General features: G+C 43.3%; 2 protein-coding genes across 6 annotated transcripts; one reads left to right on the forward strand and one right to left on the reverse strand.

Annotated features, from left to right (window-relative positions):
• The first annotated feature begins 9,101 nt into the window (after positions 1–9,101).
• cops4 (COP9 constitutive photomorphogenic homolog subunit 4 (Arabidopsis)) lies at positions 9,102–59,120 on the forward strand. Of its 4 annotated transcripts, none has more exons than XM_067989997.1 (10): positions 9,102–9,211; positions 16,676–16,755; positions 21,282–21,433; positions 22,764–22,867; positions 23,781–23,934; positions 25,137–25,287; positions 29,320–29,523; positions 33,281–33,396; positions 50,899–50,995; positions 58,504–59,120. In XM_067989997.1, exons 1-10 carry the CDS (start codon positions 9,135–9,137, stop codon positions 58,635–58,637), a joined length of 1,269 nt encoding a protein of 422 aa, XP_067846098.1. In that variant the 5' UTR covers positions 9,102–9,134; the 3' UTR covers positions 58,638–59,120. The 4 variants fall into 4 exon arrangements, with proteins under 4 accessions (XP_067846098.1, XP_067846105.1, XP_067846115.1 ...); XM_067990004.1 differs by having other exon boundaries at positions 50,899–50,983; XM_067990014.1 differs by having other exon boundaries at positions 29,320–29,490.
• Positions 59,121–87,381: 28,261 nt separating this feature from the next.
• On the reverse strand, positions 87,382–109,701 carry LOC137340457 (placenta-specific gene 8 protein-like). Of its 2 annotated transcripts, none has more exons than XM_068003028.1 (5): positions 109,629–109,701; positions 100,316–100,466; positions 96,231–96,355; positions 93,333–93,461; positions 87,382–88,924 (listed from the first exon to the last, which is right to left on the reverse strand). In XM_068003028.1, the coding sequence occupies exons 2-4, from the start codon at positions 100,422–100,424 to the stop codon at positions 93,372–93,374; spliced, it is 324 nt and encodes a 107-aa protein (XP_067859129.1). In that variant the 5' UTR covers positions 100,425–100,466; positions 109,629–109,701; the 3' UTR covers positions 87,382–88,924; positions 93,333–93,371. The 2 variants fall into 2 exon arrangements, with proteins under 2 accessions (XP_067859129.1, XP_067859042.1); XM_068002941.1 differs by lacking the exon at positions 109,629–109,701 and adding an exon at positions 107,228–107,301.
• Positions 109,702–144,179: the final 34,478 nt, after the last annotated feature.

Genomic DNA, 144,179 nt, shown 5'->3' on the forward strand with positions numbered 1-144,179 from the left:
ATAAAGGTTTAGCATAGCTTCCTTGCTTTTGTACTCTATGTCTCTCTTTATAAAGCCAAGGATCCCTTATGCCTTTTTAATGGCCTTCTCGACTTGTCCTGCCACCTGCAAAGATTTGTGTATGTGCACCCCCGGATCTCTCTGTTCCTGCACCCCTTTTAAAATTGTACCATTTACATAAGAACATAAGAAATAGGAGCAGGAGTAGGCCAATCGGCCCCTCGAGCCTGCTCCGCCATTCAATAAGATCATGGCTGATCTGGTCCTAACCTCAAATCTAAAATCATGTCCAATTTCCTGCCCGCTCCCCGTACCCCTAATTCCCTTTACTTCTAGGAAACTGTCTATTTCTGTTTTAAATTTATTTAATGATGTAGCTTCCACAGCTTCCTGGGGCAGCAAATTCCACAGACCTACCACCCTCTGAGTGAAGAAGTTTCTCCTCATCTCAGTTTTGAAAGAGCAGCCCCTTATTCTAAGATTATGCCCCCTCGTTCTAGTTTTACCCATCCTTGGGAACATCCTTACCGCATCCACCCGATCAAGCCCCTTCACAATCTTATATGTTTCAATAAGATCGCCTCTCATTCTTCTGAACTCCAATGAGTAGAGTCCCAATCTACTCAACCTCTCCTCATATGTCCGCCCCCTCATCCCCGGGATTAACCGAGTGAACCTTCTTTGTACTTCCTCGAGAGCAAGTATGTCTTTTCTCTGGTATTGACACCAATACTGTATGCAGTATTCCAGGTGTGGTCTCACTAATACCTTATATAACTGCAGCAATACCTCCCTGTTTTTATATTCTATCCCCCTAGCAATAAAAGCCAACATTCCGTAGGCCTTCTTGATCACCTGCTGCACCTGCATACTAACCTTTTGATTTTCTTGCACTAGGACCCCCAGATCCCTTTGTACTGCAGTACTTTCCAGTTTCTCGCCATTGAGATAATAACTTGCTCTCCGATTTTTCCTGCCAAAGTGCATAACCTCACATTTTCCAATATTGTATTGCAATATTGGAATAATAGCCTCGCCTCATTCTTGCTACCAAAATTTATCACTTCATGCTTCTCAGCATTAAATTTCATCTTGCATGTGTCTGCCCATTTCACCAGTCTGTCTACATCCTCCTGAAGTCTGTTACTATCCCTCTCACTGATTATTACATTTCAGAGTTTCGTGTCATCTGAAAACTTTGAAATTATGCCCTTCTATACCCAAGTCCAGGCTATCAATATATGTTAAAAAGAACAGTGGTCCCAACGGAGGATACTATTGCATACTTCCCTCCAGTCTGAAAAACAACTGTGCACCACTACTCTCTGCTTTCTGTCCCTTAGCCAATTTTGTATCCATGCAGCAACTGCCCCTTTAATCCTATGGGTTCAATTTTGCTAACAAGTCCTATTATGTGGTACTTTATCAAACGCCTTTTGAAAATCCATATATACAACATCAACCGCATTTCCCTCATCAATCCCCTCCGCTACTTCATCAAAGAACTCAATCAAGTTAGTCAAACATGATTTGCTTTTAACAAATCCATGCTGGCTTTCATTTATTAACCTATATTTTTCAAAGTGCCAATTAATTTTGTCCTGGATTAATGTCTCTAAAAGTTTCCCCACCACCGACGTTAGGCTGATGGGCCTGTAGTTGCTGGGTTTATCCTTCTCCCCTTTTTTGAACAGGGGTGTAACATTTGCAATCCTCTGGCACCATTCCCATATTTAAGGAGGATTGGAAGATTGTGCCCAGGGCCTCCACAATTTCCACCCTTACTTCCCTCAGCAACCTAGGATGCATCCTATCCGGGCCGGGTGACTTTTTAACTTTGAGCGCTGCCAATCTTTTTAGTACCTCCTCTTTATCTATTTTTTTAAGGCAGAAAGACATCTCAAGGTACTTCACAATGGGGTAATTGGAAAAAAAAGATGCTGGGCCAAAGAAAGAGGTATTAAAAGGGGCTGAGCAAAAGCTTGGTCACTTAGGAGGGTTTAAGGATGGTCTTAAAGGAGGAGAGGGAAGTGGAGAGTTGGATGGATTTAGGGTGGGAATTTCAGAGCCTAGGACATTGATATAGGGGCCAGGAAGGGAAGTTAGGTGGTCAGCAGTTTAGTGGGAATGAGGTTAAGGGAGCGGGACTATTGGTTAATCATACAGTACATAACTCCTTATTCTATCACATATAAACATACGTTTTCAGTGATTAGGAACAAAAACAACATGCATTACATAGCGCCTTTAATGCACAAAAGGGTGCTTCACAAAAGGGAAATGGAGGGTTGGAAGAAATGACTGAAAGCTTGGCCAAACAGATATCTTTTGAAAAGGTTATTAAAGGTACGGATGGAGGTAGAAAGGTGGAGGGGTTTGGTGCAGAATTTGTAAGAGCAGGACTGAAGGCTCTGCCAGTGATGGTGGAGTGGAGGAAGGGGGAATCACAGGCTGCCAGAGTTAGAGGGCCAGTGGACATGGGAGTGGATGCAAGGTTGGAGAAAGCTGTAGAGATAGGGTGAGGCATGCAGGGATTTATAGATGAAGACAAAGATTTTATATTCACTCCTTTAAGGGACAGGAAGCCAATGTATGTCATCGAGGATGTGGGACATCGGTGACCTGGGTTTAATGCAGGACAGAATGTGGGTGGTGGAATTTTGGATGACTTGGAATTTATTGGGGGTGGAGACCGTAAGACTGGCAAGGAGACAGTCAGAGAAGTCAGGTCTGAGGTGATGAATGCAAAGGCATGGAAATGGGTTTTGGTAGGAAAGGTAGGGATGGAAGTGGGTAATGTTGTGGTCATGGAAATAAGGGATCTTGGAATGGATAGGATATGGGGTTTGAAACTCAACTCTGGGCCAAACTGAAAGCCAGAAAAAACGGAAGAAGACTGTGGGATAGGAATTGGTAGAATAATAAATTCTATATGAAATCTGGATGCTCTGTACTGCAACTAGAAGAAAAAAACTTGATGTTTTTTTATCAACTCACACAATTAACACTAAGAAACACATTCTAAATGGCAAGAAGCTAGGACCTGTAAAGCAGCAGAGAGATTTTGGGGTCCAAGTAGAGAAAGCACTAAAAGCTAGTGGACAGGTACAAAAAATAATTTAAAATGCTAATGGAATGTTGGCCTCTATCTCAAGGAGGCTGGAATGCAAAGGGGTGGAAGTTACATTACAGTTACGTAAAGCTCTGGCTAGACCCCATATAGAGTAATGTGTTCAGGTCTGGGCACTGCACCTCAGGAAGGATATATTGGCCTTGAAGGGGTTGCAGCGCAGATTCACCAGGATGATACCAGGGTTAAAATGGTTAAATTATGCGGACAGGTTGCATAGACTAGGCTTGTATTCCCTGGAGTCTCGAAGATTAAGGGGTGATCTAATTGGAGTGTTTAGCATGATTAAAAGAGTTGATAGCGTAGATAGAGAGAAACCATTTCCTCTAGTGGGGGAGTCCAGAACAAAGTGGCATAACCTTAAAATTAGAGCTAGGCCGTTCAGGGATGATGTCAAGAAATACTTCTTCACACAAAGGGTAGTGGAAATCTGGAAAACTCTCCCCCAAAAAGCTGCTGAGGCTAGTTCAATTGAAAGTGTCAAAACTGAGATTGATAGACTTTTGTTAGGTAAGCGTATTAAGGGTTACGGAACCAAGGTGGGTAGATGAAGTTAAGATACAGTTCAGCCATGATCCAATTGAATGGCAGAACAGGCTCGAGGGGCTGAATGGCCTACTCCTGTTCCTATGTTCCCTAAAGCAGAAAGCCTATTTTTACTGTCAAAAGGTTAGGGAATTAGAACATGTCAATAAAGCATTATTAGATACTAAATTCTATTCTGGTTTCTGCACTATGAGGGGCTAAATCTCCATGTTCCCCTCCATTGGAACTTAGCAGCTTTGTTAGCAGTGTGTACTTTATGTACACAGTCTATGTAATACAGACAAACTGTTAGCATCTAGTTCATTGAGCTGCAGACGCTTAAGTGTGCTCCAGAATCATTACATTGGGAACATCATCAGCAGCAACCCTGGAACTACCTACAGGAGCATGGGACTCTGTTTGTACATCAAGCAACTATGACTATTCCTGAGAACAGTAGAAGATCTGACAAACATAAACACTGGAGCAGCTGATTTACGATACATGTGAATTCTTAATTATAATTGCACCAGAACAAAATTTATAAACTTACCGAAAGTAGAGTGAGTGTGATAAAAGTCCAGTTACATTGAAGCTGAAAGGTAAGTAGACTGGAATGAACTGGATAAACTCAATGATCAATGTTGACATCAGACTGTCCACAGTAAATGGGTTCCACAAAGATCGTGTAGAAATTTTTCTTCAGTGTTTATTCAGCAGAGAGACCTAAGCCATACGTTGATCATGGATGGACTTACTTATTTCCATAAACAGGAACACAGCACTCAGCCATTATAATACTAAATTGTATTTTTGTTATAATTCTTCCATGATGTGGGCATCGCTGGTAACACTGGCATTGTAATTATAGACCAGTTAGCCAAATATCTGTTGTTGGGAAATTACTAGAGTCTATAATTAAGGATAGAGTGACTGAATACCTTGAAAATATTCAGCTGATCAGAGACAGCCAGCATGGATTTGTAAAAGGTAGATCATGCCTGACGAACCTGATTGAATGTTTTGAAGTAATGGACAGGGGAATGTCTATGAATGTCTATGGACTTCCAGAAGGCATTCGATAAAGTCCCTCATTAGAGACTGTTAGCTAAAGTTGAAACTCATGAAATTGAGGGCAAATTATTGACCTGGTTAGGAAATTGACTGAGCTGCAGGAGACAGAGAGTAGGGATAATCGGCAAGTACTCAAATTGGCAGGATGTGACTAGTGGTGTCCCACAGGGATCTGTAGTGGGGCCTCAACTATTTTACTGCATTTATTAATGACTTAGATGACGGGATAGAGAGCCACGTATCCAAGTTTGCCGATGACAAAGATAGGCAACATTGTAAGCAGTGTAGATGGAAGCATAAAATTACAGAGAGATAATAATAGATTAAGTGAATGAGCAAAACTGTGGAAAATGGATTTCACTATAGGCAAGTGTGAGGTCATCTACTTTGGACTTAAAAATGATAGATCAGAGTACTTTCTAAATGGTGAAAAGCTCAAAACACTGAAGATCAAAGAGACTTGGGGCTCCATGTACATAGATCATTAAAATGTCATGGACAGACAAAAGTCTCAATCCCCTCAATATAATTCCAGAACTTATTGGATTGTCTGCTCCCCATCCCCTGGAGGTTGGTGTGAAGTAAATTAGTTCAATATTTTCATCTGCATCAATTTCAACCTATTGTTAAATTAAGCTAATATGATGCATTTACACATGTTGTACCAATGTCTTTCCTCCCTTTCCTCCTGAAGATGGTAAATCACACTGGGGAATAGATCCACAGGCCCCAGCAGTCCTTCAGCAATTTAGTCAGTGAACCTTTGACCCTACACTTTAATGTTGGTAGGATATCCGACAGTGGGTGGAGAAGCATTGCAGTTGAGCTGGAACCTGCCTTACTTCACACCTGTAGTTCCATCAGGGATTGTAAGAAAGTGATCAGGAATGTCAACCCCTTCCTATATTTCTCCTTCCTAGTTCAAGGACACCAAGGACATTATTTGTGAACAATTTCAACACAATAGGTAGTTCATTAATCCAGATGGAAATGGAATTTCTGACTAGGCTCAACTAAAAAATAGTTCAAAAGCAAAATACTGCAGAGGTCAGAGTGGGAGTGGGATGGGGAATTAAAATTGCAAGCGACCCGAAGGTCAAGGTCATGATTGCGTACGGAGCAGAGGTGTGCAGCAATGTGATCACCCAGTCTGCGTTTGGTCTCCCCAGTGTAGAGGAGATCGCATTGTGAGCAGCGAACACAGTACACTAAATTGAAAGAAATACAAGTAAACTGCGTTTCATCTGGAAGGAGTGTTTGAGGCCCTGGCCAGTGGGAAGAGAGGAGGTGAAGGGGCAGGTGTTGCATCTCCTGCACTGACATGGGAAGGTGCCGTGGGGAGGAGAGCGGGTGATGGAAGAGTGGACCAGGGTGTCGTGGAGGGAGCGGTCCCTTCGGAACGCTGAAAGGGGAGGGGAGCGGAAGATGTGTTTGGTGGTGGGATCGCGCTGGAGGTGGCAAAAATGGCGGAGGATGATCCATTGAACGGGGAGGCTGGTGAGGATAAGGGGGACCTTAGCCTGGTTCTGGGAGGGAGGGGAAGGGTGAGGGCAGAAGTGCGGGAAATAGGACGGACACGGTTGAAGGCCCTAACAACTACAGTGGAGGGGAATCCTCGGTTGAGGAAAAAGGAAGACATATCGGAAGCACTGGTGTGGATGGAGGCATCGTCAGAACAGATGCGACGGAGACAGAGAAACTGGGAGAAGGGAATAGAGTCCTTACAGGAAGTGGGGTGGGAGGAAGTGTAATCAAATTGGCTGTGGGAGTCGTGGGCTTACAATAGATATTGGTTGACAGCCTAACCCCAAAAATGGAGATTTGAGAAGTCGAGGAAGGGAAGGGAAGAGTTGGAGATGGACCGTGTGAAGGCAAGGAAAGGGTGGAAATTGAAAGCAAAGTTGATGAAATTTTCCAGTTCGGGGCGAAAACAGGAAGCAGCACCGATACAGTCATCAATGTACCGGAAAAAGAGGTGAGGGAGGGGACCTGAGTAGGACTAGATCAAGGAATGTTCCACGTATCCCACAAAAAGGCAGGCATAGCTAGGACCCATATGGGTCCCCATAGTGACACCTTTTATTTGGAGGAAGTGAGTGGAGTCAAAGGAGAAGTTGTTCAACGTAAGAACAAGTTCAGCCAGGTGGAGGAGGATGGTGGTGGATGGGGACTGGTTGGGCCTCTGTTCAAGGAAGAACCGGAGGGCCCACCGGCCATCCTGGTGAGGGATGGAGGTGTAGAGGGACTGGGGTCCATGGTGAAAAGGAGATGGTTAGGGCCAGGGAACTGGAAACTGTTAAAGTGGTGGAGGGCGTCAGAAGAGTCGCGGATGTAGGTCGGAAGAGACTGGACCAGGGGAGAAAAAAATAATCGAGATAGGAGGAAATAAGTTCCGTGGGGCAAAACAGGCTGAAACGATGGGTCTCCCAGGGCAGTCCTGTTTGTCGATCTTGGGAAGGAGGTAGAAGTGGGCTGTGCAGGGTTGGGGGACAATGAGGTTGGAGGCCGTGGGGGGGAAGATCTCCAGAGGAGATGAGGTCAATGACTGTTTGGGAAACTATGGCTTGATGTTCGGCGGTGGGGTCATGGTTCAGGGGGAGGTAGGAGGAGGTGTCGGAGAGTTGGCATTCAACCGTCGCAAGGTAGAAGTCTGTTCGCCACACAACAACAGCACTGCCCTTGTCAGCAGGTTTAATGACAACGTCAGGGTTGGACCTGAGAGAACGGAGTGCTACAAGTTCAAAGGGAGGTAGGGTAGAGTGAGTGAGGGGAGTAGAGAAATTGAGACGGCTGATGTCATGTCGGCAGTTCGCAATGAAAAGATTGAGAGAGGGTAAGAGGCCAGAGGGAAGGGTCCCGGTGGAACAAGAATTCTGAAGACAGGAGAAAGGGTACGCTGTGCGGAGGGAAGACTCCTGGCCAAAGAAGTGGGCGCAAAGGCGACGGAAGAAGAGTTCAGCATCGTGTCCAGCTCGAAATTTATTGAGGTTGGGGTGTAAGGGGACGAAGCTAAGGCCTTTGCTGAGGACTGATCGTTCAGGATCAGAGACAGGAAGGTCAGAGGAAATGGTGAAAACATGACAAAGGGTGAGATTGGAGGGAGGGATGGGGTCAGAGGAAAGTGAAGGGGAAGCAGGATCAGGAGGGGTGATGATATCTAAGAGTTGTTGAAACTTGCGGTCCTTGACACCTGATAAGAAGAAGAAAAGTTTTTCGTTAAAGTGCCAGATGAGTCGAAGGACGAAATGGAACTGCGGAACAGGACAACTCTGAAGTAGAGTGAGTCGGTGCTGCTGAAGAGAGAGGTTGAGAGCGTGCATGTGGCAGTGCATGGCGTTGAGCGTGGATCTCAGAAAGCGGCGAGAGCAGTGGTTCGAGTAATGCTTAATATCATGGAGATATCTGTAATCATGGGTGGATCCGAAAAATGAAGGGTGGAATTTAAGTTGGAAACCACGTGGAATAAGTTGGAGCCGGAGAGAGTTGCTGAGGAAAGAGATGTGACTTTGACAGCGAGTTTTAGAAGAAACCTGATCAAACATGAGAAGGGAAACAGAAAGCAATGAAGGTGAACAAGGTTAAAGAGACAAACGGAAATCTTATTGGAGAGAAGAGCAGAACTTCTTCAAGTTGGGCATTCCTGGAGGAGAATTGGCCGTGAATTAAACATTGAATCAAAAGCAAAATCTGAAATAAAAACAGAAAATGCTGGAAAAGCTCAGCAAGTGAGACAGCATCTGTGGAGAAAGAAACAGAGTTAACACTTCAGGTCAAAGCCCTTTCTTCAGAAAAGAGTTATTCGTTTAAAATTACTGGATAGATCTGGATTGAACTCAATCTTGCTTGACAAAATCAGAAGGTAGTTTTAGGAGAAGACCCTTCAATCCATTTGATTTCATCCTTCCAGAATGCTAAGCTAACCATATTCCCATTACAGGTATAAAAAAATGTCTATCTGAATAGACAGACTAGACTATTCCTCGTTAAAGGGCTGATTCTTTTTCTTTTGTTTTTTCTCTTTTTTTTTTCTTTTGTGTTTTTAGCCCCCTGATTCTTTGAATCAAACATATTTCATGGTCCGATCAGAGTAATCAAACAGCTGCAAGAGGAGCCTAATAAAAATTAATTTGAAGCAAAGTGCCACATTTGGCTTCCCTTGAAGAAAATAAACAAAGCAGCTTTTATTCTCGTAATGAAAATTGCTCAATGTGTCAAGCATTGATTTTGGAGTAAAAATCCTCACTTCCAGATGGGGATACTGAACTCAGCTCCCTGCTCCTGGAGGACTAATGCAGACCTCCAAACTGCGGGTGGCGCTGTTGCTTCACGGGAGGGAAGGGGAAGGGGAAGGAGGAGAAAAACGCTCTTGTCGCTGTGAGGAGCTCCTTCTTGGGGGTGGGGGAACATGGCGGCGGCGGTGATGAGGCAGGAGCTGTCTGTGCTGATGAATTCTAGTGGCTCCCACAAGGACCTGGCCGGCAAGTGAGTAGAACAGGGAGATGTGTGAGCGTGTGCAGCCCGCGGGGAGCGCGGCCCAAGCCCCGGCAGCTGCTGAAGGCAGTTGGCGGAGCTTTGCTTCCTGTCGGCCCGCAATTAACCCCCAGCCTGGAGACCGGTTTTCATTATAGAGCCGCCCAGCCGCCGTCACCCAGGTTGATATCTGAGTGTTAAATGTGACCCACAGCTCCGTGTGTTTGAGTGAGTTTGTGTTATTCTTATCGAGTGAAAATGTATCTTCCTCTCTTCTCTCTTCCCCCCCCCCCCCCCAAAAGGTTGGGCACTCCACTGGTTATGTGGGGATCAAAATCTGTTCACACGTTTGATAAACCTGGGAGAGGGTGACATTTCTGCTGTCAATTTTTTTAGTAAAAAGCCCATATGAATATCCCATTTTTTTTTACTTCTGGACCTTTTTTGCTAAAATTATTGACAGGGATTTCACCTTCCACGATTCAAGGAGCTCCCCCCGTGGTGTAAAGGCATTAAGCTTTGTTTATCATGATCATCCCAGATTCAATCCCCAATCTACTGAGTTAACTGATCTCAGCTGGGCAATAGTGGGATGTTACAATTGGCCTCAGTATCCCAGATTAAAGGGGGGGGGTGGAAACTGGTACTGATTGCTCTCCAGTGACACTTGGAAAGTGTATGTGGGCATTGGATGGGGACAGGATTGGACGCCACTATAATGCACCCTGGGGTTGAATAATGTTTGGGCACTCTATTCTCCCATTCATGAAGAATGGCTAATTGGGTGAGGTATCAGAGTGCTGCTACTGGTTATGAAGGTCTAGCAAACGTAAGCACATTTAAGAGGGATGGAGAAAAGGATTTTGATTTAGCTGTGTTTATTTGGCAGACTTCTGTGTCTTTTAGTATCAGGGCGCAACTATGTTGAAACAACTTGGGGCCTCTTCTGATTTTTCAGCAAACACATGCACAACCTGGTATTGTACTGAAGCTTATAAACCAGGAAGATCTCAGGAAGAATTCCTGGTATGTGCTGAGTTATCTGAACTCAGCTGATGCAGAATTGGGGATGCTATTAGGTGTCCCTGGGTGAGAGGGTGGACAGATTTAAGCTTGGTTGTAATGTCCTTGACAGTCAAATCACCTGCAACTACTCATTGGTCATTCTTCATGAGAGAGCCTGGACAATCACGCAAGGTACCCGAGGGCTACCAGCGACCACGGGATCATACCCTAGCACAGAGGTTCCCAGACTGGGGGGCAGACTGCAGTGCGGTCATGGAGGGTGCAGGGACATATAGGATTTGTCTCTGGAATCCTGAGATTACTGGCGCAAAGTACCGTAGCATCATTGACCAATGTGTTCACACTATGCCACCGCCCCCTGGCTCTATATAATCTTTGTGAGCATGACTTTCGGTGTTCGATAATTGTGAATGCTTGGAGCTTTTTTTGAAACATAAAGTTGAGAATGTTGATCCTGGGGAAGGAACAAGTAGAGCCGGGCAAAAGAAAAATAGCAAGTATGACCCTTCCTGCTTGGACTTGGGATTCACATTTACTGGTTCTCGAATGCAGTGTGTTTGTTAGAAAAGAGAGGTGTGCACATAGGATATGATTCTCTGACGGAGGGGGGTGCATCAAAACAAGTTTGGGAACCTCTGCCCTAACATGTCTTAGGAGAGACGAAAAAATTGGAAGAAAAAATACTTGAACACATCTTAAAATTGTAAAAAAAATGGTTCTAAGAAGGGCAACTTATTTTTATATGTGTACCATTATGTATGTACTATATATTCCTATGATGTACTATGAAATTAAGTTACTAGCACTTTTACAAAAATTCAGTCAGTCACAAGAACCTGCCATCCGTTGCTAACGAAAAAAACTGTTTACATTACAACAGTCACTCCACTTCAACAAATAAAAAAGCTTTGAAACTTTTCCACATGAAAGGCACTATATATATGCAATTATTTAATTTAGGCATTGTCACTAGGATTTCATTAAAGCATAATATTGGATTATATATTTTAACAAAAGCAAGGAAGTCATGATGAACTTTTATAAAACGCTGTTTCGACCACAACTGGACACCGCGTTTTAGGAAATATGTGAAGGCCTTCGAGAGGGTGCAGAAAAGATTTACTAGAAGGATTCCAGGCATGGCCAGCAAAGGTATTAAGGGGTATGGGCCAAAGGCGGGTATGTGGAGTTAGATCATAGATCAGCCATGACCTTATCAAATGGTGGAGCAGGCACGAGGGGCTGAATGGCTGACTCCTGTTCCTATGAGGGACTTCAGTTACTTGAACAGACCGGAGAAGCTGGGCTTGTTCTCCTTGGAACAGAGAAGGTTCCAAGGAGATTTGATAGAGGTATTTAAAATCATGAAGGGTCTGGACAGAATAGATAGAGAAACTGTTCCCATTGGTGGAAGGGACAAGAACCAGAGTACATCGATTTAAGATGATTGGCAAAAGAACCAAAGATGACATGAGGAAAAACTTTTTTAGGCAGCGAGTGGTTAGGATCTGGACTGCACTGCCAGGGGGGTATTGGAGGCAGATTCAGTCGTGGCTTTCAAAAGGGAACTGGATAAGTACTTGAAAGGAAAAAATTTGCAGGGCTATGAGGATAGGGCGGGGGAGTGGGACTAGCTGGCTTGCTCTTGCAAAGAGCCGGCATGGATTTGATGGGCCAAAAGGCCTCCTTCCGTGCTGTAACCTTTCTATGATTCTAACCTTGAATATGTCTTGAGAGAGCATTTTGAGCTGCAGACTGGAAGGGAAGACACTGTTGAGTTATTAAGACACAATGTCATTTGATATGATTTACAGTAGCACAGCTTTCAGTTCTTTGCTGAGAATGGTTTCCTTTACAGCAGCATTGATTATGTCTTTCATGTTAGGAGAGTAGACCTATTGTAATAGTTGGTCTTAATTTGCAGACAAGCTGTAATAGAATGGGAGAGAACAAGTCTTTAGTAGCCACTCGTTGTTAAAACATGTATTCAAGGGGGAAAAGGCTATTTTTAAGAGCATTAGTAGTAAATCGTTAATGAGATTGTTGTACAGTCTATTTTTATGTTGGTGTCACAAATTATGTTTTCAATGCTTCCTCAGGTATCAAACCTAAGACCTTTCTGATTTGAATGTCTCCATACTACATCATACATTGCGGCATCAGGAGAGTCTATACAATCCCTTTAAAAATGTGTGTGGCGACACCTCAAATTGAACTACTTGGACTGGAAAACCATAATGGATATTCCTGTGGAAATGTAATCATATTATGTCCAGTTCCCTATTTAATTCATGATGTTGGAACTTATTGATTCACTTACTGCCTTAATCTGATTGCAAGACAATTCTCAGTAGTCTTGCAGATTGTCACTGAAGGCTGAGTATCTTTGGATAGGAGCTTGTGATGGGAGTACTGCACTGGAGTAATCAGAGAAGCCTTTGCCACTTTGCTGTTTTCTAGATGCCATGTTTGATTTTTGTTCATGCAGGTAACCTTAACAATCAAATAAATTACCAGATTTTGACCTCTGGTGCTGGTGAAACCAAATGAATACAGGATACACGTCGGTGATTTGAGGAATAGGATATTTATTCAAAGGCCAATCCTGATTGCAACTTCATCACTTGTACATTATTCAATGTCAGACCACATTAACGCCTTGTATGGAAAAGGTCCCTGCAGTTTGCTTCATGGGTCACAGAAATTTAAAAAAAAATGTCTTTGGGACAAAAACTGAAAGCAGATGCAGGTAACATGATGAATGGTGATGTTATCACACCGAGAGATACAACTGTTACAGCGGTGATTGTGGGAACTGCTTTAATTGTATAGTGCCAGTCCCTTCCACGTACTGTTGTGCTTTCATTAGTAGCAAAGGGAGAGTTTTTTTCCATACTTGATATTCTATAGCAGGTCAATGAAAGAGTACTGGCTACTTTTAGTTTAAAAATTCAGCATGCCTCCAATAGAACAGTGATGCGTTGGAGAGGCCTCAAAGAAAAGCAACAAGGATAATTTCGGATCTTGGTGCTCTAAATTATGTACAGCATTTCGTCGCACTGAATGTGTTTTGTTAGAGAATAGATTCAATGTAGGTTTTTAAAATGCTGCATAGATAATATAGAAGCAGGCAAGTTACTTAGATTGGACTGAGTGCAGAGCTAGAGGAAATAAGTCTAAAATTAACACGCCTCAGGCAAGATTTGAGACTAGAACAGTTTTTCCCACGGAGCTGTGGATGTGTGGAATAGACTCCCAGTTAACACTGTTTTAGGTTTGTGGATGACAGCAAATTGGATACAGTGACCAATCACAACAGTAACCAACGAATGCTAATCCAAAGGCATATGATTAGGCTTTGTTGAGGGACAGAGAGGTGGCAGATGGAGTTTCACACAGATAAGTGTAAAGTAATGAAATTAGGTAGAAGAAGCAAGAATGTAGATTGCATATTAAGTGGCAATGTGCTTGAGGTAACAGCAGGAAAGAAATCGGGTTTTTAATGGATATGTCGTTAAAATCATTGGTTCCATGTTCGTAGATGGTGAAGGAAACAAAATGTAGGATGTATAGCTAAGGGAGAGATTTATAAGTCTAAGGAGATGGTGTTGAAGTTGCACTTGGCCTTGGTGAGGCAACATCTGAAGTACAGTGTTCAGTTTTCATCTCCATATTATATGAAAGATGTAGAGTTTTTGGAGGGAATCCAGAAGGGGGCTCTGAGGCTGATTCCTGAGCTTGGAGGACTGAGTTGTGAGGGAGAATTGTCTGCCCTGCGACCTTAGTCTCTGCAGAAGAGGAGGGATTTGATCGAGGTCTAAGAATTTCACAAGTATGGAGAATTTGGATCCAGGGAAGTTCTTCTGTTGAATACAATATTCAAAGATTAAGGGACACCGTTTAATATTCAAGGTGTCAAAAGAAAATAGGAAACTTGGATAATATTTTGTGCATAAGAGGGTGATAGAATTGTGAAACATTACCAGTGACAGTGGTGGAACAGAAAACTATGGCAAGTTTCCAAAAGGGACTGGTTGAATTCCTAACAGTGTCAGCCTTGGCTCAGTGGTTGCACTCTCACCTCTGAATGTGAAGGTCATAGGTGCAAGCCCCAAAATAGAGACTTGGGCACATAACCTAGGCTGACACTTTAGTGCAGTACCGAGGGATTGCTGCACCGTTGGAGGTGTCCTCTTTCAGATTAGATGTTAAACTGAGACCCCACCCCCCCCCACCATCTGCCTCCCAAGTGAATATAAAAGATCCCTTGGCACCGTTCGAAGAGGAGTTTGCCCAGTGTGCTGGCCAATATTTAACTTTCAACCAACGTTGCTAAAACAGATTATCTGGTCATTCATCTCATTGTTGTTTGTGGGATCTTGCTGTACATAAAATTAGCTGCCACATTTTCCAACATTACAACAGTGACGTCACATGTATAGGAACATAAGCACAGGAGTAGGCCATGCAGCCCCTCAAGCCTGTTCAAAAGTACTTCATTAGTAGTGAAGTTCTTTGGGGCGTCCTGAGATCACGAAAGGTGCTATAGAAAAGCAAGTTTGTTCTTCTTTCTAATAAGGAAAGAAATACAGGACTGTTAGTTCCAGAATCATGGTAAGGAAACTAATGGGCGGTTTAAGGTAAACGAGGCTTCAGGCCCTGACAACTTCAATCTAAGGGTGTTGGTGGGGTTGACTGAGGAGAGGGTGGCTAGATAGACTAATGGTCTTCTACCCAAACATTGCTATGTTGGTATAAGATAACAAAATAGACAGAGTGAATCTGAAACAATAATTTTGCAAATGCCAGAAGAGCAAGTCAAGAGGGCTCAGTTTCAGGGTTGTGAGTGCAGGACAAACATCAACAATTATTTCTTTACATAGACTGTGATCAACTTCAGGAACAGGTTGCCAAGAAAGGTGCTTGAGGCCAGGATACTGGACTCATTTAAGAAACATGCTATAATGGTAATGATGGTGTGATATTCCAGAAGGATGATATTAAATAGGTTGAAGAGCTTTCTTCATCTGAACTGATCTTGTGGTTAATTAATGTAATGTCGATTAATCCCTTTAAAAGAGTTACCTGAATATAGGATTGTGGATCATAAGGATAAGTATAGATATAGATAATTAAATGCCTTGTACAACATGATGATTTCTGAGTAGCTGGGCCACAGATGTCACAGCAAGGAAAGCAACTGGTATGGAATGCACAATGTAGAACCCAAGATCAAATTGGTAATCTGAAGTTTTACTTAATTTATCTTTGGAGCTTTTGTTCAAAAGATCAAATAGATTCGGGAGTAATTTGTGCATGTATGGTCTGTGGAATGAATGGGCATGGTCTGCCAATTGGACATTTCTCATTCCATATTTTTCTACATTCAAAGATACTGGAGCAAAAGTAGTTTTGTGAAAATCATTAACAGGCTCATGGGGTGAATATTGTAGCGCATAATATAAAGATCCAGCGTGAAGCATATTAATATGAATATGGGGTCATTAATCATAGCTAATATCATATTTTCATAGATTTGTTGATAAATTTCTTAACTCCAATATTATACGCATTCAAACGCTCAATGTAACGTAAACTGAATGCAAAGCTACCCTTCCAAAATGGTATTAAAAATCCTGTTTTCACGATTTTGTGAATTTAGTAACCAATGTTCAGTACTGTATTAGTGAATTGGTCAGAAATGCAAACTATAGGACATTATTGTATATGCATGAGTGTGTTTTCCTAATACAGTACATATTTAGCTGTCCATTATTTCTATAGGTTTTTTTTAGGCAATTAGACCCTGGATCGTATCAGGTCTGTAGTGTAATATGCATAGATTAAAGCAGCCCTATTCACCCTTTGCTAAAATGCTTGTTCCAGTTTTCTCCTCCCCTCTTGGGACTGGCTTATGCTGAGATAAAACTCCATGGGCAACTGCAACTCTCTACTACCTTGTGTAAATGGCCGTTCTTCACACGAGCCTCGATAGTGAATGCCGACAAGCTATTTGGGCATATAGAGGATCCAAGCTGAGCCCAGCATCTATAAATGTGCACACTCCAGTAGAAGTCAATTGAGAGTGGGAACCTCGAGTTTTTTCCCTACTCTTCCTAGCCAATTGTTGTACTTCTGCTGCTCTGGCTGAGTTTCGCCAGCTGAACTGAGCCCAGTCTGGGAATCAAACCTGGGATCCCCTCGTTTGTATTGCTTAGAACTCAATCAAGCAATGCTCATTATTCTCTTTGTCACAGATATCTTCGTCTCCAGTTAAATTTAATGGGAACAGTTGTTCTTGTAAGTTTGAAAAAAAATGGTTTTAATATTTTTAAAACTGGTGACATTGTCTTATAAAAATCCTGAAGTACATTTTTACATTTGTAAGGACTATGATGGTAGTAAGGGGATTGATTCCTTAACAGGTCATCTTTTGGTTCCCTTCAATAGATATCGTCAGATCCTGGAAAAAGCCCTGCAGTTATCTGGTGCTGAGCAGCTGGAGGCTTTGAAGGCCTTCGTTGAGGCTAGTGAGTATTGTACTTCAATGTGAAATGTATGCTATATTCAGCAATCACTGTACGATATATTACATGCTATATTTTTTCTGTAATCTGATCCATAAATAACTCTTCTCCCCCTCCCCAGTTTGAGGTGGCACTCTTCCCTCCCCCTCCCCCCAGTTCAAACTGACAGTCTTCTCCCCCCTTTTTGTTAACCAAAGGTATTAAGGGATATGGGACTATGGCAGGTATATGGAGTTGGGTCACAGATCAGCCATGATCTTGTTGAATGGCAGAACAGGCTCGAGGGGCGAAATGGCCTACTCCCGTTCCTATGTTCCGTCCTCCCAGCTCAAGGTGCCGTTTTTATCCTCTTGTCCCCCATTTCAAGCCAACATTCATCTTGCCCTCCCCATCAACTTCGGGCTGGCACTGCTGCTCCCCTACCAGTTATGCAGTTCATCTCACCTACTGCTGACCCAAGTTGTTGAATGTCACTACATACTGTTGGCAGGAACTCTCTCAATACCATGAGGAGGGGGGAACAGAGAGGGGAGGTCGGGGGAGGGAAGGATGGAGATGGAGAGGAGGAGGAATGAAGGGGGAGGGAGATGAAAAGGAGAGCGTGCAGGCAAGTGTTGGGGCAGGAGAAGGGGAAAGGGTGTTTTACCTTAGTGAGGAGAAGGGAGTGCTGAATTTGTCTCCGTGAGGGAACTTGTTTTGCTTCAGCGGTCGGTTGCGGTGGGGTGGGGGGGGGGAGGAGGGGAATGAATACCATAGCAATTTTTTTTGCCTCAACATGATGGAGAGGGTGGGGTGCCTCAGTAAGAGAGGGGGGGGTGGGTGGTTGGGCTTTTTCCTTGGGAAGTGGGGGTTGCCAGTGCGGGTTTATTTCATCAGCAGAAGGGAGCATTGGTATATCTTTCTGTCATGCTTTCTGTTTTTGACTTCCAACTTTATTTCTCAACTCTTGTTTACCGTGTCTTCAGATACTACCATTTGCCAGACGTAAATGTGAGCTGTTTGCCAGCCTTTCACTTTTTCAGTGCACACTGGGAAAGATTTCAGTTCGTCTGCCGGATGCTGCATTTTCTTGTGGTTTCTTAAGGGGTTTTCTGAGTGTTCACTTGATTAAAACTTTTTTTCTCACTCAGTATTTGATTTGTAATACTGTTTCCATTTGTAGGATTTAAAAGAAAATTATTGTTGTTTTCTGCATTTCTGCGGCGTGTTTCTACTTTTTCATCAAGTTGGCCCTGTCATGTAACGTTATGTCACGCCCACAGTGCCACCTATAAGTGCAATACCATTGGAATGTTAAGACCCTTCAATATTTTTAATAATAGATATACCCAACTTTTGCGTCCTTTTGTATTAGCAAAAAAAAAATCAGTATTTGAAAAAATACTAGCTTGTTCTTGTTCTTTGCTAACCATATGGTAGGGCCTAACTTCTTAGATGAGTTACATGCTGACTAAGTTTTGAAGTGGGCTCAGTGGTTGCTAAAATAAATTATAACTGCCAATCTCTCCAAAATCACCATGCAAGTCAATAAATCCTGATGGCTTTAGTTGGTTATGAAAGTACACTCTGCCATTACAGTAAGTCTTTAAGCAAATGGAGCTTAGTTTTCTCCATTTACATTCAATTTTTCAACACTGTGTTCTAATCTGTCTCTTTATATGTTTTTAATTCAGATCAAACTATTCTGAAATTGAACTTGTACTGAACTTTTTCCTTTGTTGTCAGCATGATTTCAGTAAATTATAATGGTGGTAATGTGAAAAGTGCGCTCTGGCCAGTCTCCAACTGTGAAAAACACTTGTAAGTTCTGGGGTAAATTTTTGCCTTTAGTTCAGGATTTAAAATTAGTGGATCAAAAATCATGGGTGACGTGCCCAAATTCCTTATATCCTCTCCTTGCACACAAAGCTTTGTACGAGCAGCCTTAAAATGAAAATTGACCCTCTTAGCCTTTCCATATTTGGGATCTGTCTGGAGAGAGCACTTGGACCTCTACAACATGGGGTGATATACCATTCGTACTGGTCTGCCACTGTAGGTGGTAGTGAGTGGAGCACTTTGGGGATCAGGGTTATCACAAGGATGTTGGAAAAACGTAATGGAGGGATTGCTGCACTGTCTTCTGCTCCCTAGGTTACATCCAAGTTCCTTTCTTTTCCCAATGCTGTATTCTCGCTTAGTTTTGTTCCCTCAATACGTTCAAGACAGCTGTTTTCTTTATTAGGTAATTTATTCAATGACATACTTTGTTATTTAAAAAAATGTTGATATGTCAAATCTGAAAAGAACTTCAGTAAGGGTTTATAAGCATTGCAGCTGACTAAAGGAAGTCTGTATTGTTCATCATGTGAAGGCTTGCAGGTAATAGAATGAAGGACTTTCCATGCTGTTTGAGTTCTGTCAGCCGACGTGATGTATAGAACCACTCTGGCAAGAGTGCTTGGATTAAAATAATTCACTTAGTTTTGTTGGCCGATATAAATTTAACTTTTTCAACAAAATACTTCCAGTAAATTGAAGGTTTGGATAGCAGTCGTCCAATGCAAAGCTGTATAAGAACCAGAAAACTGTGTGAAAACCTGGAAGTAATGCATTTCAAAGTGTATCGAGCCTCCTGCTAGGTTTGCTGTAGGGTATTAGGGCTGACCCGCTTTAAATGCCTGGTGACAACAGTGGAGGTGATGAATTAAAAGTACCATGCAGCATTAAACTGTGTTTGGCTTGCGTGCAATTTTTTCTGTAGTATATCGGTATGTTGACTAAGCCCAGCGACAACACTGCTTTCTCATAAAAAATATTGGAAATGATTTCTGTTTTTCATCAAAAGCATTAAATTACACTGTATATTGCATGTGTATGATTGTAGAATAGAATATGCTGAGCAGAATTTTTAAGACCATCAAAAGCCTGGATTGGAAAGTTGACTTGTTTGCATAATAAATGCAACCATGGTCGGACATGTTTTAAGTGTTGAACTGAAAAGAGGGATGCCAGATGATGGCTCCAGAGTGGGTAGTATCCAGATAAATAAACTCCTCTGTGGCGCTTGTTATAATTTTGGGTCTTTTCTACTCTTACTGAAGATTATTTTGGCTCTGATGCCTTAGATCATTATTATGATCAAGTCCCAACTCCTTTATATCTTCAGTATCTATTCTAGCCTTGAGGTCTAGGTAAGCTTTAAGTAACATGCCTGGGATAATGAACAGCACACCCTGTCTGGGAATTATTTTTAAGGTACTGGAATTTAACATATGCCTGCACAGGATCTCTCTCCAGTCTTCAAAAGCAGTGGAGCATTCACATCGGCTGTCATTTTAACTTAATTCATGAAGGTGGTTTAATATTTTTAACATTGATATAATACAATTGTACATTTACAGTAGAAAGTCTATCAACAAGTGGAATAAAAAGTAAAAGCTGCAAACTAATTCTAAGCTATCCTTTTATCGATAACTTTTATATATACTTAGATCTTTTCTTTCTTGTAATCTTTTCTGACTATGGAATGTGGTTAATCTATCTTATTTTTTCCTGTGAAGGTTCCAATCAGTTTTATTGTATTCTGCTAACTCAGCTTAATCAACAGATCCAGCTACTTATATAGTCTACTGGTTGCCGTGGCTTGTTTCGATTCTCATAACTGACAGTCGGATTCAAAAATAAATAATTATATTTAATTGAGCAAATGGCTTAGCCTGTGTTTCATCAAAATGTCATCAAAATATTTGTATCAGATTCAGGGTTTTTTTTTACAGCTGGCCTCAAACATCTTGCAACTGGATTTAAAGGGATGGGCACCAAGCCAAACCTAAACAAACAAAAATACTACATTTTTGTCTGCTCAGTGTTAAAAGCCCGCAACAAATGATGTAACACAAAGTTACAACTATTTCACAATGCATCCTTTATAAGCGAAGAATCTGTTTTCCACCAAACATTCCATTTAAGTGGAACTTATTGCACACAGTTAAATGTTGAATAGACCCACCAAGATTAGTGCAACCTGCCTCCTCACTGTGTGCCGTCATTCATAAAGGGAGATCATACATGGTAAACTTAGTCTGTGCTAGATAAAAGGAATACGTAATTCTCTCCTATTGATCCACCCTCCATAATTGCTTCTTCTACACTGAGTAAGTTGGCATCACCACATACCTCCAGAGAAGTATAAGACAACACACAGTGAACAATAGGTGGTTGGATAAATCTTCCATTCCAGAGTGCAGTGGGACTTCTACAGGAAGACCCAAGACACATCTATATGTCTATATGATAGAAAGTATATTTTGAACACTGTAAAAGGAACATAGTACTCAGCGGTTAACTCATATTTGCAACAAGCAAAAAGGAAATACAGGTGTCACCTATTCAGGCAGTGTTATGAAATATTTACATTGGTAATTGTGAATTATGTTTTGCAAATAGCCTAACCCTTTTGACAAACCAAAATGAAATATAGCAGCAAGTGGCAATAAATTATTAGTGTTATGTAACCTTGTGATTCACTGTCCTCTGTTTTAATACAGTGGTTAATGAAAATGTCAGTCTAGTGATTTCCCGGCAACTGCTGACTGACTTTTGCTCCCATCTACCGAATCTTCCTGATGGTACAGCCAAAGAAATCTATCACTTCACGTTGGAAAAGATCCAGCCTAGAGTCATTTCATTTGAAGAGCAGGTGAGAGCATGACAGACAGTAAGCAGCAATATTTGTGTTTTGTTAAAGTAGTACAGTTTTATTTTTAATTGTGAGAATGTTTTGAAACACAGAAAATAGGAGCAAGAGTAGGCCCTTCGGGCCTGCTCCGCCATTCAAAATGACCATGGCTGATCGTTTAGTTGACTTCCTTTCGTTCGTATTTGTAAAGCAAACAAAACCTCAGGGTATTTCATTAATTATTCTTGCCAGTTCTATGTTGATATGAGTGAGGTGCAGCATGAAACACTGTAATGAATCGATTTCATTTGATTCATGTTACTGGAAAAATGTGAAGCAGGAGAATCCTCAGAGTTTATTTACAATGCGTCTCTAAATTCAAAATACATGTATTAAATATTTCTGTTCAGGAACAAAAGCTGCAGTGTATGAGGGCTTCCGGAATCAAAGTAACATGAAAATATCTCTCACCCATTCTGACCCTGTTTAAGTCAGCTTGAAATAACATCATGTAATGCCTTTACGGCCTGTGCCTCATCAACCTTCATGTTTGGCTGTAAAACAGGACAGTACCACTTCTGTCCTACTTTCAATCATCCCCATTTAAAAGTTCTACAGTGCGCATGTCTATAATCTATAGTCCACTGTCTATACTCAGAGCAGCCCTTCGTTGATATTGTTCTCAATACAATACCTGAGAGAGCTACAACAGAGTCAATTCAGGTAAAAAAAAATGCATTCTTCATTTACCATTGATGTTCGCCTAGCTGTGTGTTCAAAATTATATATTTAAATTTTAAATTTCCATTTCTGTTTGTGTTCATTAGTCAGTTTAGCATAATAGCCTACTCATTGTTGCACGTTTGGCTGGTGAAATGGGCATGACAGTAGGACTTAGCATAAGCTTATCTATGCTGAGGTGGTATCGCAGGTTGATGCTCAAGATACTGTGCTGCGGAATGGTATGTCATGGGACATAACTGTAGTTCCACATGTAATGAATTCACATTGCTGACCGATGGGAGTGATGGTGAAGAGCACAGCTTAGTTTCCCACAGACAGTGAAAACTTGTAGGTTAGTCACAGTTGCTCTTGAGGACTGTATGTCAGCTGGATCAGGAGTAGCATTCATATAGCCTTGGAAGCAGGTCCTCTACTGCCTTTTTAGATTGTGACTAGTGCATGGAAACCTAACAACAGGATGAAAAATCTAGAGGACGAAATTGTCTCATCTTCCATGCAATGGTATAGAATACATTTAATTTAATAACTTCTTCAGTAGCTACAAATAATTGTCTTTTGTTTTCATTATCTTGAAGTGCGTTCATGGCTGGTGTGTTTAATTTCTCAGGTGGCTTCCATTAGACAGCATCTAGCCACCATCTATGAGAAGGAAGAAGATTGGAGAAATGCTGCTCAGGTTTTGGTGGGAATTCCATTAGAAACTGGACAAAAGTGCGTATTGGATGAGTCTTCATTTTTCTTCAATTTCTGCAATTTAGTGTGCACCATTGTAGCTATTTTAAATAGAGTGGTTGCTTTTAAAATAATGTCCACAAATCATTGCACAAATAAACATTGTAGTTTTTCTCTTAAATTAGATTGTAAATGGCGAACACTGCCATAGCCGGTTTAGTGCAGCTATAATTGGTTCCCTTGGCATCCTTGACACAATTATATCGTCACAGATGGCACATTTAGATCATTGAGCATAGAAAATGTTATGCAAGAGCTGCTGACTCCCCAATATATACAACTTGTTTTTGCAGGGTATTTTGCCCTCTTGTCTTTCCCCATCAGGGCTCCCTGGGCGCTATGCCTCTGTGAAGATAGTGGGTGGGTGAATGACCTCTTAGATCTCTGCCAGTATCCCTATGAAGCTATCCATTGGAAATTATGTGAAATGGGATTGGTAATGTCTCCTAATTTTTCCTTCCCTCCTTGTTGGAAAAGTCTTGGCCTCTCCTGTGCCTCCCTCCCATAGCAACGAGGCTGGGATAATTAACTTAGTGAAGTGGGGATACAAATCTGCAACCCACCTTTCCACAGCATGCTGTGAGTATTTGTGCTGTCTGAATTTGATAATTGCCTCAGCTTCTTCTTGGAAATTGTGTCTTACAACTTACACTAGGTTTAAACAACAAAATGTGTTGGTTGGAACTTATAAGACCTAAAATTTGCTGAATGTTCAGTAAATGAACAGACAAGAACTACCTTGAGTTTAGTCTCCAAAGGAAAAAATTACTTTCTAATTTTAATCCTGGATGTACATTCATATTCTGAAACATATTAGTTAATTTTCAATGCTTTTTTAAAAAAAAACTTCTTGTTCATTTTCTTTTTAATGTTTGTGGGGTTTTTTTTGCAGGCAATATAATGTGGACTATAAACTGGACACCTACCTGAAAATTGCTCGTTTGTACCTGGAAGATGATGATCCTGTGCAGGCTGAAGCTTACATAAACCGGGCTTCTCTACTTCAAAATGAATCAACCAATGAACAGCTGCAGATACATTACAAGGTAGTTTTCTGCTTTTGAAAAAAGGACTGTTCATTACATGGCTAAAGACAAGTGGATCAGTGAGAATATTTCTACAGCATGAAGAGTTCAGAAATCCCATCTCTGTTACCATCTCAAATAATAATGTGAGCCTCAAGTTCAATTCCCCATCTGAGCTGAGTTGGCTGATCTCAGCTAGGGAACTATTGTGGACATTAAGTTTGTCCTAGAATCCCTGGGTCTGAGGGGAGGAAAATCAGCTGGGGTTCCCACTCCTTACCATTGTGTGCCCATTGCTGAAAAATCTGTCTTTGGACATCAGGTGAGGGCAAGACTGGGTTCGACTGGTGCCCTGCACGAAGGAGTAACCCAGAGACACTTACTGTTTAAGGTCACCCATGGAGAATGGATACTTGGGTGAGGTACTGTAGCATGACCACCACACATGAAACCCAGTCAGTGCATTTAGGAGAGGAGTGGGGAAAAAATTGGAAAATAATGTCATTTGGTTGAATTTCTATGGACAGTACTCAAATTGCACAACAGATCGTTCAGCATCTGAAAAAGAGAAAAGATGGTTTAATGTTTTGAATGTAGTTCCTTTGACAGGACATTAACCTGTCTTTCCTTTCTTCATATCTTGACTGACGTGTATTTATAGTCTTTTCTGTTTTTTTTCAGATTTCCTGCATTTGTGTTTTTTTCTTTTTATCTCTTCAAATAGCTCCCTTAATTATAATTAAATTACATTGCTTTGTGTGTTTTGTATTGTGTGTTTTGAGAACCACACAACTGCAAATGTAAAGATAGAAAAAGAGACATGTCCTGCCAAAAATATATAACTTTTTCAAATCTTGGAATTAATTTCATTATTTGTGCTCACATTTTTAGTTTTTAACCATTATTCCACTGTGTATGCTTTTTAAATTCAAATCGCTCTTTTTCTTCCCTCCTCCACCCCTTTGTAAAATTTGTTGTGCCAATGTACTATTAGTTTATTTGTTTGTAGTAGACTAATCTTCAAATCTTAATTCAAAATGTTTTAATGCTAAACACCATAATCATTTTGATATCTAGTTAGATAAATGTAAACCAGAAAAACTCTTTCTACAGAAAAACAAAGCAATGTGTCCATGTTTATCACCTGGCTGCTTTAGAACCTCAACGTTTAAAAGCTTTTATTTTCTGAAAAGTAAAACAATCTTCTATGCTTTTGACTTCAGGTGTGCTATGCTCGTGTCCTCGACTACAGAAGGAAATTTATAGAAGCTGCCCAGAGATATAATGAGCTTTCGTACAAGTCTATAGTTCATGAAACTGAACGACTAGAGGCATTAAAGCATGCACTACACTGCACCATTCTTGCATCAGCAGGTAATATGCCCTTATATTGTAAGCCAGTAATGCCAGGGCTGTGGGTAGTTCTAACAACAATGTGTACGATAAACATCCAATTGAGTTGTCCTATTTTGGTTTGCAGTTCTAAGTTTGAACTAGCATGCTTGAAGTATTGTAGGTAGACTGGGGTCCAATATACTAGTTTCTATCAATAGATAAGTGCACCAACAAATTAAAAGGATTCAGTGCTTTTCTTTTTAAAAAAAAATACATGTTTAGTATAATTTTACTCTTGTTTTGATTCCTTTTTGAGGTTTCTGCTTCTAGGCTATTCCAGAATCAGGAACACAAGAATGGTCTGGGCTGCAGACTTCCTCACAGCAGTCCTCCATTCTCTGTCTACTGAACCAGTTGAGAGCAGGGAAATGTTTCCATAGAGTAGCTTAAAAAAAAATGTTGGTCTAAGATATGAATTTGACTGTTCCCTGGCTGGGAATCCAAGCATTAGAATCATAGAAAGGTTACAGCATGGAAAGAGGCCATTCAACCCATTGAGCCCGCGCCGGCTCTATGTAAGAGCAATCCAGCTAGTCCCACTCCCCTGCCCTATCCTCGTAGCCCTGCAAATTTTTGTCCTTCAAGTACTTATCCAGTTCCCTTTTGAAGGCCATGATTCAATCTGCCTCCACCACCCCCTCAGGCAGTGCATTCCAGATCCTAACCGCTCGCTGTGTTAAAATTAAAAAAAAAGTTTTTCCTCAATTTGCCCATCACCTTAAATCTATGTCCTCTGGTTCTTGACCCTTCCGCCAATGAGAACAGTTTCTCTCTATCTACTCTTGTCTAGACCCTTCATGATTTTGAATACCTCTATCAATTCTTCTCGCAACCGTCTCTGTTCCAAGGAGACCAACCCCAGCTTCTCCAGTCTAAACACGTAACTGAAGTCCCTCATCCCTGGAATCATTCTAGTAAATCTCTTCTGCACCCTCTCTAAAGCCTTCACATCTTTCGTAAAGTGCGGTGACCAGAACTGGACACACTACTTCAGTTATGGCCAAACCAGTGTTTTATAAAGGTTCTTCATGACTTCCATACTTTTGTACTCTATGCCTCTAGTTATAAAGCCCAGGACCCCGTATGCTTTATTAACCGGTTTCTCAACCTGCTCTGCCACCTTCAATGATTTGCGCACATATACCCCAGATCTCTCTGTTCCTGTGCCCCTTTGAGTTGTGCCTTCTAGTTTATATTGCCTTTCCTCGTTCTTCCTGCCGAAATGTATCACTTCGCATTTTTCTGCGTTAAATTTCATCTGCCACATGTCCGCCCATGCCACCAACCCCTCTATATCCTTTTGAAGTCTATCGCTATCCTCCTCGCTGTTTACTACCCTTCCAAGTTTTGTGTCATCTGCAAATTTTGAAATTGTACACCCAAGTCCAAGTCATTAATATATATCAAGAAAAGCAGTGGTCCCAGCACCGACCCCTGGGGAACACCACTGTACACCTCTCTCCAGTCCGATAAACAACCGTTCACCACTACTTTCTGCTTTCTGTTACTTAGGCAATTCTGTATCCATGTTGCTGCTGCCCCCTTTATTCCATGGGCCACAATCTTGATGATAAGCCTACCATGTGGCACTTTATCTAAACGCCTTTTGGAAGTCCATATACACCACGTCAACTGCATTGCCCTCATTTACCCTCTCTGTTACCTCATCAAAAAACTCTATCAGGTTAGTTAAACACGATTTCGTGTTGGCTTTCCCTTCTCAATCCATCCTCGTCCAAGTAACTGTTAATTCTGTCCCGGGTTATCGTTTCTAAAAGTTTCCTCACCACTGAGGTTAAACTGACTGGCGAATAGTTGCTGGGTTTATCCTTACACTTTTTTTGAACAAGGGTGTAACATTTGCAATTCTCCAGTCCTCTGGCACCATCCCCATATCTACGGATGTTTGGAAGATTGTGGCCAGTACCTCCGCAATTTCCACCCTTGCTTCCCTCAGGTACCTAGGATGCATCGCATCCGGACCGGGTGACTTGTCTACTTTAAATACAGCTAGCCTTTCCAGTACCTCTATCAATTTTTAGCCCATCCAGTATCTCAACTATATTTTCCTTTACTGAAACTCTGGCAGCATCTTCTTCCTTGGTAAAGACAGATGCAAAGTACTCATTTAGTACCTTGTCCATGCCCCCTGTCTCCATGAGTAGATCTCCTTTGTGGTCCCTCGTCGGCCCCACCCCTCCTTACTACCCGTTTACTATTTACATGTCTGTAGAAGACTTTTGGATTCCCTTTCATGTTGGCCGCCAGTCTATTCTCATACTCTCCCTTTGCTCCTCTTATTCCCTTTTTCACTTCCCCTCTGAACTTTCTATATTCTGCCTAGTTCTCACTTGTGTTATCAACCTGACATTTGTCATACTCCCCTTTTTTCCTATTCATCTTACTCACTATCTCTTTTGTCACCCAGGGAGCTCTGGCTTTAGTTGCCCTACCTTTCTGCCTTGTGGGAATGTATTTAGACTGTACCCGAACCATCTCCTCTTTGAAGGCCACCCGCTGTTCAATTACAGTTTTGCCTGCCAATCTTTAATTCCAATTTACCCAGGCCAGATCTGTTCTCGTCCCATTGAAATTGACCCTCCTCCAATTGAGTATTTTTACTTTAGAGTGGTCCATGTCCTTTTCCATAGCTATTCTAAACCTTATGATACTATGATCGACGATCGCTGCTCCCTGAGTGCTCCGCCACTGACACTTGCTCCACTTGGCCCGCCTAATTCCCTAGAACAAGTCCAGCAATGCCTCCTTTCTCGTTCGGCCGGAAACATACTGTTTAAGAAAGTTATCCTGAACACATTTCAAAAATTCCTCCCCCTCTTTGCCCCTTATTATTGTTATCCCAGTCTATATTAGAATAGTTGAAGTCTCCAGTTATCAGTACTCTAGTACTCTGTATTACTAGTAGAGTAATTAACTGGCTTTAATTACAAACTTTAGAATATTTTAAATTGTCTGCATTCCTTTGTCATTCCATCAGTTCAGAAGGGTATAAAACTATAGCTTTGGAGTTTAATATTAAAGGTTGTCAAATTGCATTGTTGGTACATAAGCAGAATGAGAACCAGAGTTGTTAGGTTCTGAAGGCAGATTTATTGTTCATTAATAGTTTTTGAACCATTAGTTATTTTAAAAATGAATGCATCAGCTGAGGATGACTTTTCATGTTGTAACATGTCAAAATTTAATTTGGAAAGTATTCTAGATTTATTATCCATTAAGCTTTGGAATCTGGGCTCTGTGTCAGCCTTTTTGGTTTTGTTTTCATTGTTATAGCACAAAACTGGAGAATTCTGTTGAGAATAAATGGACATAAGAAAATTTTATTTCACGCAAATCAGAATTGATTCAAAGGGAGCCCTACAGTACTGTTTCAAGAGCTATTTTGGGAAGGGTGAATCTTGCAGAAACAGATCTTGGCATTTTCATTCAAATAAAACTCAGAACTTGAGGCATCAATGAAACACTTGTTTGTTCAAGTACACACATTTATTGTGGCCACATCTGTATTGAAACCCGTAAGACAGAGGGGTCAGAAAGTGAGGCCAAGGATTTACATGGGCTGAATCCAGGGCATATATATGAATCACTTTTCTCCACTTTGGAAAGCAATTTGGATGAACAGAAAAAGTAAATTAATTCAAGTAAATAGGGCTAATGTTTCATCAGGCACATTTAGGCCTTTACATTTCCACAGTTAGCTAAAGGTTTGGCAAACAGACTAGGTTTGAAATTCCTACCATTCTAATTTATTTTGAGTTTTATTATGTGAAATGCCAAGGGTTATTATAAAATATATGTGCCATAGAAATGATTAAATATATAAAAAAAAGACAAAAATTAGAAGTAATTCAAAGCAGAAGATTTTCCAGACAAGAATAAGGGGAAAACCCAATTCTATGTATGGATGCAACATTGTGAACAAATACTGCATTGCAACAAAGTTAAGTATTACAATTCACAGCAATCCTGTTGGTTGTGTTTTCCCTGTAGGACAGCAGCGTTCCCGTATGCTGGCAACCCTGTTTAAGGATGAACGCTGCCAGCAACTTGCAGCTTATGGCATTCTAGAGAAAATGTATCTGGATAGAATTATTCGAGGGAACCAGCTGCAGGAGTTTGCTGCCATGCTGATGCCTCACCAGAAAGCAACCACTGCTGATGGTAAAGTCTTCACAGTCAGTTTTTGTCCTGAAGGTGTGTGTTTCACACCTTTTTTTGTAGTGTGTAGCAGAATGATTTATGCATGATGAACCTAAAGCATGTCTTTGTTGAAATTTTAAGCGTTATTTTTAACAATGTAAATACTGACGACGACGCCGCCGCCAGGCTGATGCACATACGCGTGACGTTGCTCAAGCCCGGCCCAAGTGTTAGTGCTGAGCTGTGTCGAAGCACTGTATTTTGTTGAGTTCTGCACTTAGCCATGTAGAGAGCTTCAGTGCAGTACTGTCAGTGTACAGCCTGACTGCATCAAGAGAGAGTCTAACCACCTCCCCTTGACATTCAACGGCATTACCATCGCCGAATCCCCCACCATCAACATCCTGGGGGTCACCATTGACCAGAAACTTAACTGGACCAGCCATATAAATACTGTGGCTACGAGAGCAGGTCAGAGGCTGGGTATTCTGCGGCGAGTGACTCACCTCCTGACTCCCCAAAGCCTTTCCACCATCTACAAGGCACAAGTCAGGAGTGTGATGGAATACTCTCCACTTGCCTGGATGAGTGCAGCTCCAACAACACTCAAGAAGCTCGACACCATCCAAGATAAAGCAGCCCGCTTGATTGGCACCCCATCCACCACCCTAAACATTCACTCCCTTCACCACCGGCGCACTGTGGCTGCAGTGTGCACCATCCACAGGATGCACTGCAGCAACTCACCAAGGCTTCTTCGACAGCACCTCCCAAACCCGCGACCTCTACCTCCTAGAAGGACAAGGGCAGCAGGCGCATGGGAACAACACCACCTGCACGTTCCCCTCCAAGTCACACACCATCCCGACTTGGAAATATATCGCCGTTCCTTCATTGTCGCTGGGTCAAAATCCTGGAACTCCCTTCCTAACAGCACTGTGGGAGAACGGTCACCACACGGACTGCAGCGGTTCAAGAAGGCGGCCCACCACCACCTTCTCGAGGGCAATTAGGGATGGGCAATAAATGCCGGCCTTGCCAGCGACGCCCACATCCCGTGAACGAATAAAAAAAAATTACCATTACACTTTTTCATTAATTGTGTTATCCTCCCACTTCCTGGCAGTGCAACTACAAATGTTGTTAATTACACCAGGTGGTGTCACTAACACAGCCTATTTTTAATGTAGTTTTAACCAAGGCCACTGATTTACGGGTTTAAACGAAAAATGGATGGAATTGCAAAACTTGATCCCCAGAACAGCAGGAAATGTCACCATGTAATACAAACAGATTTTGACTTATTTAGTTGTGTTAAATCATTAGCCCTAATTATATTTATTCATCCCTTCTGAGGGTGCTAATTAAATTTTGAAGTTGTGCTGGATAGAGCACCCTAAACTCAACTGGTCCACTTCTCTCCAGTATGTCTCTGGGATAAGTGAAGGAAGAGATATAATAGTCTGTCTTTTGCTCTGGGCAATACGGTACACTAAAATGCACCAACAATTTCCTTAGCTTGTCTATGTTGAAAATGATGGCCTTGATAAGAGTAGCAAAAAGTTATATTTATTTTAATTCACTGAGGGCACCCTGGGTGAAGACACCACCCAGTGCAGTGCAGCAGATTGCTGATTCAATTCCCAGTGTCAGCTGAGTTAGCTGATTTCAACCTGGACAGCACTTAAGAGTATTACAGTTTCCTTGGGTCGGGGGAGGAATCAGGCATGGTTCCCACTTCTGATCAGAAGTAGGTTATGGTATAAAATGGTCGGCATCGCCACTGAAACTGTACCTGAGCATGAGTCAATGCCTTCAGGTGAAGAGGGGGTGCAAAATTTGAATTTTTAAAAATTCAAAATCTTAAAACAATATTTGTATGACAAGTTGTTACTGGTTCAATTACCATGTTAACAATTCAGTTGCTGATAATAACAATTAAAACTTACCACCCCTGTGATTGGAAAACGTTGTAATAAGTGGAGGCTTTTTAATGGAAAACCATTCATTAATTTATCCCCTGGGGTGAAATGTGTTAATTCAGTTCATGAGTGGGATAAATTGTCTATACAATGCCTTGTCATCAAGTATTCTGCTTATACTTTGTGATATCAAGGATTTTTTTTTGTTACTGTATTAGTTTTATTTTAGTCTAGACTATTGTGGTAAGTGCTTTGATACTTCCATGGATTTTTATTTTGTTTTGGTTCATCAGCTTGAAATGACTGGAGATGAGTAATTGTGGGCAGGTATGTCCATCTATCTCTTGGGTTTGTACCTGCCTGCGCATAATTTCTAACTTTATCTCTTCCCCCCCGCCCCCCTTTCCATTTTGATTTCGCTACGTCAGGCACTATCTTCTGTGGAGAGTGTTACAGGCACTTGGTATAGGTGCTTTGGCTGTACCACTGTTTAAATGTCTAAAACAGGGCTGTCCACTCTTTTTTGCTTTTGTGAGCTGCATAGGTGCGTACCACGGAGCCTCAGGCCACATATTGCGTTTAAATCTATGTTCACATAATTTGTATATATCTCAAGCTGCTGATACCAACAGATCTGATAGCCTGATTTTGGTTTATTCATCAGTGAGTTAACAGTTCTAAAAGCAGCCCATTCCCAGCCAATAAAATTGAAAAAGGACAAGCCAGCAAATAAGAAATATAAGCACAAATAGGATTAGGGACAAATTCCCAGGTCCCAGGGGCCATGTGTAGCCCGAGCGCCATGAGGTAGGCATCTCTGGGGTAGTTGACTCTGCACGAGTGCTTTGGGGTGACTTCCTCTGATATTTTTATTTCATTATGTTCGCAACGGCCTGCCAATACAGACTGGATACTTTGTTCCCTGCTATGTGGCACAGCACTTTGAATCACTTTTGTAATACCAGTGTTTTAACAATATGTTGTGGAGCTAATTTAGATTTGAAGAAATAAATTTAGATTTTATTTTTGGAGCATAAACTGGGCTAGCAATAGGATTGGGATGGCATATAGGGATGGAAAGTCGTTGCTGTCTCCACATCCAAATAAATTATGGACATATAAGGTGACATTAAATAATGCAAATGGTCTCTATCCCCATACACATAGGTTCTTCAATGAAATTTTGGGCTGTATGTTTTCCTACTTTCTAGAAACACAAAATTCACTTGCAATTCATTTTGGAAAGGAGATCAAGGTCTTCTTTAAAGGAGCTGTGAATTTAACATTCTCTTCATCCTCATAAGTAAGCTACTATTGAAACTGAGTTTTGCCAATTTGGAAATCTATTGTGTAGGGCACCATGGAGTGACAAGACGTGCTTATGTTCATGATTCCCCATATTTAAGTTACTGATTTCATCAGATTCCTTGTGGAAGGTGTGGAGCAAAAACAGAAGCTCACCTACAGGGAAAGACAGAAACCCTGGACTGCTGTTCGTAGTGGTTGGTTATACAGCAACAGTGTGAGAGGCCTGAGAGCTGCTCGCAGATACATGAGTGCAGTCTGGTGTTGGGGGTGGGGGGCATTGGTGCTGGTTGCTAGAGAGGTTTCTCCTGATTATTTCTCCCAGTGGGGAAGCTGAGAGCTTTCCATGTGGGAAATTGTAGGTGTGAATGACCATCATACTACAATTACTGCACTGTCTGTAAGTTGAATGCTTATTGCAATTCTATGCCCCTTTCTGGTGACTTCAAACTTTAAAGACTTTTGGCTAGCAACTGCAAACCCTCAAATGTTTGTTAGGTTTCTTTTTCATTGAAGTTTAGTCATTTAAAAATCCATGTGACATTATATCTGTTGTAATGATGTGATTCCTCCCTTAATACTAGGTTCCAGTATACTGGACAGGGCAGTCATTGAGCACAACTTGCTTTCTGCCAGTAAACTGTACAATAATATTACTTTTGAAGAGCTTGGAGCTTTGCTAGAAATACCGCCAGCCAAGGTAAGCTCTCAAAGTACTGAACTTATTTTCTTATGTTTAACCTCGAAGGAAAATCCCAGGCAGCTAGGCTCCAAACAACTTGTATTTAACAGACAGAATGTGCCTTCAGTGTTTATGTCCTGGCATTAATTCATTTTATTTATGCAGGAAAAGCAACTTTTGAAGTGAATATTTCCTACTTAGTGAGAGCACTGCTTTGGATAGATTATTTGAAATTGTTTTTTATCGTTTCGCCGACACAGGGCAATGAATTGACGCTGGGAGCTGGATACTGCAGAAACATTTGATAAAATAAATATAAATTCTTGGCAGCTTGGTCTTTTCCTTCAGATAGAAGGTTATGGGAGACTGGGAATTGCAGTGGGTTAGGACACTGTCCCTCCGCCTCCCTGCATTCTCATCTAGCCTAGATTAATGGAGTAAATATCTCTGGTCTTCAGTAGCAATCAACTTCCAAATGGGCACGAGTGCACTCAAAACTGCGTAACTCAGCATTATTAGACAATCCTATTGAGAATTTTGAAGGTCTGGTTTAGGAATTGGAAATACTTCACCATTGGAGCAGGAAGTACTTGTCTAAGGTTTGGATTATTCTTGATAAACTCATTGTGAAATCATTTTATAGAGCTGCAGTAAATGAGGCTGGCTATACTCCCTTTTAGCTGGACTGTGATCAGTTTGGTTTCTTTTTCAATTGTAAGTTGGAAACCCTGCAGCAAAATGTGGTATTCGGTATCTTGAAAGAAGCACTTCCCTGGACCGAAGTACTCCTTAAGGAGAGACGGTCACTTTGACAATAGTTAACCATCCACCATCTACCTGGAAAATAACATCAACAATATTGGATCATCTAGGTGCAACAGTCATCTGATGGTGGACGACAAAGCAAAAAGAAAACACTGACCGCTGTGCTTCATAGTTGCTAGTTGCCTCGGACTATTTTGCTCCACAAGAGGTCATCCTATTTAGATTTAGCTTTTGTTGACTCCCCTATTATTTGAAAGTGCTCAACAAAGCACAAGTTGCTTCTGACCACAATTTGATCTGCATCCAAACAATGCATAATTATTGGTACCTTGGAAGGAATGCTAGGTGCAAGATTTGGCTTTTGGTGGGACTAATTGGAACAGTCTCAAGTGGGAAGTTGTCATCTTTGTAATTATGATCCCATCTAACACTGAAAAGATTGGGAATTTATCTGGGCTCAGAGCAAGAATGTTGTATCTAATAGTCAGCCCATCCAAACAGCTAAACATTGGCTCATGGCCTGGGTTTGTGAAAGATATTTTGCAGCATTATTCAACAATTCAAAGAAATATAGAAAATCTTACGGCCAGAAAGGACCATGGGTCCATTTTCCTGCTGTTCACGAAGTGTTTCTCCAAGATGTTTGTCCATTTTCTCCTTGCTACTTACCCCCACCACCTTCCTTGTTAAGCTATTCTAAAAATTGACCAACCCTCTGAAGTAATGCTTACCTTCTGCCTCAATCCACTTCTTTTCAGCTTATACTCTTATACTGTTGTTCTGCTATCCTGTGCCAAATCAAATATCTCTGACTGATCCTCTACATCCCTGACCAATACTAATTTGAATACCTCAATTGTGTCTTCATCTCAGGCTTCTCTTCTCCAGTAGGAAGAGTCCTAGTTCTAAGTCTGTACTCATGTTTTATTCTCTAAACTAATCACTCTAGTAGCTCTTCTACACACCTTTTTCAGCTAGCCTACATCCTTGTGTAGTGAAGGTTCCAGAACTGCACCCAGCACTCCAGGTGGGAACTGAACACCACCTATAGCAGCAGGTTAATCTGCTTTGATTTATATTCTGTTCCTCTTTTTATACAACTTAACATCTCATTTGTTTTCTTGACAGCAGTCAGCCATTGGCTTAATGTCTTGAGGGACTTATCTACTATAACTCCAAATCCCATTCCTGATTTGTCTCTGTATTTTCCCATTAATTCTATACCGCTTATATAACTTTCCTAATGCACAATTTTACACTTACCTATCTTAAACTTAATCTGCCAATTGTTGCCCCCACCACCCCCAAAAAACAGTTAAAGCCCTCCTGTACCTTGTACCCATCTTTCACAATATTACCCATCCTTGCTATTTTGCTGTCATCTGCAAGCTTTGAGATGAAGCTACTGACACCCTCTTCCAGATAATTTCTGAAAATGTTTGAGTGCATCTCCCAACACCAGCTCAGAAATAGAGATCATCAGACAAGCAACTCTGAATATGAAGCAAATGTAATCAGCTGGTCAGCGTTACAAGGCTGTGATAAACTCCAAGGACTGATGGAAGATAGCCAAATCTGTTGCCAGGCCAAACTCACTTTCACTTGGAAACAATTAGGTTGCATGCCACATCTCTGTGGATGCGACAGAGGTTAAACATGACAAGGCCAATTTTTTCTCTTGTGAATGCCCCATCTGCACCTGTTTACAGGGCATTATAGCATGTAAAATAGGACAGAAATCCATGATACCTAGTCTCTTCCCCTTTTGTGCATAACTTGCATTTCCAAGGGTGGATGGAGGAAGCTCTCACCTGAAATTGGTGAGAGCTTCATTATAATATTCAAATGGAATGGGAGTGATCTATCTCTCCCATATCATGGAAGAATAGAATCATAGAATGATACAGCACAGAAGGAGGCCATTCAGCCCATTGTGCCCGTGCGGGTTCTTTGAAAGAGCTACCCGATTAGTCCCATTCCCCTCTTTCCCCATAGCCCTGCAAATGTTTCCCCTATCTAATTCCCTTTTGAAAGTTACTATTAAATCTGCTTCCACCACCCTTTCAGGCAGTGCCTGATCATCACAGCTCGCTGCGTAATTTTTTTTTCCCCCTCATGTCGCCTCTGGTTCTTATGCTAATTACCATAAATCTGTGTCCTCTGGTTACCGACCCTTCTGCCACTGGAAACAGTTTCTCCTTATTTACCCTATCAAAACCCTTCATGATTTTGAACACCCCTATCAAATCTCCCCATAACCTTCTCTGTTCTAAGGAGAACAATCCCAGCTTCTCCAGTCTCTCCACATAACTGAAGTCCTGCATCTCTGGTACCATTCTAGTAAATTCCCTCTGCACCCTCTCCAAGACCTTGACATTTTTCCTAAAGTGTGGTGCCCAGAATTGGCCACAATACTCCAGCTGGGGCTTAACCAGTGTTTTATAAAGGCTTAGCATAACTCCCTTGCTTTTATACTCTATGCTTCCATTTATAAAGCCAAAGATCCATTATACCTTTTTAACAGCCTTCTCAACTTGTCCTGCCACCTTCAAAGATTTGTGTATGTGCACCCCCAGGCGCCTCTGTTCCTGCACCCCTCTTAAAATTGTACCATTTAGCTTATATTGCCTCTCTTCATTCTTCCTACCAAAATGCATCACTTCACACTTCTGTGTTAAATTTCATCTGCTATGTGTCTGCCCATTTCACCAGTCTGTCTCTGTCCTCCTGAAGTCTGTTACTATCCTCCTCACTGTTTATTACATTTCCAATTTTCATGTCATCTGCAAACTTTGAAATTATGCCCTCTATACCCAAGTTCAGGTCATTAATATATGTTAAAAAGAGCAGTGTCCTAATACTGACCTCTGAGTCAATTGATTTACATAATTATTCACACAACCAGACACTGATCTGGGTGAGTTTAAGGAGCACACTAGTCATAGGAACAGAAAATTGTGTAAGTGAAACTTAAAAGGAAGGGACAATTAAAGGGAAATGTCACAATAGAATAACAAAAATTCTGAAAGCCTTGAGAAGCAAAGATTATCTTAACCTATTAGCAATCTTTGCTAAGGCTGAAGGGCAGGAGATTAAGAAGTGACAAGCAGAAATAAAAAGAAAGGAAATCCAAGATGCAGAGATGTGTCTGTGGGAAGCATTCAACCTCCAATCGAATGACTGTGGAAGTGGAGATGGTGTTGCATGAGGCGGTTATGAAGAAAGTTGCCCTCTGTGCCAGTCCATAGCACCAATCCCATAAGTCTGTATTGCAACATGCCTGGAAGGAGGGGGATGCAAGCCACTGCCTGTGTCAGCCCCATGGTGCATGTCAACTGCGCATGTCAACTGCACATGTCCTTACAGTAAATAGCACAGCCATGCATCTGGTTCTCTGCTAACCCAAACCGTGTGAAGACAGTTCCCCACAATCATTGCCAGGTAGATGCAATACTGCCTGCAAATATGGTTTGTATCATCTTGGCAGGTGCAGCCGATCAGAGTTTGCTGGCTGATGATCACCCTGACATGCCTTTTTTCATGCAGTAACATAAAGCATGGCATATTATGGTTGAAATGCTTCTGAAGAATCAGCCAGCATAATAGTTAGTCAGACCTTCACATACATCTATGCCATCAGCCCTGCTCTCACAATTTACCATGAAAGCTGGTGACTCAGCATGCACTAATCTTTTCAGACAGGTAAGTTCACCTTTGTCTAAAGGTGCAGGGGTGTGGGTACTGCTGGATGAGCACAGAGCACCTGTCACCCAGTTTGACCTATCTGGTATCCCATCGTTGGTCGTCATCTTTTTCCAAACACTTCAGATAGGGCGAGTCCCCTTGATGCCAGTAATGATATTCAGGGGGGAAAAAAAACAATTGGCATGAAAGCTCATGAGAACCTAACTGCCATCACAAAAATCTTTTTAAGAACAACATTTCCGAATTGGCTTAAAATCTGTTGAATGAACCTTCCTGAAGTGTGAGGTAATGCATTTTGGATCCAAGAAATACAAATCAGAATATTTTCTAAATGGCGAGAGACTAGAAATTGTGGAGGAACAAAGGGATCTGGGCGTTCAGGTACACAATCACTAAAAACTAATGCACAGGTACAAAAAGTAATTTTTAAAAAAATTAGCCTTTATCTCAAGAGGGCTGGAATACAAAGGGGGAGGAAGTTATGCTTCAGTTGTGCAGAGCCTTGGTCAAACCCTATCAGAAGTGTTGCATTCAGTTCTGGGCACCGCATTTCAGGAAGGATATATTGGCCTTAGAGGGGGTACAGCACAGGTTTACCAAAATTATACTGGGATTTAAAGGGTTAAAACGAGGTCAGGTTGTGTTCCCTTGAGCTTAGATGATTGAGGGGTGATCTAATTGAGGTGTTTAAAATGATAAAAGGATTCAATCGAGTAGATACAGAGAAGTTATTTCCTTTGGTGGGGGAATCCAGAACAAGGGGCACAATCTTAAAATTAGAGCTAGGCCATTCAGGAATGAGATCAGGAAACAGTTTTTCACACAAAGGGTTGTGGAATTCTCTCCCCAAAAAGGCTCTGGAGGCTGGGTCAGTTGAAATTTTCAAGACTGAGATCAACAGATTTTTATTAGATAAGGGACATGGATCAAAGGTGGGTAAATGGAGTTGAGGTATGGATCAGCCATGATCTAATTAAATGGTGGAACAGGCTCGAAGGGCTGAGTGGTATTCTCCTGTTCCTATATAGTTACTAATCCCTTTAACTTCTGTATATGACTCAGCACTTAGTAACCCTGGGCACCCATTTACAGGGGTGTGATTTGGAAGCAATATAGGCCTGACATAAAGGCTAGAAAAAGATATGGAATATTGGCCTTTACCTCAACGGGTCTGGAATCTTTGATGCTGTAATGGAGAGGGTTGGTGAAGGTAGTGCAGATAATAGTGTATATGGACTTTCAAAAGGCGTTTGATAAAGTGCCACATAATAAACTTGTTACCAAAATTGAATCCCATGGGCTTAAAAGGGCAGGGGCAGCATGGATACGAAATTAGCTAAGGAGCAGAAAGCAGAGTAATGGTGAACGACTGAAGGGAAGTATACAGTGATGTCGCCCAGAGGTGTGTCTCAAACTGACTTACATCAGTACATGAAAATCGGCCCCTGAAACGTCATCTCACATCCTGCGTCAAGCATCACAAGCCCCATTAAAGTGTTGCAACCCAATCGGCAAAATCAAGTTAAAATCAAATTTTTCTTTCAAAATCTGGAACCTACAAAATCCAAGCAGCCTGATGACACAGCTGCTTGGATTCTCAATGTTCTATTGAGGAATTGGCATCTACCTTGGCGTACGAATTTCAACTGTTCTGTTCGTCATTGTCTCAGTAGAAAATATTTGCAGTTTAACATCACAACAGCAGTGTAAATGCAGTCTATTGTAGTTCTGGTTGCAAAGTGTGCAGTTCAGAAAGAATGCAGCGACTTTGACTGCTTGTTAAACATCTACCACCAAATGCTGGAAGCTGTATTTTTTTCAGAGCTGTGCCGATTCCTGCGCAACTTAAGTGGTTTCCTTGTATGACTGACAGAAAAGCTTTAAACAGCAGATATTTCCTTTCCGTATTCTCACTCACAAAATTATCACAAATGTGTAATGATGTTATTATGTTTAGAGGGTCAGACCTTTTAAAACTGAAAGTCAAATTCAGATTTTAGAGGAGTAAGTTTAAATTAGCTATACAAACCTGATGCGAACTCAGGAGTGATTCACTGATGGTTTACATGGTGTTGTATAAATGGACCTGAGGAATGTCTGAATCCAGCTACTGAGAAATCTACACTTAGAATATCTGTTTGCATGATATAGAATACACTTTGGACCTAAGAAAGATAAATCAGAGTATTTTCTAAATGGCGAGAAGCTAGGAACTGCGGAGGAGCAGAGAAATTTAGTGGTCCAAGTACAGAAATCACTAAAAGCTAGTGGACAGGTACAAAAAATAATTTAAAAAGCTAATGGAATGTTGGCCTTTATCTCAAGGGGCTGGAATACAATGGGGTGGAAGTTATGTTACAGATATAAAAAGCCCTGGTTAGACCCCATTTAGAGTACCGCGTTCAGTTCTGGGCACCGCACCTCAGGAAGGCCTTGGAGGGGGTGCAGTGCAGATTCACCTAAAAGGGTTAAATTGTGAGGATAGGTTGCATAGTCGAGGCTTGTATTCCCTTGAGTATAGAAGATTAAGGGGTGATCCAATTGAGGTGTTTAAGATGATTAAAGGAGTTGATAGGGTAGATAGGGAGAAACTATTTCCTCTGGTGGGGTAGTCTAAAACAAGGGGACATAACCTTAAAATTAGAACTAGGCCGTTCAGGGGTGATGTCAGGAAGCACTTCTTCACACAAAGGGTAGTGGAAATCTGGAAAACTCTCCCCCAAAAAGCTGTTGAGGCTAGGTCAATTGAAAATTTCGAAACTTAGATTGATAGATTTTTGTTAGGCAAGGGTTACGGAATCAGATAATGAAGCAGTCCGAGCCCACATGCAGCAAGACCTGGACAAGATCCAGGCTTGGGCTGATAAGTGGCAAGTAACATTCGTGCCGGGCAATGACCATCTCCAACAAGAGAGAGTCTAACCACCTCCCCTTGACACTCAACGGCATCACCATCAACATCCTGGGGGTCACCAATGACCAGAAACTTAACTGGACCAGCCACATAAATACTGTAGCTACAAGAATAGGTCAGAGGCTGGGTATTCTGCGGCGAGCGACTCACCTCCTGACTCTCCACCATCTACAAGGCACAAGTCAGGAGTGTGATGGAATACTCTCCACTTGCCTGGATGAGTGCAGCTCCAACAACACTCAAGAAGCTCAACACCATTCAGGACAAAGCAGCCCGCTTGATTGGCACCCCATCCACCACCCTAAACATTCACACCCTTCACCGGCGCACCGTGGCTGCAGTGTATACCTTCTACACGATGCACTTCAGCAACTCGCCAAGGCTTCTTTGACAGTACCTCCCAAGCCCACGACCTCTACCACCTAGAAGGACAAGGGCAGCAGGCACATGGGAACAACACCACCTGCACGTTCCCCTCCATGTCACCCACCATCCCGACTTGGAAATTTATCGCTGTTCCTTCATCATCACTGGGTCAAGATCCTGGCACTCCCTACCTAACAGCACTGTGGGACACCACACAGACTGCAGTGGTTTAAAAAGGCGGCTCACCACCACCTTCTCAAGGGCAATTAGGGATGGGCAATAAGTGCTGGCTTTGCCAGCGACGCCCACATCCCATGAACGAATAAAAATAAAGATAGAGTTAAGATCAACCATGATCTAATTGAATGGCTGAACAGGCTCAAAGGGCTGAATGGCCGACTCCTGTTTCTATATGCCTGCTTAGCAACAATTACCATATTCAATCTAATTAATTATAGGTGAAACATTTTGGGATTTTACAAGAAATGTGATGAGCTATATAAATGAGATTTTTTTTCTGCCCCCCTCAGTGGAGCTGAGTTGATTCCTCTCATTTCTTTCTCTTTTCCTCTCCCTCCTATTCCATGCTCTGATATCATGGGTTTCTCTCTTCCTTCCCCTGTCTCCATTGGCAGTGTGATCAGTTCTTTCTTCCCAAGGAACAGCAGCAGATGAAAGGGGAGAAGCTTCATTGTAGAAGGAGCAGCAATAGAAAAAAGGAAAATTCCTGGCCTAGAATACATCTGCCCAAAACACCATTGAAAGACTTGGAGCATGCAGAAACTAACTTTTATTAAGGCCTAAAAATCAATGTTTTGTTGAGGTGTGTGCAGTTACCTTTTCCAGTTTTGTTTCCCTATTGCGGTCTCCCCAGACCATGCTGTAGGATTTCTAAGGATCTGCTTTCAGATCTGTGCCATGCTGCTCTCGAATTGGCTGCTATGGTGCAACAGCAGACTAGCAACAATTTATTTTTCCCCTGTGATGCAGTATTTCCATTTTACAGTCCTTGCAATAACTTGGCTGAGATCAGGAACTCAGAAATGTAGACAGTCGACCCTGTGTTTTCCTAATTAGTGTGATACATTTTGTTGGTGCATCAAAGCACCACTGCATTGCATCACTTTGCAATTAGAGAAAGGAAAAATCTTTGCGATCTTCCTCAAAGAAACTTACAATAGTAAAACATTCAAAAAGCTTAGTGATGTTAGTTTTGATGTAAATCATTGTATCCGATTTGTATTTTGGAAAAGAAATCTTGTTTCACACGGTGCACGTTCTTTATTCACCCACTCTCCACACTCTGGGTTTAACAGAGCAAACATCCAATGGTGCATAGACCACAGGAGTTTAGTACATCAACATCTTACATTTATATTGTGCCTTTAACGTAGTAAAATGCCCCAAGGCACTTCATAAGCATTATCAAACAAAATGTGACACTGAGCAATGTAAGGAAATATTAGGACAAGCGACCAAAAACTTGGTCAAAGAGGTAGATTTTAAGGAGCGACTTAAAGGAGGAGAGAGGTGGAGAGGTTTAGGGAGGGAATTCCAGAGCTTAGGGCCTAGGCAACTGAAGGCACGGAGACCATTGGTTGAGTGATGAAAATTGGGGATGCGCAAGAGGCCAGAATTGGGGGAGCGCAGAGATCTTGGAGGGTTGTAGGGCTGGAGGAGGTTACAGAAATAGGGAGGGGTGAGACCATAGAGGGATTTGAACACAAGAATGAGAATTTTAAAATTGAGGCTTTCCGGACTGGGAACCAATATAGGTCAGCGAGCACAGGGGTGATGGGTGAATGGGACTTGGCTCATGTTAGAATATAGGCTGCAGCATTTTGGATAAGCTGCAGAGTTTTGGATAAGCTCAAGTTTGTGGAGGGTGGAAAGTGGGAGGCTGACCAGGAGAGCATCGGATTAATTAAGTCTAGATGTAACCAAGGCATGGATGGGGGTTTCATTGTCAGATGAGCTAAGGCAGGGGCAGAGATGGGCAATGCTACGGAAGTAGAAGTAGGTAATCTTGGTGATGGAAAGGATACGAGGTTGGAAGCTCATCTCGGGATCACTAGGATGCCAAGGTTGCGAACATTCTGGTTCAGCCTTAGACGGTGGCCAGGGACAGGGATGGAGTCGGTGGCTAGGGAACGGAGTTTGTGGCGGGGACTGAAGACAATGGCATTGGTCTTCCCAATATTTAATTGGAGGAAATTTCAATACTGGATATCGGACAAGCAGCATGAGAAGAAAGAGGCAGTGGAAGGGTCGATAGAGGTGGTTGAGAGGTAGAGCTGGGTATCGTCAGCGTACGTGTGGAATCTGACGTGTTTTGGATGATGTCGCTGAGGGGCAGCATGTAGATGATAAATAGGAGGGGCCAATGATTGATCCCAGGGGGACTCCAGAGGTAACGGTGTAGGAGCGGGAAAAGAAGCCATTGCAGGAGATTCTCTGGCTACAACTGGGTAGAAAGGAATGGAACTGGAGGAGGGCAGTCCCACCCAGCTGGACAACGGAGGAGAGGAGTTGGAGGAGCATGACGTGCTCACTTGTGTCAACCAGAGTCGACATGAGGGAAAAAAAATTATGCAGCGCATTGTTATGATCTGGATTGCACTGCCTGAAAGGGTGGTGGAAGCAGATTCAATCGTAACTTTCAAAAGGGAATTGGATAATTACTCAAATGGGAAAAATTTGCAGGGCTATGGGGAAAGAGCAGGGGAGTGGGACTAATTGGATAGCTCTTTCAAAGGCACGGTGGGTCGAGTGGCCTCCTTCTGTGCTGTATCATTCTATCAATCTATGATGTCATTTGTGATTTTGATAAGGGCTGTTTCAGTGCGGTGGCAGCGGCAGAAACCTGATTAGAGGGGTTTCAAACATGGAGTTGTGGGAAAGATGGGCACAGATTTGTGAGACGACAACATGTTCAAGGACTTTGTCGAGGAAAGGGAGGTTAGAGATGGGGTGGTAGTTTACATGGACAGAGGGGTCAAGGGTGTTTTTTTTAAGTTGGGAGGCTGATGACGGCAGGTTTGAAAGGAAGGGGGACAATGCCTGGCAATTGGCCTTAGTCTCCCTTAAATGAAAAATCAATTGTCATTCTCATTTCTGTTCATTTTCCAGTGATGCCTGTTGGAAAGATCCCCCCCCCCCCCCGCCGCCGCCCCCCAAACTGTCAAATAGCCTGCTAACACTCACTGTTTGAGCTCAAACATAAAGGATTGCCGAGTAAGTGAGATTGTGTTGGTACGTTGGGTGCCCTGTGGAACCATTCCCCCTGTATGAATCACTTACCAATGAATCACTGACTTCAGAAAAACAGGAAAGAAAATTGGAAAAGTAAATTGATAAGCAAGATACTTTCAGTTCTGGTTCAGCTACCCTAAACTTATCTGGATTGAACTGAATAACATGGCTATTGAGCAAAAGCCAATTGTGCTCAGAGCAAGAAAAGGCCACTTGATCCATCAGTTGTCCTTCATCTAGAGACCATGTATGATTATTCTCCCATGGGCTGCCCCCTCACACAACTGTTCATCCCTTACTCTAAGGAACACTAAATTCCCTCCTCTACCTCCAATGAAAAAAAAGCAATGTTGTTAGTATCTCTAACCCAGAGGCCATACGAGATTTAGTAATAAGTAATGATCAAGACTTAGATAAATGTTCCCTTACTGTTAGATTATTAACTAACAGTGATCGTAACATGATCAAATTCAATGTTAAGTTTCTCCTTTTCAAACCCAACACGTTTACTAAGATTCTAGATTTTGGTATGGCTAACTTTAACGGGATGAGACAGAGACTGACTGGTCAAAACTGTTATCAGGTAAAACTACAGATGAACAGTATTCAAAAAAGAAATTAGCTTAATACTGGACCAGTATATACCCCTAAGGGGCAAGAGCTCTGCCTACCATATAAAAACAGCCATGGTCGACAAAAGAGGTGAGAGGTAACATAAAATTAAAGGAAAGAGCGTACAAAAGTGCAAGGAATAGTGTAAATCCAGGGGACTGGGTGAGATATAAAGAACAGCAAAGGAAGACAAAAAAGATAGCAATAGTTGCAAAAAGGGAATTTGAAAAGAAACGTACGAGGGATAACAAGATTAGCACAAGTTTTTACAATTATATTAGAAGAAAAAAGGTAATCAAGGGTAATGTGGGCCCTTTAAAAACAGATGTGGCTAATATTGCAAATGAAAATAAGGAAATGGCAGACTTGTTGAATAATTACTTTGTGTTAGTCTTCACAGTAGATGAAGAGGATAATATGCTTGACATTCCAGGGAAACTATTAATGTATCAAGGACTGGAACGCACTAAAGTTAACGTAAGCAAGAAAACAGTATTGGAAAAAATAATGGCACTAAAAACTGACAAATCCACAGGACCTGATGGTTTCCACCCCAGGGTTTTAAAGGTAGTAGGTGAGGAAATTGCAGATGCGTTAGCCATAAACTTCCAAAGCTCTCTCGATTCAGGGATTGTCTCTTTAGATTGGAAAATCGCAAATGTAACTCCTTTATTTAAGCAAGGTGTGAAAGAGAAACCAGGAAATTATAGACCTGTTAGTCTAACATCTGTTGTGGGGAAGTTATTGGAATCTATAATCAAGGATAGGGTGACTGAGCACATGGAGAAATTTGAGCCGGTTAGAAAGAGCCAACATGGATTTGTAAAGGGTAGCAAACCTAATTCATTTTTTTGAGGAAGTGACTAAAGTAGTAGATAGGGGAATGTCTATGGATGTAGTTTATATGGACTTCCAGAAGGCATTCAATAAGTTTCCACATAAGAGACTGTTAGCTAAAATTAAAGCTCATGGAATTGAAGGCAAATTATTGACCTGGTTAGGAAATTGGTTTGTAGTAGAAGATAGAGAGTAGGGATAATGGGTATGTACTCGAATTGGAAGGAAGTGACTAGTGGTGTCCCACAAGGACCTGTAATGGGGCCTCAACTATTCACTATATTTATTAATGACTTAGTTAACACAATAGAGAGCCGTATATCCAAATTTGCTGATGACACAAAAATTGGTGGTATAGTAAGTAGTGTAGATGAGAACATAAAATTACAAAGACATTGATAGATTAAGTGAGTGAGTAAAACTGTGGCAGATGGATTTCAATGCAATGAAGTGTGAGGTCATCCATTTTGGACCAAAAAAGGGAAAGATCCAAATATTTTTTTAAATGGTGAAAAAGCTAGGAACAGTGGGGGTCCAAAGAGATTTAAGGGTCCATGTACACAGATCACTAAAATGTATTAAAGTACAAAAAATAATCATAAAGGCTAATGGAGTGTTAGCCTTTATAACTAGAGGGCTAGAATATAATGGGGAGGAAGTTTTGCCACAGCTATACAAAGCCCTGGTCAGACCGCATATGGAGTACAGTGTACAGTTCTGGGCACTGCACCTTAGAAAGGATATATTGGCCTTGGAAGGAGAGCAGTGCAGATTCACCAGAGCGTTACCAGGGCTCCAAGGGTTAAATTATGAGGAGAGATTACATAAACTAGGCTTGTATTCCCTGAAATATATAAGGTTAAGGGGTGAGGATTCTAGGATTTTGAATGGAATTGATAGGGCAGATAGAGAGAAACTTAATCCGCTGGTGAGGGAGTCTGGGACAAGGGGGACGTAACCTTAAATCAACACCAGGCCATTCAGGAGAGAAGTTAGGAAACACTTCTTCGTGCAAAGTGTGGTGGAAGTGTGAAACTCTCTCCCACAAAAAGCAGTAGATGCTAGCTCAATTAACAGTTGTAAATCTGACATCGATAGATTTTTGCTAGCCAAGGGTATTAAGGGATATGGAGCCAAGGCGGGTGGACGGAGTTGGGATACAGATCAACCATGATCTCATTGAATGGCGGAACAGGCTCGAGAGGCTGAATGGTCTACTATTCCCATGTTCCTAATCTTCCTCCTCAACAACAGACTTCATTCTGGGTTTTTTTTAAAAGGTGCTCGTTGACCCAACTTAACTGCCTTCTCTGGGAGCCTTCTACATGTCCACTATCGCTTGGAGAGAATTTTCTAACCTTGTTTGAGGCGTGCGAATTTTGTACTTTGGTTGCTTTTTCCCCAAGCACAGCATTTTACATTGATCATCAGCTCCGTTTTCTGTTACTAATGTAATTCTCAATCCATCCAGACAGTTTGTCATCTATTCCATGTCTTACATCATGGTTACCTTTTCCTAGCAGTCTCTCACATTTGTCGAATGCCTTATGAAAATAAGAGTAAATTACACCTACTCTCCTCTGTGACTGTAGCTACCCTCAAAGGATTTCAGTAGGGTTATACGGCATGACAAGTTACTCCTAAAATCATGCTGAATAATTGCTATGTTCCCTGTGAACTTTATGTTCATTTATACCATCCTATAGAATGCTCTCAAATATTTTCCCACTGTGGATGTTAGGCTAATTGGCTTATAATTAGCAAGTTTGAGCCTTACTACTTTTTTCAATATTGGAACTACATTTTTTATCCTCCAGTGCTTGGTGCTACTCCAGGGTTCATAGATTCTGAAAAAATATAATCCAAAGTGTCACTAATTTCATGTTTTAATTCATCAAGGATTCTAGCATGTATCCAATCTGACCCAGGAGCCTTGTGGGTATATCATCCTTCATTAACCTACACGTGCTTTGGATCAGTTAACCACATTTGCTATGACTGGAATTTATCTAAACTCTATCTTTGTGAAAATGGATGTGAAGAATCCATTTAACATATGCAATCATCTGCAATAGTTTTACCCATTTGATTCTTTAGTTGATCTAATTGTCCTTTTATCTTCCTATTAACATAATAAAGCTTCTCAGTGGAGGCTTTCTACTGGATCAGCTTAATTAGAATATTTGGTGAATTATCAGTTCTTTCCGGCCCAGTGTAAAGCAGGGGTGCATACTAACCCTTTTGCTGAAACTAATTTTACATGTTAATTTACCCAAGGACTGCACTCGCAAATCCACCGAGAAGTCTTTATTTTTCTACATTTATGTTTACAAAAACTGTTTCTCTTTTCTCCACTCGGGCAGTGTTAACTTTTTTTGAGTCTATTTGCGGGACTTTCTTTCCAATGCAGATCAAACTGATGGGATGAAAAATCTGCTCTCTGCAAAAGCTATCCATGAAATAAATTTGTGCAATCTCAATCCAGTTCTTAGTTTGTGCAAGACCATAGCACAGAACTACCCATAATCTCAAACTGATTGGCAGACCCACTTGGTTCATCAGGACAGCTGTTGGGGCTGGAAATGTCATGTCGGTGTAGCAGAGAATACTTTTCTGATTCTGAGGCATATTGGGGCAGAATAAATTAATCTTTTCTCTGCAAATAAAAAAATGTGCAAATGTTGGAAGCAGTATCAGTGAAAAGAAAAGATAAGTTAATGTTTTGGGTGTAGATCCTTATGGCTGTAAAAAAAAACATTAACTTGCATTTTCTCCTTACAGATACTGACTGGCCTGCTGTGTATCTCAAGTGCTCTTTACTCTGCACTGGGTCAATGCTAATACCTGGCTTGATATCCCCTACCTTAATGAATAGTACAATAGTCTATTAAGTTTTGGTATCAAAGACACAAATATAAAACTTTTTATCAATACAATACCAAGTTACACTCACTGATTTAAATAAATGATTCTTAAATTTGTACAAGTGAAAATGAAATACTTTCCACACTGGCAGCAAACTATTTGTTAAAAGCTCTTGGAAAAGGTTTTTTAACATGCATGGATTGAATTGCACAATAACATGTAATATACTACAATAGTGTTTGATTGTGATAAGTAGAGGCCATGAAAAAGGTCAATATTAAGTTTGAATTGCTGATTTCATGTAGTTAAAAAGATCAAGGTTATTTGTTTGCTTCATTTAATGTGAAAGAATGTTTGTTCCATTGTGTAGTTTTATATGATCAGAAACATTGAAGTGGTCATGTCTTTTGTGATATGCATCATAGCATTTATTACACCTGTTTTCTCTGTTGGTACTTTTGCATATGTATGAAGTATTGCTGAGTTTGCCCAAGAACTTCTATATCAAATGAGTGTTGGTTCTGACATCTAAAAAGGTAAAAGCAAGAGTTTGAAACAGGATGTGTTCTGGTACTTAGTTTCATTCCTTGCTTAAGGTTGTACTGAAGATTTATGAAAAGATGAAGTAGGCTAATTTCACCCTACAGAATCATAATTTAGTTCGCCATTTATCCTAGATTCTTATACATAATGTGAAGCCGCTTACGAGGGGCGATTGACTCATCGCAAACTTTCTCATTGTCTGTCTATATACATATCTCTCTCCCATTTTTGTACTTCATTTTACTGTTTAATTGTAAATAAAGACATTGGCTGCTTCATTATGTAAACATCTGGGCCCCAATATTAACGAGGAGCTGGGGAGGGTGTGGGGAAGCCTGTAATCAGGCGAAGAACTCGACAAGGCCGGGGTGTGGAGGCCCTGCCGACCCTAACGGCAGGGCCTTGTTAGAATATTGGTGGTCCGCCTCCTGCTCGGCAGCCGGCCAAATGGACAGACTGGCTGGCGGGTGGGAGGGAAACTCCCATCACTTGGAAGGGAGCATCAGCTCTGGACCGCGATCGGAAGGGGTGGTGGGAGGCGAGAGGCTGGAGATCGGGGCTTGGGAAAAATGGGGGGTGGCTGCAGAGATTGGGGCTGGGGGAGGCTGAAGGCTTCCTTATGAGCCCTATGGTGAGTCCTCTTGGTCCACAAGGAGCGCTAAAAGAGCAAATCTTTAGCACGTACCTTCGGGAGTTGGCAGCTCCCAGTGCCAGGCAGCCAACAGCTCAGGCCTCCCCCCACGCTTCCAGATAAATTTAATTTGCAGCGCTGATGATGTCATCAGGCTGCAACTTTGGGTTGTTTATTAGGCCTCCGCCTGCCTTTTGCGGGAGCCTTGTCAACAGCTTGATTTCTGTATGTTAAAATTTAATGGTGCGGGAATGGAGTCGGGTAGCTTGATCCTGATATTTTAAACCCCCGACCCTCCCCCGCCCGATGGGGGTGGGAGGGTAGGGTCGGGGGTTAAAATCGATACCCTGGTCTCTATAGCAATGTCCACCGTTTCAGAAAGAGCTTGATAGCGTAGCACAATTAAGCAGATAACTGGCTCTTATAGTAATTGTTGGCCTCTCGGGTACCACCTCTGAGGTCAGAGCATAGAAAAGGTACAGCTTTCAGATCACTGGCACAGAGGATTTAGAAAAAACTAAAATTGTAACAAGTACAAATGAGGGCCGAGTCAAAATTATTAAAGGTTTAACTGTGGGCTTTTTTCAATTTTCCAATTCCAAATACTACTTTTCAAATGATAGTGCATGCAAAATGACAATCTTCACTTTTAACTTTTATTTAAGAAGATTAGGCTAAATATTTCTGTAGAACGAAAAGCAAAGTCTTAGTTTAGTCCCAGTACTACCTCTTGGAATTTGTTCCAAGTACAAGGCAAATTATTAAATTAAAAGTTTGTAATGGCATTCATTCTGTATCTAGCTTTCACTGAAAAAAATTTACAGTCATGATTATTAAAAAAAAAAGTTCTGTTTCTTTCTCCTCATTTAACAGTTTTAATGGTAAAAAGTATTAATTAACTATTTCCTTGGTATGCTAAACAACTCTCAGCTGTTGATTTGCACAGGTCTTTTACCTTTTATGTTTTACTGATATCAGTGGAGGATTTAGCTGGTAAATTAATTGCTTCCTTTTGTATTTTCTCCACTAGGCAGAAAAAATCGCCTCTCAGATGATCACTGAAGGGCGAATGAATGGATTTATTGATCAGATTGATGGAATTGTCCACTTTGAAAGTAAGTGCTTCTGTAAGTGCCTCTCTTCTGAAATTTTTCCTCTTTCTATCGTGTTGAGTTTTCGTAACACAGAGGATCCTACATGTTTAAATTGTGAGATGCTGAGACAACTTGATAATACATGCATGTGGCAGAATTTTGTGCCTGTTGTTTCCAATGTGGCGAACTCCCCACTATTGTTATGGAAAAAGGAACTGAATATGAGGAAAGTGCTTCTCACAGGGAGGATGTCAAGATTTTTTTGACCATTTTTCCACAGAGAGGAATTGGAAAAGAGATACATTTAAATGTTTGGTTTTTAAAGTAAAATGTATTTGCATAAGTTTATTTAAATAAAGATGGTTAAAATTCTAATGAGATAATCTTGAAGTTGTTTCCCCAAAGACTGAAAACAATAAACAATTTGTTACATGTCTCGATAATTGATGAACACCTCACATCCTTTGTGTTGGAAGGTCCTTAGTCATGGACACTTAACAGGATTTGTCTGCTATAAGCCCTCCCCTCTGGTTATGAACAGAGAGTCAAAAATAACAGAAACACAAGCTGGCAGTCAGGTTTTTCAAACTGTAAACTGCAAGGGCAAGCTTTCCAAAGAATCTAAGTTAGAATGAAGGAGGGCAGTTAGAAGTTATTTTAATTCAGTCAAGCAAGACGACCCACTGATGTGGGGAAGTGTAGCAAGTTCATTATTTTGTATTGCACGAAGACAAGTTGTACTGATAGGTAGACGGGAAAGTAGGGTTGAGGTCACAATCAGATGATCTTATCAAATGGCAGAGCAGGCTCGAGGGGCCGAATGGCCTACTCCTGCCCTTAATTCGTATGTTCGTATTGACCAAAATGAGTCCTATCATGACTATTGCTCTGAATGTTCACTTGCTATGAAAAAAAGTAGCTTAATGATTTGGATCTGGCCTTATCTTACCAAGTATTTTTTCGGTCCATCTTCAAAAAGATTGCAGAGGCGTGCATGAAGACACGTGCAAAAGACATGAATATCAAGTTAAGGTTACAAGGGGACCTATTGTTACACCCCTGGGTTACGCTAATATATAGTTAGGCATTGGGTAGTACAGCATATTCCTAAATTTAAGACGCTCAGACCACTTACGGGAGTGACTAGCACGGTTGTAACTGAGAGAATATCTAAGCTTATAACAGAGGGAAAGAAGGAAAGTTGAGGATGACTCTACCCCAGCCACTTTTCTCTTTTCCCCTTTCTGGCATCAGCTAGTTACAGAGCATCAGAGGCAGTTGTCTGGCAATCTGCACTCCAGGCCAGGAATGGTGAGTAACATGGAAGAACCCAAAAGAGGGGAAGAAAGTACTGACGAGATAATATGGAAATGGTGGAGGAATAACTGAAATAATAAATTAGAAGCTGGCACCTCTATTAAATGAGTATGAATAATGCTCATTTAGAGTTAAAGGAGGTCATGGATATTTGGTTCTGAAGTGATATCTTATAGACTAACGTAGAGAATTCTGTCTATACAGTGGGTTTCTTGTTATATTGCTTAAATTTGCTAATTTCTGTGCAATAGATGACTTATTTAAAAAATTGTGCTCTTCAGCAGTAAAGTGGACAAAACTCATGGTCTCATTAGAGAGTATGTAGAAATTAGCTTATGCTGGCAAACATTGTTTATAAACAAAGAAGGTTGTGCAGAAGTTTGGAGGACATGGAAAAGGAAGGGGGACAGACTGTACTGACTGTAGGAGAGGTGCATTGAAAAAATCTGTACTTGGCTGTTCCATTGCTCATTAGAAGTGATTACATGCTAACTGGGATTGAGACTGCTTCAATGGTGTTCACTTATAGTTCATTTCGAGTATAGAGGCATGTTCAAAAGTGACTGTAAATTCACAATTTTGGGCTCCTGATGACTTCTCTACTGTTCTTAGCTATACTGCATTTGAAGTTTCTGAAGCCTCAGTCCGTGTGATTCCTCTTTCTAATGTTGCAAAGCAAACAAAAAAAATAAAGTTTAAAAACAAAAAGCAACATTCTCTAGTTGTATTCAACTTGTTCTTGACGAGTATACTGAAGAGGTTGAGTTGCTGAACATTTGATTTCCTTTTAATCAGAAGTTACTTGTCTTTTCAAAAATGCCTGTCGTGCTTCTTAAAGATCAATTGTAGACAAGGGATTTTCCCAATCTCCATTGTTCCTCAGGATAATGTTATTGGTTGTGCCTCCAGTATTAGGAAAGAGCAAGAAAGAACTTGCATTTATATGGTGCCTTTCACGACCTGAGCATGTCTCAAAGCACTTTATAGCCAGTGTAGTCAATGTGGTAATTTAGGAAACATGGCAGCCAAATTGCACACAGCAAAGTCCCAGAAACAGCAATGAGCTTTATGACCAGATAATCTGTTTGTGATGTTGGTTGAGGGATAAATATTGGCCAGAACACTGGGTACAACTCCCCTGCTCTTCTTTGAAATAGTACCATGAGATCTTTTACATCCACCCAAAAGGGCAGACGGTTTAACATCTCATCCGAAAGACGGGACCTCCAATAGTGCAGCATTCTCTCAGCACTGCACTGAAGTGTCAGCCTAAATTATGTGTTCAAGCCTCTGGAGTGGGACTTGAACCCACAACCTTTTGACTCAGAAGCGAGAGTGTTACCAACTGAGCCATGGCTGACTCCTGATTTGGCCCCTCATAATTTACAAAGATATTGGGCCAAACCTTGCTGGAGAAATAACGGCATGTCAACAACGCACACCGTTATTAATGTGCAAATTGGCCAGCAAGTTCAGGGGATTAAGGGATACACCTGAGTGCGAATCTCCAGAACTTGCTGCTCGATACACGCCGCTCCACCGTTTGCTTCACACAAATGGCATCTTGCCCTTAGCCTCCCCTTTGTTTAAAAAAAAACTTGCTGGATTTGCACAATAATTGCCCACTAAACTTGCTGCAGAAAGTTAGGGCTGGTAATTAAGAGCATAAGTACACTTTTAACAATGTGATAATTGCTAATGCGATGCCCATCAATCTCTTCAGCCCAGAAAGGGAACAATTTAAACTATTCCCTGCATATAATAAATTCTTCTTGGAGATTTTTAAAATTTAAAATTTTTTTTGTACTTTTCCTTTCTGCCTTTTCTTTTCTCTCTCAATCCAATCGTTCTTTCCCTCTCTTTATTTCTCATTCTGTATCTGATTTGACTAATTCACCCAGTCTAATTCACTCTCCTTCTCCGACGTTCCTTTTTTTTCCCCGTTACTTTCGCAATCCTTAAAATGTTTTGATTCCACCGTTCACTAAGGTCCCAGATGCCACGTTGACCTCGCCACGCCATTATCAGCTCGCACTTCCAGCAAGTTATGGCGCAAAAAAGTTTTGAGCTGAAAGGGTGCAGGAAAAAGTCTAACTAACGGCCTATGCCGCAAGATGCCCCGCTCCAGCAAAATTTGGCCCAATCAAAGTGTTGCCCTCTGAAGGCTACTTATAATCCAGTAGTGCTCCAAACCAAAGACAATCCTAATCCAAATTAAGATCTGGACTCCTTACAGTACACACCAAGTATTTTCAGTTTAAATTCCCCTAATTTTGTCCCTTTCTTTCCTTCAGGCAGTGACTTATGCTGGGTTCCACAGGTATTGACCATACTCCAGTACCTTATTCATAAGTCCATTCTTCATCTGTGAACCAAGACAATGTGTAATGGCAGGCTGTTCAAAAGTGGAGGCATCTCAGTCAAGCCTAATCCTACCCTCAGCTAATGTCCACATGCTCACTTTCCAGCAGGGGCCATTGGACATCATTCAGGAGTGGAAATGTGGCCGAATTTTCCCCAACCCTTCCATAACCCAAGAGTGCGAAGGTCAATTGTGGAGGCCTAATTGCTATTCAAATTGATAGCTCATTCAGGAGCGACTGGAAAAAGAACCAGCATCCTTTAAAATTTGTATGGCTCAATTCCACACTGTCCAGCAACATTTACTAGCTGAGCCATTGAAGGGGCCTGTTATTCAGTTCAGTAATCCCATTGTTGTGAGCACAAGAACAACCTGGGCATCGCCCTATGTAAGCAGTCGGTATTTTAACTTATCCCAGCAGAGAACTTCAGGATGGCTTGCTGATTGATTGCCTTCCATTGATTAATAGATACTCAAGCAGTTCTACTCTGACCTTGAGCTCTTTCCTGTGCCTCAACTCAATGAAATCAACAGGCTTTTTGACTGTGGGAGCCTGATCCTGTTCTCACCTGACTTCCACATATGTACTGTTACTGAATCGCGATCAGGAGCAGGAACTCTGGCAGATGTTCGCCTCCTAGGCCAGAGGGATTGAGGCCAATTGTTGCACTCCCACTGCTAACTCAGTACAGACTAGGGATCAAACCTGGAACCTTCCCAGTATGTATGGCTCAGCTACATGCTGTCTTTATGAAATGAACCATTGAGAAAGTTCATTTACATTTGGTAGTAATTCATTTCCATGTGTTTGAAAGAAAACTCCTAAATTTTTGGGGGAGATCATGACTGGAGAAGAGAATGTACTTCTCAAGATTCTTGAGGAAAACCATGTTAGCAATAATTAATTACAATTGTATTTTTGTGAAGTTTCATAAAAGTACAGAGTGTACACTATTGCTTACTTGCCTAAAGTTATACATCAAATGATGATGGAAATTGATGACTATTTACGTGTGCCTGGAGCATTTACTCCTTTCACCCTTCCCTCTTTTTACTTTTATCTTTTAGTTTTCTAGTGGAAGCAGCAAGCTTGGTTTTTTAAAAGTATTTATTAATGTAATGGCCCAGAATTTGCTGTCAAAATAACGGTGAGGCTAATGGCGCTCACCGTTGTTTATGTGCAAATCGCACAGCAACTTCAGGCAAGGGCAGATGCGCAGTTAAATGCAAAAATCCGAAAGTTGCTGTTCGAGATGGGTCACTTTGCCATTAATTTCGCGAAAACGGCATCTCGCTGTCTGACTCACCATTCAAATGCATTGAATGGCATGAAGTTCCTGTACTTGGACAGTAGATACGAACTAAACTCACCACAGAAAGTTAAGTCATGTTATTTCAAGTACCCTTTTAATTGTGTGTTAAGTGTTAATTACGGCCAAACAATCCCTCTGGCACTGAAAATTAACTATTACAACTGTGGAGTCTCATTCCTTCAGATTTTAATTGTTGGGGATTTTTAAAAATTATTTTTTTTTACTTTTTTCTTTTTTTTCTCTCAATGCAATCTTTCCCTCTTTATTTCTCTTTCTGTACCTGATTTGACATAGAATTCTCCATTCTAACTTACACATCCTCATTCAGTCCTTGTGCTGTTCATTTCTCAATTCTTCAATCTGATTGGTTGAGGAGGTACACAGTTGCTTGCCCTGTTCACACAGATCCCAGATGCCCTGTAGAGGGCGCCGTGCAGTTTCCATCTTGCACTTCCAGTAAATTGCAGTGCAAAATATCATGGCGATTAAACGGGCATGGGCAAGTCTAACTAATGGTGGACGCCATTCGTTGACCGGTCACAGCAAATTCTGGGCCATTAATGTATATATTCAGCTTAGCAGTTTTGATAGTTAACTTGCTTATAATTCCCTAAAATTATTCAAGTCTTGGTGCATTTGTACATGGAAAACTTTTTTAAAGAAGTTTGTAAAATTTTGAAGTTAATTCATTTTAGGAAAGGGAGTCATTGTGTTGGTGAGGTGAACATAATTGATGGATGCCTGCTTATCTGTTTTGGGAATCCCAGTTGGCTTAATACATGAATGAGAGTCCCATTGTGAAGAAGGAACTGGAAAAAATTGATAGTCAATATTCATAAATGCAAATGAATACATTTAATAAAATTCTGACATTGTTACTAAAATATGTAGAAAGAAAATGATTTCTAAAATGTATTTCAGATGTATTTTTATTAATGGATGCACTTACCGTGGAAAGATTTGAATTGATCCATTAGTGCTTTTCTCACTAAAGTGTGTAATTTCCCTATACCTTCACCCACCTATTGCTCTATTTTTTTCTGAAGTAAAGGAAACAAGAAATTGCAAGCAGCTATCCTCCATAATGAGTTCTGATCTGACAGTGTATTGCATTCATCAGCACTAAAGTGCACTACTGATTTTCAACAAATTATTTCCCCCCCCCCCACCCCACCCCCTCCAAATCTTCCACTCAACTCACTTACCCATTCTGGATAGAGTCTTCTCACGGAGAAATAGTGCTCCGTGTTACAACTGCCATTGAAGAAAAAAGTTTAAAATGTCAGCAAAACTGTGATTTGAAATACAGTCCCCTGAATAGAATATTCATGAAATGGGACAATTTAAAAAGACAAGAATTTATCGAGTCTGGCATTTTGGGGGAAGGAGGGAAAAGTGGGAGGGGATACTGTATGTTTTTTTTAAAAAGTCATGGTTAAAGTTCAGTTTTTTAAAAAAAATGAACTGGAAGGTAGCATTAGGAAAATCTATAATGGCCGATTGATATTAGCTTATTGGAGGTGAGCTCATCACCATCTGAACAAGAGCAGCGTGGTCTGGGAATAGTGGTTGAGCTGAAATTAGTCCATTTTGTGTATTTTTTTCCCCTCAGTTGGTGGGGGTGGGGAGGGGACCAAGCTTCAATGTACATTAATTTTTTTTGGCCTCTGAATTACACATAAAGAAACTTTTTTTTCTTTAACTAGCATTTAATTTTTTCCCCTCCAATTATCACCCTTTACCACTTCTCTTCTGATGCTGGGAAATTGTTCCTGTGGTGGCAGTGGCCTTCCTTGTAACTCACCCAAGTGACCATTGTTCATGTGTTGGCTTGGACAGTCATTATCAGCAGACTGTTCGACTATAAGTGCTGAAGCCAATCCTGCCCTCACCAGGAATGCACAAGCGCAGAGTTTTAGCAGATAATGATCAGGATTTGGTACCCTGACTGAATTTTTCCTCATCTGTAGCCCATTGAAGCCATTTATCACGCTCCTAACTCCTGTCCCAGCTGAGCTCATCTTACTCAAGAAACCAGATATAGAAACTGGTACCTTACTGTAATGTGTGGGGAAATCTGGAACAAGGGGGTATAATAAAATTAGAACTCAGCCATTTAGTAGTTAAATCAGGAAGCACTCTTTCACACGCAAAGGATAGTGATAATCTGGAACGTTCTTCCTCAAAAGTCTATCGATGCTCGGTCAACTGAGATTTTCAAGACTGAAATAGATATATTTTATTACGTAAAGCTATCAAGGGATATGCAGTTGAGGTAAAGATCAGCCATGATCTAATTGAATGGGGGAATAGGATCAAGGGGCTGAATGGCCTACTGCTGTTTATCTTCCTTTGTAACATTGCCTGCCCCCTCCTCCCTGCTTTACATATAGCCATAACTTAGATCAGGAACCCACTGTTTGAGGAGTCACCGTTCTTTCACTCTGGCGCAGAACATTGATACATTAGCACTCTTTAAAGGGCATATTGTTTGCCATTGGGATACTTGCTCTTGACTAAAATATTACAACTATATCTTATTCTTCCAGCTCGTGAAGCTTTGCCCACATGGGACAAACAGATCCAGTCCCTTTGTTTTCAAGTGAACAATCTCCTGGAGAAGATCAGCCAGGCTGCCCCCGAGTGGACAGCACAGGCAATGGAAGCTCAGATGTCACAGTAACAACCTGAACCAAATTTATGTAATCGCAGCCATCACCAAGATTCAGTTGTCCCCGTATTTAAACTATTGAATTTGTTTCTTCCAGAACTTAATTTGCAGTTGTGGTTATTTAAAGTCTTTTTTCCAGGATAGGAAGTTCATTTTCACCATGTCTGCATTGCACTTGGAAGTATTTTCTTCAGTAGCACTGGATCCAAAATAGCGCCGCAGTCACCATTCGATGAGGTTCTATTTCTGAATGCAGCATTGAGATTTGTTTCTGGTGAGTTTGGTTGCTCTTTATTGAATTCAAAAGACTGTAGCCCAGTTTTCTATCAGTCTGGTTTAATTAGGAAACTGCAAAACTTCATTTTTTTACCCTCTATCAAAGGAACCCAATCCAGATTGTTTGAAAATCGTTTGCTGAACTCTGAAGAAAAAAAAACAGATCGAATCTGTGCTAACACAACTTGTCATTCAAGAAAATAAACCTTTCTTAAAGCAGTTAGTGACTCTGACTGTATTACTTTGAGAATGTCCTCTTTTTCCCACTGAATTATCTGTGTATCAAAATGTAACTTTACCTTTGCTATGACAAAACCCTGTTTTGGTTTTACAGATATTTTATATAAAAAAATAAAAAGGTGATTTTTTTTTTTTGCTCTTCAAGATGACTGACTGATGTTCATATTTGGGAATGGAACATTTTCCCATTAGTTGCACTTATTACTACCAAGTAAGTAATTGTACAAATTAGATGCAGAGCTTCCTCTACACCTCCTGAACAAAGAACCCTAACTCTCCCCTAAACCTCAGAAAAGCACCTCCCTTATTGCCACTTTCTGCACCAGCTATATTTTGAGTGAGGCAGACAATTCAATGAATTATAGACAGGTTTGTACTGGAGAACTGGGTTGCGATACTTTTATTCGTAACATTGCTCCATTTAATATGTGGCTACATTAATCACAGCATTTTCTCTCAAAAAGATAAATCACTGCATTACTTTTCTTTAAGCAAACAAAATAAATTGCATCATACTGCAATTTTTAACACTAAACAAAGCCAAAGATTATAATTGCTAATTTTCCCACAAGCATGGACTCAGACCCAAACTGGGCTGCCAACGGTGATTGCAGCAAAACCCTGGTTCGTATTCCATAGCTAAAGTAGAAAACAATTTCAAAATATATACACAACTTGTCATTCAGGAAAATAAACCCTTTTTAAAGCAATTAGTGACACTGACTGTGTTACTTTGAGAATGGATCTCTTTTGGCATTGCACATGGGTGGTCAAGACCAATTTGAATTTTTCAGATCAAGCAGGGTTAGAGGGTTGACGAGGTGGGGAGGGGGAGAGTAGGGAGTGCTGAAGAAAGGGAATTCAGATCAGCAGGGAGTAGGAGGGATTGAGGTATTGGATAGCTAACCGTCGGGGAGGAGAAATACAGCTAGTGGGGAAGCATGGTGTTATGGATGGGAAATGCAGTCAGGTGGAGGGAATGAAGCAGTGTGAGCTAGCTGGTGAAAAACTGCAGCCAGTATGCAGCTATTTGTGGGGGGGTGCATTTTGAAGGGAAGATGCAGCCAGTGAACAAATGGGAATTTCAGCAGGAAGGTGAGAGGGGGAAATTAATGCAATCCTCAACTTACTGCTCAGTGGGATGGGAGGCCTAGGTCCGAGATGGAAGTAGTTGCCTATCAGGTAGGGAGCTTTTAGTTGTCCCATTTAACTTTGCTGATTGTTTCTCTTGGGCGATGGTGCTTCAGGGATTCTTGCTTCTCTCCAGCTACTTGGACTCGCTGTCTTCTAACTGTTGTCCTCAAGAATTTTTGAGGGTGCTCAGTTTCTGTTTCTTCATTTTGTGAGGTGGGAGTGGTTCGCAATACGTGCTCTGTGGAGGGGGTGAGGGGCCACAAACTTGCTTGACTGGGAAAGGAGTCAAAATATTGTTCATCGGGGGGACTGGAGGCAAAATCTTGCTTGTGGATGGGGAGAGAAGAGATTCAACCTTGCTCAGAGGGGGGAGTGGGGAAGGGGCCGAATACTTCCTTACTTTGTTTCCTGCTGCTTTCACCACTAGATTTTTTTCCGCCCATGGGCTACATTTCTTTGTGTATTCATGAGCACATATCCTGCAAACTTTTACTTTTACTTTGGTTTCAATTTAAAGGCACAACACATTGAGATAGTCTTATTGGATTAAATATACTATGCTTCATTTGTCTTTTTTTGATACCACAAACGCCGATTCTTTTCTGGGACAAATATTATTTATTCAGAGTTCAAAGAACTCAATTAAGTTAGTTAAACACGATTTGCCTTTCACAAATCCATGCTGGCTATCATTTATTGACTTTTTTCCACGTGTCAATTAATTTTGCCTCGGATTATTGTCTCTAAAAGTTTCCCCACGTTAGGCTGACTGGCCTGTAACTGCCGGGTTTATCCCTCTCCCCTTTATTGAACAGGGTGTAACATTTGCAGTCTTTCAGTCCTTTGGCACCACTCCCATATCTAAGGAGGATTGGAAGATTGTGGCCAGAGCCTCAGCTATCTCCACCCTTCCCTCTGCAACCTAGGATGCATCCCATCTGCACCGGTGACTTTTCTACTTTGAGTGCTGCCAACCTTTTAAGTACCTCTTTATTTTATCCTATCCAATTTCCCTACTACCTCCTCCATTGGCAGTATCCTCTTTAGTGAAGATAGATGCAAAGTATTCATTTAGTACCTCAGCCATGCCCTCTGCCTCCACAAGAAGATCTTCTTTTGGTCCCTAATCAGCCCCACTCTTTTGACTACCCTTTTACTATTTATATGTTTGTTAAAGACTTTTGGGTTCCCCTTTAGGTTACCCACTAATCTATTATCAGTTCTCTACTTTCTATATTCAGCTTGGTTCTCTACTGTATTATGAGCCTGACATTTATCATAAGCCTTTTTCTGTTTCCTTTTAATCGCTATGTCTTTAGTCATCCAGAGAGCTTTACCTTTGGATGCCCTTCCTTTTCCCCCTCATGGGAATGTGTCTGGTCTGTACCCGAACTGTCTCCTCTTTGATGGCCTCCCATTGCTCATTCACTGTTTTACCTGCCAATCTTTGATTCCAATCCTCCTGGGTCAGATTCCCTTTCAACTCACTGAAATTAGCCCTCTTCCACTTGAATATTTTCATGTTTGATTGTTCCTTGTCCTTTTCCATAACTAATGATTATATGATTGCTATTCTCAAATGCTCCCCCACTGAAACATGCTCCACTTGCCCACTTCATTCCCCAGAACCAGATCCAGCACTGCTTCTTTCCTTGTTGAGCTGCAAACATGCTGATCAAGAAAGTTCTCTTGTACATATCTCAGGAATTCTTCCCCGCTTTTGCCCTTTATACATAATGCCTACCTGGTTACTTTTTAATCTCCTGAGGGAAAGTTCTACATAAATATATCCTGATTCCCAAAGCCAATGAAGCAAAATTCAGAATATTTATGCATCCCCAACTCTCTGTTGCTCAGCATTAGCCTGCTGCTCTCCACAGATGATAAACCCAACCCCCCCCCAACCTTGCACTTAGTAATACAAGGAATCTTTTTTCCCATTAAATGTTTGCCTATCCCCATATAATCTCCCAATCCATCATCTACGTTTTATGGGAGTCTGTTCCACATATCCACTATTCTGAGTGGAGGGGAAAGTTTCTTTAAATCTCTGGTCTTAAGTAAGGCATGTTATTGTTAGACCCATGCTCTAAAATTCTATGATCCGAGCTGAAGTCAAATAGCCTGCTTGCATCTGCATCATATGTGACTCAAATTCCCCCGTGTCATCTTTCCCTGATGAAAGCAAATTAAGTCCAACAAATCTCTCCTCATAACTTAGAGGCTTTCCTGGTGATGGAGGCTGTCTCTCCACATAGTTGGCTATTGAGCAATTTCAGTCTCTACTGCAGTGACTAGATTCTCAGGGGCCATTACTCTGCGACCCCTCTGGCACGGCTCCAGCCGTGACTTGGCCAGAGTTAAGCAGAAAGAATGCAAATTAGGCCTGGACCTGACCTGGTGTCTGTCTGCCATTGATTCAGGCGGGGGCAGGGAGTTTGAAAATCGGAGCTTGCACATTTCCAGCCTCTCAGTCCTGGCAGATTATCGGCCAATGTGCTGAGTAGAGCTAAATGTACTGGCCATTTCATAGAATCATAGATTACAGCACGGAAGGAGGCCATTTGGCCTATCGAGTCCGTGCTGGCTCTATGCAAGAGCAATCCAGCTAGTCCCACTCCCCCCACCTTATCCCTGTAGCCCTGCAAATTTTTTCCTTTCAAGTACTTATCCAGTTTCCTTTTGAAAGCCACGATTGAATCTGCCTCCACCACCACCACCCCCCAACTCCGGCAGTGCATTCCAGATCCCAACCACTCGCTGAGTAAAAAAGTTTTTACTCATATCACCTTTGGTTCCCTTGCCAATCACCCCAAATCCATGTCCTCTGGTTCTGAGACCCCCCCACCCTCCACCAACGGGGACAGCCCCTCCCCATCTACTCCATCCATAGGTTGAAGGAGGATATAGTTAGCCTAGTTGGATTGGAAGACGGGCGGCTGATGCAGTTTTATATAGAAAAAGGTGAAGTAAGAATATACACCTTAAATGGCAAGATTTTAAATGGAGAAGAAGAGCAGGGGAATATTGTATGCAGATGCACAGGTTATTTAAGGTGGCAGTATAAGTCAAGATCATAAAAGGCAAACAATCTTCGGTTTTGTGAAGAAAACAAAAGAAAGGAGCTAATTTTGAACTTTTAAAAGACCTGAGTTAGGCTGTAGTTGGAGTATTGTATGCAGTTGTGGGCACCCAATATAGGAATAATATAAAAGCAATGGAAAAGGCATAGCACAGATTCACCAGGATGTTACTAGAGTTGAGGGGTTACAATTATGAAGAGAAACTTAAGACATTAAGGATTTTTTCACTAGAGCTGATAAGGTTAAGGGGCGACTTGATAGAAGTCTTCAAGATTAATAAGAACATAAGAAATAGGAGCAGGAGTAGGCCAATCAGCCCTTCGAGCCTGCTCCGCCATTTAATAAGATCATGGCTGATCTGATCCTAACCTCAAATCTAAATTCATGTCCACTTTCCTGCCCGCTCCCCGTAACCCCTAATTCCCTTTACTTCTAGGAAACTGTCTATTTCTGCCTTGAATTTATTCAATGATGTAGCTTCCACAGCTTCCTGGGGCAGCAAATTCCACCCTCTGAGTGAAGAAGTTTCCCCTCATCTCAGTTTTGAAGGAGCAGCCCCTTATTCTAAGATTATGCCCCCTAGTTCTAGTTTCACCCAACCTTGGGAACATCCACCCGATCAAGCCCCTTCACAATCTTATATGTTTCAATAAGATCGCCTCTCATTCTTCTGAACTCCAATGAGTAGAGTCCCAATCTACTCAATCTCTCCTCATATGTCCGCCCCCTCATCCCCGGGATTAACCGAGTAAACCTTCTTTGTACTGCCTCGAGAGCAAGCATGTCTTTTAAGTATGGAGACCAAAACTGTATGCAGTATTCCAGGTGCGGTCTCGTCAATACCTTATATAACTGCAGCAATACCTCCCTGTTTTTATATTCAATCCACCTAGCGATAAACGCCAACATTCCGTTGGCCTTCTTGATCACCTGCTGCACCTGCATACCAACTTTTTGATTTTCTTGCACGAGGACCCCCAGATCCCTTTGTACTGCAGTACTTTCCAGTCTCTTGCCATCAAGAAAATAACTTGCTCTCTGGTTTTTCCTGCCAAAGTGCATAACCTCACATTTTCCAATATTGTATTTCATCTGCCAAATCTCCGCCCACTCACCCAGCCTGTCTATATCCCCCTGCAGGTTTTTTATGTCCTCCTCACTCTCTACTTTCCCTCAAATCTTTGTATCATCTGCAAACTTCGATATGTTGCACTCGGTCCCCTCCTCCAAATCGTTAATATAGATCGTAAAGAGTTGGGGACCCAGCACCGACCCCTGCGGAATACCACTGGCTACTGATTGCCAGTCCGAGAATGAACCATTTATCCCAACTCTCTGCTTCCTGTTAGATAACCAATCCTCCACCCATGCCAGAATATTACCCCCAATCCAGTGATTCTTTATCTTGAGCAATAATCTTTTATGTGGCACCTTGTCGAATGCCTTCTGGAAGCCTAAATACACTACGTCCACTGGTTCCCCTTTATCCACCCTGTACGTTATGTCCTCAAAGAACTCAAGCAAATTTGTCAGACGTGACTTCCCCTTCGTAAAGCCATGCTGACTTTGTCCTATTAAATTATGTTTGTCCAAATGTTCTGCTACTGTCTCCTTAATAATAGACTCCAAAATTTTACCCACCACAGATGTTAGGCTAACTGGTCTATAATTTCCAGCCTTCTGCCTACTACCCTTTTTAAATAAGGGTATTACATTAGCAGTTTTCCAATCTGCCAGGACCTTTGCCGAGTCCAGAGAATTTTGGAAAATTATTACCAAAGCATCCACAATCCCCACTGCCACTTCCCTCAAGACCCTAGGATGTAAGCCATCAGGTCCAGGGGATTTATCCGCCTTGAGTCCCATTAATTTACTAAGTACCAATTCCTTAGTGATTTTAATCGTATTTAGCTCCTCCCCCCCTAGAGCCCCCTGTTTGTCCAGTGTTGGGATATTCTTAGTATCCTCTACCGTAAAGACTGAAACAAAATATTTGTTCAGCATTTTTGCCATCTCCATGTTTCCCACCATTAATTTCTCGGTCTCATCCTCTAAGGGACCTACGTTTGCCTTAGCCACCCTTTTTCTTTTTATATAACGATAGAAACTCTTGCTATCTGTTTTTATATTTTTTGCTAATTTATTTTCATAATCTATGTTCCCTTTCTTAATCAATCCTTTCGTTACTTTTTGCTGACTTTTGAAGACTTCCCAATCTTCTATCCTCCCACTAAGTTTGGCTACCATATATGTCCTTGTTTTTAGTCGGATACTATCCTTAATTTCTTTACTTAGCCACGGATGGCTGTCATTTCTTTTACACCCTTTTTTCCTCAGTGGAATATATTTGTTTTGAAAGTTGTAAAATAACTCCTAAATGAACACCACTGCTCATGTACCGTCTTACCCCTTAATCTATTTTCCTAGTCCACTTTAATCAATTCCGCCCTCATACCATCATAGTCTCCTTTATTCAAGCTCAGTACGCTTGTTTGAGAACCAACCTTCTCACCCTCTAATTGGATATGGAAAGTAACCATGTTATGGTCACTCATTCCAAGGGGATCCTTAACTAGGACATAATTAATCCTGGCTCATTACACAGGACCAGGTCCAAGGTTGCTTGCCCCCTTGTAGGATCAGTTACCTACTGCTCAAGAAACCCATCCTTAATACACTCAATAAACTCTTCCTCAAGGCTGCCCTGCCCAATTTGATTTGTCCAGTTAATATGATAGTTAAAATCCCCCATAATTATAGCTGTTCCCTTATTACATGCCCCGACTATTTCCTGATTAATACTTCTTCCAGCAGAGTTGCAACTATTAGGAGGCCTATATACTACGCCCACTAGTGTTTTTTTCCCCTTATTATTCCTTATCTCTACCCAAACTTTTTCATTATCCTGATCCTTTGTCCCAATATCATTTCTCTGTATTACAGTGATTCCTTCCTTTATTAACATAGCCACCCCACCTCCCCTTCCCTCCTGCCTGTCCTTCCTGATTGTTAAATACCCTGGCATATTTAATTCCCAGTCGTTGTCACCCTGCAGCCATGTTTCTGTAATGGCCACAAGATCATACCCATACGTAGTTATTTGTGGCGTTAACTCGTCCATTTTGTTACGAATGCTACGTGCATTCAGATAACGATTATTAAGAAGCAAATGGTATGTTAACCTTTATCGCAAGGGGGTTGGAGTATAAGAGTAAGGAGGTCTTGCTGCAATTATATAGGGCTCTGGTGAGACCACACCTAGAGTACTGTGTACAGTTTTGGTCTCCTTACCTAAGGAAGGATGTACTTGCCTTAGAGGGGGTGCAACGAAGGTTCACTAAATTTATTCCTGTGGTGAGAGGGTTGTCCTATGAGGAGAGATTGAGTAGAATGGGCCTATATTCTCTGGAGTTTAGAAGAATGAGAGGTGATCTCATTAAATTCTCTACCCAGAGGGCTGTAGATGCTCAATCGTTAAGTATATTTAAGACTGAGATTGATAGATTTTTGGACACTAAGAAAATCAAGAAATAGGGCAGGAAAGTGGAGTCCATAGAATCATATAAAATTTATGACACATAAGGAGGCCATTTGACCCATCGTGTCCACTCCGGCTGAAAATGACCATCCAGCCTAATCCCACTTTCCAGCACTTGGTCCGTAGCCTTGTAGGTTACGGCACTTCAGGTGCACATCCAGGTACTTTTTAAATGTGATGAGGGTTTCTGCCTCTACCACCCTTTCAGGCAGTGAGCTCGAGACCCCCACTCGGTGGAAAAAAAAATCTCCTCAGCTCCCTTCTAATCTTTCTACCAATCACTTCAAATCTGTGCCCCCTGGTTATTGACCCCTCTGCTAAGGGAAATAGGTCCTTCCTATCCACTCCATCTAGGCCCCTCAATTTTTTTCCACCTCAATTAAATCACCCCTTAGCCTCCTCTGTTCCAAAGAAAACAACCCCAGCCTATCCAATCTTTCCTCATAGCTAAAATTCTCCAGTCCTGGCAACATCCTCGTAAATCTCCTCTGTACCCTCTCTAGCGCAATTACGTCCTTCCTATAATGTGGTGACCAGAATTGTACACAGTACTCAAGCTGTGGCCTAACTAGTGTTTTATACAGTTCTAGCATAACTTCCCTGCTCTTATATTCTATGCCTTGGCTAATAAAGGAAAGTATTCCATATGCCTTCTTAACCACCTTGTCCACCTGTCCTGCTACCTTCAGGGATCTGTGGACATGCACTCCAAGGTCCCTCACTTCCTCTACACCTCTTAGTATCCTCCATTTATTGTGTATTCCCTTGCTTTGTTTGCCCTACCCAAATGCATTACCTTGCACTTCTCCAGATTGAATTCCATTTGCCACTTTTCTGCCCACCTGACCAGTCAATTAATATCTTCCTGCAGTCTACAGCTTTCCTCCTCACTATCAACCACATGGCCAATTTTTGTATCATCTGCAAACTTCTTAATTGCGCCCCCTACATTTAAGTCCAAATCATTAATATATACCACAAAAAGCAAGGGACCTAGTACTTTTTTTATTCGTTCATGGGATGTGGGCGTCGCTGGCGAGGCCGGCATTTATTGTACTGAGCCCTGCGGAACCCCACTGGAAACAGCCTTCCAGTCAGAAAACACCCGTCAACCATTACCCTTTGCTTCCTGCCACTGAGCCAATTTTGGATCCAACTTGCCACTTTCCCTTGGACCCAATGGGCGTGTACTTTTTTGACCGGTCTGCCATGTGGGACCTTGTCAAAAGCCTTGCTAAAATCCACGTAGACTACATCGAATGCACCACCCTCATCAACCCTCCTTGTTACCTCCTCAAAAAATTCAATCAAGTTAGACACGACCTTCCCTTAACAAATCCATGCACATTGTCCTTGATTACTCCGTGCCTTTCTAAGTGATGGTTTATCCTGGTCCCTCAGAATTTTTTTCCAAAATTTTGCCCACCAACAAGGTTAGACTGACTTGCCTGTAATTACTCAGTCTATCCCTCACTCCCTTTTTAAACAGCGGTACAACATTAGCAGTCCTCCAGTCCTCTGGCACCACGCCTGTAGCCAGGGAGAAATAGAAAATGATGGTCAGAACCTACGCTACTTCCCCCCTTGCTTCTTTTAACAGCCTGGGATACATTTCATCCGGGCCTGGCAATTTATCTACTTTCAAAGATGCTAATCCCCTTAATACTTCCTCTCTCACTATGTTTATCCCATCCAATATTTCACACTCCTCCTTCTTAACTACAATGTCTGTATTGTCCCCCTCTTTTGTGAAGACAGACGCAAACTATTCATTAAGAACCATACTAACATCTTCCGCCTCCACACATAGGTTACCTTTTTGGTCTCTAATAGGCCTTATTCTTTCCTTAGTTATCCTTTTACTCTTAATGTATTTATAAAACATCTTTGGGTTTTCCTTGATTTTACTTGCCAATATTTTTTCATGCCCTGTCTTTGCTTTCCTAATTTCCTTTTTAATTTCACCCCTGCACTTTCTATACTCCTTTAGGCTTTCTGTAGTATTGAGTTCTCGATGTCTGACATAAGCTCTCCTTTTCCGCCTCATCTTATCCTGCATGCTCCTTGACATCCAGGGGGCTCTAGATTTGGCAGTCCCACCCTTTTTCTTTGTGGGAACATGTTTACTCTGAACCCCTTGAATCTCCCCCTTGAATACCTTTAACTGCTCTGACATTGATTTACCTTCAAGTAACTGTTCCCAGTCCATTTTTGCTAAATCACTTCCCAGCTTAGTAAAATTGGCCTTTCCCCAATTGAAAAATTTTACTTTTTTTTATTCGTTCATGGGATGTGGGCGTCGCTGGCGAGGCCAGCATTTATTGCCCATCCGTAATTGCCCTTGAGAAGGTGGTGGTGAGCCGCCTTCTTGAACCGCTGCAGTCCATGTGGTGAAGGTTCTCCCACAGTGCTGTTAGGAAGGGAGTTCCAGGATTTTGACCCAGTGACGATGAAGGAACGGCGATATATTTCCAAGTCGGGATGGAGTGTGACTTGGAGGGGAACTTGTAGGTGGTGTTGTTCCCATGTGCCAGCTGCTCTTGTCCTTCTAGGTGGTAGAGGTCGCGGGTTTGGCAGGTGCTGTCAAAGAAGCCTTGGCGAGTTGCTGCAGTGCATCCTGTGGATGGTACACACTGTAGCCACTGTGCGCCGGTGGTGAAGGGAATGAATGTTTAGGGTGATGGATGGGGTGCCAATCAAGTGGGCTGCTTTGTCCTGGATGGTGTCGAGCTTCCTGAGTGTTGTTGGAGCTGCACTCATCCAGGCAAATGGAGAGTATTCCATCACACTCCTGACTTGTGCTTTGTAGATGGTGGAAGGGCTTTGGGGAGTTTGGAGGTGAGTCACTCGCCGCAGAATACCCAGCCTCTGACCTGCTCTTGTAGCCACAGTATTTATATGGCTGGTCCAGTTAAGTTTCTGGTCAGTGGTGACCCCCCGGATGTTGATGGTGGGAGATTCGGCGATGGTAATGCTGTTGAATGTCAAGGGGAGGTGGTTAGACTCTCTCTTGTTGGAGATGGTCATTGGCTGGCACTTGTCTGGCACGAATGTTACTTGCCACTTATCAGCCCAAGCCCTGTTCTATCTGTGTCCTTTTCCATAACTATGCTAAATCTAAATGAATTATGATCACTACCACCAAAATGCTCTCCCACTGCTACTCCTTCCACCTGCCCAACTTCATTTCCTAAAATTAAATCCAGAACTGCCCTCTCTCTTGTTGGGCTTGCTATGTACTGGCTAAAAAAAGTTCTCCTGAATGCAATTTAAGAATTTTGTGCCCTCTATACCCTTCACACTGTTTATATCCCAGTTAATATTAGGGTAGTTGAAATCTCCTACTATTACAGCCCTATTGTTTTTGCACTTCTCAGAAATTTGCCTACATATTTGCTCTTCTATCTCCCTCTGACTCTTTGGGGGTCTATAGTACACTCCTAATAGTGTGAGTGCTCTTTTTATTGTTCCTTAGCTCAACCCATATGGCCTCATTTGATGATCCTTCTAACATACCATCCCTCCTCACAGCTGTAATTGTTTCTTTAACCAAAATTGCCACCCCCCCCCTCCTTTTTATCCCCCTCTCTATCTGAAAACCCTGTAACCAGGAACGTTGAGCTGCCATTCCTGCCCTTCTGTAAGCCATGTTTCTCTAATAGCTAAGGTGGCATTATGACACCTTACTGCCACGTATCTATCTGTGCCCATGGCTCATCTGCCTTATTCACAATACTCCTTGCATTGAACTATATACCATTTAGCACTGCCAAACTCCTTTGTTGTTTATTTTCTAACCTTTGTTTCCTCTGCCTTCCAAACTCACTTACTAATTTTCTGCCTTCCATTTCCAGTCCTGATTCTCTCCCATCTGAATCTACACTCAGGTTCCCACCCACCTGCCAAGCTAGTGTAAACTCTCCCCAACAGCACTAGCAAACCTTCCCGCAAGGATATTGGTCCCAGCCCTGTTGAGATGCAACCCATCCAGCTTGTTCAGGTCCCACCTCCTCCAGAACCAGTCCCAATGCCACAGGAATCTAAAGCCCTCCTTCCTGCACCATCTCGCCAGCCATGCATTCATCTGCTCTATCTTCCTATTTCTATACTCACTAGCGTATGGCACTGGGAGTAATCTGGAGATTACTACCTTTGAAGTCCTGGTTATTAATTTTTTTCCTAGCTCCTTAAAATCTGCCTGCAGGACCTCATCCCTCTTTCTATGCCATTGGTACCAATTTGGCCATGACCTCTGGCTGTTCACCCTCCCCCCTCAGAATGTTCTGCAGCCGCTCAGTGACATCCTTGACCCTGGTACTAGGGAGGCACCATGCCATCCTGAAATCATGTCTGCGGCTGCAGAAATGCCTGTCCAATCCCCTAACTATTGAATCCCCTATCACTATCTCTCTCCTGACCTTTCTCCTCCCCCCTTGTACAGCTGAGCCACCCATGGTGCTATGGACTTCGCTCTGGCTGCACTCCCCAGAGGAACCCTCTCCCCGATACTGGTTAGAGAGTGAGATGCACTCGGGATTCCTGCACTACCTGCCAGGTTCTCCTTGTCTGTCTGGCGGTCACCCAGTACCTCTCTGCCTGCACTCTCTTAAGCTGTGGGGTGACCGCCTTCTGAAACGTGCTATCCATGTAGTTCTCAGCCTCGTGGATGCAATGCAGTGACGCCAGCTGCTGCTCAAGGTCCGAAACCTGGAGCTCGAGCTCCTCCAGCTGATGACACTTCCTGCATCTGTGGTTGTCCAGGACACGGGAAGCGTCCTGGAGTTCCCACATGGCACAAGATGTGCATTCCACGAGTCTGAACTGCCCTGCCATACCTCAATTTATTAGATTATTAACTAAAGTTAATAGAAATAAACTAAAAACTTTAAAAAAAGTTTGACTGGCAGATGTCGGAACGCCCAAAAAGGAGAGTCCTTTTCCTTTGGAACAAATTTTTAGGTGGCCCCCTCTTTTTTGTTTCAAAAATATACTTTATTTGTAAAATTTGTAAAGGTACATGCAATACAATTGCAATATCACATTTCAAACAATACAGGTCATACAATTTGCAAGATACATACAGTATCAAATATGATTCAAACAATACAATTACAGATCATACATGATAATTACAGTACAGATCAGGTAACTACAGGTCAGAGGCTGGGTATTCTGCGGCGAGTGATTCACCTCCTGACTCCCCAAAACCTTTCCACCATCTACAAGGCACAAGTCAGGAGTGTGATGGAATACTCTCCACTTGCCTGGATGACTGCAGTTCCAACAACACTCAAGAAGCTCGACACCATCCAGGGCAAAGCAGCCCGCTTGATTGGCACCCCATCCGCCACCCTAAACATTCACTCCCTTCACCACCGGTGCACAGTGGCTGCAGTGTGTACCATCCACAGGATGCACTGCAGCAACTCGTCAAAGCTTCTTCAACAGCACCTTCCAAACCCGCAACCTCTACCACCTAGAAGGACAAGGGCAGCTGGCACATGGGAACAACACCACCTGCACGTTCCCCTCCAAGTCACACACCATCCTGACTTGGAAATATATTGTCGTTCCTTCATCGTCACTGGGTCAAAATCCTGGAACTCTCTATCTAACAGCACTGTGGGAGAACCTTCACCACACGGACTGCAGCGGTTCAAGAAGGCGGCTCACCACCACCTTATCGAGGGCAATTAGGGATGGGCAATAAATGCTGGCCTCGCCATCGACGCCCACATTCCATGAACGAATAAAAAAAACGTGATACTCTAGGGTGCCTCATTGCATTACAATCAATACAGTTTATCGATTACAGATACAGTACATTGCATTATATTCATTAGTTCATACACATTCAGACTGAGGGAGTTTTTCTCGGATTCTAACCCCTCTGAATAGAATAGCAGGAGGGCCCTAAACTGTCGCCTTTCCCCATAAAGCCTTTGCAGCAGCCGCACCACTCTTCATTGCGTCCCTCAGCACGTTCCGGCAGGCCGAAGGGCGTCTTTCACCAAGTTGATGGTCTTCCAGCAGCAGTTGATGTTTGTCTCGGTGCATCCCTGGGAACAGCCCGTATAGCACAGAGTCCTGTGTTACGGAGCTGCTCTGGACAAACCCAGACAGATACCACTTCATCTCTCTCCAGAAGGAGGTGGGTGATGGTCTTATCCCCAACGCAACCTCCTCGGGGACAGCATGCAGTGGCACTGAGACACCGGGTATGCATGAAGGATCTGACGGGAAGGGCCTTTCTTGCCACCAGCCAAACTACATCTTGGTGCTTCTTTGAAAGTTCTGGCGATGAGACTTTGACAGTCTGCTTGGGGAACCATCTAACAGGATCAACCATCTCCTTTTCCCGCAGGATCTCGAGGACGTTACGTGCAGACCACTTCCTGATTGACTTGTGGTCAAAAGTGTTTTTCTGCACAAACTTTTCTACACAGGGCAGGTGGGGCGGAATGGTTCAACTGGGTAGTCCCCTCATTCCGCCTCTGGCTTTCCTAGTGGAGTAGGTGCCTGCCATTGGAATGCAAATTAAGGAACCTCTCTCTGACTCCGGAACAACTGCTGGGGTCAGCATAAATGCAGGGATTACTGGCCTTTTTTAACCGTCTTGTCACAATGGTGATATGGTGGCGAGGGCTTCCCATGAGCACCAGAGTAAGCCAACCAAGGCTGTCCTGTACTGAGACACGTCCCTTCTGTTCCCCATTCCAGTGCTTGGTTCTGTTCTAGTTTTAAACTTTTATCTCCCCATTTCTCACAGTCTGCTGACTGGACCAGTACATCCATTAGTAGTCTCTTCAGGAAAATTATTACTCTCCTTTTTCTATGGAATAAACTTGAGTTTTTACAACTTGAACGTCTCTAAAATATTTTTTAAAATTACTGGGATAATACCAGAACTGAGAAGTTATATCTATCAGGAAAGGTTGAACAGGCTGGGGCTCTTTTCTCTAGAAAAGAGAAGAATGAGGGGTGACCTGATAGAGGTCTTTAAGATTATGAAAAGGTTTGTTAGGATAGATGTAGAGAAAATGTTTCCACTTGCCGGGGAGACCAGAACTAGGAGCCATAAATATAAGATAGTCACTAATAAATCCAATAGGGAATTTAGGCAAAACTTCTTTACCCAGAGAGTGATTAGAATATGGAACTCGCTACCACAAGGAGTAGTTGAGGCGACTAGCATAGATGCATTTAAGGGGAAGCTAGATAAACACATGAGGGAGAAAGGAATAGAAGGATATGCTGAAAGGGTTAGATGAAGTAAGGAGGGAGGAGGCTTGTGTGGAGCATAAACACCGGCATGGACCTTTTAGGCCGAATGGCCTGTTTCTGTGCTGTACATTCTATGTAATTAATTTTTTTTGCACTTTAAACATTTACAACCTACCTGAGGTCCTTATCTCGGGCAAAGTGCATAAGGACGCTGGATAGTTAAGAGCTGATTGCAAAGACGCTACTATAATCTAATGGAGGGGTTCTATTTGTCTTGAACTGTGAAGTTCAAATGGGTTATTAGTCATCTGAGCCATAGTTCTGTCACTTCAAATATTTTAACCTTTTTTTTTGTTAATTTATCTCTGCTGCTGTTGAATAATTATGCAACAGTTTTTAAATTAATATTAATATTTTAAAAGTTCTTAATGGTCCACATCTTACATTTCCTGACTTGAGGGAGTTTGGAGATGATCTGCTCCTACATCTCTGCTGTGCCTCCCTCTTGAGTTGACCACAAAGAGCACTGCAAGTTGACTTGTTTGTTTTATTTTTCTTCTGCCTCCATCTGGGTGTGTATCAAGCCCCACTTGGCACTTCCAGCTGCTGATCCAGCCAAAGCCAGAAACCCAATGTTTGGGGATTTAGAGTACAACCAGAAGGCTGAAGGAAATAGTCAAACAGATAAGTAATATTTGGGTTAGTCCTAGAATTTAATCCACAGCTCTTTAGTACTAGGGTCATCTTAGAGTTTATAATAGTGCTGCTGTGTTGTCCTCAGATAGTTTTTAAAAACATTTTTTGTGCTCTCCCCAAAATATTACCTCTTGTATCACCTAAAAGATTACTTTTGTAGATTTCTAATGCTAGAATATTTAAAACTAGAGGTAAGAAACCAATCATGCTACCACAACCTGGTAGGTGATGGGCAGAGCCACTGCTTTACAGTGACTACATAAGTCAAATTCCGTTATTACATAGGAATCCAGGATTTTTCCTGGTGTATTGTGGATTGCACTGTTATCTCATCCATTTATAATAAGAGCCAAAGGTTTATGGTGTCTGAATAAGTCAAATTTTTCTTTTTATTACGTGAGATTACGGGATATTGCATGATGTTCACTGACGTTTTGGAGATTGTTTTCCACCATTCCATCCACTTTTCTGTGAAAACTGCAAATCAGTGGCCTTGGAGATGGATTATTTTCTGTTGTTACGCCACACCATGAGTTACTGGTCCCAACAGCACCAGCATATTGCAACCTGAGTGATGTACTTTCACACAAGGAAGGAGGGAAAATCAGAGTGAGGGGGCATTCTGGTTACATGAATCTTTAAAAGGAAAGAAAATGAATTACGCTGAAAGCAGAATAAAGTATTCATGCTGTTTAGTGAGCCTTGATGTTGTATAACAGTTTGGAAGTTGCTTGAAGACATGTATGTATTTCAACATGTGATTGACTTAAATTTTGTGGAAATTAATTTACAGGAGAGTCCACAACTAGTCAGAAACCTGAGTAGATTTATGTAGATGAATTCTTAAGACAGGAATATCTCTATATTGTTATGTATTTTCTTCTTTTTAAAAAAGTCATACAAGAGCTTATTTGCCAATAAGTCATTTTATTTAAAAGGGTTTTTGTTCTCATGTGTTTTCAGAATCTAATCCAGAGCACAAATTTCTTTTTTTTAATGAAAGATATAAAGAAAGAAACAGGAGGGTGAAGAAAGCAGACTCCTGGAGTTATGGTTTTGTATTTCAAAAATATTTGAATAATTTACTGTATATCATTCATCATGGTTTTTATTCAAATTCACTAGAGAAAAATGTTTAGGTAGATTCTTAAAATCTGGGCAATATTAATAGAATTCTAGGGACTGGACATGTACCTGTACTGCGTTGATAGATCTCTACAGTTAGCAAAATGGGGCTGAGATTTTTTATTAGTGTTTGCCTCACTATAGCCAGTAGATGGGGCTGTAGCAAACTTCTGTATTCATAAAACCATTTACCATTGAGTAAAGATGTTTTTCTGGTATCTGTCCTAAATTTGCATTTCATTGATTCCCATTTATACTCCTAGGCTCAACTTTATTGGCCTACTTCAAAATAATGATCTGGGTTTAATTTATAGCATTTAATATTTATATGTATACCGTTTAACCACCATCTTTTTAGATTACAAGGCTATAGCTTCTCTAATTTCTCATAACTCATCTCTTTTACATTTGGGATCAGTTTTGTTCAACTTTTCTGTACCCTTTTTAATGCAAACATATCTGTTTTGTGGTGTGGTATGGCGTCTAAAACTGAGCACAACAACAACAATTTGTATTTATATAGCGCCTTTAACGTAGTAAAACGACCCAAGGTGCTTAACAGGAGCATTTTCAAATAAAATTTGACAGTGAGACACTTAAGGAGATATTAGGACAGGTAGGTTTTAAGGAGTGTCTTAAAGGAGAAGAGACTGGTAGAGAGGCGGAGAGGTTTAGAGAGGAATTCCAGAGCTTAGGGCCTAGGCATCTGAAGGCACGGCCACCAATGGTGGAACGATTAAAATCGAGGTTTGCAAGAGACCAGAATTGAAGGATCGCAGAGATCTCAGAGGGTTGTAGGGCTGGAGGAGGTTTTTTCTAATTCATTCAAGGGATGTGGGCGTCGCTGGCAAGGCCAGCATTTATTGCCCATCCCTAATTGCCCTTGAGAAGGTGGTGGCAAGCCGCCTTCTTGAACCGCTGCAGTCTGTATGGTGAAGGTTCTCCCACAGTGCTGTTAGGAAGGGAGTTCCAGGATTTTGACCCAGCGATAATGAAGGAATGGTGATATATTTCTAAGTCAGGATGGTCTGTGACTTGGAGGGGAACATGCAGGTGGAGGTGTGCCCATGTGCCTGCTGCCTTTGTCCTTCTAGGTGGTAGAGGTCGTGGGTTTGGGAGATGCTGTCAAAGAAGGCTTGGCGAGTAGCTGTGTGCATCCTGTAGAAGGTACACACTGCAGCCACAGTGCGTCAGTGGTGGAGAGAGTGAAAATTTAAGGTGGTGGATGGGATGCCAATCATGGATATCAAGGATAGAACAGGGTACTTTCTAAATGGTAAAAAGTTAAAAACAGTGGATGTCCAAAGGGACTTAGGGGTTCAGGTACATAGATCATTGAAGTGTCATGAACAGGTGCAGAAAATAATCAATAAGGCTAATGGAATGTTGGCCTTTATGTCTAGAGGACTAGAGTACAAGGGGGCAGAAGTTATGCTGCAGCTATACAAAACCCTGGTTAGACCGCACCTGAAGTACTGTGAGCAGTTCTGGGCACCGTACCTTCGGAAGGACATATTGGCCTTGGAGGGAGTGCAGCGTAGGTTTACTGGAATGATACCCCGACTTCAAGGGTTAAGTTACGAGGAGAGATGACACAAATTGGGGTTGTATTCTCTAGAGTTTCAAAGGTTAAGTGGTGATCTGATCGAAGTTTATAAGATATTAAGGGGAACAGATAGGGTGGATAGAGAGAAACTATTTCTGCTGGTTGGGGATTTTAGAAGTAGGGGGCACAGTCTAAAAATTAGAGCCAGACCTTTCAGGAGCGAGATTAGAAAACATTTCTACACACAAAGGGTGGTAGAAGTTTGGAACTCTCTTCCGCAAACGGCAATTGATGCTAGCTGAATTGCTAAATTTAAATCTGAGATAGATAGCTTTTTGGCAACCAAAGGTATTAAGGGATATGGGCCAAAGGCAGGTATATGGAGTTAGATCACAGATCAGCCATGATCTTATCAAATGGCGGAGCAAGCTTGAGGGGCTGAATGGCCTACTCCTGTTCCTATATTCCTATGTTCCTATGCGGGCTGCTTTGTCCTGGATGGTGTCGAGCTTCTTGAGTGTCATTGGAGCTGCACTCATTCACACTCCTGACTTGTGCCTTGTAGATGGTGAAAGGCTTTGGGGAGTCAGGAGGCGAGTCACTCACCGCAGAATACCCAGTCTCTGACCTGCTCATGCAGCCACAGTATTTATGTGGCTGGTCCAGTTAAGTTTCTGATCAATAGTGACCCCTCAGGATGTTGATGGTGGGGGATTCGATGATGGTAATGTCATTGCATGTCAAGGGGAGATGGTTAGACTCTCTCTTTGGCCTCTGTTCAATGCTTCTTCCATCAGCACACTCGATAGTGAGAACTGGCTTATGTACAAAATCACACCAAGTTGCACACCTGTCCAGTCTGAATAAATCATTGTAAGTTTTATTCCCCGTCCTCCATCACTGGAGTGGGGAAGGACATTTACAGATCCATTCCGAGCGCTGTTACACAGATTGTAGTGTCTGATCAGAGTGACATCTATGGACACCTGAGAGCCTTCACCCCAAGTGATGCACGGCTCAGGGGGACTTGAAGAAAACAGAAGGATTCATAGCTTCACAGAAATCGATGACAACCATAGTTGTGGACCTAGGTATGATGTGGAGACATTGTGGATTGGAGCATCGATGAATGGTGACACACAGGTGTGATCCCTAACCCTACTGAGTTTCCAGTCTCAATGGTGTGACTGTGGGGAAGATCTAAGGTCAGGTCAAGTTGTGAGCTGGATTTGTGGCAAAAAACAGGAAGCAATATCAGGATGGGAGTGTCAGTGACAAAGCACTCACATATTTTACAGTGGGTTGTGTTGCTCAATGTGGTGCTCGTGAGGAACTCCTGATACAGTCCCCACCACTTAAACGGCCCACTTATAAATCATGATGTGGAGATGCCGGTGATGGACTGGGGTGGACAAATGTAAGGAATCTTACAACACCAGGTTATAGTCCAACAATTTTATTTTAAAATCACAAGCTTTCGGAGATTATCTCCTTCGTCAGGTGAGTGAGTGACTACTCACCTGACGAAGGAGATAATCTCCGAAAGCTTGTGATTTTAAAATAAAATTGTTGGACTATAACCTGGTGTTGTAAGATTCCTTACACTTATAAATCAGGCAATTGTTTAAATCATCCAAAAAGCGCTAACTGTTTCCATTTCCATTATTGTCAATTACAAAGTTACCTAGACATGTGAGGGATCTTGGGCAGAAACAAGGTGTTCACTCAGTAGTTCGCACCTTGTTCAGTGTGCAATTATCTTGTAAACAATTTTACAACACCAAGTTATAGTCCAACAATTTTATTTGAAATTCACAAGCTTTCAAAGGCTTCCTCCTTCCTCAGGTGAATGTTGTGGTATACTTAATCACCACTAACTAGTGTTGGGTTACAGTTTGCTCAGCACTGATTGCAAATAACAAAGTAAATAACACCTCATTAAGGTCCAAAGTACAAAGTAGCTGGCAGATGATCTTTAATCTCTCACTGTAGTACGACCACCAACGCCTATCTTTACAACTGTACTTCACTTATCATTTATTTTCAGCTTTCTGACTACCTAAGGAACATTTTAAAATATCCAAAATCTTTATGTACTTCTACAAAGGAATAGCTGAACCTTGATAAATGATTTTTTTATACATAGCTGTCGACATTTTAGCATTAAATCTATTTCATTAATATCTCAGTTCTTTCTTCTGAACACCATGAGTGTTGCAGATGGAGGGGATAAACCGTCCAACTCATACAGCAGGCAAATCGCATTAGCACCAAGTATAAGCGATGGTGACTACTGGGTTTCCCCGTAGTATCTTTATAAGCAACTTGTTTGTTTTGGCATTTTGCTGCTCACATTGGGAGGTGCTCTTACAGGGCGGTGCTCATCTAGGTTGCAATGCCCACCATTATACTTTAGAAAAATCCTGGACCACCCTTTGTGCCAGACGCAGCTAGGGATAGTTGCTCTTGACCAAAAGTTGGTGAGTATCCTTGGATGAAGTAAACTTGATTTACATACCATCCCTAGGTCCGCAACTATGGTTGTCATTGTTTTCAGTGGAGCTATGAATCCCTCTGTTTTCTTAGTAGCCTTTATATCTAGAGGACTAGAATACAAGGGGGTAGAAGTTATGCTACAGCTATACAAAGCCCTGGTTAGACCACACCTGGATTATTGTGTTCAGTTTTGGGCACCGCACCTTAGGAAGGATATATTGGCCTTGGAGGGCGTGCAGCGTAGATATACTAGACAGCTACCCGGACTCCAAGGGTTAAATTACGAGGAGAGATTACACAAACCATGGTTGTATTTTTTTTTATTCGTTCATGGGATGTGGGCATCGCTGGCGAGGCCGGCATATATTGCCCATCCCTAATTGCCCTTGAGAAGGTGGTGGTGAGCCACCTTCTTGAACCGCTGCAGTCCGTTTGGTGAAGGTTCTCCCACAGTACTGTTGGGAAGGGAGTTCCAGGATTTTGACCCAGCGACGATGAAGGAATGGTGATATATTTCCAAGTCGGGATGGTGTGTGACTTGAAAGGGAACATGCAGGTGGTGTTGTTCCCATGTACCTGCTGCTCTTGTCCTTCTAGGAGGTAGAGGTCGCGGGTTTGGGAGGTGCTGTCGAAGAAGCCTTGGCGAGTTGCTGAAGTGCATCCTGTGGATGGTACATACTGCAGCCACTGTGCACCGATGGTGAAGGGAGTGAATGTTTAGGGTGGTGGATGGGGAGCCAATCAAATGGGCTGCTTTGTCCTGGATGGTGTCGAGCTTCTTTAGTCTTGTTGGAGCTGCACTCATCCAGGCAAGTGGAGAGTATTCCATCACACTCCTGACTTGTGCCTTGTAGATGGTAGAAAGGCTTTGGGGAGTCAGGAGGTGAGTCACTCGCCGGAGAATACCCAGCCTCTGACCTGCTCTTGTAGCCACAGTATTTATATGGCTGGTCCAGTTAAGTTTCTGGTCATTGGTGACCCCCAGGATGTTAATGGTGGGGGATTCCACAATGGAAATGCCATTGAATGTCATGGGGAGGTGGTTAGACTCTCTCTTGTTGGAGATGGTCATTGCCTGGCATTTGTCTGGCGCGAATATTACTTGCCACTTATGAGCCCAAGCCTGGATGTTGTCCAGGTCTTGCTGCATGCGGGCTCGGACTGCTTCATTATCTGAGGGGTTGCGAATGGAACTGAACACTGTGCAATCATCAGCGAGCATCCCCATTTCTGACCTTTTGATGGAGGGAAGGTCATTGATGAAGCAGCTGAATTTAGAAGACTATGGGGTGATTTGATCGAAGTTTTCAAGATATTAAAGGGAACTGATCGGGTAGATAGAGAGAAACTATTTCCGCTGGTTGGAGAGTCTAGGACTATCCCCTAAAAATAGCCTAAAAATTAGAGCTAGGACTTTCAGGAGTGAAGTTAGGAAACACTTCTACACGCAAAGAGTGGTAGAAGTTTGGAACTCTCTTCTGCAAATGGAGGTTGATGCTAGCTCAATTGTTAATTTTAAATCTGGGATTGATAGATTTTTGTTAACCAAAGGTATTACAGGATATCGGGCTAAGGCAGGTATGTGGAGTTAGGTCACAGATCAGCCATGATCTCATTGAACAGGCTCGAGGGGCTAAATGGCCTACTCCTGCTCCAATGTTCCTGTTGGCAAGATGAAGCTAGTGGCATGTCCGAGGGATCTGTGTTGGGACCTCTTTTGTTCTCTTTATATCTAAATAATTTAGACATGCACATAGAGGGAATGATATCAAAATTTATTGACACTACCTAATTAGGTGGCAGGGAAAACTGAGGAGGAATGCAGGAGGACATGGACAGGTTAGAACAGTGAACAAATAATTGACAAATGCAGTTCAATGTCAGATAAATGTGAAGTAGTACATTTTGGGAAAAAGAACAGAAAATGGAAATATAACATAAATGGTAAAATTTTCAATCAAATGGAGGAATAGGAAAATATAGGAATGCAATTTACAGATCTTTAAAAGCAGGATTGCAAGTTCAAATGAAATTCTGGGTTTCATATATGGGCACAGAACACAAAAGCAAGATGATAAATCTATACAAGTCTTTGATAAAGTCACAGATGAAATATAGTGTGAAATTTTGGTCATTCCTTTATGAAAAAGGTATTCAAGTCATGGAAAATGAACAACATAGATTCACTAGGAGGATATTAGGATGGGAGGATATAGTTATAGGAACATTGGAATAGGAGTAGGCCATTAAGCCCCTCGAGCCTGTTCTGCCATTCAATTAGATCATGGCTGATCTGTATCTCAACTCCATTAACCCGCCTTTGTTCCCTATCCCTTGATACCCCCACCCAAAAAAAGTTATCGATCTCAGTCTTGAAAATTTCAATTGACCCAGTGTGCACAGCCTATGGGTGAGCGAGTTCCAGATTTCTACTAGCCTTTGTGAAAAAGTGCTTCCTGATTTCACTCCTAAATGACTCCGCTCTAATTTTAAGATTATACTCCTTGTTCTGGATTCTCCCACTAGAGGAAATAGTTTCTCTCTATCTACCCTATCAAATTTCTTTATCATTTTAAACACCCCGATTAGATTACTCCTCAACCTTTTAAACTCAAGGGAGCACAAGCCAATTTATGCAACTTGTGCTCATAATTTAACCCGTTATTCCCTGGTATCATTCTGGTGAATCTGTGTTGCACCCCTTCCAAGGCCAATATATCTTTCCTGAGGTTCAGTGCCCAAAACTGAACTCAGTACTCCAGATCGAGTCTGACAAAGGCTCTGTACAACTGAAGCATCCATTTCTCACTTTTGAATTCCAAACCCTTTGAGATAAAGGCCAACATTTCATTCACCTTTTTTGATTTTTTTTGTGGTTTTTGTTTATGGACACCCAAAGCCCTTTGCCCCTCCACAGCTCGTGGATTCTCAGCATTAAGAAAATATTCTGATTTATCTTTGTCGGATCCAAAGTGAATGACCTCACACATCCCCGTATTAAACTCCATCAGCCATAGTTTTACCCATTCACATAGTCTGTCTATGTCCCTTTATATTTTCCTGCTCCCATTTATACAACTTACTGTGTCTGCTAACTGAGTGTCTTGTGCAAACTTGGATATTCAACTCTCTATTCCTTCATCCAAGTCATTAATATATATGGTAAAAAGCTGAGGCCCCAGTACAAATCCCTGGGGAACACCACTTGTCACATCCTGTCAATCAGAGAATGAACCATTTATCCCTAGTCTCTGTCTCCTACCTCCCAACCAATTACCTACTCATGTCACAAGGTTAACTCCAATTCCATGTGCTCTCATTTTTGCTAATGATCTCTTGTGCACAACCTTATCAAATGGCTTCTGGAAGTCCTTATAGACAACATCCATTCCCCTATCCACTATGCTAATGACTTCCTCAAAAAATTCAACTAGATTAGTCAGACATGACCTACGGTTCACGAATCCATGCTGACTCTCTGATCAGATGATACTTGTCCAAGTGCTCAGCCACTCTGTCTATTATGCTAGATTGCAGTAACTTCCCCACCTGGATGTTGTCCAGGTCTTGCTGCATGTGGGCTCGGACTGCTTCATTATTTGAGGGGTTGCGAATGGAACTGAACACTGTGCAATCATCAGCGAACATCCCCATTTCTGACCTTATGATGGAGGGAAGGTCATTGATGAAGCAGCTGAAGATGGTTGGGCCTAGGACATTGCCCTGAGGAACTCCTGCAGCAATGTCCTGGGGCTGAGATGATTGGCCTCCAACAACCACTACCATTTCCCTTTGTGCTAGGTATGATTCCAGTCACTGCAGAGTTTTCCCCCTGATTCCCATTGACTTCAATTTTACTGGGGCTCCTTGGTGCCACACTGCTGGTTATCCCTTCAGTTTGAAGTGAGATTTGTGCTCACAGTAAAAGTTAAGATGGCCTCCCAAGTGTGTCAGAACTATCACAAGGAGTGTGAGGATAGTGTCAACAAGCAGATCAATATGGTGCTGCCTTGATGTCAAGGGCAGTCACTCTCACCTCACCTCTGGAATTCAGCTCTTTTGTCCATGTTTGGACCAAGGCTGTAATGAGGTCTGGAGCTGAGTGGTCCTGGCGGAATCCAAACTGAGCATCGGTGAGCAGGTTATTGATGAGTAAGTGCCGCTTGATAGCACTGTCGACGACACCTTCCATCACTTTGCTGATGATTGAGAGTAGACTGATGGGGCGGTAATTGGCCGGATTGGATTTGTCCTGCTTTTTGTGGACAGGACATACCTGGGCAATTTTCCACATTGTCGGGTAGATGCCATTGTTGTAGCTGTACTGGAACAGCCTGGCTAGAGGCGCAGCTAGTTCTGGAGCACAAGTCTTCAGCACTACAGCCGGGATGTTGTCGGGACCCATAGCCTTTGCTGTATCGAGTGCACTCAGCCGTTTCTTGATATCACGTGGAGTGAATCGAATTGGCTGAAGACTGGCTTCTGTGATGATGGGGATATCGGGAGGAGACCAAGATGGATCATCCACTCGGCACTTCTGGCTGAAGATGGTTGCAAACGCTTCAGCCTTGTCTTTTGCACTCACGTGCTGGACTCCGCCATCATTGAGGATGGGGATGTTTGCAGAGCCTCCTCCTCCCATTAGTTGTTTAATTGTCCACCACCATTCACGACTGGATGTGACAGGACTGCAGAGCTTTGAACTGATTCGTTGGTTGTGGAATCGCTTAGCTCTGTCTATAGCATTTTGCTTCCGCTGTTTAGCATGCATGTAGTCCTGAGTTGTAGCTTCACCAGGTTGGCACCTCATTTTTAGGTACGCCTGGTGCTGCTCCTGGCATGCTCTTCTACACTCCTCATTGAACCAGGGTTGATCCCGTGGCTTGTTGGTAATGGTAGAGTGAGGAATATGCCGGGCCATGAGGTTACAGATTGTGCTGGAATACAATTCTGCTGCTGCTGATGGCCCACAGCACCTCATGGATGCCCAGTTTTGAGCTGCTAGATCTGTTCTGAATCTATCCCATTTAGCACGGTGGTAGTGCCACACAACACGTTGGATGGTATCCTCAGTGCGAAGACGGGAATTCGTCTCCACGAGGACTGTGCGGTGGTCACTGCTACCAATACTGTCATGGACAGATGCATTTGCGACAGGTGGATTGGTGAGGACGAGGTCAAGTAAGTTTTTCCCTTGTGTTGGTTCACTCATCACCTGCTGCAGGCCCAGTCTGGCAGCTATCAGGACTTGGCCAGCTCGGTCATTAGTGGTGCTACCGAGCCACTCATGGTGATGGACATTGAAGTCCCCCACCCAGAGTACATTCTGTGCCCTTGCTACCCTCAGTGCTTCCTCCAAGTGGTGTTCAACAGGGAGGAGGACTGATTCATCAGCTAAGGGAGGGCGGTAGGTGGTAATCAGCAGGAGATTTCCTTGCCCAAGTTTGACCTCGTTTCTCCCTCCCTCCCTTCTTAAATAATGTAGTGACGTTTGCAATTTTCTAATCCAAAGGCACAATCTAGAGAGCTTTGGAAAATTATGACTAATATATTTGCAATTTCCTCACCTATTTCTTTTAATAACTTGGAGTGGAAACCATCAGATCCTGGTGATTTGTCCATATTAAGTCCCATTATTTTCACCATTACCATTTTTTTACTTACATTAAATCCACCAAGTTCCTTCCCTTGACTTATTTTCAGTTTCCCTTGTACCGTTGGTATTTACTGTTTCAAAAATTAACATTTAATAAGGGGATGATTCAAATACATTAAAATCAACTTAAGCATCAGAACTGTTTTATGTAACTTTTAATGATAGAGGATTTGGAGTGTAGGGTTCCTACAGCCTGTGATGGTTTTACCATCCAACATTTAAGGCGGGCAAGTTGGGTTAACACCAATACGCCCGTTATAAATGTTATAAGAGTAGATCGTTCCCATGTGAACTTCCACCAGCACAGACACAATAGGCTGAATGCCTTCCATTTGTACCAACATTTCTTTTAGAAACGATAATTCAGGACAAAATTAATAGTCACTTGGACAAGTGTGGATTAATAAAGGAAAGCCAACATGGATTCGTTAAAGGCAAATCGTGTTTAACTAACTTGATCGAGTTATTTGATGAGGGTTGATGAGGACAATGCGGTTGATGTGTAGATGGACTTTCAAAAGGCCTTTAATAAAGTGACACATAATAGGCTTGTCAGCAAAATTGAAACCCATGGAATAAAAGGCAGCGTGGATACAAAATTGGCTAAGTTGCAGGAAACAGAAAGTAGTGGTGAATGGTTGTTTTTCGGACTGGAGGGAGGTGTACAGTGGTGTTCCCCAAGGGTCGGTACTAGGACCATTGCTTTTCTTGATATATATTAATAACTTGGACTTGGGTGTACAGGACACAATTTCAAAATTTGCAGATGACACCAAACTTGGAAGTGTAGTAAACAGGGAGGAGGATAGTAATAGACTTCAAGAGGACATAGACAGGCTGGAGAAATGGGCAGACACATGGCAGATGAAATTTATTGCAGAGAAGTGCAAAGTGATACACTTTGGCAATAAGAATGAGGAGAGGCAATATAAACTAAATGGTACAACTCTAAAGGGGGTGCAGGAACAGAGAGACCTGGGGGTATACATGTACAAATCTTTGAAGGTGGCAGGACAGATTGAGAAAGCGGTTAAAAAAGCATACGGGATCCTGGGCTTTATAAATAGAGGCATAGAGTACAAAAGCAAGAAAGTTATGTTGAACCTTTATAAAACACTGGTTTGGCCGCAACTGGAATATTGTGTCCAATTCTGGGCAGCGTACTTTAGGAAGGATGTGAAGGCCTTAGAGAGGGTGCAGAAAAGATTTACTAGAATGGTTCCAGGGATGAGGGACTTCAGTTACGTGGACAGACTGGAGAAGCTGGGGTTGTTCTCCTTAGAGCAGAGAAGGTTAAGAGGAGATTTGATAGAAGTGCTCAAAATCATGATGGGTTTAGATAAAGTAAATAAAGAGAAACTGTTCCCATTGGCGGAAGGGTCGAGAACCAGAGGAGACAGATTTAAGGAGTTTGGCAAAAGAACCAAAGGCGACATGAGGAAAATCTTTTTTACACAGTGAATGGTTATGATCTGGAATGCACTGCCTGAAAGGATGGTGGAAGCAGATTCAATCATGGCTTTCAAAAAGGAATTGAATAAATACTTGAAGGGAAAAAATTTGCAGGGCTACAGAGAAAGAGGGGGGGAATGGGACTAACTGGATTGCTCTTGCAAGGAGCCGGCCTGGGCTCAATTGGCTGAATGGCCTTCTTCGGTGCTGTATCCATTCTATGATTCCATGATGCTCTGGTTTTATAGAACACCATTCTAAATTATTCTTATAGTAAAACACACAGAAAGTTAAATTGGTGTTTTTTTATTTGAATGCAAAGCTAAGTACAGAAGATTTGCTGATATCTGCAAATTGTCATAAAACAGTTCTACATAATAATAAATAACCATATTTTTCCCTTCTCTTGGCATTTTGTGCATTGCAATGATGGCATAAGAAAGACAGTTATCCTATTGTGTTGCAGGGTGTAAGAGAAACTCCGTACACTGCTAAAGCACATTTAAGGTAGAAATTCTAGCCCGGAGGGATTCTAATGGAGTGGTGGTGAGTGGATTGCAATTTGGGCACAACATGGATCCACCGACTTTGCATTCTATTTACACGGAAAAGAAAATCTCAATTCGGTGGTGGGGGCTCGGGGAGGGGTGGGGGGTGCATCATCCACCCATCCCGCCTATGTCCCAGCAGTAGTTTGGAGGGGTGTCTCAGGGTCGGCGTGGGTACTGCTCTGGGCCACCTTAAGACCCTGTACAAGTGAAGGGCCAAATGTACTCGATCCCAGCAGGGATGCATCTCCTCTGTTCCTTGGGGGAACTGAAGATTCTTTTTATTTCTGGCCCAACAAGGGCCTTTGGCTCTCTTCCTTGGAGTGTGCGCCAAGTTTTCAGGAGCAAAGTGGGACTGGCAGCTTTGTGTCTCTGTGCCTGTAGAGTGACAGCTTTGTGGCTGTCACTGTACAGGCACAGAGTGACAGCTACAAATGTCTTAATGACTCTGTCTGTGAGATTTGGGATGGGGTCACCTGCAAGGCAAAGCAGTTGGCGGGAGTCTTGTCCTGCTGCACTTCCGCCAAAAGGGTCCACAGAAGTCCCAGCCTTGCATTCGATTCCACAAAATGCAAACCAAACACCAGATTCAGCAAGGTATCAGTCATCACTTTCTCAATGTGATCATTCAGGTCATTCCAATTGTTGCTCTGCCATTGACTTTTCTTTGAAAACCATTACTTTTTAAAAAATTTCATGATATACTTGCTATTAAATCAATATGGAAAAGCAAAAAAAAAATTTTCATTTCATGAAAGTAGTTTCAGATTTGGGTGGTTCATGGGAAATTACATCAAAGTAGTTCTCGAAAATTGCAGATTTGAGATCTGACCTGAAGAATTGAATTCTAAATTTGAAGCAAGCCCAATTGGGCCATTCTGGGTTCATTCCCTAATATCTGATTTTTGCCCAATTTGGATCAGCCTGGATTTGGGTTGGCCTATTTCTTTCAACAACATTGATGGAAGAGTTCACTTTCCCAAAAGGAAGGAAAATCAGAGAGAGGGAGAGAACCTGTGTTATTATTATGCACAACTCTAAAGCAGATTCAGAGCATCATTGGCACAGACTGAGAAAAGTTCACCTGCAGGCTCTGGGGGATAACTTCAGATCTTGGGGCAATAACTTACAAAATTTTAAAGGAAAAAGGAATTATATATGTATATTTAATCTGTTATTGTTGATGCAATTTTCAATTTGTTTACTTCTGTGATCTTGAATACTGTTGGTCGTTCCATTAACCTTCATTTTGTATCAGAGGGATTACAACATCTAAAGGTTATACCTGAAGTAAAGAAAGCTCATTAGTGGAAAGTATGAATACAAATTAAAGTAAAGCATTTTGTATGAATATTCATGGAAAGAAACTGATAGAAATGTACTCCTCTCCCCTCCCAACTCTCCTCTTGGTGCTGACACCTCATGGCTCCACAGGTACTAGCAGCCCTCTGGTATCTTGCCCAACTGGCCGTTCTTCACGTGTCAGCCTAAACAGTGAGTGTTGGCAGACTATTTGCCATGAGGAAAAGAGGGGGTTGCTTGTTCTAGTCAACATCTGAATTTCACATACAAGCATATTCTTTTGATAGTGATCGGGAAAGGAGACCTTGGCTGATTTGACCCCTCCTTAGCCCAGGAATCAGGAGGCCGACTGTAGTGCTCTAGCTGAGATCAGATAACTCAGCACAGTGCAAGGATGGGACCTTCCTGGTCTATGTGTCTTCATGTCACCCACATGGTATATTTATCTACCACGCCATTAGGGGAGCCTAAAATGTACCTTCTCATTGGAAAATAAAACATTGCAAAGATAAACTAAATGAATTTAGCTCCATCACTGCTATCTTCACATACAGATCTTTTTATACCTGGTCTAGTGAATTATTTAACACCATCTCAGAGGAGAAGCTGTACGCATCCTTTATCATACACTTAATAATGTTACTAGTAAATTGTTGGTCCAAAAAATCTGCAACCTCAGCATTCCTATTCTTCTCTTTTAGACCGTCCCCTTTATATTGGACTATTAGCATATAGTATGTGATGTCAAAGACACTGAAGAGAAGGCTGCTGTATCTGTGATCTCTGTAATCGAAAAGCTAATATTTACATATATAAACAATTATATGAAAATGATTTTTTTAAAAAGCTGACCTAAATTAACCCATATCTTTCTAAGTAACTATTAATTTTATCCTATATTATGGCCTCTAAAAGCTCACCGACTACCAATCTTAGGTCGACTGGTCTATAGTTATCCAATTTATCCCTTTCTTCCTCCTTAAGCATAGGTGTTGTACAAGCAACCCTCCAGTCCTCTGGCACAATTCCATATCAAGGGATGTTTGAAAGATTATGATCACAGCCCCCCTTAGCATTGTAGGATGCATGGCAACAGGTGTCTTTTCCACTTTGAGTTCCACCAACTTTATCAGTACTACTTTTGTATCTATAGTTATCCTATTTAATTAGCCCAGCTCCACTTCTTATACCCTTTCATTCCCACTATCATGCTCTTTGCCAAAAAAATGAGGCAAAGTGCTGCACCTCAAGTCTAAACTCCATCTCAGGCTGAACTCCTGCTGAGGCTAAAAATTCACACTCAACTGGTCCTTTGCACTCCATTGGTCTTTCACAGTTTAAGATTAACCTTTTGCTAGCGGCTTAAATTTACACCTTAATTTACACAATAGCTGAACTGCCACTGGTAAAATATAACCAATTGGAGAACAGGTAATCAAACTACCTACTTAATCAATTATTTAACCTATTACTGGTACAGTACTGCAATAACCTATTATAGACCAAATATGCTGAGTAGTTCAATAGTCTCAAAGGTAGTCTACCTATAGGGGGTGCTATGAGCATAATGTTGGGTGACCTAACATAACATGACAGGGCTGTCTAAAGTTGGGGGGGGGAAGATCTCTCCTTTTGAATAACAAAGGGACCAAACATTTTTTAAAAAACTCTAAAATAAAATGCATTGCACATTGAAAAAGTAAACAAGATCATTGCAGTAGAAACAAAATAAAAAGAACAGAAAGGTTCTGGAACTAGCTGAAAGACAAATGCAACTGGCTGAACAAAAATATGGCATTGTAAAAGAAGGTAAAACCACAAAAAAGTAAAAACTCTGACATTAAAAAATTTCCCCAATTTATACACAACACAACAGAAAAGGTATAAAAATCGCACAATTGCAAAAAATTGAGAATGGAAAAACCTATTAGAAGCCTCAAAACAGGGGTAGAGTTTCAGCTTTGGGCGCAATCGGTAATTGGTGCAAATCGCGCCCGAAAATTGCACCGGTTCGGTTACAGTTCAAGTTTCTGCTAAAATGTATTTGCATAATCACAAATGTAAAATCTTCCATGAACCAGCGTAATCCAGCAGCTTAGTAGAGTGTAATCGTTTTTTTTTATCCAATAAAAAATATTCATTGATGTATTTAAGATGTATTTAAGAGTGGTAACCCTGGTGTAGTTTTATTAATACAGTGAAAATGGGTTTATCACAAACAATAAGGATTTTATTAAGAGCGTCCGGTCCTCCACCTGTGAGTAACCTGATTTTAAATAATTGAAAATGATTAAAAAACTACACTGAACCATTTACTAGTTTCATTGGTGTATTCTAGTCAATTTCTTAGTAAATTAAATATTTTTTAAGGTGTAAAAATGTTTAAAACCTGCCTACTAGTGGCTGTGCGCCTAAGAAAACAAGCTTAATTTGAAGACCCTCCTCAAATGGTTGCAACCGGGCGCAATCAGTGGAAACTCGCCATCCTCGCTATTTCGATTGGGGACGTGGCCAGTTTTGTGGGCGTGGCCAGCTTCGGGCGCAATGATTTGTGAACCAGCGCAAAAGATCATGGAGACTCGAATTATGTCGGACGTAATTTACGCCCAGTGTAAATAGAAATTCCACGATCTTTTGCACCGGTTCAGTCAGATTGCGCTGATAAAACCAGAGCAATCTAGCGGAAACTCTACCCCATAATTTCTACTGAACAAAGAAAAAAAACACATGGAAAGATGTTGCAAACTGTGGAACGGTCCATATTAAAATTGGAAGAACATCAGCAGTGATGGAGATCATCTGCTGATGCATAATCACCCTGTACAGCTGGTAATCATCTGCTGATCCGCTGACCCACTGAAGCAGAAGTCAGTGTCGGCGACCCTCCCCCACCCACTAAACCAGAAAATCATGCTACTCCTCTCCTCCAGCTGAGGGAGAGGTAATCTTCTGAAATATCCCCTCAGCCAGAAATCTGTCTCATTCTCCCAAGGGAAATATCGAATCTTGCTCCCCCGCTAAGAGAAAAATGAACCCCTGGGCACTGCCCTTCCCCCACTGCTGAAGCAAAATTAGCTCCCTTCTCCCAACCTGGGCAAAATCGCACTCAGACACACCCTTACTGAGACAAACTCCCCTGTGTCCTTTCCATCTCCTTCTCACGCCCTTGTCTCCTCCTCTCCTCCTCTCCCCTCCTCTCCTCCTCTCCCCCTCTTCTCTGCTGTCCCATCCCTCTCTCCCCTTACCTTCCTCCTTCTCCTCTGTCACTGCTTTCCACCTCCATCTCCCTCCTGCTCCCCCATTCCCTTTCCTCTGCTCTTCTTTCCGTTTCCTCTGTCTCTCTCCTCCCTTCCCTCTCCCCTGCCCTCCCCTTCTCTCTCCCTCCTCTCTGTGTACTTCCTTTCCCTCCCTCCCATGCCCCCTCCTCTCCCTCACTCCATCTCCCCACCCTCTCTCCCCCTCACCTCCTTCCTGTTCCTCTCCACCCCTTTCCCTCTCGCTCCCTTTCACTCTCCACCCCCTCCCTCCCCTTCTCTCTTTTCATTCCCTCCTTCACTCCCTTCTCTTCCCTCTCCCCTGCCCATCCCTTTTCTCTCCCTTCCCCCCGGCCCTCTCTGCTCCATCTTCATTTCCTCTCCTCTCTCCTCCCCTCTCCCCTTCTCTCCTCTCCTCTTCACCCCATCTTCTTCCCCTCTCCTCTCCCTCCTTTGTCTCCTCTCCCCACCTTGGTTCAATTATCTCCTGTCCCCTAACCCTGCTTGATTTGAAGACTACACTTGGTCTTGAATCCCTGCATGCAATGCCACAGGAAATCAACTAGTATTGAATTAAAGTTGATCAGAAAAGACACACCAATAATTTTTGTTTCAAAATGAAAAAATAATATAAATAGTGTATTCTGCAGCATGAAAACACATACATCACTGAAAGAAAGATTTGCATTTATGTATCACCTTTTCACATCTTTTTAGTTCTCAAATTACTTCATATATAATGAATATCTTTGAAGTACAGTGATGATTGTTATGTAGGCCAACACAGCAGCCATTTTGTGGACTACAGAATCCCACAAAGAACAATGAGATGAATGATCAGTTAATCTGTTTTGCCGGAGTTGGCAGGGAGAGAGGGAAGTTGTCCAGGATACTGGTAGAGCTTCCCACTCTTTTCTGAATAATACCATTGGATCTTTAACATCCAACAGAACCAGCAGATGGAACCTTAGTTTATTGTCTTATCTGAGGCATCAATCTAGTGTCAGTCTAGATTATTAACTTACATCTTAAGGAGGGGCTTGAATCCTCAATCTTCTAAATCAGAGACCAATCGAGGCAAGCTGACACTGACTTCAATCTGTCCTTATAAAGAAGGAGCTGGTTTCCTCTACTTACCATATGAGCTGCAATGTAGCCATGAAACCTCCACCCACATCACTTTCGATTATTTATTTCTCTTTTCATTTGGCAGACAGAGCATGGGAGGCAACAGATGTTTGCAAAGAAATCACCACAAAGGGATCCCTATAAAACAATTAAAGATATGAGGTACAATAAATAAACACTGACATGCTCTCTTCCCTGAGTATGCACATCTGCTTTTACTTATTTTAATGTATTTTTGCCCTCTCCCTTTACTTTGTCGTCAATCCACTTCTTGCTGCGCAGCTTGCGTGTGGCAGAGGGGAGAAATGGGTTTAGGTTGGGCTGGGCTGTAGACTTCAATGTTATTCCATGGTCTGATAGGAAGGCAGGTGAGAGGAATGCCAGCTGGTAATGTCACTTTTTCCTTCACTTAAAATCAAATCTTTCACCCCTCCATTATAATATAATAAATAATATTTACATTTATACAGCCCCTTATTATTACATAGCATTCAAAGTTCATTACATAATGAATGTTTTTGCAATGCACTGTTATGTAGGCAAATCCATTAGGTATTATATAGGCAACATGTGAAATGCTAATATGTCTGATTAGTGTGTTAAAAGTGATTAGAGATTTGTTATATCTTATGACAGATGAGTTACCCTGCCTGGACTTGGTGAGGTGGTTGACCAAAACCCCAGTGAACCCAAGATGATGCAGACTTCTCTGGTACATTAATGATTTAAGATTAGAAGGTAAACAATTGCCATCAACACTACCACTTTGCTCTGTTAAAAACGTCATCTGATGGTCTCTGCATCAATGCTGCGGACTTCTCCAGTGGGGCATGAGACTCCCTCATCAATAATCTCAGCTTCCCCTGATGGATGTTCCTGGGTCTTTATCAACAGCTTCCAGATTAATACTCCAGGTTTCTCTTGCTGGATGCTCCAGGCTTCATTAACAACTGTACTGATTTCCCTCAGTGAAGGCTCCACGCTCCATGCTCAATTATGAATAGTTCATGCTCCAGCCTTTCTGAAAGATGCTCACTCCTGCCAAAACCACCCACTTCCTACATGCTACTGTTTCTTGGGAAATTAGCTTTAAGAACATCTGTTATATCACTGAAAGACTTTCACAAAATAAAACCTTGTGAGAATTTGCCATTTTCATTTTAAAACTTCATGGGGAGAGAAAAAGAGGATGAGCCCAGAAAACTGAGAAATCCAAAGATGAGGGAGAACTAAACATTTCCCCTGTACTGTATTGCTTTTCAATTGACAGATTTATCTTTCTTCCCTCCTGTTTTGCTGTTTCTAGAAAAAAAAGGTGGGTTTAGGGCCAGGACTGTAGCCTATGGTTTTTTTTTAATAGACAGCCTCCTATGTTTCTCTAGTTAAATATTTCCTCATTTACTCCTAGTCATTTAAATCACTAACAGGCATCAGTCACAAGCTTCTTATTACTAACTTGCTAGACCAATGTAGTTCAGCGAGCACAGAGATAATGGGTGAATGGGACTTGGTGCAGGTTAGGATATGGGCAGCAGAGTTTTGAATGGAGCTCAAGTTTATGGAAGATGCAAAGTGGGAGGCCGGCCAGGAGAGCATTGAAATAATCGAGTCAAGAGGTAACAAAGGCATGGATGAGGGTTTCAGCGGCAGATGAGCTGAGTCAGGGGCGGAGACGGACGGTGTTATGGAGGTGGAAGTAGGCGGTCTTGGTGATGGAGCAGATATGGGGTCGGAAGCTTAGCTCAGGGTCAAATAGGATGCCAAGATTGTGAACAGCCTGCTTCAGCCTGAAGCGGTGGCCAGGGAGGGGGACGGAATCAATGGCTAGGGAACGGAGTTTGTGATGGTGGTCGAAGACAATGGCGTCAGTTTTCCCAGTGTTTAATTGGAGGAAATTACTGCTCATCCAGGATTAGATGTCGGACAAGTAATCTGACAACACAGAGGCAGTGGAGGGGTTGAGAGAAGTGGTGATGAGGTAAAGCTGGGTGTCGTCAGCGGACATGTGGAACCTGACGTGTTTTCAGATGATGTCGCCGAGGGGCAGTATGTAGATGAGAAATAGGAGGGGACCAATGATAGATCCTTGGAGGACTCCAGAGGTAATGGTGTGGGGGCGAGAAGAGAAGCCATTTCAGTAGATACTCTGACTATGATTCTATGACTACGACTGGATGAATAATAGTGGAACCAGGTGAGGGAAGTCCCACTCGGTAGGACAACGGAGGAGGGGAGTTGGAGGAGGACAGTGCGGTGCAGCAAAACTTGCAGAACTGAAATTGTTTTCATTGGAAAAATGGTGAGAGAGTGGACATAATCCAGGTTTTTAGAATGCTGAAGGGCAGACGCAATATATATGTAAGTAGGCTATTTGATTTAGTTTCCAAATGCAGGACTAGATGGCCCAGGTTTAAAATTGATAAGCTTCACGCAAGACTAAAAATTACAAGAAACGCTTTCCGGTGGTAGATTTGTAGAATAGCCTTCCAGAAAAAGCGTTTGTGGATTACATCTTTCAAATAGGAGCTGGATAAATACCTGTTGGGAATGGGATTGTTGATTATAGGGATAGGTACAGTACAGACTGATATGATCAAATTCTCCACAGGACCAACGGTTCCTGTGCTACTGTGATGGCGGCTGGTGGCTGAGGTAAGAATATTGTCTGGACATCAGCATGTCAGGGTTTAATAATGGAGATGTGACAATAAATGAATATTCTGGAGTTTTGCTTAATTATCTTTGGGAACCAAGGAATATATATGCAGAACTTTCCCTCAGGAGATTAAATGGGAGGGATAGAGTCCATAATCGGATAGGTTGTCTGTAAAAAGTGTGGGCTTGAGGGGCTAAATGGCCTATTCTTATTTCATGCTTTCATATGTTCTTAAAATCTGACCTACTTACAGAGATGTTGTACTTTGTTCTGACGAGAGTTCTCATAGCCATGTTAGTACCACAGAGACAACACTCATTCATGTCCCCTGCAATTTGACAGCCTAGGCAAATTGTACAGAACAAACCACAGCAACCTAGAAATAATGAGACACAACATAAAATACAAATGTATCACAAACTTCCATTGGAGAGAACAGAGAAGTTAACATTTTGGATGCAGATCATTCTTCAAAACACAATTTTTGAAGAAAGGTCCTCACTTAAAATGGTGGTCTGTTTTCCACAGATGCTCTCTGACCTGCTGAGTATTGTCAGCATTTTCTGTTCTTGTTTCAGATTTCCAGCATCTGCAGTATTTTGCTTTATTTTTGAACTCTCGTTACTGTAACTGAATGAGATGCGACATTTAAGCAACAGTAACAATGAAGCCTTCCTTTTCTGCTTCAGTAAAATTCCAGTCTTTAATAGTTTGTATTTTTTTCCTGCAGATTTGATAGAACGCTTCCTTTGATGCAAGAAATTAGGATTATTTTCCTTGGGCAAATCAGATATTTTCAAACATTAACTTGCATTTATGTAGGGCCTTTAACATAGGAAAACAGCCCAAGGTGCTTCATAGGAGCGTAATCAGACAAATAGTGACACCAAGTCAAAGAAGAAGATATTAGGATGGCTGGCTAAAAGCATGGTAAAAGAGATAGGTTTTAAGGAGGGTCTTAAAGGGGGAGAGAGGGGGAGAGGCGGAAAGGATTAGAGAGGGAATTCCAGAGCTTAGAGCCTACACGGCTGAATGCACAGCCGTTAATGGTGGGGCGAAGGGAGTGGACGGTGCACAAGAGGCCAGAGTTGGAGGAAAGCAGAGTTCTTGAAGGGTTGTAGGGCTGGAGGAGGTTACAGAGATAGGGAGGGGCAAAACCATAGACCGATTTGAACACGATGAGAATTTTATATTCAAGTCATTGGTAGACCGGGAGACAATGTAGGTCAGCGAGCACAGGGTGATGGGTGAGCGGGACTTGGTGCAGGTTAGGATATGGACAGAGATTTGAATGAGCTGAAGTTAATGAATGGTGGAAGATGGGAGGCCGGCCAGGAGAGCATTGGAATAGTTGATTCTGGAGGTAAAAACAGCATGGATGAGGGTTTCAGCAACAGATAAGCTGAGGCAGGGGTGGAGATGGGCAATGTTACGGAGTTAGAAATAGGTGGTCTTAGTGATGGTGAGGGTATGGGGTCAGAAGCTCTTTTCAGGGTCCAAAAAGGACGCTGAGGTTGTGAATAGTCTGCATCAACCTGAGACAGTGGCCAAGGAGGGGATAGAATCGGTGGCTAGGGAACGGAATTTGCGGCGGGGGCTGAAGACAATGGCTTCAGTCGTCCCAATGTTTCATTGGAGGAAATTGCAGCTCATCCAGGACTGGATGTCAGAAAAGCAGTCTGACAACACAGCGCCAGTGGAGGGGGTTGACAGAAGTGGTGATATATTTATATGTAAAAGAAAGAAAGACTTGCATTTATATAGTGCCTTTCATGTCCCAAAGCAATGAAGTACTTTTGAAGTGGAGTCACTGTTGTAATGTAGGAAACATGGCAACCAATTTGTGCAGCAAGGTTCCACAAACAGCAATGAGTTAATGACCGGATAATCTGTTTTATGTTGGTTGAGGGATAAATATTGGCCAGGGCACCAGGGAGAATTCCCCTGCTTTTCCTTGAATATTGCCATGGGATTTTTTACATCTACTTGAGAGGGCAGACAGGGCTTCGGTTTAATGTCTAATCTGAAAGACGGCACCTCTCACAGTACAGCACTCCCTCAGCACTGTACAGGAATGTCAGCCTAGATTTTGTGTTGAAGTCTGAGGAGTGGGACTTGAACCCACAAACTTCCGACTCAGATGCGAGAGTGCTACCACTGAGCCTTGACTGACACCTATATGTAGGTGTGGAGCTTAGAAAACTGGTTTCTAAAAGCACAGCTGTAGCCCAAGACAGCATTTGGTTCTATTGGAGTGGGATTTGAGATAGAGCATATTTAAAACTGAAAGGAATGTTCTTACTTTAGGCAGCTCAAATTTCTTGACTGGCCTGTTCTTCTCCAGTGCTTTATTTTGCTTGATAGGGTCATCTGAATTGCAGCAGACCCCGGAAATTACCGTGGACAGTGCTATCATACAGCTGCTTAATGTGCTCATATCAAATTCCTCTCACTGTTATTTTAATGGAGGTTTTAACATCTCCATTAAAATAGTGGAGAGAGGAATTTGATTGTAGCATGTTAAGCATTAATATGATAACATTGCTCACAGTCATTTACCGGCTTTTATTTGCAATACAGCATAATATTGAAATTTGACTTTTCAGTCAGTTTCCAGGCAAAATTCCAAACTTTATAGCAATTGATAGAATGAGTCATTTTGCCACCGGTCCTGTCAGTTTACTGTTTACAAATCTGGGAAAGTGTTTTCCAAACCATTTAAAGATCTTGGGGTAGAATTTCCATGGGGTGTCTCCCAATCTCCCCCCATAACTTTGGCGGGAACCCTGCAGTAACAGTGTAAATGACCGTTTATGCCCTTTCTCCAGGTTTTCTGCCAATCTCCCCCCAAAGTTATGGTGGGAGATTGCGAGAACCTCTGTAGAAATTCCAGGCACTTATTCTGTATAATTTGGATCTAAGTTGGGCTGTTGAGCTTTTAAAACGTTTTGAGGCAAGGATTTTTCCTCCAATTTTCTCCCTTTTACTCACTTCCTCTCATTTTTTATTTGCTAGGTTGTGGTTCCTCAGGCATTAGCAGCTCTTCACCCAAGGGGCCATTCTTCATGCGTGAGTCCAGACGATGAGCATTAGCTCTTCATTCAACTGTGGAGGGCTGAGCTCAAACCTGTCCTTACCAGACATCTGCAGATGCACTTTCAAGCAGGAGTCGCTGACAGTAGTCAGGAGTGGGAATGTTGTCTGATGTTTTTCTTGTCCCTAGCCATACTGCTGAGGTCATTTGCTGCACCCCAACTACAGCTGTGGCTGAGATCAGCGAACTCAACTCAGACCAAACTTGAGGCTTTCTGGTTTATTTGCCTTCATGTCACAACCTGTGATATGTTCACTCTCTAAGTTGTCAGTGGAGCTGTGTGGAGTTTTTAAAATCAAAAACTCTGACTCAAACGGTTGGGGCTTCTGTTCAGTACCTTAAAGGTAGTTTTAAAAAAAGAACTTGCATTTATATAGCACCTTTCACCTCATCAGGATGTCCCAAAGCACTTCACAGCCAATGAAGTACTTTTGAAATATTGTAATGTAGGGAAATAAATATTAGTGTAACAGACTCTCAATGGTCAGTCTTAATGTCATTTGACTTCCTCCAGGGTTAGAAACCGGTATTGGTGGCCCTGTATAATTCTCTATCAGGCAAATAAGGTCAATTAGTGGAGCAAGGGTGGAGGGCAGGATCGTGTATGCATAGATCCCCTCACTAATGTGCTAGCACAGCCCCAAGACAATAGGACAGGCAGCACTCAGCTAATTTTCTTATAATCCTTCTTTTCAATGGGCCAGTTCTTAAATTTTATTTGCATAAAAATATTTTGACTTTTTTGATTGTGTTTACAAATGGTTACTGTTTGAATTGCTATATTACTGATTTTACCCCTAACAATTGAAATTTGGTCAGGTCAGGTCAGGTCAGTTCTTCAAAAAGTCACAAATTTATTAAACATAAAAGTAACTGCCTTGAAATGTAAAGGATCGAATTAGTGAAATCAGCAGCTCCACATATTGTACAGGCATGTTAGACAAACAGGTATAGGCTGGCTTGGTAACTGGGTGATTTGTATGCAGCTTTAGGACTTTTGTAAAAAGAATGGCCATAGTCACAGGAAGGAAAAAAGAAAAAAAAGAAAGAATTTGCTTTTCACAACGTCAGGAAGTCCCAAATGCACTTTACAGTCAATGAAGTACTTTTGAAGTGGTGTAACATAGGAAAGTGGACAGTATATTCCAAAAAACAGAAAATTAACTAGAGAGCAGAAAAGACATTTAAATGTGACTGTGTCAGACAGTCCAGAACTATATATGTATATACGGCTTTTCTTACATATTCCCACATCATCGCAACAGCTGAACAGTCCGGTGCTCCAATCCCTGCTATTTCCTGAGTTAGGCTGGCTCACTATCACCACATGGCCTCCTTGAAACTGTGCCATTCTGGGGTTTTTCTTTTTGTTTCACAGCGACGCACACAAAATCTAGAAACAATAAAGAGCTATTTTTAATGCGAAATGCTTGATGGCAATGAATTCTGAGACACAGCTGTGGAACTCTACTTCAATACACCATTCTAAGCCAAATATCGTTAAACATTTCCATTCTACAGTCATTACTCTTCCCCTTAGGATTGAACATTGTTCTTGTGGGAAAAGCAGCCACAATGCCAGCGCACTGGACTCAACTAGAAGATGTGAGCTTCAGTCGCAGTCAATGAACATTCCCACACAACCTTCCCCAACCTAGGGAATGAATTCACAAGGTCATCTGGGACAAATGCCTGGAAAATGCTGCCCACCTTTGAGTGGGGATGACCAAGGAGCAGCATTGACAATGAACTGTATCAGCTTGAATGATGACATTAGGGCAATTGTGAAGAATTAAATTTAGTTGGGATGAAAGTTGAGAAAAATCGAGTTAAATTCAATGTCTAGACGAAGACAACAAGTGAAACACTGAGCACAGCAGTGCTCCAAGAAACAAGTTACATGTGGGTATTAATTTTCCTGGGGGAAGTTATATTTTATTACATTGTCACCAATTCGTACAGATGAGCTTTGGACTACCAAACAGGCTTGTTTTCATTTGCATATTTTATTCCTCTTCCAGATTTGCATTGCCTGCATCATTTTTTTTTACAGGTGAAACTAACTGTACACAGCATCAAATTGTTATACTGGAAGCAGGAAGCTGTGACTTTCCCATCTGTGCTGTGCTATTCAACTCCCTGGTGATGGTGGGAATGACATAAACTATGACCTCTTGCTACATCCATGTTTGCATAATAATCAGACCAGTACTTGGACATGTTCACAAATAAGGAAATATCGATGCCCAGCCTTTGAAAAACAATCAACCCTTCCCAGAATAGATATAGATTCATTGCTTGGACAGACTGTTTTTCTTGCCATTAGTATTCAGGATCAATAAATTGAAGTAACGTGCTGTGCAAGGACCAGTCACCCTCTATGCCGCAACAAGGTGAATGTACAAGGAATCACACTAATTCACAAGTGAAAATATATATGGCCCAAATTGTTACTTTTTAGCGCCGTCTACCTTTGCTGAATAGTCATTAATGAAACATTTTCACAGCACAGCTTGGGAGACAGTTATTTCCTCTAGGTGCAAAAGCTCCATTATCAGGCTGGGGATTCACATAGAATGCCCCTGTTAGCTGTTGTTAATTACCACACCACTGATTTGTTTCCAGACTTGTTGAGAGCAATGCCTTTCTTTTTGAGCACTCCCAAGTTGAAAGGTTTAGGAAGTTTCTTTCTCATTTACTTTTTCTTCTCCCTTCCAAATTGGTGCTCAGGAACACAGCTGAATAGGTTGCGACATCATAGCCAAAGTCACTTTGACAAGCCTGATTGAGCTAATGTAGAAGCAAGACATTAATGCGCTCTGTTCTGATTCAAAAAAATCATAAAAGTAAATGTGAGCAAAGAATATGTCACAATAAGCACGATTAGAAAAGGGGAACCATTCTTTGGAGATTACAAGGCTAAAGTCGACTGAATTAGGTCGGCCATACTCCCCAGTGGTGGTGTGATGCCAATAAGAAAAAAGCAACACTTTTGATGTCAATTGTTTACTGTTCAAGCAGTTAGAAAGGACAAATAGCTGAGCCTAGAAATGACTGTTACATCGAATTACATCGAAACTACAGCTCAGAAACAGGCTATTCGGCCCAACTGGTCTATTCCGGCATTTATGCTCCACATGAGCCTCCTTCCTCCATACTTCATCTAACCCTATCAGCATACCCTTCTATTCCTTTCTCCCTCATGCTTATCTAGCTTCCCCTTTGTTATTTGCCTGAACTAGTCTTTGTGATAGCGCATTCCATATTATTATCACTCATTCATAGAATCATAGAATGGTTACTTCACAGAAGGAGGACATTCGGCCCATCGAGCCTGTGCCGGCTCTTTGTAAGAGCAATCCAGTTAATCCCATTCCCCCGCTCTTTCCCTGTAGCCCTGCAAATTTTTCCCCTTCAAATATTTATCCAATTCCTTTTTGAAAGCCATGATTGAATCCGCTTCCACCTCCCTTTCAGGCAGCGCATTCCAGATCATAACCACTTGCTGCGTAGAAAGGTTTTTCCTCATGTCGCCTTTGGTTCTTTTGCCAATCACCTTAAATCTGTGTCCTCTGGTTCTTGACCCTTCCACCAATGGGAACTGTTTCTCTTTATTTACTTTATCTAAGCCCTTCATGATTTTGAACACTTCTATCAAATCTCCTCTCAACCTTCTCTGCTCTTCCCAGCTTCTCCAGTCTATCCAAGTAACTGAAGTCACTCATCCCTGGAACCATTTTAGTAAATCTTTTCTGTACCCCCTCTAAGGCCTTCACATCCTTCCTTAAGTGCGGTACCCAGAATTGGACACAATACTCCAGTTGTGGTCGAACCAGCGTTTTATAAAGGTTCATCTTTATTTTGTATTCTATGCCTCTATTTATAAAGCCCAGGATCCCGTATGCTTTTTTAACAGCTTTCTCAACCTGTCCTGCCATCTTGTCCTTCTAGGTGGTAGAGGTCGCGGGTTTGGGAGGTGCTGTCGAAGAAGCCTTGGTGAGTTGCTGCAGTGCATTCTGTGGATGGTACACACTGCAGCTACAGTGCGCCGGTGGTGAAGGGAGTGAATGTTTAGGGTGGTGGATGTGGTGCCAATCAAACGGGCTGCTTTATCTTGGATGGTGTCGAGCTTCTTGAGTGTTGTTGGAGCTGCACTCATCCAAGCAAGTGGAGAGTATTCGATCACACTCCTGACTTGTGCCTTGTGGAAAGGCTTTGGGGAGTCAGGAGGTGAGTCACTCACCGCAGAATACCCAGCCTCTGACCTGCTCTCGTAGCCACAGTATTTATATGACTGGTCCAGTTAAGTTTCTGGTCAATGGTGACCCCCAGGATGTTGATGGTGGGGGATTCGGCGATGATAATACCATTAAATGTCAAGGGGAGGTGGTTAGACTCTCTCTTGTTGGAGATGGTCATTGCCTGGCACTTATCTGGCGCGAATGTTACTTGCCACTTATGAGCCCAAGCCTGGATGTTGTTCAGGTCTTGCTGCATGCGGGCTTGGACTGCTTCATTATTTGAGGGGTTGCGAATGGAACTGAACACTATGCAATCATCAGTGAACATCCCCATTTCTGACCTTATGATGGAGGGAAGGTCATTGATGAAGCAGCTGAAGATGGTTGGGCCTAGGACACTGCCTTGAGGAACTCCTGCAGCAATGTCCTGGGGCTGAGATGATTGGCCTCCAACAACCACTACCATCTTCCTTTGCGCCAGGTATGACTCCAGCCACTGGAGAGTTTTCCCCCTGATTCCCTTTGACTTCAATTTTACTGGGGCTCCTTGGTGCCACACTTGGTCAAATGCTGCCTTGATGTCACGGGCTGTCACTCTCACCTCACCTCTGGAATTCAGCTCTTTTGTCCATGTTTGGACCAAGGCTGTAATGAGGTCTGGAGCTGAGTGGTCCTGGCGGAACCCAAACTGAGCATCGGTGAGCAGGTTATTGGTGAGTAAGTGCCGCTTGATAGCACTGTCGACGACACCTTCCATCACTTTGCTGATGATTGAGAGTAGGCTGATGGGGCGGTAATTGGCCGGATTGGATTTGTCCTGCTTTTTGTGGACAGGACATACCTGGGCAATTTTCCACATTGTCGGGTAGATGCCAGTGTTGTAGCTGTACTGGAACAGCTTGGCTGGAGGTGCAGCTAGTTATGGAGCACAAGTCTTCAGCACTACAGCCGGGGTGTTGTCGGGGCCCATGGCCTTTGCTGTATCCAGTGCACTCAGCCGTTTCTTGATATCATGTGGAGTGAATCGAATTGGCTGAAGACTGTCTTCTGTGATGGTGGGGATATCGGGAGGAGGCCGAGATGGATCATCCACTCGGCACTTCTGGCTGAAGATGGTTGCAAATGCTTCAGCCTTGTCTTTTGCACTCACGTGCTGTAGTCCGCCATCATTGAGGATGGGGATGTTTGCAGAGCCTCCGCCTCCTGTTAGTTGTTTAATTGTCCACCACCATTCACGACTGGATGTGGCAGGACTGCAGAGCTTTGATCTGATCCATTGGTTGTGGAATCGCTTAGCTCTGTCTATAGCATGTTGCTTCCGCTGTTTAGCACGCATGTAGTCCTGAGTTGTAGCTCTTCTACACTCCTCATTGAACCAAGGTTGATCTCCTGGCTTGTTGGTAATGGTAGAGTGAGGAATATGCCGGGCCATGAGGTTACAGATTGTGCTGGAATACAATTCTGCTGCTGCTGATGGCCCACAATGCCTCATGGATGCCCACTTTTGAGCTGCTAGATCTGTTCTGAATCTATCCCATTTAGCACGGTGGTAGTGCCACACAACATGTTGGATGGTGTCCTCAGTGCGAAGACGGGACTTCATCTCCACGAGGACTGTGCGGTGGTCACTCCTACCAATACTGTCATGGACAGATGCATTTGCGACAGTTAGATTGGTGAGGACGAGGTCAAGTAAGTTTTTCCCTCGTGTTGGTTCGCTCACCACCTGCCGCAGGCCCAGTCTGGCAGCTATGTCCTTCAGGACTCGGCCAGCTCGATCAGTAGTGGTGCTACCGAGCCACTCTTGGTGATGGACATTGAAGTCCCCCACCCAGAGTACGTTTTGTGCCCTTGCTACCCTCAGTGCTTCCTCCAAGTGGTGCTCAACATGGAGGAGGACTGATTCATCAGCTGAGGGAGGACGGTAGGTGGTAATCAGCAGGAGGTTTCCTTGCCCATGTTTGACCTGATGCCATGAGATTTCATGGGGTCCAGAGTCAATGTTGAGGACTCCCAGGACCACTCCCTCCTGACTGTATATCACTGTACTGCCACCTCTGGTGGGCCTGTCTTGCCGGTGGGACAGGACATACCCAGGGATGGTGATGGAAGAGTCTGGGACGTTGGCTGAAAGGTATGATTTTGTGAGTATGGCTATGTCAGGCTGTAGCTTGACTAGTCTGTGGGACACGTCTCCCAATTTTGGCACAAGTCCCCAGATGTTAGTAAGGAGGACCATGCAGGGTCGACTGGGCTTGGTTTGCCGTTGTCGTGTCCGGTGCCTAGTGGTCCGATGCCGGGTAGTTCGTCCGGTTTTATTCTTATTATGACTTTTTTAAGTGGGATTTTACAACTGAGTGGCTTGCTAGGCCATTTCAGAGGGCAATTAAGAATCAACCACATTGCTGTGGGTCTGGAGTCACATATGGGCCAGACCGGGTAAGGACGGCAGGTTTCCTTCCCTAAAGGATATTAGTGACATTATATGAACGCTTATAATGTGTGCATATGACATTTCTCTGTCCAGTATTTTAATACAAGCATTATTAACCTGTTTGTTTTGCACAGTAACATAGTAATGTTTTGGGTGGGTCGATCCAACCTACCCTTCCAAATCACCCATCAGTTTCCTTACTTTCATTCTGGAATTAATAGTTCTATATCACTTTTCCTATTAGGAATTCGTCTAGTTCTTTTTGGAAATCTGCAGTGGCTTTCTGTTTCACCATCCCCACTGGTGATGTTTCACAATTCTATCATCCTCTTAATAACAAAAGAAGAACTTTCCTGGATCCAAATTCTTCATATCTGTGAAATTCTTAGACCTCTAGTAGCAAAGACTGTTAGGAAGGTTAGGAAGGTGTGTGATAATTTTGCTAAGTTTAATAGATCAAATCGTACTTACAAACAATAGCGGCAAATATTTCAAAATAATATTACTAATACAAAGAAAAATATTTTTGTACTTTACTTCAAAGATCACCTTGAAATACCTGTCGTAACTGTTTTGTGATTTTATTTTTAAAATTCAGTTTTCAATACAAAGTAAGCAATGAATCACCTATGTTGGAAGCTGCATTCTATAGTTTAATTAAACAATCAGGGCATAACTACCTAAAGAGATACTAGACTGTTCTCACTACCTGATTCACAAATTAAATGCTTAACACAATATCTGCTCCAGAATCCTTTTCTTATCACCATTGTAATCAAACATACTGTGCATGGACATACTACGTTTTCCCTGAAATTTGCACAATTTCTTTGCAATCTTGTTTTTAATTGTTTTGGCACAGCTTCTGACTTTGCGACTGTAATCAGATCACTGGCTTGAGTTTATCTCGGTCAAATTGAGAAACCTTCAGCTTGTACTGCACGACGACCATCAGACAGGTTTCCCCTGCAGTGGGAAGCACATAGTATTCACTTTCTTCAATTTGATCCCTAAGACACTACCAATCTCTCCTCTTGAGAACTAGTATCAACACTGCACAGCTAAAGTTCAGAGTCAAAGCAAGGTACTATTAAGGAGCCCTGATCATATTAAGGGCTCTTCAATTTGCTCTTAATACAGGTCAAGATTGAAAACTCTACTTTTTGAATCTCTAAGTCCAAAGTTCGGTTTCAAGCTCCTCCATTAACTTTCTGTAGTACGGCTACACCAGCGCTCAAAAATCTCGAAGCTGCTCATGCATAACATCTGAATTTTTAAAAAACGTCTGAAGTAAGCTTATTTCAGAAACACTGAAACAGATTTGAATTCAATCCATATGTATCCATTCCTTGCTGATGTACTAGGTACTTTAGTTCGGTAGGTAAATGTTTAATACATTTCACATAATGTTGGCTGCATTTTATTTCAGAAGTCTAGACCTGTTTTTTTTTAATCTGCCAATATCTATAAGCAACTCACCAAAGAAATGGATCCTGGAGAACCTTCCCTCTCCACTTCGTCGAAAAATTAGTTAATGGATTTTCAAACCACACCTTTATACAGGTTTAGTAAATCAAGGACATGGCCCTTTGCCAATCAGTTTTCGTTGTTAGGTTATTAAGGTCATACATGATTGCTCAATAGGAAATCATTCAGGTAACACACCCTAGTTTTCCAACATTTACATTGAGAACTTTTATAATGTTGTGCCTTACAATGCAGTACAAAGCAGCTGAAAGGATTCATCATGTAGGGCTGGATTCTCCTCCGGGATTCTGCCTGAAATCGGGCATTGCAGAATGAGGGAAATTCCAGTGATGAGGCCTAGTGCTGCCTCAGCTCCCGGACTTGGATTTTCCTTCTCTCCCACCCTTGCTGAGACTACTGCTGGCCAATCCTTTCCTTCCCGTCACCTACAAATGTTGATACTGGTGGGGGGTCCCTGGCCCTAGTGGATTTTCTTGGTGTCTGCTCTATTTACCACCACTTCCCAGGGTGGTGATAGGCCTGGGAAGTGGTAATAACGTCTTTGTCTAGGATAGGATTACATGACAAGCTAAATGGGATCGATAGCATATAATGTGAAGTTTCAAAGGGTTTGCGTGCTGAGTGGTACGGAGAATTAGAATCAGGGAGGCCAAGATAAAACAGAACAAGAATAGTTAGTGTACAGGTGATAAGTGCAGAATTATTTAGAAGCCTTAAGGAGTAGTATAGATAAGCATTGGTGCCACACTCGTATAGTTTTGCACTGAAATCATGTGACATCTGCTAAGTCAAGATGACTTACAGTTGCAGACAGTTACCCTCTCCGATCATGCTTCCTTCCCGCCGTGACCCGATCTTAACCTGCTCTTTTGAGCAGGCGAGCAGGACACCCCCAGGAAGGAAGAAAGGTCCTCTTTAAATATGCAGATTGGGTCTTAAGACGTCATCAGGACCTGATCTACAATTTCAAGCTGAGGTCTGAGGCGGGGGCGGGGTGGGGCGGGGGCGGGGGCGGGGGCGGGGCGGGGGCGGGGAGTGGTGGTGGGGGTGGGGGCGGGGAGTGGTGGTGGGGGCGGGGGCGGGGAGTGGTGGTGGGGGCGGGGCGGGGGTGGGGAGTGGTGGTGGGATGCGTGGCAAGTGTCAGTTTCGGCACCCCTGTAAGGCAAAACCTGTCGGGAGCCAGATCTCGGGCCAAAAGAGGCCCAGAAGGTAAGTTTTAAATTTATTTTTCAGATTTCCTTGTGGACTACCCCCCTTGCTACCCCCATCCTCCCAATCGAGGCCAGACCCCCCCCCCCCCACCCCCCGACCGTGGTCAGAGCCTCCCCCACTAACTGCCTCCTGCCGCAAATTCTGGTTCCTGTCTGCCAGCCAGGCTGTCAATTTGGCCGTCAGTCAGGTGGAAGTCTGTAGCAGATTATTTAAATGAGGCCCTGCCTTTAAGATTGGTAGGGCCTCCACATCTCTGGCCTTGCCAGGTTTTCCCCGCGCTACCAAGCTCCCCCGCACCCTCCCCACATCCTGATTAACATCGGGGCCATCCCTCATTCGGTCATTGAACTTCTTGTGGCACTGGTCTGTAGTTCTGGGGGTGAGGGAGGTGGCACTCGTTGTCAATGCCGCCTCCCTCCACATTGGCACAAAACACATTCTTTGCAGCTTTGTCACATAGAGACCCAGCAGTCTCTCTCTCTCTCTCTCTCTCTTTCTCTTTCTCTCTTCTTTGCTGAATCTCATCCAGGGTTTGAGGTCGATTTCACTAAAATTGTGAACTCTTCTTTTTTGGCACAGGTGGATGCAAGGGATCCCATGGTGTTTTTAAAGAACAGGGGAGTTCTCCTGGCCAACATTTATCTATAGATATACACCGCAGAAACGGGCCATTCAGCCTAACCAGTCCGTGACAGCGTTTACCCTCCAAGCGAGCAAATAGTTTGAATCACATTTGCCCACCCTGTTCGCAAATCCTTTCAATTCCTTTTCCTTCATCCACCTATCCAACAAATCTTGAATGTTGACGTAGGGCTCGATTTCAACTCCCAGGCGGGAACCCGCCTAGCGAGCAGCCAGCCCATCTGGGAGAGGTAGCAGGGAGGCTCGGCCGATTTTAACAGCCGGGCCTCATTAACATGCCGCTCGCCAACTTCTCGACCAAAAGGCTGGGGAGTTGGCGAGAAGCGGCTGCCAGACCATTAAAATCGGGTGGCAGGAGGCTGCCACCTGGGACCCAGGGGAACGATCCCCATCACAAGGTAAGTGTTCCAGAAGGAGAATCCCCGGTTGGGGGAAGCCTGGGACAGGGGAAGCCCAAAGTTTCCTCGAGGGACCCGGAGGAGCATTGCTGTTACTCCTGGCCCACAAGGAAACCTGTAAAAAATATGTAAAAGCTTACCTTACTGGTCCTCTTCTGGCTGCTGTTTCCGGCAGTTTTGGCTCGACGGGGAAGCCACCACTGCTCCACTGCTGACCTAAGTTTAAAATAGCAGATTGGAACCCAGTGACGTTATCAGAGCCTGGTCTGCATATTTAAAGAGGAACCCGCCGGTTTTACATTGAAGTCAATGGAAATAAAAATCGTGAGAGATGTAAAACGGGCTGTCGACTCGTTATCACCCATTTTACACCATCCCACAAAGTCAAGATATACTGCTTTGTCTTTGTTTTTTTTCTGTCCCTTTAACAAATATTTCTTCTTAGTCATTAAGCTGCTTTGACCTTTTTTTTCAGCCATTGTAAAGGCAGGTGTACCATACATTTACTACATATGAATTTCCTGCATTTCTTTGTACAAATATTAATTAAGCATCTATGGATTTATTTCTTTATTTTCTTGTGTTTGTTGAGTAGGTATTTTTACCGTCCACAAGATTGATCTGAATTAATGTCAGCAGTCAACAGCAGTGAGAACTGTTTCAGAATCTATTCATTAATTCATAAACTTACTCATAAATTCCAGGAATTACACACCTAGAGGAAACAAAATATCTCACCAGGAACAGTTAGTTTCAGGTTTATTGTTTGCACGGTTCAGAAGAAAAGTATGATTAATAGCAGTACTTGTGAGTCATTTATTGACCAAGAATAGGAAACAGAAAGGCACATGTAGCCACCCAAGGGAAGCACAGTATTAGGAAAGAGCAGGTTGACTAATGTACACTTTGGGTTAAAATATGCACTTATGTTGTACTTTATTATTCGTGAAGGTTAGAGCCCACAAGAAAGGGTGCATTAATTGGTGCTAATTTACTCAATCAAGTGATGATTATTGGCACAGGCATGTATAGACACATTTAACATAGTAAAACGTCCCAAGGTGTTTCACAGGAACGATTATCAAACAAAATTTGCCAGTGAGGCACATAAGGAAGTATTAGGACAGGTAGCTTGGTCGAAGAGGTATGTTTTAAGGAGCATCTTAAAGGAGGAGAGAGAGGTAGAGATGCAGAGAGATTTGAGGAGGGAATTCCAGAGCTTAGGGCCAAGGCAGCTGAAGCTACTGCCGTCAATGGTAGAGCGATGATGAAAATCGGGGATGTGCAAGAGGCCAGAATTGGAGAATCGCAGAGATCTTGGAGGGTTGTAGGGCTGGAGGAAGTTACAGAGTTAGGGAGGGGCGAGGCCACGGAGGGATTTGAAAACAAGGATGAAAATGTTAAAATTGTGGCATTACTGGTCCGGGAGCCAGGGGTGATGTGTGAACGGGACTTGGTGCAAGTTAGGATACGGACCGCAGAGATTTCAAGTTTACAGAAGGTGCAAGGTGGGAGGCCAGCCAGAAGAGCGTTGGAATAGTTGAGTCTAGAGGTAACAAAGGCATGGATGAGGGTTTCAGCAGCAGATGAGCAGAGGCAGAGGCGGAGGTGGACGATGTTACGGAGGTGGAAGTAGGCCTTGGTGGTGGAGAGGATGTGGGGTTGGAAGGTCAGTTCAGGGTCAAATAGGATGCCAAAGTTGTGAACGATCTGGTTCAGCTTCAGACAGTGGTCCGGGAGAGGGATGGTGTCGATGACTACCCTTTAAAAGTACTTAATTGGCTGTAAAACACTTTGGACCACCTTGAGGTTGTGAAAGGCTTTGTATAAATGCAAGTTCTTTCTTTTGTTTCTTCATTGACATGATTTTCTTCCCCGAAGAAGGCAGGGTGTGCTGGATTTCAAAAGAATGGAACGTGACAAGTTCCACATATCTCACATTGAGACATAGGATACTTTGCATATTGCCACACACAATCTGTACATTCAAGGAGTGTCAGCTCTCCCTGTTGAGGTAGTTGAGGGGACTTTCTGTAGGAGCTGGCAAAGCAAACGGGGATGCCTTCGATTGCATCTTGGAAATGCAGCAGGCCTGTACGATGGCCCTATCTCACTGCTGCCTTGTCGTGATGCCAAAGGTGATAAATTCTCTAGCTCATAACTTTTAAAACAGGTTTTCTTCCCTGTAACATCCAACTCTGCAGCAATTTTGCTCAGCAAACAACTGGCTCTGTCTTCCTAGCGTCCCCCCGCTCTCGGCGACATCGCTCCTCTGGGCTCCCCCCCCCCCCCCCCATGATGACATTACCCACCGGGGCCCCCTCCCACACTCGGCAACATCACCCCACCCAGGATCCCCCCGCGATGATATCACCCACCGGGGCCCCCTCGCCCGCTCGATGGCTTCATCCTACCGCGTTCTGCCTCGTGTTACATTGAAGAATATGGGGTGGGGGGGAGTTAATGACGTAATTTCTGGTGCGTTGGTTTGACCTCCAGAAATAGGACTGACTGGTGGAGGAACAGCTGGGGAGCCAGATTGTGGAGAGAGGCGGGGTTTGTCTGGAAGAGGCTAATCAGGGACTAAAGGGCAGAAACTTGGGGCTCAGGAGAGAGAGGGTGATTGGGGCTCGTGACAGGGGAAGAGAGGGTGACAGGGCACTCGGAGTCAGGTAATGTAACTTGGTGGATAGGGAGACAGGTGACTAGGGCTCAGGACAGGGGGCGAGGATGACAGGGGTTGGGATTGGGGAATTGGGGCTTGAGGAAGACAGAGGGCTGGGGGTGGGGGATGGGGGCTCATGGGGAGAAAGGGAGTCCGAGGAATTGGGGGTCGAGAGGTAGGGGCTCAGGGAGAGATGGAAACTGGGGAATGGGGCAGAAGGGGGAGAGAGCGAGACCGGGGAATCAGGGTTGGGGGATTGGGGCTGAGCTCTGAGGAGAGAGAGGGACTAGGGGTTGGGGGATTAGAGCATAGGCAGATGAGGAGACTGGGGTGGGCATGAGGCCTAGCACTTCCTGCAGTAGTGGAGACAGCATGGTGAGCAGGAGTGGTGCCCAGGGAGGAGCGGCCAGTAAAAGGGTGAGTGAAAGTTGGGGATTTTACTGTGGATAAAAAGTGGAAGATTGTTTTCACTGGTGGACAAATGGGGAACAAGGGGACGAAGATTGAGGATTCTCACTGGAAGAACCAAGGGGGAAGGGCGAGACCAAGGGGTGCTTCACCATAAGTGGCTATTGAGGCAGAGACTAGGACATAATTTAAAAGGAGCAGGAACCCTGGCTGATGTTCCCTCTCTCTCTCCCAGGTCAGTGGGTAGAGATCAGGGTTAGGGTCAGGTTGCCTACCCTCCTGGATAGTCTGGGAGTCTCCAGAAATTGAAGATTAATGTCCAGGAGGCGGGAGCTAGCAACCCAGGAGAATAGTAAAGCTCGCACTTCACATTCGCAGTTTGTACCTGTGTACTTTCTTCCCCTGGTTATGGGTGGCCACCTGGTTCCTAGAACTTGTCACACATCAACTGCTGGCACGAAACCACAATTAAAGATACTCAACAATTACAGGGGACCCAACCTTTACAAGTTAACTGCAATAACATTTGCAAATGGCGGTCAAGCGTCACGTGATCAAACCTCCTGAAATACCTCCAATCAGAGGTGGCAACCTTACTGCCTGCTGGCCTGCTGACTGATGCTCACAGCTGATTAAATTGGCTGATTTGGTGTGGGAGATTTAGCAGCTCTCGGACTTAAGACAGCGATACAGGAAGTAAGCCAGCAGAAATAAATTCTTCCAGAAACCCACAGTTTGTTCCCGAGTAGTAGAAAAACAGCAATTTCTAGGCTTGGGGCAGCCCTGGTATATCCCCGGTCCAATTGCAGGAAAGTGGCAAAGTATTCCTCAAAGGTGCATATACGTCCAAGAAGAAAGTGGAAGCTGCTGCTTGCCAAAGGCACCTATCAAAGTGTATTGACAATCCGGAGTCAGTTAATAAGAATCATAAGATCAGAGTGATTGGGGAACGTCATGTGCACCTTGCGTCTGAATTATACCCTTTAACCCATCTGCTTGTGTTTGTTATTTTACGATATGTATTAACACAATAATAATTTTTTCGTGCAATGTTCTGAGCACTGAGGGATGATTGTGAGTTTCAAATGGCACAGCACAGGACCATTGGAGCTACAGCTCAAAGTGACGATTACCTGAGAGATAACAGCAATGGACATTGTGATTTTGCAAGTTTTTTTTTGGTAGTGGTTTGTTAGTTGATATATTATGGAGTAAAGCTACAGTTTTGTTACTTACACTTTAGTGTGTTTGCAGAAAATAAAATTACATTGGATATTGATTCAGATGTATATGGAAATCATATAAAGTGGTTTATTTTGCTTCAAATGCCTTGTTCCTAGTCCAGCACATTTACACTCACTTTACCATATCCACTGGAACTTTCCATTAGGGCAGAGGAGCACAGATCAATGAGTATCTTAAAAAAACAAAAGCAGAATACTGCGGATGCTGGAAATCTGAAATAAAAGCTGAAATTGTTGGAAACACTTAGCAGGTCAGGCAGCATCTCTGTTTCTCTCTCCACAGATGCTGCCTGACCTGCTGAGTGTCTCCAACAATTTCAGTTTTTATTTTAAATGGGTATCTTTTTCTCTGGAGTGAGGTGACCTCCAAATCTTCAGTTCCCAGCAGTTGCTAATGATTCTGTTACATCTGAATGTGTGCACCACAGGTATCCAAATGCATCTGTTTTATCCTCCTGTTGCACCAAACTGATTAGATAAAATGGAAAATTTTACATTTGTAACGTAAATAAATTTGTGACGTTAACCAATGTGACCATACCAGGTTTTGCCTGTAAGTGAAATTTTCCTTTATATCTCATCATTTGAAACAACACAGTCGCCCTCCTTAACGCAATGGAACTAATTTAGGTCTCTAATGCCTCATAAAGACATGGGGCTCAATTTTACCATGGTGGCGGGTTGGCAGCAGGGGGTGAAGGTGCAGGTGGCAAACCCGCATGAAGAAAACTTACTGTTTCTGACGCAATCGCACGTTGCTTGATAGTGGTTAACATCCTCTCCAGGATTTGCGCCCGGCAGCTAGCCTGATTGACAGGCTGGCTGCCATCAGGAGACGCAACGTTGGGGGGGGGGGGGGGGGGGGGGTGGCGGGAATGAGAGAGAGCGAGACGCCATCCGGCGCTGGAACGGAAGATCGGGGTGGGGGAGAGGGGAAGATCGGGGTGGGGGAGAGGGGAAGATCGAGGAGGGGGAAGGGGAAGATCGGGGAGGGGGAAGGGGAAGATCGGAGAGGGGGGGACATCGAGGGAAGATCGCGGGGGACATCGGGGGGATATCGAGGAAAGATCGGGGGACATCAGGAGGGTGAAGAGGGGGACATCGGGGGGACTTCCGGAGGGTGAAGAGGGGGACATCGGGGTATATCAGGAGGGTAGTGAGGGGAACATCAGGAGGGTGAAGAGGGGGACATCGGAGCGGGAGACATCGGACATCGGTGCAGATTTCAAAGGTAGATTCATTTAGTGTTTTCACTTCCTTGCATGGTTTTTTATTTAATTTATTTAGTTTCTTTTTCCCTGATCCAGCCCTTCACGCCTGGTTTCACCAGGCGTGACCAGGCGTGAATCAGAAGCGGTGGGCAAGTTGCCCAGGTAAGTTAAAAATCTTTCTAATCACTTACTCTGTCACAGGTAAAGTGCATTAAGTACCTCAATGAGGTATATTTGGCTCTTTAAATGTCTTCCCGCTGACTTTAATTGCCAGCGGGATCTCTGTTTTCGGGTGGCCTGCGCGCACACAGTTGGGTCCCTGGGAAACTCGGAAGTCGGCAGGTTGGAGCCAGCTCCCGAACCCGAACTGGATTTCCACAATTTTCAGAGCCCACCCACCCCAACGCACCCGCAAATGCCTCCTAAAATCACCCCCATGCAGTCAGGGCATTGTGGTTTAGAAATATATGCAGTAATAAGTTGTGCTGGATCTCTGCCCATAACCACACAAATTCCCAACTGCAAAAAACATTTCAGGAAGCTTTTCTCAGAAACGGGTGGGAGTTTCATTTTTTTTTAATTGGTTCATGGGATGTGGACGTCGCTGGCAAGGCCAGCATTTATTGCCCATCCCTAATTGCCCTTGAGAAGGTGGTGGTGAGCCACCTTCTTGAACTGCTGCATTCCATGTGGTGAAGGTTCTCCCACAGTGCTGTTAGGAAGGGAGTTCCAGGATTTTGACCCAGCGACATTGAAGGAACGGCGATATATTTCCAAGTCAGGATGGTGTGTGACTTGGAGGGGAACCTGCAGGTGGTGTTGTTCCCATGTGCCTGCTGCCCTTGTCCTTCTAGGCGGTAGAGGTTGCGGATTTGGGAGGTGCTGTTGAAGAAGCCTTGGCGAGTTGCTGCAGTGCATCCTGTGGATGGTACACACTGCAGCCACGGAGCGCCGGTGGTGAAGGGAGTGAACGTTTAGGGTGGTGGAAGGGGTGCCAATCAAGCGGGCTGCTTATTCCTGGATGGTGTTGAGCTTCTTGAATGTTGTTGGAGCTGCATTAAAAAACCAAAAGCAAAATATTGTGGGTGCTGGAAATCTGAAATAAGAGCTGAAATAGTTGGAAACATTCAGCAGTTTAGGCAGCATATGTTAATATGACAATGTGGAGAAAGTGGCCACATTTTGGCGTCAATGCCATTTTCTGGCCTTTACACCATAAGTACACCACTAAGTTGGCTGCCCAGCGTTGTTAGGCTATGCTTTTCAATGCAAATGTAAGGAGTCGCACAACACCAGGTTATAGTCCAACAGCTTTATTTGAAATCACAAGCTTTCGGAGCTTTGCTCCTTCGTCAGGTGAAATGAGGAGGAGTTGCATAAAGGCACAGCATATATAGTCAGAGAACAATGCCTGGTGATTACAGATAATCTTTCTAACTGCCCTTTATCACACCTCGGCAGACAGATAATCACAGCAATCAAAGGAGTGTTCAAACAGGTTAGTCAGGGAAACCTTACATCCAAGAATACTGAGGTGGGGTCACCAGGGGTCAAATGTAGCAGATGTTGGGGTTTGTATTAAAAACAGATAACTTTTTTTTGCTGGAAATCGCAGCAGGTCCGGCTGCATCTGTGTATGGAGAACAAGCCAACTACGACTTGAGTCTGGATGACTCTACGTCAGGTGGGGTTACATGTAGTGTGACATGAACCCAAGATCCCGGTTGAGGCCATCCTCATGGGTGCGGAACTTGGCTATCAATTTCTGCTCGACGATTTTGCGTTGCCGTGTGTCTCGAAGGCCGCCTTGGAGAACGCTTACCCGAAGATCGGAGGCTGAATGTCCTTGACTGCTGAAGTGTTCCCCGACTGGGAGGGAACCCTCCTGTCTGGCGATTGTTGTGCGGTGTCCGTTCATCCGTTGTCGCAGTGTCTGCATGGTCTCGCCAATGTACCATGCTCCAGGGCATCCTTTCCTGCAACGTATGAGATAGACAACGTTGGCCGAGTCACAGGAGTATGAACCATGTACCTGGTGGGTGGTGTCCTCTCGTGTGATGGTGGTATCTGTGTCGATGACCTGGCATGTCTTGCAGAGGTTGCCGCGGCAGGGTTGTGTGGTGTCGTGGACGCTGTTCTCCTGAAAGCTGGGTAATTTGCTGCGAACGATGGTCTGTTTGAGGTTAGGTGGCTGTTTAAAGGCGAGTAGTGGAGGCGTGGGGATGGCCCTAGCGAGGTGTTCGTCGTCATCGATGATATGTTGAAGGCTGCGAAGAACATGGCGTAGTTTCTCTGCTCCAGGGAAGTACTGGACGACGAAGGGTACTCTGTTGGTTGTGTCCTGTGTTTGTCTTCTGAGGAGGTCTATGCGATTCTTCGCTGTGGCCCGTCGGACAAGTCGAGCGTCATATCCCGTTCTTACGAGGGTGTCTTTCAGCGTCTGTAGGTGTCCATCGCGTTCCTCCTCGTCTGAGCAGATCCTGTGTATTCGCAGGGCCTGTCCATAGGGGATGGCCTCTTTGACGTGATCTGTAGTCCTTTCGGGATCTTGCCTGCTTTCTTGCAGCTCTGTAGAAACTTGATGTCTGTGTCAGAGCTGCAAGAAAGCAGACAAGATCCCGAAAGGACTACAGATCACGAACCCACTCAAGTTGACATGCAACACAGACTACGCTGAGAGACTCTGCCTTCGTACCTCTCGCACACTCCGCAACCATCTCGTACATCAGCTCTACAGCAGACGCCGCAACCTCGAAACCAAGATAGAGTCCATACTCTCAACCTGTGCTCAGGACACAGCAGACCAGTTACGAGACACCGCCAAACAGACGAGGCAACAGAACTACACTGCCTACATGCAAACCAAGAGCAGGAAGCTTGAGAAACTCGGCATCACCACCAGCAGCAACCAAGCCTCCCCCGGTACCACAGTTGCAACCACAGGGAAGTCCATCGTCAACTTATCCGACCACACCCTTCAACCAGACGAAATCGAAGTTCTCAGCCGAGGGCTCAATTTCTGCCCCACCACCAAAATGGACCCCATCGGTCTCGCGGCGGACACAGAGGAATTCATCAGGAGAATGAGGCTCCGGGAATTCTTCCACAAATCCCAAGATGTCAGCAGTGAACCCAATGAGACAATCAACGATCTCGTGGAACAGCAGATAGAGGGGTCCGTGGTACAGCAACCGAAGGAGAAAGAGTCAAATTGGACCCCTCCGGAGGGTCGCTGCCCTAAGCTTGACATGTATGCTCAAGCTGTCAGGAGATGCGTCAACGCCAGATTCATCAGCCGCACTCACAAGACAGTCCAGAATGTCACCCGAGCACAACGCAACGCCATCGACGCTCTCAAGACCAACCGCAACATCGTCATCAAACCAGCGGACAAAGGAGGAGCCATCGTCATACAGAACAGAACGGACTATTGCAAAGAAGTATACCGACAACTGGGCAACCAGGAACACTACAGACGGTTACCCGCAGATCCGACCAAGGAACACACCCACCAGCTCAACAAACTGATCAAGACCTTCGATCCAGACCTTCAAAGCATCCTACGCGCTTTCATCCCACGTACTCCCCGCGTGGGAGACTTCTACTGCCTCCCAAAGATACACAAAGCCAACACACCCGGACGTCCTATCATATCAGGCAATGGAACCCTGTGTGAGAACCTCTCTGGATACGTCGAGGGCATCCTGAAACCCATCGTGCAGGGAATCCCCAGCTTCTGTCGCGAAACTACAGACTTCCTACAAAAACTCAGTAACCACGGACCAGTTGAACCAGGAACACTTCTCACTACGATGGACGTCTCGGCACTCTACACCAGTATTCCCCACGATGACGGCATCGCTGCAACAGCCTCAGTACTCAACACCAACAACAGCCAATCTCCAGACGCCATCCTACAACTCATCCGCTTCATCCTGGATCACAATGACTTCACCTTCGATAACCAGTTCTTTACCCAAACACACGGAACAGCCATGGGGACCAAATTCGCACCCCAATACGCCAACATTTTCATGCACAAGTTCGAGCACGACTTCTTCACTGCACAGGACCTCCAACCAACGCTATACACCAGATACATCGACGACATTTTCTTCCTATGGACCCACGGCGAAGAGACTACACGATAACATCAACAAGTTTCATCCCACCATCAAACTCACCATGGACTACTCCTCAGAATCGGTTTCATTCTTGGACACACGAATCTCCATCAAAGATGGGCACCTCAGCACCTCACTCTACCGCAAGCCCACGGACAACCTCACGATGCTCCACTTCTCCAGTTTCCACCCTAACCACGTCAAAGAGGTCATCCCCTATGGACAGGCCCTGCGAATACACAGGATCTGCTCAGACGAGGAGGAACGCGATGGACACCTACAGACGCTGAAAGACGCCCTCATAAGAACGGGATATGACGCTCGACTCGTCAATCGACAGTTCCGACGGGCCACAGCGAAAAATCGCATAGACCTCCTCAGAAGACAAACACAGGACACAACCAACAGAGTACCCTTCGTCGTCCAGTACTTCCCTGGAGCGGAGAAACTACGCCATGTTCTTCGCAGCCTACAACATATCATCGATGACGACGAACACCTCGCTAAGGCCATCCCCACGCCTCCACTACTCGCCTTCAAACAGCCACCTAACCTCAAACAGACCATCGTTCGCAGCAAATTACCCAGCTTTCAGGAGAACAGCGTCCACGACACCACACAACCCTGCTGCGGCAACCTCTGCAAGACATGCCAGATCATCGATACAGATACCACCATCACACGAGAGGACACCACCCACCAGGTACATGGTTCATACTCCTGTGACTCGGCCAACGTTGTCTACCTCATACGTTGCAGGAAAGGATGCCCCGGAGCATGGTACATTGGCGAGACCATGCAGACACTGCAACAACGGATGAACGGACACCGCACAACAATCGCCAGACAGGAGGGTTCCCTCCCAGTTGGGGAACACTTCAGCAGTCAAGGACATTCATCCTCCGATCTTTGGGTAAGCGTTCTCCAAGGCGGCCTTCGAGACACACGACAACGCAAAATCGTCGAGCAGAAATTGATAGCCAAGTTCCGCACCCATGAGGACGGCCTCAACCGGGATCTTGGGTTCATGTCACACTACATGTAACCCCACCTGACGTAGAGTCATCCAGACTCAAGTCGTAGTTGGCTTGTTCTCCATACACAGATGCGGCCGGACCTGCTGCGATTTCCAGCCAAAAAAAGTTATCTGTTTTTAATACAAACCCCAGCATCTGCTGCATTTGACCCCTGGTGACCCCACCTCAGTATTCTTGGATGTAAGGTTTCCCTGACTAACCTGTTTGAACACTCCTTTGATTGCTGTGATTATTTGTCTGCCGAGGTGTGATAAAGGGCAGTTAGAAAGATTATCTGTAATCACCAGGCATTGTTCTCTGACTATATATGCTGTGCCTTTATGCAACTCCTCCTCACTTCACCTGACGAAGGAGCAAAGCTCCGAAAGCTTGTGATTTCAAATAAAGCTGTTGGACTATAACCTGGTGTTGTGCGACTCCTTACATTTGTCCACCCCAGTCCATCACCGGCATCTCCACATCATGGCTACTTTCAATACAAAGTTATTGAAAGGGACAGCCTGCAAATTACAGTGGTGTTTTCATTTTTTTTTGCTGTTTATTTTTGCTCATTTTTGGCCAAGTCTGAGGCTGAATGTGGTTTGTACCATGGGTTTTGGTGCACCCTTAATTGGTTACAGCTACTGATTTGGGCAATGGGTCTCCCTATGGGAATTTCCTTTACTTGTGTTCTTTGAAGGAAGAAGTAATGGAGGAACAGAAAAAGCCAGAAAAGTCAGGTTACATGTTAGGAGGACTGCACTTGTCTGAGGAACAGTATATGTAGAATCTACATTTCACCAGGGATGCTGTGACAAAGTGGCGTAACATGCTGCAAACTGACCTGCTGCCAAACTCCAGGGTTGGCACTGCACTGCCAACAGCTGTCAATTTGAACTTTATGCTTCAGGGTTATTTCAAGCTGCCACAGAGGACATCAACAATATCAGTCAATCTGCACTGTGCAGATGTACTACGCAAGAGACTGACAGAGTTGGCAACTTCATCATTTACACAATAGACAACTGGCAACAGCAGGAGAGGGCCCTGTTTTTCTTTTTCCAACACCCAGTGTGTGATTGATTGCGCACATGCCCATGACCACAAGGGCTACTGTCCCATCAACGTGTAGCTCATCAGTGACCATCTGCATAGGATCATGCAGCTAAATGTCTGCTTCTCCACCAGTAACCAGGATGCCATTATATTTAGGCAATCCGTTGTGGTATTTCATGCGGAAAGATAAGTGCAAAGGAGTCCAAAGTTATCCTCTGCAACCCTGGAAGATTACACCATGGCTGTTCACTATGGTTAATGAAATAAAAAGTTGGGACTGAATTGAGCTATTCAATGAAACATATTTCAAAAGATATTTTTTGGCAAGCCCGTGTTCCATTACAGTTTTGTTTACCCATATCATGAGGGGCAAAGAGTGTAACTGTATGAAAACCAAGGTTAAAGTATGAGGACAGGTTGCATAAAGTTGGCTTGTATTCCCTTGAGTTTAGAAAGTTGAGGGGTGATCTAATTGAGGTCTTTAAAATTGTAAAAGAATTCGATAGAGTAGATACAGAAAAATTATTTCCTCTGATGGGGAATCCAGAACAAGAGGGCACAATCTTAAAATTAGCAAGGCCATTCAGAAGTGAAATCAGGAAGCACTTTTTCACACAAAAGGTAGTGGAAATCCAGAATTCTTTCCCCCAAAAGGCTGTGGATCTGGGACAATTGAAATTTTCAAGTCTGTGATTGACATTTTTATTAGGTAAGGGTATCAAGGATCAAACCAATAAATGGAGTTGAGGTAGAGATCAGCCATGACCTACTTGAATGGCAGAACAGGCTCAAGGGGATGAATAGCCTACTCTTATGCTCCAAGGAATGGAAACATTGATAGCTAGGAGATGGAAAAGGTAGATCTGTTTATACACCTTGAAAGTTGTATTCCTAGGAATACAACTTTCAAGGTGTATAAACAGATCTACCTTTATTCCTAGGAATACAACTCAAAGGAATACAATTCGAAGGAACAGATGAAGAAGTGCAATGGACCAGCTGGAGTTTCTTTTAACAGTCTATGGAAAGCACTCTGGAGAAGAGATATATCATGGAACCTGAAAAGAAGCTATTTCCGCTACCTCCAGCGCGATGCCACCACCAAACACATCTTCCCCTCCCCTCCCCTTTCAGCATTCCGAAGGGACCATTCCCTCCACGACACCCTGGTCCATTCTGCCATCATCCCCAACACCCGCTCTCCTTCCCACAGTACCTTCCGATGGAGGCGCAGGAGATGCAACACTTGTCCTTTCACCTCCTCCCTTCCTGTTGTCCAGGGCCCCAAACATTCCTTCCAGGTGAAACAGTGATTTACTTCTCCTTTTTTCAATTTAGTATACTGTATTCGCTACACACAATGTGGTCTCCTCTACACTGGGGAGACCAAACGCAGATTGGGTGACTGCTTTGCTGAATACCTCCGTTCAGTCTGCAAGCGTGACTCTGACCTGCCGGTCACTTGCCATTTTAATTCCCCGTCACACTCTCACTCTGACCTCTCTGTCCTCATCATCTTACACTGCTCCAATGAAGCTCAATGGAAGCTCGAGGAACAGAACCTCATCTTTCGATGAGGCACTTTACAACCTACTGGACTCAACACTGATTTCAATAACCACTGCTTCCATTTTTTTGTAAACAATTTTACAACACCAAGTTATAGTCCACCAATTTTATTTTTAATCCCACAAGCTTTCGGAGGCTTCCTCCTTCCTCAGGTGAACGGTGTGGAAATACCATTTTCGAATCCTTCGCATTTTAAAATCACAGATTACTGCCCGTTGCCAAGGCAATCACGGTGAGCAGACAGAAAGGTGTCACCTAAAAAGGCCACCGAATATACAAACCCCCAAAAACAAAAAAAAAGAGAGAGAGAGATAAGGAAGACAGTCAATGACCCGTTATATTAAAAACAGATAACATTTGTTCGCTGGTGGGGTTACGTGTAGTGTGACATGAACCCAAGATCCCGGTTGAGGCCGTCCTCATGGGTGCGGAACTTGGCTATCAATTTCTGCTCGACGATTTTGCGTTGTCGTGTGTCTCGAAGGCCGCCTTGGAGTATGCTTACCCGAAGGTCGGTGGCTGAATGTCCATGACTGCTGAAGTGTTCCCCGACGGGGAGAGAACCCTCCTGTTTGGCGATTGTTGCGCGGTGTCCGTTCATCCGTTGTCACAGCGTCTGCATGGTCTCGCCAATGTACCATGCTCTGGGGCATCCTTTCCTGCAACGTATGAGGTAGACAACGTTGGCCGAGTCACAGGAGTATGAACCGTGCACCTGGTGGGTGGTGTCCTCTCGTGTGATGGTGGTATCTGTGTCGATGATCTGGCATGTCTTGCAGAGGTTACTGTGGCAGGGTTGTGTGGTGTCGTGGACGCTGTTCTCCTGAAGGCTGGGTAATTTGCTGCGAACGATGGTTTGTTTGAGGTTGGGTGGCTGTTTAAAGGCGAGTAGAGGAGGTGTGGGGATGGCCATAGCGAGGTGTTCGTCATCATTGATGACATGTTGAAGGCTGCGGAGAACAAGGCGTAGTTTCTCCGCTCCGGGGAAGTACTGGACGACGAAGGGTACTCTGTTGGTTGCGTCCCATGTTAGTCTTCTGAGGAGGTCTACGCGATTTTTCGCTGTGGCCCGTCGGAACTGTCGATCGATGAGTCGAGCATCATATCCTGTTCTTACTAGGGCGTCTTTCAGCGTCTGTAGGTGTCCATCGCGTTCCTCCTCGTCTGAGCAGACCCTGTGTATTCGCAGGGCCTGTCCATAGGGGATGGCCTCTTTGACGTGGTTAGGGTGGAAGCTAGAAAAGTGGAGCATCGTGAGGTTGTCCGTGGGCTTGCGGTAGAGTGAGGTGCTGAGGTGCCCGTCTTTGATGGAGATTCGTGTGTCCAAGAAAGAAACTGATTCTGAGGAGTAGTCCATGGTGAGCTTGATGGTGGGATGGAACTTGTTGATGTTATCGTGTAGTCTCTTTAGTGATTCCTCACCGTGGGTCCATAGAAAGAAAATGTCGTCGATGTATCTGGTGTATAGTGTTGGTTGGAGATCCTGTGCAGTGAAGAAGTCGTGCTCGAACTTGTGCATGAAAATGTTGGCGTATTGGGGTGCGAATTTGGTCCCCATGGCTGTTCCGTGTGTTTGGGTAAAGAACTGGTTATTGAAGGTGAAGTCATTGTGATCCAGGATGAAGCGGATGAGTTGTAGGATGGCGTCTGGAGATTGGCTGTTGTTGGTGTTGAGTATTGATGCTGTCGCAGCGATGCCGTCATCGTGGGGGATACTGGTGTAGAGTGCCGAGACGTCCATCGTGGTGAGAAGTGTTCCTGGTTCAACAGGTCCGTGGTTACTGAGTTTTTGTAGAAAGTCTGTAGTGTCGCGACAGAAGCTGGGGGTTCCCTGCCCGATGGGTTTCAGGATGCCCTCGATGTATCCAGAGAGGTTCTCACACAGGGTTTCATTGCCTGATACGATAGGACGTCCGGGTGTGTTGGCTTTGTGTATCTTTGGGAGGCAGTAGAAGTCTCCCACGCGGGGAGTACGTGGGATGAGAGTGCGTAGGATGTTTTGAAGGTCTGGATCGAAGGTCTTGATCAGTTTGTTGAGCTGATGGGTGTGTTCTTTGGTCGGGTCTGCGGGTAACCGTCTGTAGTGTTCCTGGTTGTCCAGTTGTCGGTATGCTTCTTTGCAATAGTCCGTTCTGTTCTGTATGACGATGGCTCCTCCTTTGTCCGCTGGTTTGATGACGATGTTGCGGTTGGTCTTGAGAGCTTTGATGGCGTTGCGTTGTGCTCGAGTGACATTCTGGACTGTCTTCCGAGTGCAGCTGATGAATCTGGCATAGACGCATTTCCTGACAGCTTGAGCATACATGTCAAGCTGAGGGCAGCGACCCTCTGGAGGAGTCCAGTGAGACTCTTTCCTCTTCGGTTGCTGTATCGCGGATCCCTCTGTCTGCTGTTCCAGATCGTTGATTGTCTCATTGGGTTCGCTGCTGAAATTTTGTGGTTTGTGGTAGAATTCCCGGAGCCTCATTCTCCTGATGAATTCCTCTGTGTCTGCCGCGAGACTAGTGGGGTCCATTTTGGTAGTGGGGCAGAAATTGAGCCCTCGGCTGAGAACTTCGATTTCGTCTGGTTGAAGGGTGTGGTCGGACAAATTGACGATAGACTTCCCTGTGGTTGCAACCGTGGTACCAGGGGAAGCTTGGTTGCTGCTGGTGGTGATGCCGAGTTTCTCAAGCTTCCTGCTCTTGGTTTTCATGTAGGCAGCGTAGTTCCGTTGCCTCGTCTGTTTGGCGGTATATCGTAGCTGGTCTGCTGTGTCCTGAGTACAGGTTGAGAGTATGGACTCTATCTTAGTTTCGAGGTTGTGGCGTCTGCTGTAGAGTTGGTGTACGAGATGGTTGCGGAGTGTGCGAGAGGTACGGCGGCAGAGTCTCTCAGCGTAATCCGAGTTGTATGTGGACTTGAGTGGGTTTGTGATCTGTAGTCCTTTCGGGATCTTGTCTGCTTTCTTGCAGCTCTGTAAAAACTTGATGTCTGTGTCTAAATGCGCGATCTTCTTGGATATCCTTTCCACTGTGAGCCGGCAGTTTGTGGTGTCGATGGTAGCCATGATGTGGAGATGCCGGTGATGGACTGGGGTTGACAATTGTAAACAATTTTACAACACCAAGTTATAGTCCAACAATTTTATTTTTAATCCCACAAGCTTTCGGAGGCTTCCTCCTTCCTCAGGTGAACGGTGTGGAAATAACATTTTCGAATCCTTCGCATTTTAAAATCACAGAACAATGCCTGGTGATTACTGCCCATTGCCAAGGCAATCACAGTGAGCAGACAGAAAGGTGTCACCTAAAAAGGCCACCGTGATTGCCTTGGCAACGGGCAGTAATCACCAGGCATTGTTCTGTGATTTTAAAATGCGAAGGATTCGAAAATGTTATTTCCACACCGTTCACCTGAGGAAGGAGGAAGCCTCCGAAAGCTTGTGGGATTAAAAATAAAATTGTTGGACTATAACTTGGTGTTGTAAAATTGTTTACAATTGTCAACCCCAGTCCATCACCGGCATCTCCACTCCATTTTTTTGGACAGTAGGTGTTGGTAATGGTTCTGCTGTTGCTATTTACAGCTCCTCTTGACCCATCTTTTGTTTCTTTACTTGTCCCATTACCACCCTCCTTGCCCTGCACCCTATCACAGACTTTCCCTTTTGTTCTTTCCTCCCCTCCCTCCCCCACTTTCCCTGGCTCTGTACTTACTTAAAAACTTTTAAATCTTTAACTTCTTCCAGTTCTGACAAATGGTCTTTAACCTGAAACATTAACTCTGTTTCTTTCTCCACAGATGCTGCCTCACTTGCTGAATATTTCCAGCATTTTCTGTTTCTATTTCACTGACAGCTGCTCTGATCAATACAGTCAAGCCTGCTTACATGAATAACTGAAAAAGGAACAAAATGGTTAAGAGAATAAAATTGCCATGCACAAATCTCTTTTCTATCTTTTCCAATAATAGCTGTCCCTATTAAATGAGTAACAGTTAAATAAATAAAATGTTTAAATGAATGACAAAAGTCTGGATTTATTCATTTAAACATTGTACATACTCGCTGAAGGCGGTGTGTTAAGCCCTTTTGGCCAATCAATGTGTTAAACTCTTTTTACAAGCATTTTTGTCTAGGTGTGAAAAGTGCATAGTGATCAATTCAGTGATGTTTCAGAGTCTTTTTCACCTCATCAGGTGGTGGGGCTCAAGCACTTTTGGCAATCAATGCAACAAGTGCCTTTACTTAGGTGTGAAAATTGCTTCATCAGATGTTAATGCTCAAGCTTTGTGATGTTTACAACTTACCCACGTTTTAGCGCCTTTGGCAACAAACTGTGGCCTTGATTTTCACGGAGGTGTGGGGAGTGGGGGGGGGGGGGGGGGAGGGGTGCGGGGGAGCCCGGGAGCAGGCGACGAACCCAGCAAGGTCGGCAAGATCAGTGGGGCCTTATTTGAATAAATCTCTCCAGTGCCCCGCCTAACACCTGTCCAGATTGACTACCTCGTCGGTGGGCGGGAGTGGGCATCTGGCAGCAGTAGGCTGCAGCTATGGACCTGTGTGAACGGTCCCGGCAGTCAGTGGGGGTGGGGCAGGGCGGGGGCTCTGGGTAGGATTGGGAGGGGGGAGAAGACTGTCGGCAAAGATCGGGAGAGGGAGAAAGATCCGGTTCCTGACAGGTTTTGCTCGACAGGGGAAGATGACACGGTCCTCCCTGCCCCCGCTCAGGCCTCAGCTTGAAATTGCAGATCGGGTCCAATGACATCATCAGGAACGATCTGCATATTTAAAGTACATACGAACATACAAATTAAGAGCAGGAGTAGGCCATTCGGCCCCTCGAGCCTGCTCTGCCATTTGATAAGATCATGGCTGATCTGGTTGTGACCTCAACCCTACTTTCCCATCTATCTACTATAACCTTTGACTCCCTTGTTAATCAGGAATCTATCTAACTCAGCTATAAAAATATTCAATGACCCTGCCTCCACCGCTCTCTGGGGAAGGGAGTTCCACAGACTCATGACCTTCTGAGAGAAAAAAAATTCTCCTCATCTCCGTCTTAAATGGGAGACCCCTTATTTTTAAACTGTGGCTCCTAGTTCTAGACTCTCCCACAAAGGGAAACATCCTCTCAGCATCTACCCTTCTAGTCCCCTCAGGATCTTATATGTTTCAATAAGATCACCTCTCATTCTTCTAAACTCCAGGCCCAACTTGTCCAACCTTTCCTCATAAGATAACCCCCTCATCCCAGGAATCAGTTGAGTGAACCTTCTCTGATCCGCCTCCAAAACAATTATGTCCTTTCTTAAATAAGGAGGCCAAAACTGCACACAGTATTCTAGATGTGCTCTCACCAATGCCCTGTACAACTGTAGCAAAACATCTCTACTTTTATATTCCATTCCCCTTGCAATAAATGACAACATTCCACTTGCCTTCCTAATCACTTACCGTACCTGCATACTAACTTTTTGTGATTCATGTACTAGGACACCCAGATCACTATGTACCTCAGAGTTCTGCAATCTCTCTCCATTTAAATAATATACTGCTTTTCTATTCCTCCTGCCAAAGCGGACAAGTTCACATTTTCCCGCATTATTCTCCATCTGCCAAATTTTTGCCGACTCACTTAACCGATCTATATCCCTTTGCAGACTCCTTATGTCCACTTCACAACTTACTTTCCTACCTACCTTTGTGTCATCAGCAAATTTAGCAACCATACATTCGGTCCCTTCATCCAAGTCATTGATATAGATTGTAAATAGTTGAGGCCCAAGCACTGATCCCTGTGGCACTCCACTCGTTACATCTTGCCAACCTGAAAATGTCCCATTTATGCCTACTCTCTATTTCCTGTTAGCTAACCAATCCTTTATCCATGCTAATATGTTACCCTTCTACACCATGAGCTCTTATTTTGCGTAGTAGCCTTTGATGTGGCACCTTGTCAAAAGCCTTCTGGAAATCCAAGTACACCACATCTACAGGATCCCCTTTATCTATGTTGCTTGTTACTTCCTCAAAGAACTCTAACAAATTAGTCAAACACAATTTCCCTTTCACAAAGCCGTGTTGACTCTGCCTGATTGCATTGAGATTTTCGAAGTGCCCTGCTATAATCTCCTTAATAATAGATTCGAGCATTTTCCCTATGACAGATGTTAAGCTAACTGGCCTGTAGTTTCCTGCTTTCTGTCTCCCTCCTTTCTTGAATAGAAGAGTTACATTCTCTATTTTCCAATCTGATGGGACCCTTCCAGAATCTAGGAAATTTTGGAAAATTAATACCAATGCCTCTACTATCTCTGCAGCCGCTTCTTTTAAGACCCTAGGATGAAGTCCGTCAGGACCTGGGGACTTGTCAGCTTTTAGTTCTAATATTTTTTTCAGAACCCTTTCCCTGGTGATTTGTAAATGTTTTAAGTTCCTCCCTCCCTTTCACCCCTTGATTCACAATTATTTCTGTCATGTTATTTGTATCCTCTACACTGAAGACGGATGCAAAATACCTGTTCAATTCATCTGCCATTTCCTTATTCTCCATTATTAATTCCTCAAACTCACTCTCTAGAGGACCAATGCTCACTTTACTTAGTCTTTTCTTTTTTAAATATGAAACTCTTACTATCTGTTTTTATATTTCTAGCTAGCTTTCTCTTACTCTAATTTCTCCCTCCTTATTATTCTTTTAGTCATTCTTTTCTGTTTTTTATATTCTGTCCAATCTTCTGACCTGCCACTAACCTTCGCAGAATTGTATGGTTTTTCTTTCAATTTGATACTATCTTTAACTTCCTTAGTTAGCCACGGAAGGTACGTCCTTTCCCTACAGTCTTCCCGTGGGTCTCCTGCTCACCTGCGCAAAAGAGCAGGTTACTATCGTGCAAGGCGGGAAGGCAGGGGGATCAGAGGGGTAAGTGTCTCTCATTATTTTAACTCCCCCCTGCCTGGTTTCTGCAGTTATTCTCTGTCTGTGAGAATAAACTGGAAAGGCCTCCTCTAAAGAAGAAGGTTCCTTTTCTTGCTAATAAGGTGAAAGTAATTGTAATGCTGAATGGGCCTAAAGTTTCCCAGATTTCCAAAGTGAAATCGTTAAAACAGTTTGGTGTATCACAGTCTTTTTTCAAAATAAGATTTGCTGTGCTGCACTGTAATGTGTATATTGTAATGAAGCAAATGACAAATACACTTTCAGTTATCCATAACAACTGTGTGGCCATTTTTACAGTACTGTAATTGCAATCCAGTTTGCAATTCTGTTGTTAACTTCTTGCCAAACTCCCCTTCAAGTCACACACCATCCCGACTTGGAAATATATCACCGTTCCTCCATTGTCGCTGGGTCAAAATCCTGGAACTCCCTTCCTAACAGCACTATGGGAGAACCTTCACCACACGGACTGCAGCGGTTCAAGAAGGCGGCTCACTACCACCTTCTCAAGGGCAATTAGGGATGGGCAATAAATGCCGGCCTCGCCAGCGACGCCCACATCCCATGAACGAATAAAAAAAAACTTGATACAACAGGTAAAATGAATAAAAGAATAGACCAGGTAAGTGAATAGAATTACTTGGCAAAATCATTACTCATTTAACAGTTTTCCTCTGTACACACACCCAGCATAACTTAGCCAGCCATTTAGTTTCTCAAGATATTTTTACTGACCAATGAAAAAGGGTTCTGTCACGGGGTATTTTATGACATTGTACTAAGAAATAAAGCAATGTTTGCACTGCTCATGAACAACTACTCGCATTTATATAGTGCCTTTAATGTAAGTAAACATCCCAAGCGGCTTCACACGAGACAAAAATTGAGGCCGAGTTAAAGGAGATATTAGGCGTGGTGACCAAAAGCTTTGTCAAAGAAGTGGGTTTTAAGGAGGGCCTTAAAGGAAGAGAGGGAGTTGGAGAAGCAAAGGTGTTTAAGAAAGAAAGTCTTGTATTTATATAGCACCACTCACAGCCTCAGGATGTCCCAAAGCACTTTACAGTCAATGAAGTACTTTTGAAGTGTCACTGTTGTAATGTAGAAAACACGGCAGCCAATTTGCAAACAAGGTTCCACAAACAGTAAAGAAATAAATGACCAGATCATCTGTTTTAGGTGTTGGTCATGGGATAAATGTTGGCTAGGACACCGGGAGAACTTCCCCACTCTTCTTCGAAATAGTGCCATGGGATCATTTACATCCACCCGAGAGGGTGTGTTGGTTTAACATCGCATCTGAAAGATGGCACCTCTGGCAGTGTAGCACTTCCTCAGTCCTGCTCTGAAATGTCAGCCTAGATTATGTGCTCACGTCTGTAGAGTGGGGCTTGAACCCACAACCTTCTGACTCAGAGGTGAGAATACTAACACCGAGCCAAGGCTGACACCTAAAGGAGGGAATTCCAGAGTGTGGAGCATAGACAGCTGAAGGCATGGCTGCCAATAGTGGGGCAAAGGGGCAGGGGATGCACAGAGGCCAAAATTGGAAGAACTTTGGAACTGGAGGAGAGTTCTCGGGTGTGGAGGTTGTAGGGCCAGAGGTAGGTAGGGGCGTTCCAACGATCACGAAGGCCGGGCCCCAGGACAAACAAGTAGAATCAGCTATAACCAGTTGGAGCTTTTCTGAGGTAAAGGTGGATCCTATTGCTGGCCGGAGACCGGTCTAATAGCCTTTTCCAGTAGGATGAAAACTATTTTTTTGCAGCGGACATGGCGGCCAGAGCTTCCCGAGCACCTGGGCACAGGGGGCGAAACACCATCGGGCTGACCGCAAGAACGGGTGAAGAACCTTGCCGCGGCAACGCAGCGTCTTCTCGAGCCTGTGGATTCAAGGCCGCGGACATCTTCTGCCTGCAGGACCTCCCGAGGAGCGGATCCTTCGACCTGACCTTCAGGGATGTCGCCTGATGCCTGATGATGCTCCGGGCCTTCAAGGAGAAGGAGAAGGAAGCCCCGTTGTCGCTTCTCACTGTGGAGCCGCTCTTCGCGCTCCCGCTGGAGAAGGAACGGACGCTGATGGTCCACATGTTGAACCCGCATATGCCCATCATGGATGTGCTGATGCTCCTCAAGAGCTATGTGGACGGAGCGATCGGAGCATCGACATCGCGACATGTTCAGGACCTGGACGAGCAAGAGGAGCATCAAGGTGACGCTGAGGGTGGATGCCAATGGAAGCATCGTTCACCTCCCATCAAGTTTCGCGATTGGGATGAGTTGTGCGTATGTGGTGTACCAGGGGCAGCCCAGAATGTGTCGCTGCTGCGAACCCGGGCACGAGGCGGCCTCCTGCAAGGCGGTGATCTGCAGGAACTGCAGGAAGGAGGACCACCAGACACTAGACTGTCAGGAGGCCAAGGGCTGCAACTTGTGTGGAGAGGCTGGTCACCTGTACAAGACCTGCCCAAACCGCAGAGACAGCTATGAGCGGGCAGCGAGAGGCAACGCAGGAGAAGAGAGCAGCAGTCGTGGCTGCCCCTGTGGTCCCCGTGAAACAGCCAATGATCAGGAGGAGGACAAAGAGCAGGAGGGGAGCACCGAGGAAACTAGCCAAAACCCGACACTCAGCCCCAGGACTCTCTCTGAGCACGCAGAGTCGATGGAAGGTGAACTAGGGGTGGAAGAAGGATGGACCACGCAGGAAAAGAGAAAGAGGAAGTCCCATAGGACCAGAGGAATGAACGCCAAGGATGGGACCAGCAGCAACAGGTGCTTAGAATCCCCTACGGACAACAGCGGCCACTCCTCAGCTAATGAAGAAGGAAAAGGATGGAAACCCCACCTTCATCAAAGGAAGAGGCAAAACACGATAGTGATCAGTGACACCGTCCGCATGTTCCAGCTCCAGGAGCTCGGGAGCAGTAACACCCAGCTCCGGGGCACCGGAAGCAATGACGCACCCAGTGCAACCCAACTCCGGGACACCGAGAAAAGTAACACGAAGAGTGAGGTCCTCCAATTCCGGGAAACTGGGAGCAGCACGATGGTCGCGGAAAGCGAACCACCAGCGAAGGCCGAGGAGCCGGACCTTGTTGTGGATCTCACGGACACACCACTCCACGAGACCGCATTGTCGACACCCCGAGCGCGGATACTTCCCCAAAGGACCGTCCAGAAGTTCCTGAACACCACTCGAATGCAGAATCCGGACCGAGGGTTGGAAATGGAGGGTAACGTAGAACCCGGACTGATATAATTTTATGACATTAATGTTTGTCCTTTTGTATTTTTAAAATGGATTTAAAAATTGCATCCATAAACGTGCGTAGTATTAAATCGACTACGCGATGTGCTGCGACCCTGAACTACCTGTCCAGGGTCAAGAGGGACCTGCTGTTTTTGCAGGAGTGCGGGATCCCTCAGCACCTCAGCAACCGCCGGCAGTGGTCAAGCATGTGGACTATGGGGCAGTCAATCTTGTCAGGAGGCAACGATAGTCGTTCCTGGGGCCTAGGGATTCCGCTGAGAGGAGGCCAATTCACCATCACCGAGGTTAAGGAGGTGGTGGGTAGCTGCCTGCTCATAGCAGATGTTCCCGATGCTGCTGACGACCTCCAGGCCAGTTGTTCTCGCCGGAGACTTCAACTGCACCACTGATGTGGCTGGACGATCCAGCAGGGCTGACGGAATACTGGACACCACGTCCAAACTCCTAATAGAAGCGGTGACAGACGCAAAGCTTCGCGACTTCTTCAACAACCCTGCAGACGAAGAGCTGCAGAGATACACCTGGTCCAGGCCAGACAGGGGTCCGTCCATTCCAGGATAAACTTCCTATTTGTGTCCCCAATGCTCAAGGTCAGCTCCACTGACATCCAGTCGGTGTTCTTCTCTGACCACTGCCTCCTACTGGCCTACTGTCAATTGCAGGAGGACCAGAAGGTGGGCAGGGGGATATGGAAGTTGAACGCGAGACTGTTGACCCTGGGGATCTTTGAGGAATTAAAGAGGGATTACACAGCTTGGAGAACCGTGAAACCCCACTTTGACTCCACGATGCACTGGTGGGAAGCGATCAAGGCCAACATCAAGAGGTTCTTCATCCTCAAAGGTGTTCAGAAAGCGAGAGAGAGACAGGAGGAATTGTCCCAGCTCCAGAAAAGAATACAGGATCTGCTCCAGCTACAGTCGATGGGGGTCGATGTCGGGGAACTCCGAGAGGTGAAGGGCCAGTAAGCCTCGCTCTTCACCTCCGAGGTCTCAAAGATCATCTTCCGGTCCAGAGTCCACTCCATGGAGCAGGGCGAGAAGTGCTCGCATTTCTTCTTCCAGAAGCTGCACAGAGAGTCCTCTGTGATCTGCAGCCTGAAGGAAGAAGACAGCTTGGTAACGTCTTCACTGGCAGACATACTGAGGATCAGTAAATCCTTTGATGCCGGGCTGTACGATGCGAAGCCCACAGACAGCACGGCCTCCCAGTCCTTCCTGTCCTCTATCACTGAGGTCTTAGAGGACAGCGAGTGGGAGAGCACGGATCGGCCACTGACCTTGGACGAGCTGACAAAGGCCGTCCAGTCCTTCGAGAAGAGTAGAACTCCCAGAAGCGATGGCTTACTGATGGAGTTGTACCCAGCTCTGTGGGATTGGATAAGCCCAGAGCTACTGGATGTGTCCGGGGATATGCTTCTGGCAGGCAGCATGTCAGAACCCATGAGGAAAGGCATCATCACCCTCATCTACAAGCGGAAGGGGGAGAGGGAAGAAATCAGAAATTGGCGACCCATTTTCTTGGTAAATGTCGAATACAAAATTCTGTCTAAGGTCTTCAACAAGCTCAAGTCTGCTCTGAAGCTGGTGATCCACCCGGATCAGACCTGTACTGTATCTGGCAGGAAGATCTCTGATAGCCTTGCGCTACTCAGGGATACGATCGCCTAGATGAAGGACAGGGGGGTGAACAACTGCCTCATCAGCTTGGACCAGGAGAAGGCCTTCGACAGAATATCCCACACATACATGATGGACGTGCTCTCCAACATGGAGTTTGGAGAATCTGCGATTGGATCCGTCTGCTCTACACGGACATCCGTAGTGCAGTCCTAATCAACGGATGTGAGTCAGAGAGCTTTCCCATCAGATTTGGAGTCAGGCAGGGCTGTCCTCTCTCTGTGGTCTTGTTTGTGTGTTGTATCGAGCTGTTTGCCGCATCCATCAGGAAGGACGCAGGTGTCGGGTGACAATCCCAGGCAACAGAGGCTCTCAGGTTAAGGCCTCCCTGTACATGGACGATGCCACCGTCTTTTGCTCCGATCAGTGGTCGGTCCACACACTGATGGACATCTGCGACCATTTCATAAGAACATAAGAACATAAGAAATAAGAGCAGGAGTAGGCCAATCGACCCTTCGAGCCTGCTCCGCCATTTAATAAGATCATGGCTGATCTGATCCTAACCTCAAATCTAAATTCATGTCCAATTTCCTGCCCGCTCCCCGTAACCCCTAATTCCCTTCACTTCTAGGAAACTGTCTATTTCTGTTTCAAATCCATTCAATGATGCAGCTTCCACAGCCTCCCGGGGTAGCAAACTCCACAGACCTACCACCCTCTGAGTGAAGAAGTTTCCCCTCATCTCAGTTTTGAAGGAGCAGCCCCTTATTCTAAGCTAGCCTCAGAGGCTAGAGTGAACCGCAGTAAAAGTGGGGCCATGTTCTTTGGCAGGTGGGAGACCCGATCCTTTGTCCCCTTCACCGTCAGGTCAGACTACCTGAAGGTGCTGGGCATCTGGTTCGGGGGGTCCCAGGCCTGCACCAAGAACTGGGAGGAATGGGTCGCCAAGGCCAAACAGAAGCTTGGTATGTGGGTGGGGCGCTCCCTCACCATAACAGGCAGGAACCTGGTGATAAGGTATAAGGTACTCGCGGAGTTGCTCTACATGGCCCATTCCCTACGCTCTGCTATCACAGTCAGCCGAGCTTTCTTCCACTTTGTCTGGAGGTCCAAGATAGAACGCGTCCACAGGGACACCATGTACAAGCCCCCAGACAAAGGGGGAAGAGCGTCCCCAATGCCGATCTGATCCTGATGGTCACCTTTGTATGTGCTGCCTCAGGATGTGTGTAGAGCCCCGGTAGGCAAATGCCAAGTGTCATTACATTACACACATCCTCTACCGATGTCCCGTCCAGCTGGTCCGTACCCCCCCACCTGTCCCAGGTGGAGAAGTTCCTGAGGAGGAACCCCTTCGACCACAAGGCCATCAGACAGTGGTCAACATGGAACGTCCTGAGGGTTCTGTAGGGAAAGGAGAGGGTGGAGCCGATTGGGCAGTTCCCGACCAGACAGTCAAAGCCATTTGGCAGAACGTCTTGTCGCCGGAACTGACCAATAGGCACCAGGATGTAGCCTGGATGGTGGTGAGAAGGGCTCTCCCGGTGCAGCCTTTCCAACATGCACGGAATCCCAGTGCCACCGCAAGCTGCCCTCGAAGCTGCAGGGAGGACGAGACTGTCGTCCACCTCCTGATGGACTGCCCCTTCGTGCAGAGGGCTTGGAGAGAGATGCGTTGGTATCTGTCCCGGTTCATCCCAAACAGTTTGGTAACACAGGACGCTGTGCTCTACGGGGTGTTCCCCGGGATGCACACCGAGACAGACATCACCTGCGGCTGGAAGACCATCAACTTGGTGAAGGAGGCCCTTTGGTCCGCCCAAAATCTGCTGGTCTGAAGGAACTGTCCATGACCGAGGTCCACCTGAAACCTGCTGGTCTGAAGGAGCTGTCCACGACTGAGTGTTGCCGACTGGCACACTCCAAGGTCCAGGAATATGTGCTATGGGATGCATTGGAGCGAGGTGCAGCCTACACAAAGGCTCTAAGGGGAAAGGCCACCGTGTAAGGGCACCCCACTTTGTACTGTACAGAATATATTGGAAGACATATACTATGTTTTGTATTGTAATAATGGGATTGTAGTGTGTACGATCTGCGTTGTATTGGTTTGAACTGTATTGCTTGGAATTGCTTTTTTTTACATTAAACTGTGTGTATCTGTAAATTTTATGAAAGTATATTTTGAAATTAAAAAAAAGATAGAGAGTGGTGAAAAAGATGTAAAGATTTGAATTTTACATTTCCTTTATTTTTTGACTTATATGAAAAAATATTTATATGCTGCTTAATATTTTCAGATAACCCTTACTACAACATCGGTGATGCAGACATTATAAATATTAAATCTTCAAAAATTTTAGTATGTTCTAAATATTGATTGTAACTATGCACTTTACACAGAGGTCATTGTAACATATAGTTTCAAAACTTTCTTACAAAGTGTTTGTCTGTTACACCCAGTGATAAAAGATCATTTGTTCCTTTTGCTCAGCATGCGACAATCTAATGTTTCGCTTTATGACAGAGTCAGTTTACTCACTTAATTGTTTAATACGGACTCTTGAACTTTTTGTTAATGTAAAATCAGAATAAATAAACCTTGGGTTGTTTTTCTACATAAAAGGCACTATATAAATTCAAGTTATTATTGTTCTATGTTATTAATTGGTAAATTCCATAATCCTACTATATTGATTGATTTACATTCTGCCTATTTTTTTCACTACACCAACTATATACATGTACATATTTGATGTCTTATTCAATATAGCCAACAATTGTGCTTTTTAAACAACGTGTTATTTATTTTTCCTGTGGGAGTGTGTCAGTGAGTAGAGTGTGTGTTGACTGTAAAGCTAGCTGGTAACTGTCTATGCTCAGACAAGTGGAACACTGAGAATTTGCAATTAAAATGCTGGTGAGCCCAAGAAACATAGTGGTAGATTAGGAAAATTAACACAGTTTATAAAAATGTATTAATTTTCAATAAAAAATATTTTAATAGAATTAGTGTGATGTGCAAATTTAGCAAAAACATGTTTTATTGCAAAATTAACCCATTTTACAATATGCCTCAAAACATAGGAACACAAGAACAGGAATAGGCCATTAAGCACCTCGAGCCAGTTCCGTTTTTCAATTAGGTCATGGCTGATCTGTACATCAACTCCATTTAACTGCCTTTGCTCCATATCCCTTGATATCCTTCCCCAACAAAAATCTATCTATCTCAGTATTTGAAATTTCAATTGACCCAGCATCCACAGCCGTCCGGGGGAGAGAGTTCCAGATTTCCACTACCCTTTGTGTTAAAAAGTGCTTCCTGATTTCACTCCTGAATGGTCCAGCTCTAATTTTGAGATTGTACCATCTTGTTCTGGATTCCCCCACCAGTGGAAATAGTTTCTTTGTATCTACCATATCGAATCCTTTTATCATTTTAAAGATGTCAATTCGATCACCCCTTAACCTGTGAAACTTGAGGGAATACAAACCAAGTTTATACAACCTGGCCTCATAATTTAACCCTTTAAGCCCTGGTATCATTTTGGTGAATCTGCACTGCACCCCCTTCCCAGGCCAATATATCCTTCCTGAGGTGCAGTGCCCAAAATTGAAGCAGTACTCCAGGTGAGGTCTGGCCACGGCTCTATACAACTGAAGCATAACTTCCTCCCCTTTCTAATCCAGCCCCCTTGAAATAAAGGCTAACATACCATTAACTATACTTACTGTAATGGTTCTGAAACAGCATAAATCACGCCTAGTATAGGTGCTTTAGAGATTTTCATCTTCTTAAATATTTCTAAATAAAAATTGGAGGAAACATGAATGTTACAATTACTGGGTGAAAATTAGGGAAACTATAGTGCAGAAATTAATGCTGGCAATCTTTAAACATGTTAAGACCTCCATTAAAATAGCAACAAGAAAAATTTGTATTTTAACATTGCTCACAGTAATTTCTACCCAAGGTTACAAACAACCTTAGAAGTTATGAGAAAGTATGTAGGAGCCTATATTTAGACTGCTGATAATTTTTATGCTCATTAACAGACATATGTGTAATGATGGCCCAGGTGCAAAGGCTATTTTGAGTGGCCATAAAGTAAACTTTCATTTGTACTATCAAGGCTAAATAAATATTGAAGTAGTTACCTTCACTACAGCTATAGGTATTATCTGTAAATAAATGGAAAAACTATAAACTAAATTTACATTTTTCTGTTCGACATTTGCAATGCTGCTGTAGTTCTGGTCACTACTGGAATGAAATGTGTCACAGTGAAAAAATTATTAAAAAAAGAATACTGCTGCAATTACATTGATAATTTATCTCATTTGTGTTCTAAAATATAATTTTGTTCTATTTATGGATTTACAAAGTTCTAGCTGATGAGTTTTGGGAGAACCCATCACTCAAACCATCACCTAAAGATGATTCTTTGGATCCAGGACACCTCAGATAAAAAAGGCCTTGAGAGGACTTGAGGGAGCTGTCTATGACCGAGTATTGCTGACTGGCACACTCCAAGGTGCGGAAGTACACGCTGCGGGACGCACTGGGGCGAGGTGCGACCTATGCAAAGGCTCTATGGGGAAAGGCCACCCCATGAACTATATGTACAATGTATGGTGCGTAACTGTATTGATTGTACTGGGACTGAATTGTTCTGTATGTACCGTTGCAAATTGTATGACCTGTATTGTATTGTATTGTTTGAAGCATGACGTGAATTGCATTGTATGTACCTTTACAAATTTTATGAATAAAGTATATTTTGAAATTGAAAAAAAAGGGAACTCCAAATAAGCAATATTCTGGAGCAGGGCTGCTGGTTTGCACTAGTGTTATTAGCACAGCCCCAGCCTGCTCTCCCAACTATACACACCCCAACTTCATAATATTTGATGACCATATTCGTGTTAATGGTTTCATGAAGCAGGCACTCTGTCAGATGGCAGTTCTTCACTGATTAAGGTTGACTCTCCCTCATCTGAAGAGTTGATAGCCTCAGGAGTGGATGAGTGGAGCTGGCTGAAGATAACTTATCTGTGAAAATGGGAAGAATATTGTTCCATTCCACTGTTCTATTTTGGAGTAAGCATGTGCTGGAAATGCAGAAGAACTGCTGTAAACAACAGACAGAGACAAAATCATTCTTACAATTCAAATGCAGCTGTGGAAGAATATAGTTTTGGGTGAATTTTTGACTTTACAAACTGATGCAAGAATAGACAATTTCAACTGTTCTTTCAAATTACTTTTACTGCTTGAGATGATCATCTAAAAAGACATATTTCATACTTATCAAATCATCCAAGCTCAGAGGTGAACTTCCTTTAGTGTGGCATAGGTGGAAGTGCTTAGCAGTTGTGTGTTCAGGCCAAGCAAGTGTTTTTCTTCAGTGCACTTTGTTTATTATACTTCACTTTTTAATGAATTAGATCCAGGGTTTGGGGATTCACAGGACAATGTCATGATATGAAAACAAGAAGCAAATATTACAGACTATTTAAAAACATAAAAGACTGTAAGAGAAAAGTTATTACACCTAATGATAGTTTTTTTTATACTAAATCAGCATTTAAACACATATATGGGTTGAGTATACAGATTTTTCTTTTACAACACAGTATGGTATCTAGTATAGGGCACATGGTCACATGTACTCCTATTTAACTAATATTTGGGAATCGATGTTCTTACTGATAAGTAATTCCTCAAGATAATAGGGTTCATAGGAAATAAGCATACAGTGAAAACTACTATTAATAATAATTACACATATACTTAACATACTTATGGTACAAATTACTGGAGAATTCACACTTTACAGATTTTGAGCTCGAAGGCTTAATGGTTGATCAGGCCTTGTTGAATATGGAGGTTGAAAGGAGGTAATTGGGACAGAGGGAGGAGAAGCTGAGAGAAGAGAATATGGAGTAGGACTGGGAGGTGACTGATAGGGGAATCTGCTTAGTGACAGCAGCTAATGTGTGAATAGAAAGGAAATCTGAAGAGTGGTGGCTGATGAATGAAGGCAACCAGTCCATGGTTGGCTACATATTGAAGAAGTCAAAAGCCCATGAAGAAGGCGACTGTGAGGATAAATCAGTTCTCTCAAGGTCGGGTGTCTGGGATGAAACACTGGGGTGGTTGGCAGTAGATTGTTTTGGTTGGTATTGATCACAAGTGCACTCTAGGAAGAAGTGAGCACTTGAAGAGGGAAATGGAAAGTAATCGAACCAAGAAATATCTGCAGTATGGAGCAGCGCCTGAAGGTAGCTGAGTTTAGGACACCCATGTAAAAGCAGCAAGCACTCTTAGGTCAAGTAGGCAATTATTGGAAGCGAAGTAAAGCTCCCTCTGCAATGTAGCTCAGTGCCAACCTCAGAAGATAAGCATCTCCTACTGCACTTTTCCATTTCCCACACCATCTATTCTGTAGCTGCTCGGAGTGAGATTGCCAGTCCCTGCCAGTTCTTTGCTGTGGCCACTCAAGCTCATTTCAATTAGGACCCTTACATCCAGCAGACTGGATTCTCATCTCATTACTGTAAGATGGATTTGAATCAGAGCAGTAAGACCAGTATCTAACCCGCTGCACTATACATTCATCCACCCATTCCCTGTTCTGTTTAAACACCTTATACAGAACCTAATCAAATATCTTATGAATATCCAATAGATAAAATTTAGTCAATAATCAAGGCAGCATTTGACCGAGTGTGGCACCAAGGAGCTCGAGTAAAATTGAAGTCAATGGGAATCAGGGGGAAAAATCTCCAGTGGCTGGAGTCATACCTAGCACAAAGGAAGGTGGTAGCGGTTTTTGGAGGCCAATCATCTCAGCCCAAGGACATTGCTGCAGGAGTTCCTCAGGGCAGTGTTCTAGGCCCAACCATCTTCAGCTGCTTCATCAGTGACCTTCCCTCCATCATAAGGTCAGAAATGGGGATGTTCGCTGATGATTGCACAGTGTTCAGTTCCATTCGCAACACCTCAGATAATGAAGCAGTCCGTGCCCGCATGCAGCAAGACCGGGACAACATCCAGGCTTGGGCTGATAAGTGGCAAGTAACATTCGCACCAGATAAGTGCCAGGCAATGACCATCTCCAACAAGAGAGAGTCTAACCACCTCCCCATGACATTCAACGGCATTACCATCGCCTAATCCCCCACCATCAACATCCTGGGTGTCACCATTGACCAGAAACTTAACTGGACCAGCCACATAAATACTGTGGTTACAAGAGTAGGTCAGAGGCTGGGTATTCTGCGGCAAGTGACTCACCTCCTGACTCTCCAAAGCCTTTCCACCATCTACAAGGCACAAGTCAGGAGTGTGATGGAATACTCTCCACTTGCCTGGATGAGTGCAGCTCCAACAACGCTCAAGAAGCTCAACACCATCCAGGAATAAGCAGCCCGCTTGATTGGCACCCCATCCACCACCCTAAACATTCACTCCCTTCACCACCGGCGCTCCGTGGCTGCAGTGTGTACCATTCACAGGATGTACTGCAGCAACTCGCCAAGGCTTCTTCGACAGCACCTCCCAAACCCGCGACCTCTACCATCTAGAAGGACAAGGGCAGCAGGCACATGGGAACAACACCACCTGCACGTTCCCCTCCAAGTCACACACCATCCTGACTTGGAAATATATCACCGTTCCTTCATCGTCGCTGGGTCAAAATCCTGGAACTCCCTTCCTAACAGCACTGTGGGAGAACCTTCACCACATGGACTGCAGCGGTTCAAGAAGGCGGCTCACCTCCACCTTCTCATGGGCAATTAGGGATGGGCAATAAATGCTGGCCTTTCCAGCGATGCCCACATCCCATGAACGAATAAAAAAAAATAATTAAATTGCTTTCTCAAAGAATTCCAGTAGATGCTGCTTCTGAAATCATGCTAACTGCCCCTTATACACTCTATGCTCTTGAGATGAACATTGAGAAGTTGAAAATATGCAGGGCCGACAGCCCGGTAGCCGACAGGAAGTGCTCACCAGTGACCTTCCCTCCTCCATCAGGGAGTCATAAAATTTAAACAATACTTACATTTTATCCGGGGGTCCAGCACAAGACCAGTGAAAGAACCTCAGGTGGGCCGCACTTACAACCCTCCCGCAGTCAATATGCCACCTTTTATCCGCGTTACCAGCCACTGTTCTTCTGTCAAGTCGTAACTGAGGAAACTCCCCACTTGGTAATCCCCTCTTTCTGCTGCAGGTGATCTTGCTTGGGGCAGAGAGAGAGAACCCCCCTCCCGCCAGAACAAAGTCTATCAGATACTCAGAACGGAGGCGATATTCCCCGCGAATTTACAGCGAGAGCATTCTGCTGTCCTTTTCCGGTTAGTTGAGGAGACTAAGCTGCCATGACATATATAAATAAGTTGATGGAAATCAATCTGACCTTAATATTTATACATAAATATATGTGGTTTATACATAATAGCAATTTTAATTAAGTGTGTCATATTTACAAAGGAAATAAAAGAAAATGTATTTTTAATTCAATTGAGCAGGGTGTGAAAACAAAATGAATACAATGGACCAGAATTTACTATGAAAATAACGGTGAGACTAATGGCGCTCACCATTATTTATGTGCAAATCGCACAGCAACTTCAGGTGAGGGCAGATGCGCGGTTAAATGCGAAAATCCGGAAGTTGCTGTCCAAGATCCACCGGTCAGCCATTAGCTTCGCGAAAATGGCATCTCACTGTCCGACTCATCATTGGAATACATTGAACGGCGTGAAGTTGCTGAATTTGGAAGGTAGATACGAATTAAACTGACCACAGAAAGTTAGTGCTTGTCCATTTCAGTCTAGGTACACTTTTTAACAGCATGATAATGTTAATTACTTCCAAACCACCTCTCTGGCACTAAAAATTATCTATTACAAGTGTGGAGTCTCATTCCTTCAGCTTTTAATTGTTGTTGGAGATTTTTAAAAAACATTTTTGTTTTACTTTTTTTTCTGTCTCTTTTTTCTCTCTCTCTTAATCCAATCTTTCCTTCCCTCTTTTTATTTCTCTTTCTGTACCTGATTTGACATTGAATTCACTATTCTAACTTACACTTCCTGGTTCAGCCTGCGCTGCTCATTTCACAATATCTTCAATCTGATTGGTTAAGGAGATACACAGTTGCTTGCCCTGTTCACACAGATCCCAGATGCCCTGTAGTGGGCATCACGCTATTTTCATCTCGCATTTCCAGCAACTTTCAGTGCAAGATCTCTGGCTCAAAAATATTCACAATAGTTGGTTTAAGCATGACTCATTTGTCGAGCTTCATACCCAATCAAATGTTCCGTAACAACAGCAGCAGCTTGCATTTCCATAGGTCAAGTATATGAGATCAGTTTTTGTTGGAATCTTAGTATCAGCATTAAAGTACATTCAATACTTTGCAGTTAATTAATAATTGTTGGAATGATAGATGACATTTCAAGCTAGTAAATATTTACAAGTTTACAAAGCACAGTAGGGCCGCTTGTTTACACATGCTGTTTACTAGAATCACAAGAATAAATACAATCAAAAGCATCAAAGAT

The sequence above is a fragment of the Heptranchias perlo genome, chromosome 1 (assembly GCF_035084215.1).
Source record: "Heptranchias perlo isolate sHepPer1 chromosome 1, sHepPer1.hap1, whole genome shotgun sequence".
NCBI classification, from domain to species: Eukaryota; Metazoa; Chordata; class Chondrichthyes; order Hexanchiformes; family Hexanchidae; genus Heptranchias; species Heptranchias perlo.

Bases quoted from the DNA above. Each gene is read 5' to 3' on its own strand.
- cops4 (XM_067989997.1), top strand. From the start codon at position 9,135: ATGGCGGCGGCGGTGATGAGGCAGGAGCTGTCTGTGCTGATGAATTCT. The intron at 23,935-25,136 runs GTAGTTTTCTGC...TTTTGACTTCAG, and splicing joins AGCTGCAGATACATTACAAG to GTGTGCTATGCTCGTGTCCT. The intron at 29,524-33,280 runs GTGTGTGTTTCA...CCTTAATACTAG, and splicing joins AGTCAGTTTTTGTCCTGAAG to GTTCCAGTATACTGGACAGG.
- LOC137340457 (XM_068003028.1), bottom strand. From the start codon at position 100,424: ATGGCACAGTTTCAAGGAGGCCATGTGGTGATAGTGAGCCAGCCTAAC. The intron at 96,356-100,315 runs GTAAGAAAAGCC...CATTATTTCTAG, and splicing joins TTGCGATGATGTGGGAATAT to GTTGCTGTGGTTTGTTCTGT. The intron at 93,462-96,230 runs GTAAGTAGGTCA...ATTGTTTTATAG, and splicing joins GAACAAAGTACAACATCTCT to GGATCCCTTTGTGGTGATTT.